This window comes from Phalacrocorax aristotelis, chromosome 1, assembly GCF_949628215.1.
Source record: "Phalacrocorax aristotelis chromosome 1, bGulAri2.1, whole genome shotgun sequence".
Lineage (NCBI taxonomy): Eukaryota > Metazoa > Chordata > Aves > Suliformes > Phalacrocoracidae > Phalacrocorax > Phalacrocorax aristotelis.
Window position 1 is genome coordinate 143,748,290 of NC_134276.1, and position 144,179 is coordinate 143,892,468.

Sequence of the window (144,179 nt, forward strand, 5' to 3'; positions counted from 1 at the left end):
TTAGCTCATTTCTCCGCACACCTAAGTTGATGAGGCTCCAGTTGGCTTAGTGAAAGCCATTTTTGGGGGGATATTAGTCCAAAGACTGCATTTGGATGGCTTAAATCACAAGTCCCCAGCTGTAGCAAGTTCCCTGCCTTGATTAACGCAAACTATCTCAAGCCATCTTCACCGGCCCTCCAGTCTTCAGCACAAGGACTAAACCTCAACTGGGTCTTCGGTTCCTTGTTTAAAGCTTAATTTCCTCCTGCTCCCTGAAGCATCTGTGCACCTTGTATGTGTTGCGTGGAGATTCCATACATGCAGTTCCTCTCCCTGATCACTTCCAAACAAACCCCTGCCTCTGCATTAAGTTACACGTCCCCTGAGTTGCTGCCCAGTTCTGATTTTCAGGATTAATATTAATCTTAGTAACAGTTCCTCAGCTGAAAACAAGCTACCCCATTCCCTTACGGTTCCTGGGCTGTATCCAATTAAAACGCAGCATGTGCACACTTCGCAGTAGAGGACCTCTCTTTTCTTCCACAGAGTCCCCACACCAACCAACTGTATGTCCCACACCTCCAAGTAAACTGTCATTTAGGAGTGTCCATTGTGTCCTAATGCTCGACACAGGGCCACTTCTGGAAGCGTTTGAGCTCTAGGCACACCGAGCATTACCTTGGCCTGCTTTCAGGCTCGGTGTTCTTCAACACAGAGCCCCAGTAGCTGTATCACGAGATGTACGCGAGATGTACACTGCAATTCCAGCAAACCATGAACTGTAAAGACCCAAAGTTTCAGAGGGGAATTTATTGTATGGGAGCATATCCAATATCTTTTGTCAACCATTCATGAGAATAATAAAAAATAGAAGCTTTTTAAATGACAAAAAATATAGTTACATATAATACAGATTTTCATCTTGCATTGAAGCAGAGCAGTGATAGAATGCTCACTTGTGTTTTCACAGTTAGTTTGTGTTGCTTCTCTAGGTTAAATCATCAGCAACTCAAATCTTCCAGTCAGAACCCCTCGTTAGTAGTTTCACAGGGTGATCGTGAGGGTGAATGTTCTCAGCATTTTGATACCCTTTACAAATAGAGCAGGCACTCTTGATCCATCTCAGAACTACTCAAATTTTCAGAGGTACCAGCTATGCTTGAAACAAGGCATCCTTGCTGCAACTGAAAGATTTTTGTATCAAAACATGCTTTTAGGCCCAATTCAGAAACACATCTATGGAATACTCAAGAATGTGCTTAAATCCCATTTGGTTCAAAGGGCTCCGAGTTGATCTGTTGTGACCAGCTCTGCTTCTTCTGCCCCTCACAAGCACCGCACACACTGGCAGGAAGCACCAACCAGTATCTGGTTGCACGTGTAAGTTGCTTGCAAGACCACAAAGGATTCAAACATTCTTCAGCACTCCGTTTAGTTGTGACCAAAACGCGTTCACTGCATACATACATTTATTTATATATTACACACATCCCTAACCCCTCCCCACAATATTATTGCAATAATTCTTTGCTGGTATAACAGTTTACATACCAAGTTTCACTTAATTAGTTTTCTATAAACATAGGAAAGAAACAAGCATCTGAAGAGAGCTAGAACAGCTTTCAATCAGTCACTATATTGGCATTGAAAGCTTTATTTTGAAAACTTTAAGCAGCAATACTGAATAAATAGACAGAATGATTGTTTTGTCATCTCCATACAACTGATGGCCTTCATCCAAAACATTAAAATACTGTAGCAAATAGAATAAACATGCATGTTTCAATGTTCTTAAAAAAAAAAGGTGTAATACAAAAGTAACACTTTGACACTTATTTTAATACAGTACAGACCATTAGAGACTATTTTCTGGAAAAAAATAGCTGAATACAGTTTTGTTATTTACATGGATAATTAAGGCCCAATTTACTCAAGTTAATGCACATCAGGAATTTATATGCTTCAAGATAACTCACTAAAAATTACATGATCAGGTATTTTGCTCGTACTCATATGATCACAGTTCACTAAAATAATGCAATACTCTTCACGCTAAAAACAAGGCAATTATTGCCCCAAGAGGAGATTTTTATTTCACTAAAGGATCTTTCCCCTCTTACCTCACCACGAAAGCATGTTTGCATATTGCTAATGCTAGCTGTAGCTGTCATCTTCCAGAACTTCCTTCCAACTTGCTAGGGTTTAAGAAAGCACGTAATCTCAAAGCTAACATACCGTTTCCAGAAGCAATTCAGGCACTTGGGAACCTAAGTCCCACTGAAAGATAACGGGAGGCAGGTTCCTGGCTGACTTTTCAGAGTGGGACTTGGGATTCTCCGTTCCTCGGGCATTCAGAATGTTTGCCTTAACCTTAACCTACTGGCTTCTCAAACGGTCAACCCGCCCTGCCCTTTTTCCCTAACAACATAGCATCACTGGCAAAAATAAACTGTATCCTCATGGATGAGAAAGGGAACACAGTTAATTTCCATTAGTAATAAATTACAGGAGTTCTCCGTATAAATTCCCTGTGCACTGGAAAACAGTGCTTGTGTACTCAACTACTTAACGCAGGCAAAAAAACCCATTTTTTATCATGCTGGCCAGTAAATAACATGGCACTTGTTAAAATTAGTAAGTGTAGCTTCCTTTCTGCTAATGCCCCATTAGTAGGTTTGAAACACTTCTGAAAATGAATTTTACTACATTTGTAAAGAAAGATTGAGGTTCTGCAGTTGATCGGAAGCAAAACTCTTAACACCATAATGTGAGGAATTTTTATAACTGTAATACATTGTTCAATTCACATTTAATGCAAGGGCATGCCATTTATTTTGGTTTATTTACAGAGAGGGTGAAAATGCTACAGAACTTTAACCTGGGTGAAACTCAGTAAGCGAGAGGAGTACGGTGGGGGCAGGGGAATTTGTCAGTGTCTCACAAATGACAGGTTTGGATACCAAAGCCTCTCCTTTGCCACAACAGTGGCTGAAGCTGTAAACGTTTTTCAGATCACCTTGACATATGCTAAAGCCCTGACAAGGAGGGTCCGCTCAACAATGATGCAGTGGCCTGAGCCGGCTCCAGGCTGGCCCTTCTGTCAAACAGCTGCTGCAATCAGCAGATGCTATTTTTTACCTTAAATGGCAAATTCCTTCCTTGATTCTATTGCAAAGCCACACCTCAAGCCCTCCAAAGCTGCTCTTCCCCTTCCTTTTAATCCTTTTCCTCCTCCCTCCATCTTAAAGAATAACCTGGCAGAGAAAGAAAGCAGTTTTTATGAAGCAAGAGCCCAATTCAGCTCAAACTGACATCTGTGGGAGATGGACCAGTCAAAGTATGATAAAAACACTAACTGGGTAACTATGCTGATCTGCCTTAAAAATACTTCCCCTCAGTACAAGACTGAAATTGCAACAGGCTTTTCCTTGTGTTTCCCACCCACCCCCATGCAGCATAATTTGGGCCAGACTTTGCAAGGTGCTGAGTGCCTCAGTTCTCTAACATCAAGAGGTGCTGAAGATGCAAGATATCCACTGAAGAGGGTCATTTTATTTCTGTAAATTGAACCCAGAATGTAAGGCATATATGCTCAAGTACCTTGGACAGATATTGTCCCCAAACTATGTATATTTTACACTTTTACACTTTTTTTAATATATATACACACATACTTTTTTTTTTTAAATACAAAGTTATGGGCACAGTAAACATGAGCACAGAATTGTGATAAACTAACAGTAAAATCTGTGAGCACTGCTAAGATCCCTCAGGTAGGAACATCTCACTCTCCAGTTTGCTCACAAGGGGGAAAAAAACAAAAAAAAAACCAACCCCAAACTGAAACAAAAAACCCAACAATAACCAAAAAAACCCCAACCTGATAAGTTAAACAATAAAAATACAGAATCCATTTGGAAATGTCCTTTATATATTCACAGCCTTATCTGTTGCTGTTAGTCTAAATACAGCATCATTTTTAGAATATATGATGCCATTAATAAGTTGAAAGGGAAAAATGCGCTAAACACTCAAGAGTCCTTCATCTTCTACTATATCTTATAAAACTTCCATTTGTCAGGAAGCTCCTTTTTCAGAAAAGGAAACTTCAGTTTATCTGCACATCATTAAATCAGCACAAGAGGATGCCAGGAGTTAAGAATTCTTAAGTATTTTTCTATGGCAAAAAGCTTGGAGTTTCCTACCAGTGGTAAAACCCTGACCCTACACCAAAGGCATCAGGAACTCTGTCGTTTTGCCACTGACTGAAGTTCAGGTAACCAGTACTGCAGCGAAAGCACAGTGACCCCTCTCATGCCAAGGGGATCTCAAAGGTGGGGGTGACAGTATGAACTGCTGTTAGAACAGGAAATCCAAATGCAACTAGGTAAGGCCCATCCCTTCTTTAATTCATCCATGAGGCCAGCCTCCTGACGTGCACAGAGCATCCCACTGATGCCAGTCACTTTCTCTACAAACTTGGTGTCAACTTTAGCAATCTCATCTCAAGGCCTGTAACCAACATGCTACTTGGTAGTGTTTCACTTTCGCCATGGAAGCCATTTCGACTAATCCTTGCTTAGCTCTGATTGCATTAGGGTGACGTCAAGGTACGATAATGTTCTCTTTTCACTTTTTTTTTTAAAAAAGTGGCTACCAAATGTGTGAATTTTCTGTTTGTAAGCTTTATATTCTGTAACTGACTTCTTTCAAAGGAAATAAGGTCTACCATTTAACACTGGGGACCTGGCATGAAATCCTGGCCCCACTCAAGACAGGAGAAGCTCTGCTATTGACTTCACGGGACTCTGCCAGGTTTCTTCCCTCCACAAAACTTGAGTGAATTTTGGAAGGCTGGAAGAGAATGCTCATTTGTTTTGTGGTTTGTTTTTTGTTTTTTTTCTCCTCCAACAGCAAGATTTACTGCAAAACAAGAACACTGTAATGGCTAGTGGAAAAAATAAAGTACAAAATCACACACAGTGAAAGCCTCTTACTCTCTTTTGGTAAGATATATGAAGACAACTTCTTACATTGTTCTTTTCTCAAAAGGCATATACAATGTGGCAAAATATTTCAAATATACATTCTATATAATAAAATATCATCTAACTAGTGCATCCTCAATCATATGCTGGAAATATTTTTACCAAGCCAAGGTTCAAATTCCATAAATCTTTTGAACACTAGGTGCTTCATTCAAGGCAGATTCAACAGCAAGTAAATCCCACAAGCTCACTTTTCACACCTTCAAGGGTAGCAATGGATGGAACATGACATATTATGACCCACAATAGAAATTAACAAAGTCAGTGGTGAGAAACCATTTTGATGGTTCAGCACTTCACAGGACTCTGCACTGTGAGTTGTTGTTCTTGATCGGATGGCTGAGGGTTGTACACGCAAATTAAAGTCACCTTGTCAGACTGACATACAGCCATATGTGATTATTCACAAGTTAAAAATAAAAAATATAAAAGGTCAACATTCACACGTCCATTGATTAAAGGGAATAAATTAAACCTCAGGTAAGTTGCATACATGGTTTCCTTCACCCTCAGTCTTTTATTTATGCCTATACACGGAACAATACTTTCCCAAACACTTCTTTAGTAGCAAAAACAAATGAAGGTTTTTGCGCTCTAGCTGTGTTGACAGCAAGTTCGTCCTTGCCGATTACAAATGGAGACAGTTCCTCTGTCTCTTTAGCATCAGTGCACAGGGTATGGCTCCAAGTGGTGTGTTGGAGGAAGAAGAAGAAAAAAATATGGTGGCTTAACCAGAAAAAAAACCCAAAATCTTCTTCCATTCATCATTGGCAGAATAAAATAAAAGTGTATCTTGTCCAGGGTACCTTGCTAGGTCCTCTCCAGAAGAGGAATGTACTGTCATACATAAATGCCCTCTGGGTTGAAACCAGACGACAGGGGATTCTGTAGAATCCGAAGGTTACTGGGGAGTTGTCTCGATGAGCCAGGGCGCTTCAGTGACCCAGACTGAAATGTTGGCTCTGCACAAGAAAAAGGGCAGTTAGAAAAGTCATCATCACAAGTGATGCCTGTAGAACACCTCTCTTCTTCCTGCTTAGTGCAGCGCGTGCTTAGTGCAGTATAGAAAAGCTAACACCATGTACAACAAAAAATTCAAATGCCTGACGAGGAAGCGGTGTGATATGAGGTGCACACCTCCTACTCATTTCAAAGCAGAAAGATGCACCTACTCAATATAATTACCCTCCCACAAGGAACATGCACACGGATACACGCAATACATTGATACAGTAATATGCAGAAAGAGCTTGTACCTAAAGGTAACTCAAAGCTTCAGCTTCCTGCCCACTTCAGAGAAGCTTCATACAAATGCTGACATTTAAGGCCCGGTTGTCTTTTCCTCTTGCTCCACCTCCCTACCCTCCCGATGCCTTTTGGTTAGGAAGTTTTCTGAGAGGAGGGACAGAACCAGCTATGGAGAATGCTGAGAGAAGCAGGCCCCTTGCAAGCAGAGCGCTGGGCAAAGCGCAGCACAGCAGAGGCTGAACCACAGCAAAGGAGTTTCTGCTTGTGCCAGTTGTGACACACGTTCTAAGTGCTCCCATGGAAATTCTGTGCTCTCTAGGAAATTCTGAATTCAGATGCGGGCACTGCAGAATGCACTGATCTCACTAGGGGCAAAGCCGATTTGCACATGCTGCAACAGCCATCTGTGCAGGACTTCTGGATGGCTGGCAGCCCAGCTGGATTAGCTCCTATTCCCGTGCGGCTGCTGTCTGGGATTTCTAGAGATCCAGACACATTCCTTTTCCTACTTTGACAACACATCCCCCCAGAAGAGGAAGAACCCAGATGAACAGCAATGTCAGACATGCAATCATGCTGCGTGCCAGCTTACATGCCTGCAGCCATGGTGGTCACTGGAAAGCTACTGATCTAATGGGTTACTGGATGGGACAAACGTGTGTCCAGGCACAGTGGTAGAGACGTTATCTACATACCACACTTTTTTTATAGCTTGCTAAACCCTTGGAATGAAAAGAAATATTTGACACTGCTTTCTTAATATTTTGCTAACTTCTTCGCTAACAGAGCATTCACTTGATGTACGAGCACTTGTGTTAACACAGCAGATAAACGCATTGCCACCCCCTTCTCCCACCCACCAAGAGCACTGAGGGCTGCACCTCTCTCAAGCTCCACATGCGGGGCCTCCACCTCAACGGGGTCCGCTGGCAGCACCGTGACCTTTGTTCCCGTTTGCTGGATGAACTGTTGGAGATTGACCTGTCGTAGCTCCTTTGTCAGTTGCTCCAGTTCTTGTTCCCTGTCCTGCCAGGAAAGATAAGACATCTGCTGAGCAGCAGCGAGCATAAAGCAGCATTTCAAACTCTATTTGCAACTGGGCAACAAACACTTCTTTTGATGAGAAAGCCTCTGATTTCTAAATTCAAATGTAAGTGGAAGAGTTGAAAGTTTTACTCTTGTAATTTAGAAAGCAAATCAACACTCGTTATTACTTATTAGAGGCTACTACTGGTCTGTTTGTATTGCTTCTTGGATGACTAGCAGGTGTTTCTCATACCACCTGAGACAAATTTTGGCACAACAAATGTGAGCAAATAAAGGTAATAGTGAGCACACTGGAAAAAACACATCAGCTGAGCATCAGCCTGGCACCAAATCTTAGCTCGGCCAAAAGTGCCCGGCATGACTTGGACAGGTCACTTAGTTCTTTTGTTCCTAAAAGGAGAGTAATTCCCTTCTCATTCTTGTGTTTTCTATTTAGAGTAGAAATTTTTATGGTCAGAACTCTCTCTCTGCAAGCGTACTGTGTTTTGTACAATGAGGCTAAATCCTGGCTGGTTCACCCACAAGCACAGATGATGATCGTTTAGGGTCTTCCCCAGTGCTCTGTAATTCTAGCATGATATACAAAACCTACAACTTTGATAGATTATGACAGTCTTAGACTACAGTTATTCCCCCTGCCCCCCCACCCTGATTCAGCGTCATTAGCAGACAGCTGCACATGTTACTCTTCCACAGCCAGCCTGGGCTTCACCTATTTGGCCGCAGAGTGGACGGGCAGCTACCCAGATGCCAGGCAGCACCTTTGTGGGCATTTCCATGCAGTGCATACTGCTCCATCTTCATTCTGGCAAGAGAGGGAGGTTGGGTCAACCTTCTTTTCCCTAATTGTCTTGTGTAAGCAGGATTATACATGAACTCACACAAGGATTGGGGGAGAATAGTTTTGTTCTAGGAACAGTCCCCGACAGGACAGCCCTCATTCATTCTGAACTTGCAGTAAGGTCACAGCTGAGGCCGAATTCAACAGTTAGTAGGAAAACCAACACAACTGATCTGGTGTCTAAATTAGGACCTTTTAAATGCCGATTGCTTTGTCATTGATGTGTGTGTTTGACCTGTTCCGTCAATATGTATCATGTGGTTGGTCTCAGCCTCCCGTGCTAGACCTGGGTTTCCATTCCTGGGCTACAAGCTTTCAGAGAAACCAGACTGAGAAATGGAAACCAGGCTGCCTCCAAATTTTAACCCAATTCTACAGAAAAATTCTTCAATTTATTTCATGCCTATTAGACTCTGCAACTGGGCACTTGGGACACAGGAAATTCTCAACTGTCTTTACTTACAATGTTAACTCTACAGCTCCATGTTTTATGAGATTGTAACAGTTACCACTGAAGGTAATTAAGTTTTTTTTAAAAAACCTGATTCATGAAAATATCACCCCAAATCCTACAGGTTTAGAGTCTTAAATTTAGTATCTAATTGTGAAACTTCAGTGACATCTTTTGCCTGAAGAAGGGTGGGATTTGGGGTTTTGTTTTGTGGTTTGTGGTGGTGTTGTTTTTTTTTTTTAATTGAAAAATCTTTCTCTAGAAACAGGGAGAGCAGAGTGCTCCATCTGATTAACTGAATGTAGCCTCATATTCTTGGAAAGTGATGTTATTGAGGTGGCTAGACAGAAGGAATGAAAGATAAGAGGTAGGATAAATTACTAGAAATTTCCCACATGCTACTAAAAAAATGCCACCTTCCTGTTCTTACCACTTGAAATCTAGTGAATTGAAATTTTCTTTCCTTCCTTACTGAAATGCCTATAAAAATACCCATGCTCAACTTTCCTAGGTTCACATCAGTGGTTCTATGACTATTTAACTTTTAGCATGCAAGAAAATATTTCTTTATTTCCTCCCTGTAAAACTTTATAATACAGAGCTGAGTTTATTTTCTCCTGGACTTCCAGATGAGCATACCTTTAGGCTTAGAACAATTAAGCACATTAAAATCCCAGGAGCCACAATCTTCCCTTCACCTAATCCAGTCGGCAGCTGGATTTCCATTTTTACTTATTCTTTCATGCTTTATCAAGTTCCAAGTGATATCATTAACTTTAGCAAGGAACCAGAGACTGGATTCTCTTTTGACGCATGTGCCACAAATACCTAGAGAAATAAATACTGTTGAGAGAATAAAAACCTGAACACCAGCAAGTCAGAGAGGAAAAGGGAGATGCCATTCTTTAAAACAAAAGGTCCGTAAGCTAACAATTTTTTTAGCTCTACATCATCTATCCAGTTGCTGCTTTTTGGACTGTTCTTTTTAATTCCTCTATTTTGGCGGCAGACAAACTCAGCAAGAATCAGAAGTTTAGCCTCAGAAAAGGCTGTGATGGTGCAAATTTCTGTGAAATTTAACAACATGAAGCCCTGAGCTGCCAAGATCTAGGACCTCTAGAAATTCTCAAATATCTAACCTCAAATCAACAAGGGTTTGAAGACTAACACTTTTAAAGGTGTTAGGCCAAGCGCACTATGGTCCTGATTAGCCCCCACCAGTGCAACAATCCCCTGCTAGCCCTAAATGTGCTACTGTTCACGCAGGAGATATTATTTGCCTGAGGTGTAAGAGAGCCCAGACCCACTAGCACAGCAGCACCTCGCTGGAGCTAGCGAACACCCCCTCTCAGCAGGGCGAGGTGGCTGGATGCGTTGCCATGGGTGCAGCCACACTGCCCTCAGCTCGTTTGGCTGATACTAGCTTGGTGTTTCTCTGTCATGGACCACTGCACAGTGAAGACACACTTCAAGTGATTTCTCAGAGGTCACCAGGCACTCAGGGAATGGTAGCAAACCAAAGCTGTAACCGATGGGAAAGAAACTGAGCCAGCAGGTAAATAAATGAAAGGTGATGTGGCACTCGGCGCTAACCCTGCAGGCCACGCAGGCCTTCTGAACGGCCAGGAATGCATCCACCAACACATCTGCTGGTTTATCTCGACAACGAACTAACTACTGTTTTCTTTCTTTTCTATGAATAAAATACACACAGGTAAAGTGAAAATTGTCTGCTCTCAAAAAAACCCCAAAAATCTGAAATGCAGTTTGAAAATAAAAACAACACTTTCTTCCTTTTACCCAAATTCACTGCGGAAACTTTCTTGTGTTTTCTTTTACAGGCTCCAAATCCGTGAAGAGGAATTTGTTACACTCAGCTCTTTGGCTTTTCTTTGCTATGGATAAAAAGGACATTCTTACCTGTAACCGTTTGGTCGCTTGGCCCAAAGACCTTTCTACAGCTTTAATGCCGTTTTCCAATCTCAGACTCTGCTGGCCCTGAATATCGATTTCACCCTTCACCTTCTCGATCTTTTCCTTCACCTCTTCTTCATTCACTTGGGACTCCTGAACTTCCCGCTGCAACTTCTCCGCTTCAAGGCCACTTTCCATGTTGTGGATCTGAGACATGTAGTCCTTCAGCTTGCTCTCACACTCCAAGATCCTCTGCCTCATCTCCTGCAGTTGCTCCTTCAGCTGTTTTTCGTTCTCCTGTTCAATCTGCAGCTCATTTTCCCAGAACTCTTCCTCTTCAATCTCCACTTCATTCCTTTTGATCTTCTGCTCCAGCTTGAGGATTTCTTCTTCCAGGCTGGAGTTATACTTTTGTTCCCAGTAGCGGATCTCGGCTTCGTTGGACTCCAGCTGCTTCTCAATGCACTGAAGTTTCTCCGTCTGGAGGTGGATCAATTTCTTCAACTCATCCGCTGTTGTTTTACAGTTGTTGAGCACCTTTTGCTTGAACTCGGATTCTTTGCTTTTCCCAAAGATGTCCATCAACCCTTTGGCCCCGCCGGTGAAGGTGAGGGATTTCCTTTTCGGCTCCCTCCTCTTCATGGATTTGTCGCTGGGAGGCCTCAGCTTGGCCAGAGGAGGCAAGCTTTGCCGGTACAGAGTCCTCTCCGGGATGCGAGCCACGCTGTCCGAAGTCGGCCGCTCGCTCAGGGAAGGCCCGGTGCGGCGCAGGATCAGCTGCACGTCGCTCGCGTACTGACCCCACTTGTTCAGCGAGACGATGGGGTTCTCGTGCGGCGCCAGGTGCCTCTCCGTGTCCCGCCATTTCTCGATCAGCGTGTACCTCCCGGTGCGACCTGCAAGGCAAGGCAAGCACAGCCGTCAGCCGGGCGGCCCGCCAGGGGGCGCTGCCGGACAGACACAGCGCCGGGAGGGGCCGCGGGGCCCTGCAGGCGCGGGGCCCTGGGGCCGCCCCCGGGCTCGCCCGGGAAGGGGGGGTGCGCTTGTGCAAGGCTGGGGGTGCAGGGGCTGCTGCCAGGAGAGGAGCGCTGCCCGCGGAGTCACCTCAGAGGTGTTCGTGCGTGGGAACAGCGCCCTCCCACCGACCGGGGCTGCCGCCCACTGTGCCGAGCGCAATTTTGTCTGAGAGTAAATGCTCCTTCATTTACTGAGCCCAGCACAGCGTCCACGCATTACTTATTTCACCTGTGAATTATCGGATGAAAATCCTCTCCACAGAGAACAGTACCTGAACAAGCGAGTACTGATTTACATTGCACACTTAAGTGAAACTGCACAACTCCGGGGCTCCCTTCAGATTTCAAGTCACTCAAATTGAAGCAAGTGACCTAATGATGCTGATATCTAGCAAATACATACGTCAAACATACACCTCTAGAGGAAGAAAACAAGAACAGAATGAGTTCCACATCTTTCATACAGCCACACAACTGCATACATACTTTCATACATACACACAACTGCTAATGACAGACTGAGCCTTAGCTGACCACCTCGTGCCCCCCCCAGTTAGTTCAGATGCTGGGTAAAGCTGCCTCGGGGTCACAGCAGCGTTTTGCCAGCTCACGCAGCCAAAAAAAAAAAGATGGACGAGGGCAGCAAAAGGCTCCCTGAATTGTGAACGAGCAACCTGGGCTCCCTGCACCGCCTCCTCACCTGTAACAGCAGCTCACAAGTTCCCCCGCCCCGCGGTACACAGCCTTCAGGAAGAAGCTCAAATCCTTTAATTACTGTTGTGATGTTTTCTGACCTCTATATTGACAGCTAGCTGTACAGCGAATACAGTATGGTTTACTTTTAGGGTAGGGAGAAGTACAACTTATGCCTATGACTTCTTTTGCGCTGCTACCAAACAGGCTTAAATTCAGCTTAGCAGTCTTTTTCCTCTGAGATCTCTTACTTTGTATGCTTTGAATGCTACAAAAATACAGCATTTGATGTTTTCCACAATTTTTATTTTTTTCTAAATACTCCTGACTAGTAAGAGATACAGCATTCTCCAACTGCAGAAGTTTCCCTTATCATGAAAGTGACTTCACTTAAAAGACACAACACTGTTTATAAAAAGATGTGAAAGATCAACTGCTTTTAAAGCCTGTGGTCCTGATGAATTTCCAAACAGCTCCACAATTGCCATTAACCTTAAAAACATCATTAGTTATTTTAATGCATTACATATATCAACTTCCATGATAGATCATCATCCAAATGACAATTTATTTCAGCACATAAATACCTAAAATACCTGTCATATATGCAACTATGGAGTGGGGGAGTTGGAATGAACATAGTTATTAGTGGTAACCCATTTGATCCATTTTGTTTCCTTATGCCACCCACCCAACGGCTGCACTTTTCCCAAATACCCTAATCTCAGGCTGGTGATCTGCCTCTGGCCTCCAACCACAGCACTTGCACAGACTCCCCACCTCAAATTTGTAGGAGACAAGCTCCACTGTGGTGATTAACACACTATGCAGCCCCCTAAAATCTGATACCATCACACCAGCCTTATAAAGAGCTCCCCAGGATACAGCCACTGTGTTGGAAATGGTTCCTTTGATCTCACTTTCTCACAATTAGCTCATGACGCAAAGGAACAACCACCAAAAAACCCAGCTGCACAGGCGCCACCTAGAAAGCTGGCTGCTTTGTCTCATGGGTCATACTAGTGGTAGTTAGCTGGCCAAAGAAGAGACCAAAGTCTCCACGTTCACTTCCAAGTTAGGAGCAAGAGCTGAAAGTGTACGTGAAGATTTGACTGATGGAAGTCAGCAAAACAAGGCACACAGCAATGGAACAGCAATCCGCCCTGCCCCGAATGCCTTATAAATAAATGACTTGAGGTAAGCATAGGGAGTGGGGGGAGAAGGAAGGGAAATCTATCAGTGTACCAACATGCTTGGCCAATGCTCTAGAAACAGATTTAAAGTTTATTGTAACAAAGTACTTCAAAAACAAGTTTACTGTGCCAAGATACGGAGTCAGAAATTTTTGCCAACCCACAATATCGTTCATTGATCCATGAAGACTTATAGTTTGTAGTAGGCATCAGCGTTATTATAGGAAAAATAAACCTAGTGCTGTTTGCCATAGCATATTAACAATAACATCCTGGAGAAGAAAAATGAAGTAGAAACATACCACAGAACCCAGGACAAAGGTTGCGTTTTACTGCTCTGTTTTGCTAATCTTAAAACCTTTCAGCTTTCAGCTTGGAATCATGGTAATGCTACTAATGTTCTTGTTGTGTCAGAAACAGCCAAGTTCAAAGAAGTCTTGAAATTGTAAACAAGAGTACGTACCACTAGGGGAGCGATCAGCATGCAATTTCTATTCATTTTGCTATTGAATGCGCTACTTAAAAGAAAAGTAGCGAGGCAAAAAAAGAAAATGGGGGAGGGGAATAAAGCTAACAATCTCGACCAAAAGTTAATTAAGGAATTAAGCGAGGCACTTGCCAAGAACTATTTCCATCTTAGCTTAGGGGTCCAAATCAACACGCTGTCCTAAATAATGAACTCTGCACCCAAGATCCACATAAAAGAAAGTGTTTTTTAGAAGTAATACTTACACAGCTCACCAACCACACCTGGAGCTCAGTACTAGTCTAAAACAAAGCTGTCCTCATCTGAGATCGTTAAGCTAGGTCTACCGTGTTCAGCCTATGTATGATGCAGATCAACAATACCTGGACAACCACAGCTGTGATGTTTGCTTGCATTAGAAGGGATTAATTCACAAATGAAAGGGTGAACGAGTTAATTCAAAACTAATGACAGCATGTTTCAGAACACAGGCATCCTCGTAACAAACTGCTGGTTTTGATGTGCTACCATTGACGGGGAAAGCAGGTTGCCTGGGCTGTTGACAAAGAACAGTTCAACACCTGCATGCTGCCTCTTGTCTTGTATGTTGTCCATAAGCTTTCTGAAACAGAGATTGTTTGTGCTTATACAGCACCTGGCAGAACTCAGTCTTACCTCATTCATGCAAACCTTATCGTTTGGAAATTAGTAACTGTTGGGTTCACATAATGTGCCCCGTATCAGCTATGTACGGCATTCACTAGAACATACTGCGTTTTTCCCAGCTGCGTGTTGACCACATTGAGTCTTATGCAGATTTATGAAGTATTTCCAGGTAGATGAGCAGTTTAGCACTCAATTCAAGGAGCTGCCAAAGCACAGCTTCCCTTATTGTACTGATGCTCACATGGGGTATGTGCCTTGTCAGCGGATCACTTACAACTTCTGAAACCAAACTTTTCTTTAAGAACGTGTATGACTAGAACATATTATACCAGTTGGTTTTCATTTGTTTGGCTTGGTTTTAGTACTTCTATCAAAGACGTACTAATGAAAATGGCAGAGAAAACAATGCAGATGGCCCCAAACAAGCACCAGCAGTGCCGTGTTCTATGGCCCCCCTTCAGAAAACTGCAATTCAGGGGCTAGAGAAAGCAAAGAGCCTCTACGCCCCATTCACTGGCCCGCTACTTCTCATTAATATTCTGTGCTGACCCACTGACCATATAATGGTGCCCCAGACAGACCATAAAATATTACAATCTCAAAACAATCATCAAGAATTTGTATCTGTTTTACAAGACAGCCAATGGCAAGCCATAACAGAAGTAGGTATATATTTACATACATAGAGCACACTGCATCTGCACAAAGGGCCAGTGTGAAGGCTAACAGGTTATGTCTACACCTACGGCTACCTAAGCATGCAAACTTATCACAGCTTCTATTAATACAGGAACATCTTCAAAACAGTCTTTTATTTTATAAGTGAGGAAGAGATCAAAAAAGGAAATATATGGACTTGAGAATGCTGACGTTCCGGTAGCCTGCAACTAGCTGTCACGAGTGGTTTGAACCCGGCCCTAATGCCACCAGTTATCACTTGATCAATGAGACATCACAGAGCTGACTGCAGCCGGTCTCCTGGATCAGCCCCTGCTCTGCCATACAGCCACACAGCAAGCTCTGGAGCGGAGTGTCCATGTCACATGCCCAGCCACTGTAGTCTTAGTTTGGGATTGATGTAATCTGGTAATTTAAACACAGATTCCGTTACAATGAACTGTGATTAAGCTAATGAAATATAGGAACAAGGTAATTGAGGTTGTTTTTTTTTTTTAAGACTCTCAAGAGGCGGACTTTTAAATTATACTCCATGACAGTAGTACGACCCATATACTATTATTCACTTTAAGCTTCTCTATCTGCATTAGAATTTGCAGCTAACACAGTAGACATGAACAACTATTTCTGCTGTTAAAGTCAAAATGAAACTCTGTAGGAAAGTAGCCGTAGCAGTGTTTCTCATGCAACGCTTTTGGCAGGACTGTAACCTGAGAGGTCCTCAATACTGTTTTTCAGGACAGAAATGACTAATCTGTTTCCTCCCTCCCAAAAATGCATCATCCTCTACACGCAAAGCATTTCAGAGACAGGCACTATTTTTTTTTTTTTTTGTATGCAGGTAGCACGATACACCATATACAAACATATCTGTGCCTTATCTTTCCAGTCAGGCCAAAACAGTTTATTTCAAGCAACAAGTTAAGATCCAGCTTTTCATTAATCGTCTCCCATAGCCCTCCCATTAAGCACTCCCTAGAGCAGTGAGTCAGTGCAAGCAGGTGAGTGGATGCCCTGGTCTCACACTCTTTCTGGGAAGGGTGGCTAGGTGAGCAGTCTTAAACATGGAGGTACCTCTCCTTCCCTAGGGAAGGGGCTAGGGTGGGCAAGAGCAGGCCTTTGTCACTAGAGGTTAGGCAGTCCTGCTCCCAGTTTCTCCTCTTTCCCCAAGGCTGGCGGGATGCACTTGGTGTCAGGGGAGTTACTCTCTGGCAGGCAAACTCCTAGCTCCCATTTTTCCCAGGAATCCCACCACCTCTGCTGCTGCACAGCAGCTGTGCAAAAGACCTTCCCTGCCCGGTGCCACTCTGGACAGAATCTGAAAAAAGAAAATGCAACTTCTGTCTTACATGCAAGTTTTAAGACCGCCAGACTACAAAGGAACCTGTACTAGTCTTGCTCTTGAGCTAAATCTGAATTAGCATGCCAAACTCACAACAGTGCATAGTGAGAGTACATATACCATTGCCTGTCTGTGCGCAGGTTTCCATGGACCTAAAGCCAGGTATTCCAACATTTACTCAAGCCAAACCCAGACTGCCCAGAGCTTGGGGGCGGAGGGGAGGCACTGACAAACGTACCCAGTCCCCAGCCCGAATACAGCTTTCTGACCACCTTGGTTTCCCAGAGACAGCCCTCTAGCTCTAGGCAACTGGATGCTGTCTTCCTTAATAAGGCAATATAAAGAAAAATAATATTACATGGATAAAATCTTGTAAGGACTCTTAACATGTGAAACACGTGGGAGAAAATACTCTGCCTTACCAAAGGGGCAACAGCATTAACTCATGGATCTTTAACAGCACTGATAGAAAAGTAATTGCTGGCAATTTTAATAAAGCGAGTATGATTTGAACTCAATATCTTTGAAATATGAAGCTGACATTTCATTCGTTATGTGATACTTAACATCCATAGCAATTTAAAGAAAAATACCATTCTCGCTACCTGAGAACTCATTAGATACCCAAGAAAGATTAAAACAGCCTCAAAAATAGAGGTTACAGTTTGTGTTACACAGATTTCATAACCCATGCCATATTTTGCACACGTGTATGCATACCACAGAAAACAATGAAAATCAGAGGAGGGGTCCAGCCCTAGGAAAACATGCTCACAGAGATATATAGGCTCAAGTCTAATGAGAACAAGGGCAGTCACCTTAAATCACTAGGTCCAGCTGTGCTCGCAATATGATCACGTGGACTGAAGTCTTAGTTTATTACTATTATCCTTTTGCTTAAAAAAGGCATATACAAGAGTTTATCATAATCTGACAAAACAAAGCACTTACAGTCATTCCATCCTTTCAACTGCCTTTTGCTTAAGCACCCCGAGGTACCGCACTTATTTTAGGCCCATTTCCTAAATAGGTAAAACAATGCGGAGGAGCAGTTTGGCCGAGGTCGAACAGCAAGACATGGCAAAGCAGATAAAGCAGCCCAGGTCTCAGCGCACATGCCACTGCTTCGCTAGACATACCACATCATTAAAGGTGGCAACAAATCACCCCACCGAAGCACCATGCCTTTCAGCAAGGTTGCTGTCACTAGATTTCTGAACCATAAAGTTTATATGATCACGCCATGGGATCACCACAGCGTGCAACTTTCTTGTACTTATCCTTCGTAATGTTGCTATTTGAAGCGGCAGAGAATGACATTTTGGGGTCAAAAATAACACAAGTTTTAAGTGATTCTTAGCAGTAAACTACATAATTATTTCAATGTTTAAAAACTTTAGTTTGTACGCAACAAGAATTGTTCCCTTTTCCTAATCCTCTTCAGACTCAGTGCTACGATTCAGTTCAACCTCAGGCTCTTTTCTCTCAGAGTGTCTGACAGCCAGCTCCGGCACTTGCTTTAGCAGAAATTATTTGGAGGAAGGGCCGAACATAAGAAGCGACACCAATTAAGTGGTGTGATTTTTCCACAATCAACTCTGGCCGAGCCTTACAATGCTGTAACGCATGTTTGAAACAGCATGAACATATCTGCGCTTTATTCTCCTAAAGACACCCCATTTATCTTTGAGGAAAAATACTCAACTGCAATAAAAAGATTGACAGCTGCATTTGTTTAATTTTAAAAAGAGACAGCTGTACTTGTTTGGTGGAGTGTTGCTCATATTCTCCTGATATTGTGCTACAGCCAGAGAACCAAAATCCACAGCACCATTTATAGCAAGTCTGCCATTTTAATTATTTGCCACAGAAAATTACGGGGAGGGCAGAAAACAAAAGTCCACTTTGGTAAGAAATGCAAGCTTCACGACTCTAGACTGAAACATTCTCTTTCTAGGAAACAAACAAACATGTCATTCTGAGTACAGAAGATGCACTCTAGTCTCCAGAGGGAAAAGAAATCACAGCAAATGCAGTAGAAATCCTCATAGGGGCTGGAACTGGGAGAAGAACACTTCTGAAGAAACAGGGCGAGTATATTTGCGACTGCGCTATTCATCGCCATATTCCTTAGGAAGATTTTTATTTTTTAGATTTGAATGGAGAACAACCAGTAAAGACCAATTTAAAAAAAAAGCCTTCTGTAGTTAAACTACATTTGCCTAAACCATCAGCTAACGTGATTGGCTCACTTTTTTTAGGATACCATCTGTTTTTCCCATCAGTATTACAATGAGTTTTTGAGAGCAGCCACTACGCTCACACGCACTCTAAGTCCATATAGTACTCTGCAAAACAGACCTCTGACCGGATTCACCAGCTCATCATACATGCAGGTGAAAAGTATCAATAACTCTTTGTTTTTCAGTTGCCCAAATTAAGAAAAGGAATCAAAACGAGAAAGCGACATTTACATGAAGCCATTCTGGCATGGTTTGCACAGAAGAGCTAGCGAAAGCAGAAGAACAGGCAGAATTTGCTGTCAAATATACATCTTTAAAATAGACAATGATGGATGTGATAAAATCTAGCTCGTATCTCCTGACAAAAATATTTTTAAAACAAGACTCATGGTTGTCCATTTAAACTGTGTGCTGTGGTATATTTTTACATCTTGGTGAGGGCTTAGTTTCTCATGACGAAATAATCACTTCTCTTATTTGTATTATAAGGCCAAAGCTTCCTCTTTGTAATTTGCAAGCAGCTTGAGTTTAAAAAACAAGAAACAATGCAGCCCTGGATAAAACTCATAAAAGGTAATATCAAGTGTTCTTCAGAATCCCAGTGGGAGGTGATTTCACTCTCTGGAAGCTTGTAACTGGATAGTTTTATGCCTGTTGAACAGAATTCCAGAGACCCTCCCTTCAGCTAAGGCGTTTCTAATTCCTTCTAAGTTAGAGAAACAAGCAACTACAGCATCCAAAATTACATCCAATTGGTATTATTCTCTCTCGCATTCATTAAAATATATACATGCATTTTAAAAATAGGCTTTGCTGGGATGCCCAAAAGAGACAACTCTTTTTCTGTTTTAAAGAATTATGTTTATTTGAGATTTAATTCAAACCCTTTAACTTCAAGCCAAATGGAAACTAAAAAAAAAAAACTAATTTGTACAGCAACTCAGCATAGAATCAGTTCCTATTCCTCAACAATCAAGAGATGGGCAACAGGGGAAGTAGGTCATAGCACAAGAACAGTAACACAAATGCTACCCATCAGGAGTACAGCCTCAAAGGAAGAGACACATGCAGGCCTTTCCACTGAAAGAGGTAATAGTGGCAGATACCAATTTGTAAGGAATACGTCAAGGAACATCAGCCACAGTACCAGAACTCCACTGCCAAAGGATTAGGCTACACTTTGGGTATGGGACAGAACTTCCTACAAAGGGGCATAAACCCAGCATGACTTGCTACTTTTGTTTGGCTAAAGTAGCCCTAGAACATAACTCCTTGTCTTTGCACCTGGAGAAAAGACCAAAAATAAAAAAATTTCTATCCTGAAGAAAGTTATTACGGAATTTCTATAACAGGAGGGGAGAGCCAGAAAGTACATAGCTGGAAACCTTTTTGTTGCTCTTATCACAGTGGGAGATCAGGAGATGCGGCCCTGCATTTGATCAAGTGGCAGCAAAAGAAAATTCTTGAAATACAAGAAACGCCATTTAAACATAAGGAAAAAACTCTTACTGCGAGGGTGACTGAACACCAGAACAGGTGGCGCAGAGAGGTGGTGGAGTCTCCATACTTGGCCATATTCTGCACATGGTCCTGAGCAACCTGCTCTAGCTCTGCCTGCTTTTGAGCAGTGGAGTTGGACCAGATGATGTTCAGAAGTGCCTTCCAATCACAGCCAATTCTATAATAATTTTGATTTTACTATTTTTTAAATACATTGTAAAGCTTTACTTTTCGTAACTTTAGAATAGAGGCAGCGTCAGTTAATCCATTGTTCAAGAAGCTTCTCATGGATGTCTTAATCCAAGTACCTTTGGCTCGTGCTTTGTTCAGTGGATACGGTGTAAAATAAGTTAATTTGCAGATGTCCCGGACGCTGCACTTCAACACAAATAATATACCTATTGCAGTCAATATTTCAGGCTCAGTGAAGATGACCGTGTTGTCTCTGTGTTGTATTTTTTAAGTCAAGGACTAAGCGATAAACTGTAAGACATGATAAAACAAAAGGAGCATCTCAAAAACTTTGCAGACAGACCAACAGACAGACAAAATAATATTGAGTCCTGCTAAGCTATGCGACTGCTGAAGGAGCCAGACTGCAAAGTGGAAAATGAGATCAGAGCCAACCAAGGAGGCAGCCAACTAAGACTGGCTACTTTCCACCACCAAATGTCAGGTGAGAGCTAGAGGGATACATTTTAATAGATTCCCATTCAAATTTGAGGGACAAATATTCCTGGTATCCTGGTACCTATCGCCAAATCAAAGGAGCAGGCATATGGTTGCTTTTCCGATGAATGGCCTGACAGGGGACTGGGATAGCCCTATCTGCCAAAGACATGCAAGTATAATTTATATGGTGTTTAATATTGTCCTAGCAGCCCCAGTGAGAAATTGGAGCGCAGTTACTCTAGGTGCTTTCTCGAGAGGATATCTGCCTCAGGAAGGCATTTCTAGAGGATTATCTTAATTTGGCTCTAGTTGCAACTACAATTTTTCTCTGCACGGAACCAGAGTCGTGTGGCCCGGATGAACTGGTGATGTGTTACAGAAAAGGAAGTCTGCTGAGTTGACAAAAACTGTGTGCGTTTCCAAGACTGATGGAATCTTTTCAGAGTTCAGGCTAATAACTGAGGATACAGAAAAAACAAAGAGATATTACACAGGAGAACATTAAATTACTGTCTAGAACTGGGAGTTTGAAATTTTTTGTTTTGTGGCGGCGGCAAAGGAAACAGGATGAAAGATATTGAAAGCAAAGCAAAGAACAGAATTCTATTACAACCTGTTTGTTTATTTATTTTTTCTAAATATGTAACACTTCTTAATCATTACTAGGAAACAACCATGCTAGCATAATCATGTCTTTAAAAACCCCTATAGGCAGAAAATGAGATATGGAAGCAAGCAATTAATAAATCAATTAGCATTAAATGAAGAGCTGCAGCTAAGCTAAGTGTGCTTTTACTGCTTGTGTTAACAGTTAACCATTGAATACAAGATTTTAAGAGACATACTGACTTTCTACAATTTTAAAATGAAACTTTAAAAGGTGTTTGATGTGAACAGATAGAGTATACACATGCTAGCATTGTGTTCAATCCCCTTAAGGTATAAAATAAAAAACCACGAGTGTTCTACTCTATCAGATGAGAGTAAATGGAAATAATGTTCAGAAGTACACATTTAAATAAACATACAACACAGAAATTCAGAGAAATTGCCTTCATACTTATAGGTAGAATATTCAGTTGACATTCATGGCCCTAAGTTGTTTTTTATTAGAAAATTATGGTTTTCCAATTGAGTCAGACTGCTAATACAATCTTGCAAAACTGCTGGAATACTGACAAATGCAAAAGCTAGCCCTTAAATTATGAATTTAATTTTAGGTAAGATATAGGTTTTACATTTAAATAGTATGTAAAGCCAGTTACAAAATTTTAGCAAAGAAGATTCAGCATAGGAAGCCCTGAAGGGATGAAGTTGAGGCTTATTGAGGATGCTCTCAATCACTGAGAAAGCTCTGCAAAGACTGAAGGAATGCTCCTTCTTGTAGTGGAGCTTGAAAGATAATTTTTTTTCCTCCACTAAACTGTTCAGAAAATAGCTAACACTAAACAGACTTCAAGTTACCCTTTCATTAGTACTGAGTTATATGGCCTGCAAGAGCAAGAGGAGAACTTGAAGGATTTATTTCACTGATCTACACTACTCCCAGTATAGCTAGGGATACTTACAATGAATGAATGATAATTTCCATGAACATTGTTAGCTTACGAAAGCCACCTAACTATTTTGCACTGCTTTTATATTTCTTTGGTACTCAAAAAAAATTGACACAGTTTAGCACCTTCTTTACTCCAGGCTGTATTTACAATGACAAACAGCAGCATATTATTATTTTAACAATAATTTTGTACTGAATGAAAGTTTATAGATTTCAAAGCATTTCTTTTCTTTCTTTTTAATCTCTCTCTGGCAGGTTAAAAATCAAAGGCTGTAAGTTTACACTGCAAGGTACCCCACTGTGCATTATATGTTCATGTTCCACCAGTATTCAGCGCAACCCCATCTCCCCTCAGATCAGCTTCATAAAAAAAGCTTCACCCCAGTTCCCAGACACCCAGCTGACAGTTACTTACCAATAGCCTGAGCAAGGGCTATTACAACTTCCTGGCATGTTGTGACTTCGGTGACCCCACACACAATTCTCTGGACTCCATCCACCCATACTTTGAGCTCCATGGTTCACCAGATCATCCAAGAGCCATGAATGCAAATCAGTCAAGTCATACTTGCAGCTATACCAGAGATAACGCAGCAGACTTCTCTCGGCAGCTAGAAGAGAAAAAAATCCTGGTGTTTACATTGAGGCAAGAAATTCACCTTAATATCTATTGGGTAGAAGAGGCAATGCAGCCTCCTTTCTTTAAAAACAGTAACAGGAATTAAACATCCCTTGCTTTAGCCACGTCTACCCATCCTGTAGACATATCATTAGTTTCATTACAGTTTACTTCCTAAAATATTCAAAGTTATTACAAAAAAAGCACCAAAAGAAATAGCATTAAACAACCAGCTCTGGAGTAAACTCTTAATAGGTAACTGACAACAGTAACAGGTGCCCCTCTTCCTTTATATACTGCCTGGATGCATCAAGGGACTGGTTATAGATATTTTTCAGTGTTCAATAATTCTGAGCAGGTAGCGGCGCAGCAACACAAGGGGGAAACATTTTTAATTCAGCCACCCGTGAGAGTCCAACCTTGCAGCTGAAGGCTCCTGATCCCAACAAACCTGTGCATTTAGCATCAGCACTGGAAAACCCAAAACAGAAAGCAAGCAGACAGACTGCTTCTTTCTTTTTCCAAAACAAGGAAAAGCATCCAGGAAAGTATCATAGAGGTGGTTAACCCCTGCCAACATTGTGCTGGTTCTGTAAAGAAACAGACTTTGGCTAAAGTGTTATCCTGGGTTTTTCCACAGGCACTGCGGTGATTACTAAACCAAAAAGCAAGCCGTACCATCTAGTCTAGCCAGTTCTCACTTTTAAGCATGGTTCTACTGCCTTCACTGAAATAATGCCAAAGTCATACCAGACAGTAGGACGTACTAGCTCCCAATTTCATTTTAAAAAAGAAAATTCCCAATGTTTGTAACTGGAAAAAATATTCAGAGGGTTGCTTTTTTCTGAAACAGAAGAAATCCCGAGTCCACAACACACTCAAATGCCAGAAAAACTTTGAAGCATAGAAATAAATTTAGAAACCTAGGGAGCTAGGTTAGGACTTTGCAATCAGCCATCTGCTGTCCTATTACCAACAGTCAAGCTGCTCAAGGTTTATCTACTGTTAACTTCTAGATTAATTACTGATCTGAACCCTAGTGGTTTTCCTACGGGCTCAGCTTTTGTAGGAACTGCTTTTCTTCTGCATAAACAGACTCACCAGCATCACGGCTCACAGAAGTTAATTTCTAGCTGGAACTGCTATGATGCTGAGCTGCAAAAATTTCAGAGTAACAACTCCAAGAACTGTCTTAAGAATAATTTAAAAAATCCAACCCACCCCAAAACCAAACCACCAATAATGGTGATTTTCTTAAAACAAACAAATAAAAACCACAACAAAAAAAAACACAACAAAACCACCAAAAAACTAAACCCAAAAACTAATGAGCAACCTGGGTTATTTAAGCAGATAGTGAAAAAATAACCATGATAATACAATAAAGGATGCTCATGTATTCAGGTAATCCAATACGGATATAGTGATAAAATTAAAGACAATATTTCTGAAGAACAAAGTATGAAGAAAATTAATAATACAGGAACAGGGTAAAAGAAATCTGAAAGTTATTTACAGGAGATTAGTAAAGACAAGCAGGGTAGGGTTAGAGAAGAAACACGTAATCTCGTGATGCTGATGGATTTAACAGAACTGCCCATGGAGGCAGAAATGGTGCAGGAAAAACACCGGAAACAAATATTCAGTACAGTTCATGTTTTACAGTCTAAGCAGAGCTGCTTTCTCCTGGGGAAGAGAACATCTCTTTCTGCATCAAAAAGATGTACTAGTGCAGCCCTCAAGCTAGAGCGGAAAGATGATTTCCCTTCTACAACCAAATGCTTCATTCCACAGCTGACAAATATCAACATGTAATCCAAGAGACACACGGATCTTCACCTGACTTGCTGTGGCAGTCAGCAGCAACACACCTCAGAGCCCATTCAGAGCCAGAGCAGGCACGGCATATTGACAGGACAGGCTTTAGTAGAGAAGCACTAAGCAAGTCTGCTATAAAGTCAGCCCAGCACACACCCAAACCCCCTGTCCAGATGTACCCATTTAGAAAACAAAAGGCACATGAATAAATCCAAATGTATACGTAAAACCAGATTTCAAATATACTTGTATAATTCATCAACAAAAAAGTGATAGCTTTTAAGAATACTGGGGTCTACAGAGCTAGAGTCTTTTGAGACATCAGTAAGCGCCTGCAAACCCAAAGAAGTTGATGAGTTTAAATAAACATTTTCCCACATAAAGTGACATACTTCAAAGAAAACTACTATCCACACAAACATTAACAGTGTACAAATACAAAAACACTTCAATCAGGTAACACCATTTTAATGTACCAATACCCTAAGCAGAAGAAAGTCTTTAATATAACAGCAACTGAGAAAAGACCTAACAGGCCCCATCAGTGACCTTGTTCTTTATTCCTGGACCAGTTGTCTTCACAAATAAACAGACCTCATATTCCAAGCCCAGATGTAAAGAACTTTATTAATTAACTTAATATCTTGCTGAAAGTTGAACAGTTCAGATTTACTGGCACAAAACAAGCCATCTCTCCATGTGACAACGCACATGTCAGCAAAGCATCCGACAGCTCTAATTGTTTTTCTGTCTGTCAACGTCCAAAGTATTATCTCAATTTCGCAAGCCAGCAAGCGCATTTTTCCCCCCGTTAGCACACAATGTAGTCTTGCGTTCAGTGCAGATCAGTTTTGGTCATCTGTTTTCCTACCGTCCCTCTTTAAAAGACAAAAAAAAAAAAAAAGACTGAAGAGAGGCATCATTTAATTACGAAATATTTGCTGACACCTCCAATTTTGAAAACAACATTCACCAAAGTAGCAAATGATCCGGACAAAGCGTCTTTGAAACAGTCTGAGCTCCGGGGAAATATTCCTATTCATTTCTTACAGGGCAAATAGTTTTAATAGACTGAGTAGCAATAGCAAAACAATAAAAGCAGCCTGTGGTATGTGCTTCCATCAGACCAATATGCAGGGCTGAATTAAAGGGCTGCGTGCCCCACAAGTGCTAATAGGATTCTTTCAGGGACCTGTTGCTAAAAACAGAACGCACAAAGACAGCAGAAATGTAAGATCTATGTGCAGAAATCGCTGTGTCTCATTACAGTTTCTAAGCAAAGCTAATCTATAATAAATTTTTAAAAAATCTAGAATTGGTTTGGTGTCCAGGATTGTGCTGTACAAGTTTACAGAGAGATCTGAAAACCAGAAAACCTTTTGGCCATAAATCTATCTCTGCTTCCCAATTATAACTCTACAACACCTTTTTATTGACATTTGGTTTTCGTTCATGTGTATTCAGTTCTTTATTTGCTGACGGTTAACTCATGTACCATGAACAGCGTTTTTAGCCCTCAGTGGAAAGGTATTCTGAGAGCCCCAAATATATTTTTCAACCTGAAGTTTGCGTCCAGAATGCACATCATTCTTCCGCAATAGAGAAGACAAAATAACCCTTACCTCCGATGTTGTACAAATTTCTCTGAAGCCAGTGGATAGGGTTGGGGGGAAAAAAAGCTCCCTTAAGGTTTCACAATCCTGTAAGTTCAAAACCAGTTCACCTTATGCATAACTTCTCATTTTACCAATGACTGGGAATAGGAATGCAAAGTGAATTTACTAAGGAGAGGCACACAAGCCAAAGCACGCCTCTGATCACAGCTTTCCCCCAGTTTTTCAGTGATCAGCATCACAGCAACAGGTATTTCTGACTGGAACCAAGCATCAGAAATCTGACATCCCCCAGCTACTTTCTCCCTCCACCTCTCTCCCATGTGCTTTTTGTTCTCCACTACCTTGCCTGAAGTCTCCTCAATTACGTTGTTTGTCATGCCTTAAACAAATTTCCCCTAAATTTTCCTTTTATCCTAATTGACTGATGATATCTTACTCTTTCAGAGATTTGTTCAGTTTTTAAGTGTACAAAAAATCCAGCATATATATATAAACACACACATACTTGCGCTACTATTTGGCTACCTCTTCACAGCTAGTTTACAAACTACAAAAAGGCTGCAATTTCATAGGAGACAGACAGAACAGACAAAAAGCAAAGGGCTTTTCTTCTATTTAAGAAAAAGAGATAATCCAAGCAGATGTTTGCAAAACCTATCTATCCTTGACATAACTGTTAAATCAGGTGAAACCCTGAGAACTAAAATTAAGGTGTTGATTTCACCTAATTTCTAATCTTTCTTTAGAAGGTTCACATCATCTGAAAGCAGCGTGCACCTCAAATCAGGGCTAATATTCTGCTGCAGCTGAAGACAACTGCAGAATTTTGACCAACCACTTCAGCAACTTTCTGTTCTTCTAAAAAATAATCAGCATGCTGTTTAGTATACCTAAATGTGAGCATGCTATAACCAAACGTCACCTAGAGTTTATCATTTTCCCTTTACACCTCATTCTCTGTGCACTATGTATAGCCAAATTCCGCTTTTTGCCTTTCCCTATTATGACCCCAAATAGGGCTCTGCACAAAAAGGCAGCTTGTTTCACCCAAGTTAGAAGCTGTTAAGTTCAGCTACCAAGAGCGAGCTTATAAACCCTATAGCAGAGCATGATAGCACCCCCCGTGAACAGAGAGGCATTTGGCAGATCTTCCCTACCAGAAAAATCCTGTCATAGAACAAAGTAACATTTTCCAGATGAAGATGACTGCGAATACAGAATTGGCTACTGGAAACAAACTAACTAGTATTTACCAGAAAGCCTCCTCCCTTGGACTGATGAAGGAAAAAAATACCTACAAGATATGCTGCTTCCCATCAATAGGCAAAAACCTTTCATGGTAGGGTCAAGTTAAAATATCGAGTGTAAATCTTTTGCACACAAAATTTTATGAGAAAGGAACAGGTTCTGGTTTTGAAATCCATGTACAACTTTCTTTAAAAACTAAGTGTTTACACAGAGGTAGCATCCAATTTTTTCAGTGGGACTAAGTGACTTCCTCTTGTGGTGTGTTATTCTTTTGCTATCCCAGAAGAGCGCTCAGAGATAATAAGCACTGCTTAAAACAAACAAACCAAAGGTCCCACAACCATGAAGATGACAGTGTTGAGAACAAGCTTGAGAGAGGGTTTAAGCACCAAGGAATTTTCCTCACATGAGACCAACCAAGAGATGGTCTAACACATGTCTGTGTGAAAAAGGCCAAAATTTAGGTGCCACAAGTGTTAAGACACACATGCACACTATATATACACACACACACACATTCACACACTACCTGTGGCAGGACAGGACAGCACTAATACGTGAATTCACATAAACTCTGTACTACAAGAGGTTGTTTCTAGCAATAACGGCTGCTAGAAATCTTGCCTTCCAGATAACGTAGAATTCCCCAGAAGTCCCAAAGTCACAGTTTCCCAGGCAAATTACTAGTTGACTTGCATCCAAGAATCCTCAACTGCCTAATCCAGGAGCTGTTGCTTGCTTTGCAGTTTCTCATTGTGCAATGTGGCTAACAATATGGTGGGGAAAACTGAGTGAGAGAAACACTGTTTTGAAGCAGAGGAAGCTATGGTTGATATTTTCCCTAATTACAGAACATCCCGTGCCTCTCCTTGAGCTCCAACCTTTCAGCACAGAAAAATAAAATTGGAAGTCCCTCTTCTCTTTGTATTAGTGAGAACTGGCCAGAAAGAACTATTAACTGGTTTTCTTTTGGGGTTAGGGGAGTGAGAGGAGGAGGTAAAAAATTCATCCACACCTTTTTTCATCTAAGATAAATTTTATTAAAATAACAACTATCAAGGAAGCTATTAGTTGAAATGAAATAATTCTTCCACCTTGAAAATTATACTTGAAACTTCAGTATTTATTTTAATTCTCAGTCTGATCTGACTTCACAACGTGTGTTTGTCTTCAAGGGCATCTTCCTCGGTGTTTTAATCTCAACCATTGCATCTCTTGATTATTCGTTGTCTGCCATTCTAACACATCTTTGTCCAATATATAATTTGTTTCCTTTTCAGATACACGGAAACAAATTACTTATCTCAAAGGCCTCAGCACAAGGTATCTCTTCTCCTCCTCGTCAGCAAAGAGGTGGAGTCTGAATCCAAGTCTTTACTGTCCCTGGTGACCTTTACTGAGCAAGCTGAAGGCCATACCAGCATATCAATGTCATCCCTAAATTCATCAACAGGGCATCAGTGCTCTTCCTCCATCATCATCAGTTCACTTCATTAAGCTGGGTCATGATTGCAAGAAACCCGCAGTACTATTTAGCAATGATTGAACTGCAGTACAAAACAGGATTCACCAGTTTGGGAGCTGCAGCAGAGGAGATGAGGTAGCTAGAAAGCTTCATGATCAGAGATTGTGTCTAAAATTTCACAGAAAACTAAGTTCCAACCTGCTGCTGTGAATACATATTGATGGTTAGAGTACTGATGCTTTCAAAACCCGTCACGGTCCATAACGCCTTCTGTCTTGACTCACAATTTTGAGGCCACAAGGCTTGACCCAACTGTGTTCCAGAACATTTTCAAAATGTTTGCAAGAAATGTTTGAAAGAAAACAAACCAACAGGTGAGCTAACGAAACAGATGGCTTATTAAAGTTTCTGTTTATATTTGGTCACCATTAAGAATATAACCTTGCATTTTTAACAGTAATTTTCACACTCTCACACTTGAATTAATTCAACGGGAAGAACAACTCTGAAATTAATACTCTCCTTTCCCTAAGATTAGATATAAAAAGCATCTGAACTCCACACAGACTTGAGGTACAAAAACCTAAGGGCATTTTGGAGATGGTGATAGCACTCACATTAGAGTCTCCCAAGGATCTTTGCTTCTATTAACTAGTTTTCAGACAGGCAGTTTCAAAGCAGAAGTTTAAAACTTAAGAGCATTATATTTAGGATGTGTACCAGCAAACCAAAACAATATCTGATGCAGCGCTTACTTTCAGCTCTTTAGATAGGATATATTTTGATAAAAGTCTAAGCCTGCCTTGAAGCAGATTCAATCACTAAATCCCAGCCTTGAATCTGTTTCAGGATTAGGACTAAAGTATCATCTGTAGGTGGTTTTACACAAAGTCCTCCTTCTCCCCACTCTGTATTCCAGCTCCTGACAAAGTTATTAATATGAAAAATCACAGTCCTGCTAAAGAGAGGCAAGGCTGAATGGACCCATCAGAAAAAGCCTCACCATTCACCACAGTTCTAGGAAAGGTTGGATACTTGGTAGCAGCATGGCAGAGATTAAGACAGCAGCTGGGACATATTTTATTCTGTGGCAGAAGAATATCCTTTTCCAGATATGTTAGCAAAGGAGACTGCATTGCATATAAATTCCGTGACAAACAGCTTTAAAAAAGTGATATGCATTAAACAAACATTTCTTGATTCATCATCTCAACAGTCATATTTACTGCACTGTAATGTCTTCCAAAGCCCTGTAAATATTTGTTCTTCATTAGTATCAAACATACAGCACATTTGAAAAAACAACAACCACAACTTTATTAACAAACAGCAACATTAAGTGGAAGTCACATTTATACATCTCTAATATGGTCTGTCTAAATACTGTGTGGGAGTGAAAGAAAACAAAGAGCAGAGGAATAAGCGAGCTATTTCATTGCAGGAGAAATATTTATATGAAAGCTACAATACACACAGCTTACTTCAAAGTTGCCTTACCCTCTGGATGCCCTAGCTTCAAAGAAGGGAAAATAGGCCATTCTCTCAGCTGGTTTCAAGGAAGACACGGCCCCACCCATTCAACATTTCCCTCTCCTCTTACAGTTTGTCTGCAAATGCTTACAGCCAGTTGAGGGATTGATTGAAGACATTTGTGTGCAATTACCAGTATTTACACCAACAGCAATGAGGTCATCTGCTCTGTTTTGGCAAGAACTGGCTTAACTCTTGGTTTTGTAGGGTCAGATCTGTCCTTTTCACTTCAGTCAAGCCCACATGCAACATTTGCTGTGCTTTGTTATTTGACTACAGCGACCCTGAGTCACACCTGTCAAAGTGAGGTGGTGTTCCTTGGACTCCAAATGTGAACTGCGGGCAAATTTCATAAAGCTCAGAAAAACCTTATTGTAATTCCCACGTTTCAAGATATGGACCAAGACACAACACCTTCTTCCACTATGTTTTTGGGAAAGTTGCATGCAAATGAGCCCATTTCTCCACTTCCACGCTTACACTAAAGGATGCAGTAAATAATACATCTCACAATTGAAATATCTATTTAAATTTTAATTAGCTGAAGTTTTAGAAGTCAATTAAGTATATGGTTTAAAGCCATGGTACTACATGACTACTGAAAAGAAATCTCACTGTAATTAAATGCAATTCCTGAAACAGAAATAAGGTGAGGCACTTTCAACTTAATCAACATAACTGTTTTAAAAAATTATAATCTCAAAGCTTTATTCAGAAAGGGGCTACATTATTCATTAAACATTATTTAAGAAGTTTCTAGTCACTCTCTTGGCAACCTAGAAAAGCCTGCAAGACAGAAAATAACATTTCTACAAGGAGTCTTTAACCAGTTAAGGCAACTAAGAGAAACAAGCCTTTCTAAAATTTATACTGGGCTACGCTTACATCCATATTTCCCCAAGCACAAAAGAACAACTTTGCTTCTCCTATTCCCTATTTATACGACTCATTTGGATCACTTAAGTATTTCCCCTCTCCAGACAATTGTGAGCTTAGGTAATTTTATTTGGTAGAGCAAACTCTGAGGTAATCATAATGCACAGCAATAGCTTATGGACTAAAATACTCCAATTGCATTACTTAATTCCCATAGTCCTGCTTTCAAGTTCTGTGGCAGTGCTACAGCCAGCTCTAAGCCAAGTCTACACTACTTTGGCCAACCGGCGACGCTGTCTCAAAATGGATGTGGAACTGCAATACTACCTCAGGAAGTAAGTATACTTAGGTATCTCTTCTCTATTCAGGTGATAATTTTAGGGAAACTTATGTACTTCATACTTTCTAAACAACTAATTCCTTCAAGTTTGGCTAAAACTCACCTACGGGGTCCAAAACTCATTGACAGGGGAAAAATCATAGAGATGAGTAACATCACTATAAACATACTTGCCCTTGGGAAGCAGTCTTACAAAGATTACATATGGCATTCACAGAATGACCCAGCAAAGAGCCCTACGTGAAAAACAGGATGCTATGCCAAAACAATGACAGCAATTAAGCAAGAGTCACAGTCTGCCATACCAATGGAAAATAGATGTTAGGTCAAATTCAATACGGGGGGGGGGGGGGTGGAGGATGTTTTCATTTTCCTGTTCCTACCTTCTTTCTCTGCTACAAAAATTTTTAAGCCAGCACCACTTTCCACTTACTGATTCCCCCATATTTTCAGACACTGTCTACATCGTGTACCTTCTGAGATATAGCCTTCATTACAGACCATGCAGTTACAAGCTTTCATCTCAAGTCTTAATGACTGCATCTTCCTCCTCATTGCACCCTCAGCAATCCCATCTTGTCCATTTGCCCAGAATGATGATGTCAGGACAGTCTTCTGGAGTCAGCCGACTTGCCAAAAGCAGACAGCGTGAAGTAGCCCTCCCCTTTCTCTAGTACGTTATATGCAATCTACTTATTTTCACTCAGGAAGCCCTTCCGCAGTTACCTCTGCCCTTCTTATTTCTTATACATTTTTTCAAGTGAACTGTACAGCTTTACAGTTCATTTGCAAGAGTCACCTTAGACATGCTCGTAGAAGAAAACTCCACCAAGTTACTGGTTAAATCTCCTCATCATCCCCCTTCAAATTCTCCTTTACTGTACTTCTGCACAGTGCCTACCAAAACACAACAGATCAACAGGCGGTGTGTGAGGTGATCCTACTGCTCTTCATGCTAACCAACCTTATTCTACTCATCTCCATGCACCCTACAAACACCTTGGACAGGGTGTACCTTCTTTTACAGGGTTCTGTTTCCTTTTAGAGAGGCCAAGACAACGATTTGCTTAAAGGGCTCCTGGAAAGCATCCACAGGACTGGTAACTAAATCAAGCCTTTTGGGAGTACATTTGTCCCACCAGAAGGAATTTTAGCATTATTCCTCCTATCATGGTGGGTCTTCACTATATGTCTCTGAACTTAATTACGAGATGCCTGGGATGCCAGGCACTGGTACCGAAGAACATACAGTCCAAGTTAAACAAAACAGCATCTCAGCTGCTCAGTAACGCTGTGATAAGAGCCGAGGTGCTCATGTACACTGTGCTACCATCATACTGCTTATGATGTACAAAGTACAGCTTGCATTTCTTTTCTGAAACAGGAAAAAATTCACAAGATACAATTAGGACATTTTTGGTTTCCACTGCTCTTTCTTATCAAACTTAAAAAAAATAGGATCCACTTCCGTGGACTCTTCCTCTCCACAGAAACATGGAGGGCAGGCTGTGTAGTCTAGAGAGCTATTAGCCATTAGCAGCAGTTAATGAGTTAGACAGGGTTAAGGATTTAGAACTTCGTGGAAAATCTAACAAAAAAAAGCCTGGACAGTTTTCTTTTAAATGAGAAGTGGTTGCTGTAATTTCTAATCTTTATTGATATGCAGCTATGGAAGTGTACAATACCAGGTAACATCAGGAGGCCAGAATTGCTTATTAAGCACAATTACCCTGCAAGCAATCTAAATCTTGGAAAGAACTCAAGGGGAAGTGTCCACAGAAAGTTTCTGCTAATTGTAAGACAGTGAGCAAATAAAGACTAAAATTATCCAAAATATCCAGACATCAAAAACATGACATTTAAATTAAAAAGCAATTATGTAAGTATATCAGAAAAGAGAATTAAAGTCTTTTTTTCTAATGAACAAATTGAAATGCCATATTAAACATAAATGTCCAAATTGCCCATGTGCTTCTAAGCATCTTTATCAAAAAGGTATCCATTCCTCTACAGAAGGTATTAGGCATCAGCAATCCTGGGGAACAGTTCAATGTTCTGTGGTTTGGACATCTTTAGCACAGTTGTATATCAAGTTTTCTTAGATTTTAAATTTTTTTGTGCAAAATAGAGACTACAATAGAATTGTGTTATATGCATATAGTGCAGGCCGGCTTTAAAAAAAAACAACCCAAACCAAAACACAAAACCCCAAAACCCAGAACCATGGAAGTCATTGGAACATCTGCATTACCGAAGAGGTAACAGTAAAGGCCTATAGTTTCAATAGCAACTAATTTAAGAAGCATGTGCTACATGAATAATCTATGTGTTTCATATGTTCACAGGGCTTTAATTTCCAAAAAGCGCTGAGGCCTCAAGCTCTGCAACTTCAATCACTTCAAACACCTCAAATGGAGTGGCCCGAACAGATGTACTCCAGTGCCTCAAAATTTTGATCTCATTTGCTAAGATCCCCATCTTCAGTTTCTATTTTGCCTAAAGTTTTATCTGCACATTTTCATTCTAAGGGCAAACAATCTTTGTGTTAATTGTTTTAGATGAGTGTACTTCAACTTTTCCAAGGAACCTCTGGCAATTTAGTCATCTAAAGAAACTTCCTTCTCCTGCTTTCTTCTCTCCTCCTCAGCCAAGTTATAGAAACAGCTTCTAGTGTCACCATCCCTCCTCACAAGATTATTGTGTTGTAACAAAGCCCAATATGCAAAGAACAAGGTTCTGGAACCAACACTGATGTAAGTCTTCATTATTTTCTCCCTTCTTTTCTTCCTTTCTTCTATGGCATAAACAATGCAGCCACTGGCATGGACAGAGCTGAATAACCTCCACAATAGCAGAATAAGGCAATAAAAAAAACCAACACCCACATATCCTGCAGTTTGATAGAAGTACAGACAACACATGCAGTTGTTTTGATTAACTTTATACTAAAGTCTGTTGTATACTATATGGGGAATGTATTGAGATGGTTACAAGAATTTAATGGTTATCTGCTAGAAACCAAGTATGGCAAATTGGACATTGTAGCAGAATTTGCAATGGCAGTTCTTTGCATTTCATGATCCTGCTTTTTAATGTATCCACACCCATTCAAAACCAGTACTAGATTGTTCAAACCTTTACCATTTTATAGTGGAATGTTCTTGCGTAAGTAGTAAGTTGTGCATATAATGGTACCCCACGCTGAAGTCCTTTGAAAGGCATTACTTTTTGGAAACAGCCATGTTCTGTAGAGATGCAGTTGCACATCTCTGAAGGGAAGACACTGGAAGAGGCAGGACTGCAAGGCAGCAGCCTTCCACTGGGAACAGGAAGATCGCAGCCTGCCCCTGAGCCCCTAAAAGACACTTTCAGCTCTGCTGTCTACAAGCTAGTGTGACTGTTTGCTCAACTCCTGCTCAGATTTTTGGCTAACACACAGTTCAAGCTAAGGCCCGATGGATGCTGGAAGCAGCCCTATTAGGTCAAAGCAAGGGTAACACATAGGCAAGACACCGTGGCCAGAAAGAGCCAAAGGTCATTATGAAGCCATTATCATCTGCAGCTTGCTGGCTCCTGCAGCCATAACCCTTGCATACTGGTTGCCTGGTAGTTTCTTCAGAATCCACTAACTCATAGAAAACAGTTTAGACCAAACTTCCAAGCTGGAAGGTATAAATATGCCAGCTTACCCAAAAAACTTTTGAAGGTGATCCAACAGCAGCTGGACTGCTGAGGCTTTTGTGCTTTCCAGTGTGATACAGGGGATGCCTACACCATGATGGAGGAGAAAGGAAGAAAGGTAACTATTTTGCTCACAGATGCACAAGTTACAAGTTAGAAACCTCATAAATTAAGCGATGAATTAGTGAATTCATGTTAGACTAGCTTGCACAAACGGGACTGAGCCCTCATTTGTTGTGTGCATTCATTTTCTTTCCTAATGAGCTGATGAAATAAAGTTTATTTTACGAAGTATGTTGTCCTATAAATTCGAGGGATCCAAATGGACCATGACAGCTACATGGGTACTGATAAGAAAAGAACAAGGTCTTCAATGTTCCAATCACCAAGTTTATTGTTTCAAAAAGAAGGAATCAATAAGAGTTCGGCAACATTTTGAAGGGGGGGGGGAAAGGAGGAGGGGGTGGGATTAAACATGCTCTCATTAGAAGAAATCCAGTCCCCTGACCTAGAGATCATAGTATGGTCACTTATAATGCATTTTCACCACAACCTGAATTTGAGTACAATTCCTTCCTTGACATACTGACCGGCCTATACTTTGACCCGGAACAGATAGTATCATTGCTTGAGAATTCATCTGTGTGTATGCAACCAGCACAGTCAGTGGATAGTAGCAGTTTGGATTTCTCTGTAAAATGAAGTCATGTTGCACATGGATTGCAAGAAAAGTACAATCAAAACTTTCAGCTCTTATTTTCATTCACCAATTCATTTCACCAATCTCTGACTGGTGAGGAAGCAGTTTGCCTGCAGTGCATTATCTGCATCCTTTGTAGGTGGTCAAGTCTGTTGTCCTCCTGGGGGAATCAAGAAACATTCTATGCATGGAACCTTATGAGTTTCCAACCCTCTATGTGGGAGTAGCCCACAGAAGAGAAAGCCTTTAATTAAAAACAACTTTGGAGCTGAAGTCCTGTTTGTTCAACTATTTGCAGTCCTTCCGCTTACAAAAGCTCACTGGGATCCTAGATACAGGAAACTGAAACATTTAGGCTGAACTAGCCAAACTTCAGAGCTTTCAGGGGTAATAATATACTTTCCTGCTTTAGCAGTGCTTTAATAGTAGGTATATCCAGAGATAGAATATATAATACCTCCAAGCTATTTCTGAATTTTTTGCTTTCATAAAGTTAAGGCACATCCAACTATAGCATAAAGCTACGCTCATACAATCTCATGCCTTTTACCAGAAAAATAAAAACCTGGAGAACAGTATCACTTTATCTGGATTCCACTGCTAGGGCTGGGGTCATACTGTTTCCATGTGCAAACACCACGTGGTATATCCTGCACTTTGCTGACAAGAAGCAATCTAATACTAGGCTTCTGAATCCTAAACAAACAATATTGTAATCCACTGTCAGCTGCACAATAACTGCTGTGCTCTGTCAAAACATACTTTTAAGGATAAACATGCTACAAATACCTGCAGGAAAAAAGATCAGATACTAGCCCTGCCTGAGCTGTAATGTTTTCTTCCACATGCCATCACCCCTCAAATATTATGCTTGCAGAAATGCAAAAGCAAATAGGGGTATGAGTTCTTACCTTTGTATCAGAACAAATACGCTGCTGCATGAGCACTCTGAAGAATATTATTTAGAGGAATATGTCAGAACAGAAATCTGAGCAGCATGTTTTCAGGCTTGAAACCAAACTCCAACTGATAGTACTTCAACTTCCATAATGGACAGGAAAGCTTTATGAAGCAATATTTAAGACAGAAATGAATGACACTGTCTAGAAGCAACTCTGTAGGGTGATATTCTCTGGTGAAGACAGACCAAGACAGGTATGCTGGATGCTGTTTCATTCTTTCTGGGCTACAGGAATAGACTTCATAAAACCTGCAGTGCCAGGGCTTCATACTCGGTGCAGCAAAAGGACAGAGGTAAAGATTTGAGGACAGCCACCGAGTGTTGGTGTGCCCAAACACCCCAAAGACAGATGCACCTCCAACCATCTGTCTTGCGTTCAGGCTCTTCGGTCAGTCTGGGTGAGGAGGGGGAGCTGCACTATGTAAAACATTCACAACTCAAAGTCCTCCTCAGGAATTCTAGTACCAAATTCCCTTCTTTGGATTTGAATACTAGACTTGGGAACGAGGAGGACACTACATGTAGTAGCTCAGAGCATTTATCCCTGAAGTGGGAGACCAGGGTTCTAGACTCATCTTTGTTTGAAGGGCGCCTCAATACTTATCTGAAAGTGAAAGATGGGTATCTGCGTTAGATGAGGACATGTACCATTCCTCCTGCCGTTAGGAAGTCAAAAAACAATGTACATGAGACCACACAAAAAGAGGGATTTTAGCTCTATAAACCTGGTAATTCAAGGCATTCTTATGGTATGGAACAATTTTCAGCTCTTAATACCATTTATACAGTTTGGATTAAAAAAAAAAAATCCTTTCACAGAAATGAAAGGACACTGTCCTAGCAGCAAAGATGAGAACTCAGGAAGCTCATGCTGTATGTTTCCCAAAGCATAGAGAGAAAAGTATACATCAGGGCCTCCAGTACAGTACCGGTACGGGTGAATATTAGATTAACTTTCAGAGGGTAAAACACAAAAGACATCTCACACGCTCTAAAAGACCAATAGTGACTAAAACCAGAACCAGATGTATATGCCTGCACGAGTTATTCAATAATAGGAAAAAAAGAAAGTTAATCTTTTATTTTAAAAATCCCAATTGTTTAGTATTCTGAAGATATTAACCCAAGGGAGGAAAGAAAGCCTGAAGACAGACACACCTTCACACTAAACAATAAACTGAAAACCTAATTCACTGATAATCTTTTAGATTTTTAATATTTTAATATACCATGGGAACGGTAAAGTTTGAAGCACACTATAAAGCAAACCAGTATATCAGCTTCATTTTAGGACATGCTTTGGACGAGGGCTGGATCATCTAGTCCAGTCCCAGAAGTTCTCTCCATCCTAAATCACTCTATGATTCTTATTGCCTGTCAACATATAATCACAGATTAATACAAACACATGCATATTAACTCGAGAGTTAAACAGTCAGTGTTTAGCTTACCTGAAGCAACTTTTAAGTCGTCGATCAAGTAAGACTGGCTGTTCAAATGAATCAGCACTAGAAACTGTTATTAAGTTCTGATCTCAGCAGGCAGGAAGCAGTCAGAACAGTTAAACCTTCCGTCCTGTTATGCTAAGAGATGACTATTAGGATTTTTTTTGCTTCTGCTGACTCTTCTTGTGATGTTGCAAAATGAGAGGAAATGTAGATTGCAGTGTAATATAATTGGTAGATAATGTTCAGGCTCCAGTCTTTTTTCATTTGCTTGCAGAGGTCAAGTTGCCCTTCAAGTATTTTATGAAACAGAACTTTGCCTTGAAGCCCAACCCTACTTATCTAATCTATGGTTAGTTTTAACCTTGAAGTTGTCTCTGTCAGACAGAAGCGCCAAGGATGTTGCCTTGGCCCAAACACAGTGGTAGAAAGCACTCATTTTCTCAAAAGGAGGGAGTCTACCACAGAAGAAAACACTCCCTGAAAGACAACAGATTCCCCCTAAAACTTCTGAAATAGTCCAGCATGATGAAATTTTCGTTAACACAGAGCTTATGAGATCTGTGCAAAACTTTAACCTACTTATGTCCTGTGGCATTAGTGCCAGTTCACTGCACTGGCGGAAAGAGACTAAAATTACATCGGTGAAGGTGTAGACTGAACTGCAGGCTCAAAGATCCTTAAATTGACCAAGGGCGATATCTGTGTAGAGACTACAGGAAAATCCCTTGCAGAGGTCCATCTACAGTCTCCATATTTAGCCAGCACTGGTACTAAAAAAAAAAAAACCAACCCCAAACCCCACTCTCCAAATCCCCTCCATGACTCCTGAGAGAACACAAAAATCAGCTAACTGGCGATAACGACTGATTATGCACAGGTATTTGCTCATTGCAGCAAGAGAAAGCTGAAGAAAATGCAAAACAAACAGAGAAAAGCCCAATTAAAAATAGGAAACCTTAATTCAATTCAAATCCAGTTCAGCATAAATCACTGCCATTGGTGCTTATCTACAACTGTCAAACAGGCACAACCCTCCTCTCTCTTAACAGAGGAATTAATCCAAGTAGGCCAAAAGTCAGATGCCAGCTAGCGTGGAATGTGGGATAAAGTACTGAGACAAAAGTTTTATTAAATAGTTAAGTGAATGTAATGAAAAACCAAACAAAATGGTTAAGGGAACACTGCAGCACTCAAATCCTCCTAGCTTAAAACTAGGGAATTCAGCCTCAGAATTACTTGCCCAAGCTTATCAAGACATATACACAGCTCAACCTCCACTCTACCTCTGTGGTTTCATGCAGAAAGGCAGATGGCAGTTTTAGAAACACTATTTAGGAAGAGATTATTGCCAACTTTACCTTTATTTAAAAAAAAAAAACCCCACACACAAGAAAACCACAACCAAAAAACCAAACACTAGAACCAATCACCATCAAAACAAAAAACCCACCATCTTGTACATTCCTACAAGCTTTTAAGTGAGTGGATACCATGTCCATTTGACTAGTAAGCACTTTGTTTCATTATTCCTAAATTTCTGTGCAAACCTAGCAGGCAAAATATTGCTGGTATACCTAGGAAAAGGGTGTGCTATTACAATGCATGCACATGCTTTTATACCCATTTTCTACCCCTACAAAGGGGTCTGCTGCAGCTCAAGAGCATATTTTACCAATGCTATACCTATCTCAGATCTGAGAAAAGGAAATAAAGAAGTGATTGATTCAATTTAGAATCTCTGACTAACAGAACAGGCTTTACATGTCACAGTAAAAAGAGAATGCAGATCACTTGTGATGGAAAATTACCTGTATGTCGTACTCTGTTATTTTAAAACCTCTATTTTTGTTTACCTGTAAAGCACTTCTATGACATCTTACTGGTGCTGAGATAGCAAAAAGTTGGTGATATAAGTTATTCTGTAGGTACTTCTGACACATTTCCCAGGAAAATAAAGGCATTTGAGGTTCCACTGTAAAACTGCATTACCACCTATATTTTCTAGATAAAAGTTCCCTTTTCAGTTCAGCCATAGATAGACATAAGGCAAGGTTTACATACCCACTATGGAATTGAAAATGGAAAGTTTAATATGTTACTCATAGAAATCTATATTTTCTGCTATCTCAGGCCACACAAGCTGTAAGATGGAAACTACTGTTACTTACAAGTTATTTTTCTAGGGGTTCCCTGCATTCACATTTAAGTCTTGTATTTTGTAGAGCTATGCTTCAGCTAAGAAAATAGAAGGTTCTTCAGCTATGAAGGCAGAAAAGATTTGCAACCTCAGCCCTTACCCGTATCCCCCCAGCTCCCCCTCCCCAACCCTCTACGGAAACTCTTTAAGGGTACGTTGAAGAGATTGAACTAGAGACTGTCAACTACACAATACACTGCTGGTGTCCTTTTCCTTTGTTTTCTTCTAATAAAACCATTGTACTTTTTATTACAGTGTTAGTCTTTCAGATACGAAATAAACAAGGAAGAAGGGCAATTTCTTTACCTCACCAACTTCAAGTAGATTTCAATACCACGATGTAAAATAAGAGAGTCTTCAATCTTACCAAAAAGCTCTCATATTCATGAGAAGCTTGACTAGCACCACTACTTCTAGTATTTTGGTTTAGCCGTTACTGTGTCTTAAGGCATTTTGTTTGGAAGTTAGAGGACTAACTCCACCAGGACACCAGCATGCTAGCATGGGAGAACAGAGCATTCTGACCAGCATCCAAAGAGCTCTGAAGACCAGGGATAGCATGGAGATTCAAAATGGGTGTTAGGAAAAACTTCTTTCCCTGGATGGTAGGGCAGCCCTGGAACAGGGTAGCCAGGCTAGTTGTGAAAACTTCCACCCCTGTAGGTTTTCCAAGATGTGGTCAGACCAAATCCATGGCTGACTTAATACTGTGTTGCTGATGGTTCTGTTTAAGCAGGATGTTGGGACTACGTGACCGCCCAAGGACCCTTCCAGCCAATAATTTCTATGATTATGTGACAACAATGAAAAAAATACGTGTAAGGGAGAGGCAATTACACAGCTTGCACATTCTGAATAGAGGCAAAGATTTATGACTTCACCTGACGAGGAATCCTGCATTGTGTTGTTTTTTTCAGAATCAGTAAATGAATTATGTAAACCCTTCTGAAAATCTCCGATAACACTACATTTGGCAAAGATACTTCTCATGGCCGAAAAACCCTGCTAACTTGCACATAAAGCATGTAAAGATACCCAACAAATTTGCAAACACATCTTTGTCACATCTTAGTTTGAGAGTCTGTACTACCATGTACATTTATTTATACCTCCCAGCTTGCACTGTCTACACATATGTGAAATCAGGAGCTGAGCTAGAGCACGCACAAGCATATTGCCCAGCAAATCATAGTGATAAACGTATCACTAACATTTGCATAGCAGAAAGTAGCCTGTGCATGCTTTAGACATGGACTGCCAGACTGCTTTCAGCAACAGAGAAATACGAGCAGTACTTCACCCTTAATATGGCTCACATACTGAAGTCGAGAAAATCATACAGGTTTACTGAGAGAGTGAGTAGAGAACTAAGCCAGCACCAGAAGTTAGCAAGAGATATATTTTAATATATCTCGTGGTTCTTGCATTCACTTGTATGCCATGACTTATTTCAAAGAAAGAGCTGGAGAGTGCAGCTGCGTGGAAGGGAGGAGATGCACCGGCCACGGGCTGCACACAATGTTTGCAGTTATCTGGGAAACAAGCCACTGCCACACCACTCCCCAAGCCCCAAAACCGAACAACTTCCATTTTTCCAAGACGTCCTATCTGAAAGAAACCCCATTATCATCACTGGTTACACTGAAATGCTGAGGCCATATCAATTGCTACATTAAGTTGCTTGAATAAAGCCTTTGTTTCTATATTTAAAACTACAGCAAGCTTCTTCCATCTATTCTAGACTATATTTGGAAATACTTGAAATAAGCTTCATTCTTACAAGTCCCTCTGTAGAATAACACATTTCAGCTTCCTGACTGTGTATCTATTTCAGATGCACGTCTTCTAATGCATACATGTAGTAGCTATGCTTTACTCTTTTTCCCTTTTATATCAGAAAGGTTGCCAACAAAATCAAGCATCTATTGTCCAAGCATGCTCCAGAATAAGGTATCTGTTTCAACTAATAAACACCCCACGAGACAAGGATCTCCCATGCCTCAAGGAATTGTGCTAATCATCAGGCTACAGGGTTTTGAGGATAACCATTCTAGGCACACTCTCATTTCACAGCTAAGGTGTTCCCTGCAACAGGGACTTTAAACCCCAGGAATCTCCTTGAGATACGACAGAGGTCAGGGGAGGGAGGGAATCTCAGAGAAGATTCACCTCAGGAAATCCTGTTCAAATGCCCTCTGGCAAGGGAGAGGCCTGAACCTTATTTAGGAGTGTGCCCACCACTGATCTGTTAAACAAAAATATAATGGAATGAATTGTGTCAGTCTAACCCTTTGCTTCCTTTCCTTACTGATAATCGAAATTGATGGGAAAGCCTGGGGATGAAACAAAAAGGTAGCAAAATCAAACTTTTCCCCCCCAAAAAAGGGGGTGGGGGTGTGCGTGTGCGCGTGCGCGTGCAAACCCCTTTCATTTTCCTGTTTTGAAAAAATGACTTTGCTGATAAACTGAGATAAGACCACTATGAAGATAGTAATTGCTTCATCCAGCACAAGAGACACACAGAACCACAGAATACTTGGTTTTAGAAGAAATGGTTTTGTTTGAAAGCACATGAGCTTTCAGTATTTTGGGGGGGGTGGGTGTGTGTGCGCGCGCGCGCTAAAGAACAAAGCCTTGCTATGGGATTCAAAGGGATGCTTTGTCCAAAACATCATAAGTGACAAGTGCCAGGCTTGCCCAGTTCTGTGACACGCTGTGTAGTTCTACAGCTTCCCGGAGGAGCTTTAAGACTTCAATCAGAAGCCTTCTCACACCTAGGAAAGGTTGTACAAAAGAAGTCTGGAATTACTTTCAAAAGTACAAAGCTAGGCTTAAAGAAGACAGGCATCCATTTTTCTCTTTCTATTTAGTGACAGATTATCTGAATATTAACTTGAAGGTATTTGTGAGGTCTTTGCAGGTTTGACAATTGAGATAGACTTTAAATTTGACTCTGTTTAGCTACTATTTTTTTCTTCCTCACTTCAAGATATCAATTACTAAAGAATGTTTCCTTTACAACCAAAATTCAAAAAGCAAACTTTTATTTAAAGCATAGAAATTCTCATTTTTAAACACTGTGAAGCTATCATTTGTAGGAAGCAGTCTACAGAATTGTCAAAGCTTGGTGGAAAAAGAAAAAAGAGATTGTATCAGAATGACACGCCTCCAAAAAGCAGAGTTTTTCCTGCACAAGAGAGAAATTACTAACGTGCACTGCAATTAGTGAAAAAAAAAAATCAATACTATCTTTTCAGTTGCAGGCTGGGAAGACTACATTTTTAGTTACTGCCACACAAACATCAAGCAGAAAAATTTTGAGCTGTTAGAAATAGGGTAATATGCACATATTTTGTCCTCTCAAATGTTTAATGACTGTGTATCATTAAACACCCAGGAAGTGTGAGGTCTTCGACATCTTGCTACTACAAGTAGTAGAACATTGCAGAATTCTCTTGTGATCAATAAATTAATAAGAACAAAACTATGACCTCAAAAAGGTCAGTCAGACTAGCTTAACATTTAAGGTTAGAGTCCACAGGAAACACATGACCCCATTCTTTTCACTGCTCTACAGAAAAAGTCAAACCAGCAAATGCAGCAGTAAGAGGATGCAAACCTCGCCAAAGCGCAATGAATTAATGAACAGAAGTATGAAATGGTTTGCCTGCAACACCAAGGGCTTGGACGCAGCGACCCATGTTACAAATACTAAGGAACAAATCAAACATTGTTGAAGCAGAAAAGCTAGGCTTTTCTGTCTCTTCACAGAAGTGGCATTTCCACTCGCTACCCTCCCCATCATTTATTATCAATACCTCACACCTCTGTCCTTGTTTCCAGACATACTGTCTCCACTTCAGAGACATTCCATTTTCAGTTTGCCCTCAGTTGGCAAGAAAACAATTAATCCCAATTTTGAAAAAGCACTGGCAGAATTACTGGGGTTTGGGTTTTTTTGTTTTGTTTTTTAAACATAAGACAAGCATATTGCCTCAGAAACATAGTCATAGTATTCAACTTTAAATGCATTCCAGAAACTTGAAGTACAGGTGCTGCAAATGCAAATGAACCATTTAGATCTGGATGCAAGATCTGAGTTTTATATAAGGATGGATTTACATAGGACAATAAGAAAGGGAAGGAAAGGAAGCCTTACATGAGAAAGCAAGAAGCTACATGTAATAAAAATGTGAACAAGTGAAAAAAAAGAAAAACGGATGCACACATCATGGTATCTTCTAATTTAGCTATGCTACCCTACCAGTCTGAACAGGTACAAGGTTATCAAAGAGCTGCAACACAGATAGCAAGGGAACAGGAGGTACATTGCGCAGTGTTCAACGCCGGAGTAGTGAATGGAGAGACAGAAGAGGTGAAAAGCACTTGTAATCCAAAGAATGCAGCAAAATTCAAGGATCCCAGTGGTAACATCAAAGCAATCTTGTTTTTTCCTCCTGTACTGACTCAATCCAAAAGACAGCAAAACGTGCTAGAGAAGCAATGAAAATGCAACAGGTATCATGCTTCCTTTGAGATTATTTCTCACATCAACCAGAACTTCCCAGCCTGATCAGAGAAACTCTCCCTGAACCAGAGATCCTTTTAGAGAGCACCCAGAAACTTGTCCCATCTCTTCACTCCTTTCAGTAGATCCTAGCAGCAACAATTGGAGGGGACAGAGGGGCAGGGAAATCGCAGTGAGATCAACGAGATATATTTTGATTCATGACCTGGGACATTCAGATTAAAAAGAAATTCCACACTACTTACATGACAGAAATATGGTTCTGGAAGGGAGCGCACACAGTTTTTCAGTCCAGCCAATAACAGCAGAACTATCTCTTAGCTCAGGAGGGCTAAAGACATCTACTTCATGCACAACATAAGCCACAAAACACTCCAGCAGTTACTCACAGCTGGAGGATACAAATGAAGTCTCAATGCTTAAACACCAACACAGTCTGGTTTTGTTGCTTATTAAGCTTCCCAGAGAATGTAATATCCCCCTTTCTGTGTTCAGAAACAGAGAGTGGACAACCAGGTAGAAAACCTTTGCAGGCCATGCAAATGGAAGGGGAAAAGCTGTTAAAGAAAACAGTATTATACACTAGCCTTGTGACCCAGTACCCATTGCACTACTAGTGAAAGCCTCTGAAGTGACTCTGAAAACAAAGGTTTTGTCAACTGTATCTAAGACTTTGTACGAGTTAAATCAACATAGAGAGCCAGAAGACCTACACTGAACTTTTAAAAAAAAAAAAGTCTATAATTCTCAAGCAGGACAATTTTTGTCCACTCTTCACATTTAAGTTGAGGAAGAAGAAAAGTTTCTCAAAGTTACTCCTCTGTTTTGAAATCAAGCAGAGACAAGACTGAAATTCTAATTTATTAACTGAAGAAAGGAAGCATAAGGTTCCTTGACCACCTACTATTCACAAAACCCTTGTCCTGAACTGCCACTTTTCAAAGCTGTAGAGACAATTCTAGGGAATCTACAGCACCTGAAGATCATAAGAGGAGGCGTATTGGGCCAAGACCAAATGTCCATCCAGCCCTGTAAATCTGTCTCCAACAGGGATTCATCACTCTAAGTAGGTCACTGATACTGACCTTACATGGAAGATCTTTGAAGTACCTGACAGGAAAATATATCGCCCATCTGGTGATACAAAACACATTTATCCTGACCAGCAGCAGCTTATCTTTGCTAGTTAACAGTTCAAGAGCAATTGCAACTGCAACTATGACATTCAAAAGGAAAGAATTTGCACCAATACAAAGTCTCAGCACAAGAAAGCTGTCCTACATGACTTGCATAAAAAGCAGAAGTCAGAAGGGTAGTGCCCCTTTGGAGGAATGTGGAGCAGGACCTGAAACCTTGACTGTTGCAGAAAAGATTAAGACCTTGCCTCAGTAAACTGGAAGACAAGAAATATATTGGACATTAAAATTCCTAACCCATAAAAGGAACAAAGAGCCATAGCAAATGCTTAGAGAAGAACAAAAAGGCTGGAAGAATACTTTAGGGTTCTCCTGAAAGTCCTGTTGGCTTCCAACTGGCCCCAGCTCACAGGTGAGAGTTTTAGTTATTAGCCTCAACCGGATTCCTCTTCTATTCTTCAGTCTCCACAGCTTTGTGGCAAGGAGTTCCACAAATCTAATTCTTGTGGTATGAAAAACCACCTGCTTTTTGTTTGTTCTGAACTAGGTTTCTGTCAGCTTCAGTCTATGTCCATTGTTCTTGTGCTGCCAGAGTGAACAAAATGAATGCCATGAAGACAAACAGGACTCATGATTTTTGTAGGGTTCCCTCCTACACTAAGCTGTTTTTCTTTCAGACTGAAAAGTCCCAGCTTGCTAAATTGCTCACGTCTCATCATCTTTACTACCCTCCTCTAAGCATTTTCCAGTTCTACTGCCTTCTCTCTGAGATGAGGGAACCAGACTGAAAAGACTATCCAAAACATGTGGGAACCATGGATTTATATATTGGTATATGTTTTTCTTCTGTCATTTTATTTACTGATTGACACTCAATAAAAGTGGATTTTTTTTTAAGTACGAAAATCTATGACTCCAAGATTTCATCCGATAAAGTGTTTTAAGAAAGCACGTACTACAAGCTGACCCTTTCTCTTGCTCCCCAAAATAGACCGCAAACTGAAGTCACATAATACAACAAATTAGATTAGTGATGCTTATGAGGAAAAAAATTGGTTTATTGAAAACAAGCGAAGGTAAATAAGAAACTCCTCCCATGGGAGGATGGGCAAGCACCAACTTGAGAAATTTTCAGCAGGCACATACCTCCTGTCTCATACAATAAAATCATTCAAAGAGCATAACTCACACGGCTCATTTCAAAGTGACAAATAAAGGAGTGACACACTAGTCACCTGGCAGCTAGCCACAGACTTGCTGTACTAAAAGGAATTTGTTGAAATAATAGCCACATCAAATACTTAAATATCTTAACTTGGCAGAAGACAACCTGACTCAATACCACCACATTCTCAGTTCCCTAGAGTTACAGGTTAACATACATAATTTTTTTGTGTGTGTGTGTATATATATATATACACACATATATGCACGCGCTCTGGCTAAATGCCACCTGGGAGAAATATGAGGCCAGTGTATTTATAAATTCTGCGTGCTGTTTCTGTCAACAGGACTATCTCCATTGCTGGTGTTACTCCACCATATAGAATCATCATACTCTTTAGCAAGAATATGTTGTGTCAGTTGTGCACAGCAATTAATGCTCTGTAAATGTCTGCTTCAGAAATTATAAGTGCTTTATATTGAAAAGATACATAAAGTGCCTAGAATGTGACACTGAAAATATTTTAATGAATAGCCAAAAAGACCTCCCAAATAAAGGACGACTTAAGACAGTGTCAGCATCTAAAGCTAGACTCCAAGACAATACAGCATGCGTATCCATACACACACACACACGTGTGCTATGCTTCAACAAAGCTTCTATCTAGTATATAGGCTGCATTTTTTATATGTGTGTATATATATATTTCTACTAGCTAACATTCTATACTGTTTACGGACAATGACAGTAAATACTTTCTGTCATGCAGCACTACTGCCTATTGTTACAGGGCTGGAAGAACCCCCAAATAATGCTGTGTTTCGGCCTCTCCTGTAGTAAGAAAAAGCTGCTGTACCTTTATGCTTGCCTGTACTTCAGATACACAGAACTTAAAGATGAGGCAAGCTATCATTTTGGCAAATGACCAAAGTATTTTATTCTATTTAGTTATATTGATCCTCAATTATCAATAGAATACTACAAAATACAATATTTGAAATAGAAGTTGTAGAATGGCAGTCTATACATTAAAATGTTGAAGGGGTGTGATTAGTATCGAAGTCTACCACTTAAAAGCTGCCATATCTACATAAGTATGGCCTATAAATAGCGACAAGCCAGAGAAGAAACTGCATTCTGCTCACAGACTCCAGGACACATTAGCGGAGTAGTTTTCCCCCACTTGCTTCACCAACTTCATTTACACTATAGAACAGGTCTCAAAAATTGAAGCAATATGAAAAGCAATACCAATGCATAATCTGCCAGTATATATTTTTATAGCATTGAATTTTAAGTTCTGACATTTCTACTACATCAAAAATCAACCGCAGCACCAGGAAAAGCATTATCTACTACTGTTTTCTTTTCCTGACATCTCTTCTGGATTCTTGGCAGTGTCTGACTTGCCAAGCTGAGGACATCTCCTTATACTCAACGTTGTATTATAAATGTACACTCACATTAAAAATGGTAAACAGCTGGACTGCAGGATTGTTGGAGGTGGAGGTGTTTTACAGTCACAGTACTTCTGCAAAGCTTCTATTTGAAGGGGGGAAGGGGGGAAAAAAAGAAATAGAAATGCTCTTCTCCCCAAATGAAGGGAAGTCAAGAACTCTACCAAACCAAAGCGGATCAGGGCCCTCTGCTCAGAGCACATCTATGGCATAATCCAAGAGGCAGCTGCAGCCTGCAATCTCCAAACCTGTGAGTGACCACAGCCAATTGCCTGACCTACCAGTCACCAACAAGCTGTTGCTGGCACCAAGAGCTGCTGCCCAAGCTGACCTGACAACTAGACAAGGAACCAGGGACAAAAGTCTCCTCTCATCCAGGGCACACTCCCCAGTGACAGGGACAGGACAGCCTTGCTTTCCCTCTTCTACAGCTGGAGGGAGCATATACATGGAGATCACATACAGGAAAGAGAAGCTTGGCAGGACCATTGCAGGTCTGCTCTGGAACACAACTGTTTTGAGAAAACAGACGTTGCACAGAGCGGGGAGCTGGGATCTTGCTCAGATTTCTAACCTTAAGAAGAAAGGGGAAGTGATGAATATATATTTATGAAGTTCTTTAATCTTTAGAGTTCCTGGCATGCTTTATGTCCAAGTACTTTCAGAAGAGAGAAGGAAGACTCTTATGTGAAATATTTTGGTCATACCTTCTTACCTGCAGATGAAGTCAGACAAAGATGTCTGCTTATGCCGTAGGCCTAGCGCAGTCTGCCTCTCCAGGTGTAGGTGTCAACTCTGCTGACAAGGTCAGTTGCTAGAAGAAAAAATTGAAACATTGTTCTACATTAGTAAACCTACCTTCTTGAGGGTAAAGTCCTATTGCCCCTCTTCCCTTTAAAGCTTTGGAAAAAGCACAGTGTTCATCTGGCACCTATAGATATGTATATATAACAGCCTGCTACATACCGGTATTTTATTTTTTAAAAGTTAGTTCAAAAGAAATGTGGAATACTGCACTTAATTTGCTACCTCTTATGCCTGGTGTGACATTCTCCTGCTACAAATAACCAAGTATGGTAAACAACATTTCAACAGCTTTCCAGAACATTAAGAAAAATTAAGCACTGTATTAGATAGTCACAAGCATCTACCACTGCTAAACTGTAAATATAGGAGATTTCACAATCTTCTTTCCTAATTCTCTTTTTAAGGAAAATAATCCTCAAACTGGAGGTGTTCCAGATGTAAAAACCTCCAAGTGCTCTTGAACTGCATACCCTGACACCCCTGCAGTAGTGAATCACAGCCAATGCGTGCATAAGAAGTCAAACTAGGCAAAGGGTAACAAATCCCAAACTGCTGATTAAGACTAATATTAATCAGCTTGGAGGGGATGCTTACTACAATGATGTTTAACAGCATCATTGTAACAGACATACAAACATTACCTAATACTATGTCACAGCTAAGGAGAACATGTGAGAAGTGGTTATTTTTAAACCTTCACCACCAAAGACTTTCTGAATAATATTTTAAAGGAACATATCTAGTATGCATAAGACTACATGAGAACTTTACAGTTTAACAGAAGCACAGAGGAATAGATCTAAATCAGGAAAACTTTCGTCTAGTCTTTTTAGCATCTCATCTTCCACTGTTGTGAGCCACTAATTTTGTCAAGACAAACTTTTTTTCCTGGTACCTGTCAGAGCTGTATGAAAAGATTCAATAAGAACCAACTTCAGTGTAAGCATGTCATAAGGGTCCAGAAAACAACAAAACCTCTTAAAGACCTGGAAAAACCAGACTGGCCTGCTATAAAATACTAGAGCACATGCACTACGCATTTAAGTTCTACAGGAGTAAATACTACTTTCATTATGGCCAAACCTTCAAACTAGACATTCAGGAGCTCCAGAGATCTCAGGCATGTATCAAACTGTTTTCACCAGCAGCAGCTGAATACATAGCTTTCATTCGCAAACCAGTATTCATTACATTTCCCCAAGTTGTCAGAATATATTTTTGTGAAGTCATGTTTTGTGCTTTCCATTCTGTGGACCCACTAACAATTACTAATGGGTCACATGAGCCTTTTACTTTAGCTCTGAAATAAACAGTAAGCAGTTCTTGGTGAGTTTATACCTCAGAGAAGCTGTAATTTCATAAAATGAAGAAGTGCTTGTCAAACATCCTTAATGTATTTGCTTGCAGTTACATTATAGAACATTGCTTTAGATTCTCTACTTGGATTTATTCAGCACATAGTCACAACTAGAGTCAAACAGTCGTAGATAATGCTGAACACTCATTTAACCCACCACATCATGTTAAATCACCAGTGCTCAAGCCTTAGTTATTATCAATCCCCACATATGCATGCTAGATTAGGAAAATAAATCTGGTTGTAGGACACAGATGGTGACTCAGTTAATCCAGGGATGTATATGCTTGAAGTTTGATGGGGGAAGGAAAGGTAGAGAGGTGAGAAATAGCATCTCACCCCAATCGGAGAGCTCAGCTTCAAGATGCCGAAGTTGTCTTCACCTATTGCAAACTGATCAACTGCCAGGAAACAAGTACTAAACATTTCAGTTACTGTTCCTTGTTAACTACTCCAAAATACTGTACACAACGGGCAAAGAATTGGGGATTTTTAACCTGAGAATAGAGTAGCTGTGATGCTGATCCAGCAGTAGGGGCCAACACTTCCACTCAAACAGAGATGCATTATCTTTAGCTCTGTTGAAACACTGGAGCTCTTCTCAGACCACTTTGCAAACTGAGTGGGAAGGAGCAAGGATAAGAGCTACATTCTGTCCTTAGGGACCCCTATTAAATCAGATTCTCAACATCAGCCACTTCCTCTTTGTTTTCCTCCAGCCATATGGCTTCCTGACAAAATCTGAACAAACAATAAATGCATTAATCAAGCCACTGTTAGAGGAAAAGGCTCTTTTTTCCCCTGCTTCTCTTCATCAAACCAGACATTTTAATGGAGATGTTTTAATGTTTTATATATTTTATTTTATGGAAGTCCCAAGGAAAGTACTAAAGTCTTCTTTTTTCTCCCACTGCAGCCTTGTTGACTGGAGCCCCAATTCCAGTATGTACTTGTAGAAGGAGATCCTAACATGTTAAAAGGCAAAAAGATACAGGAATAGAGAGAAGTCAGTCAAGCCAACAAGAAAGGGGTCCAGTCTCATTGAATCTCGTACTAGGGATCCGGTAAATTGCTGCCTAGGCTACCTAGCATACTGTGTGAAGAAACAGAATAACAACTTTTTTTTTTTTTTAAGTAGAGGTAGGTAGAACAAGAGAAGCATTAAAAGTAATTTCTATTCCTACAACGATCTGGGGAGATGCATGCATGCAAGTGCCAGAAGCAGGCCAGAAGCAGCTGAAAGGAAGAACTTCTTTTAAGAGATGCCACAATAAAGGACTTCCCCCAGAGGCCAGATTTCTTCGAAAGATGAACCAAGATGACCAATTCCACACAACAGGCTAATTAATCTGTCTCCAAACCTGTAAAATCATGCAGGTGATCATGCCATTTTGAGATCATGAGGAAATAAACACCGCACATGCAAGGAACTCTATAAAGAATAAAATTTCTAGCTCTTGTAGGTGGGAAGATCCCCATCTCCTGTGGAAAAGGGGAAAAGAATTAAAAACAAACCTAAGCAGGCTCATTGCTTCACCAAACCAAACCTGAGACTCTGCTGTGCTTCAGTTCTGCTGTTCTGTGCCAGTGGGCATATGAGTATCCCAGCTTCATGATGCTGCAGGGTAAAAATCTGTTCAGAAAGAATTTCTTTCCTTGCAACAGCTTTTAAACACACCCTTCTTGTACTCTCAGATGTCACTTTGAGACACATGTGATATCTGTTATCCCTGTCTATCCCAAGCATCTACTCACATCGTACCTTGGAGCCTACCTAGCAGAGAAGAAAAGGGTTTCCTAGCGACGATGGAAGAAGGGAGAATCAAAGACAATTCATCATCTAAGTATATGATGGCATTACCAACATCAGCAAATTGAACAAGGTTGACATGCCAGTCACCACTTCAGAGAATATGGAAATGCAAAATGTCTATTGAGGATCTGTTTCCACTGATAGTTTTTCCAAAACTTCTTTGACTAAACTTTTATTACTAAATAGCCTGCAGTGCAGGAGGAGGATTGGGAAGAACAAGAAACTACTTTCAAACTCAGGTGGTCTCAGTCACACATTTCTAAACCAACTGTAAACTTATGTGGAAGGAAAATAGGATTGGCATGGTAACAGATCTTTTTAACTTAAATCATATTTTATTTTCTTCACAGTTGTTCTATAGGTTATTGGATGACAAAAATTATGCTCCCATTCACTTGAACCAAAGTAATCCTCTGTTTGAAGTTCCGGAGAAACATGAAGCCATTTATGACACCGAAAAAATCCTTATGGAGAAACAGCATTTTAAAAAAAAAAAAAAAAAGAGAGTGAAGTTGGCTTTTAAAAAAAAATTTTTTTTAAATACAGAAAGCAGCGTCCTTGATTACAAGCAGGAGATCTTTAAATGAAAGCCCTTTCTGTCTTTGCTGAAGTTACACAGCAATTAGCTGTAAAGGAAAAAAATATGACAAGAGGAATCTCAAAAGATTAAGTCATTATCTCCAAGGAGATACATCTGTAGTTTTAACAAGGTCAGAATGTTTTGGTCAGTTCTTTGGGGTAACAGTAGATATACAATGTTAGCTCATGTTTCTATCAAGGTAATGACAATTCTGAAAGACCGCAGGCATCACATGGAGCCTACCACTATGAATCATTAGCTTTGAGGTCACAGTCTAAAAAGATACACCATCATATGCCTTAAGGTAGTGGTGAAAGGTATATTTGTTTTGGAGGGAGTAGTGAGGAAGATCAGGTGCTGTGAACTACAGAGGCCTTCCATCACGTCTGGGTCAGACAGTCCCAATTATCTTATTGTTAATCAAAAATTATCCTTCTGCAGCTATATAATGACTTATATAAAAATAAATCGGGGATTAGTGTACGGCTCCTAGCAAAAAAAAAGCTTCCCTGTGACAAAATCAGTTAATGCAAGCACCATCCTTGCTTGAAGTCTCATTAAAAAGCCAATGGTCTGAAGGCCTGCAGGTACAAGATGGTTCTTCACATCAAATGTCAAAATGGCGTGTAAGAAAGTTTGACAAGAAAATTTAGGTGCACCAGCGAAAAGGAGAAGGTAGTTCTCCCTCCTGCCAGCTCACTACTCTTCTTTCTGACCCTATTGATAAACAGCTAGTGCTCCCAAAGTAACATGACCTGTTATCAGCCTGTTTTGGCTGCTGCTCTTACCTATGGGGAGAGGACTGATCCAAACTGGAAACAAGACACACTATTAGGAGAATATAAAGAGCGTCAACCTGGTTATGTCTTCACTGCATGTATACTGTAGAAGGTAGCCAGTCACAGCAAGACCAAAAAAGTTTATTCCTCCTCTTCCCCAGAGCAATCTAACACCTCAAAAGAATTAACAGAAGAATCATTCAACCCATGACTTCACTGCATCATTCAGTCCCATGTCTGTAGACAAACTGGACACAAGCACTGAAGTCCTGCCTGTGTTACCACTAGCCTGTGGTCACATCTGAGAACGCAGCCTATGTCTGTGATTCCCATGTAGTTTTGCGTGTGTTTGTTTTTTAAACCATATCCTGTGTTAGCAGGAGCAACAACATTAACATCCCTTTCTACTTCAGTCAGAAAAGAAGTCTCCTCTTTGTTACTACTATTAAGCTCTTCTCAGGAAGATTAAAAAATTGCATGATAATCTCTTCAAATTCAACCCTAAATTACTCCCTCTTCGCTCCACAAACATGGTATCCTTGTTCTTTAAGCTCTACTGAAGTGCTGAAAAGGAAGTGCTACAAAAAGCATGTTGATACATAAACCAAAAAGACTGAAATGAAAATAAAGCAGCTTTATATATATCTATATATATATATGAAAAGTGTCTTCACCATGAACTTAAGAGTTCTGTCAGCTTTCACCTTGCAAGTAATGTGAAGTTTTCCATTTGATTTCCATACTTTGCTTCCCACGAACAACAGGCTTGAATTCAGTTAATACAATTTTAAACCTTTAGAATTCCAGTTGCTGAGAAAAGGAAAAGAAAAACCCTTGAAGTGATTTATTTTTTGTTTAAACAACATATGGGAGAGAGCCATAACACATAAGCTAAGAGAACATCATCATGTAAAGTGGAATACTTACAGGTAGGGCACATTATTTCCTCTTCCACTGAACTACTAATATTTCACTTGGCAACACCCATCATTAAAGTCCACTGTAACAATTAACCCAAGATAAGGGCACAGTGATATGAGAGCGCCATCAAGACTCACCCACAGACGCTGCATGTACTACACTACTCCCTCATCTCTCACATTCTGCACAACTCCATTTGAAAGCATACTAGAATAGCAAATAAAACAGTAATTTTCTCTTCTCCTTGTCAGCAAATTTCTTCTTAAGACAGCAGGCATTGCAACGTTACACTTACTGATAGGAAGCATGCTTTTGTCTGCTTCCTTCAGCAGTTTTAGAAGTGCAAAGATTCCTGCAGACTGCTGATCAGAGACCTCTGTTAGAAAACACTGCCTTGGCCATACTGCTGTAGTTCAATGCATTCAGGCTCACTTCACAAGGCAATTACCCAACATAGCAGTAGAGAGGGTGTGAAGTCATAGCAAGAAATCGCTTTGTTGTTGAAAACTTTTTTGCTAATAGGTTGATCACAAGCAAAAAAGACTTAAGCCTGTTTTGTAGATTCAAAGTACAATGAGCAGCTCCATCCCTTTACATGCCTGCCTTAGCATTTGAAACAAACTGCAGTTTTACCCTTGACAATTAATTCTTCAAACAGCATCAAACTCTTGGTTTGCCTACATATGACTCAATATTTTCCAATGATTCTCAGAAAAAGCATGTATGAGAAAGCATATTTAAAGAAAAAGAGACTGAGGTAATACAGTAAAGTGGTGTTTAGTAGAGATTGGGATTAGGTTTGTGTATTCACATATCCACTGACCTGTTTGGGTTGGAGATTACTAGGAATTGTGTTGAGTTAGCTCCTATTATTATTAATCCTAGCAGTTAGAAAAACAGGAAGTCATTTTAAAAGAACAATTCAAGTTAAAACACATGCATTAACCACTCACATCTCTGAAAAAGTATAGTTGGAGAAGTCATCCAGGTATTTAGGCAACATAAAAATGATAGCACATTAGTAGCATATAAAAATGATAGCATAATGATGTGTCATTTGCTTTAACTTCTTTCCTTAAGGATAAGTCTGGTTGACAGACTGGAATGAGATTCTGTTTTACTTGCTTTAGTGTAGTTAAGGGCATGCATGCATGCATGCAAAACTAATGAAGAAAACAACCAGATTTCTCCTTAGCCACTGAGCACGTGTCCCAGCTAGTATAATGACTGAACTAGTGGCAAAGCGGTAGTTTATCATGCAGCCTGTGCTTGCAATACATACTGAATCCAACAGTCCCTTCAGTTCCCTCAAACAGTCAATATTACAGTTCTTGAAGAAACGATTCTGCACATTTTAGGTACTGCCAGACAATTTCTATTTCCACATCACAGCAATTTATAGTCAATTCTGGAGAGCCTGTTCTATTTTTTAAAAAATCCCGACACACTGCTGGCCTTTGCTTGCAAAGATGACATTCTTTTCTGCTTCCATAGGTTGTTCACACAACATCATTTTGTATGATGATTTAGCACTGAGCTAAGTTAGTTTGCAGAATCCACATCAGGAATAGAAAAAAATTAAGATATCAGAATTAAACAGTCACCGCAGATAATTTGTAAATTCAAAATTGATTCATTTTAGCATTAACCCAAACCAACAAAAAAAATATTCCAGTTTCAAGTCAGTTTTGTCTTTCACATTAGCAGGAACATTAGACATCACTCTGCATTTCCAACCAACCCTTTCAATACTAGAAAGTTCATCCAACGGTTATTTCCCAGAGGGTTTAAGGTTAACTTCAATTACCCTTCCTTGGCAAAAAGAATTATAAGCCACTCCTCATAACCCCCCAATTCTGTTGCCTCAGAATTGCACAGGACAAAAGGAAGCACTTAAAGACAGTGCTCAATAGTGGCAAAGACTGGCAGGAGAGAAAACCTGCACCTTTCCTAAAGGCCTACAGTGCTTTCTTTTGTCATTCCCATCTTGAATGCAGTGTGCTACAGTCTTCACATTTGATTCGACAAACACATCTTTCCCCTATTTCAAATGCACCGTTCCATTCACACTTTAAAGCAGAAGTCAGCTCGGCAGCCAAAAATTGTACCATTCTCCCCACCCATTCCATTTCATCCTGTCCCACATGCACCCCTCAATTTGTAAACTGGGTCAAGAATCAAATCCAGATTTATAAGAGCCAAAAGCTCACAGACCAACAGTCCAGCAATACACAGAAGCCAATGAAACTACAGTGCAAGCTATTTTATATGTCTCACCACTAAGAGGATAAGAAGAGCCAGTGAATTCTTCCCTATGCATGCCAATATTAATCTACAAGGAAAGGACTACACCAAGACAAAACAATTTCCAGTCATGAAAGATGCCAGGAAGCCCACCTCTTGGCTGTGTCTTTTGCAGACAAGGCAAAATTAAGGTGCTCAAGAGCTGAACAGACTTTTTATGTTATCACCAATATATTAAGATATCTAAGTTTTGAAAAAACTTCAGCAGTTGAGGGTTTTTTGCGCTAATGCACATGAAAATATAGAAAGACAAGTCATTTTGTTGGATATGTTGGAATACACTCAAAGTAACTCAATTTCAGTATAAGAATAATACAGCAAGTTTGTTAAATAAGTCTCTCTGCAGACTTGTGTCTGCAAATAGCTTCTGTAAAATGAACTTCAAATGTCTCTAACTGAAAGCAAACACTGGATAATAATAGGTAAAATACTGAAGTATACAGCTGTTACGCATTTCATGGTTGTAAAAAACAGTCACAGATGGCACCTGCAGAGAGCAAAGCTGGGCCTGAAAGCTTGCAGATTTCTAGCTTCCTCCACAGCATCTGTCCTTGTTGAAAATGAGTACCCTCCATCAGACCTTCAACCAACATCTGTGTGTCCTGAGTCATCATGCTCCCCTACCCTGAGTATGTGAAGAAATGCTATTAGTGGGATTACAATATAACATTTCTTAATTGTTACTAATCAAAAGAATAAACATTTTAACAGCTACTGCTATTATACAATCTTATGTTTCTTTTTGTTTGGAGCTTTTAGTTCTTATTTATGTACAGTCAATAGAATCCAAACTACCTTTTTCTTTCCTTGCAATTAGCTCTGAGTCAATAGAGGACAAACAGCTGATTTTTGCTGGTTTTGCTACACTCCTTCAAAAGAAGTTTAATCAACCCTCTGGAAGCAATCCCCCCAGTGCAATGAATTTCAAGTATGCTTGACCTTGCATAGGTGCAAGTGTAAGATGAATGTGAGAGAAGGAGAAAAATTTATTTCTCTGTCACAAGCCATTACCTCCATCAGTAAGTAAAGCCATAGCATTTGTCTTAAAGACACTAACTCAGGAGAATCTTTGTAGAAGGCCATCGAGGCTCCCACTATGGTTTCAGAAATGATGATGATCTCTAGTTAGATGCTTACTGGTAGTTAATTATCACCTGGGAGAACCAGGGCCAACTAAGCACCAGCTACCGGGAAATTCTCAAGCAGCAGTTCATGCCATTAAAGTCTTTGAAACTTTTTTATTTGTTAGTACAAAAGTAAATAGCAGCTTTTTGCTTTATCTACTACAAAACATCATTGTATCATTGACAACATAAGTAAACATTTAAAAGGCCACTAGTAACCAAGAAGATAGCAACACTTTACAGCCCAAGATTACAGCAGGTCTAGAATTCATGAAAACATGTCCGGGATTTAGTTCCTAGTTCACAACAACAGGAACTTTAAATCACCCAGGATGACAATTATATTTTAACTCATTTGGGGGGGAAAAACCCCAACCAAAAAACCAGAGGGATAATTTAAAAGATCCTAACTCAACAGAACAGAGAAATCAGATGTGTTCAGTAATTGACTAGATAAAGTGTCAGGCTGCTCATCTCAAAGGCAAAAAGAAGAGACAAATCTCACGATATTCTGCCTACAGTGGAGGGGGAAGAACCCAACCCTGAATATACTTCTATGAAGCTAAACAAACTCTAAATGTATATAGATGACATTCATTTAAGCAGAAGTTCAAGATGGATCACAAGCTGCTACGTTTTTTAAAAGTCTAACGTCACTATGAAAAAATAAAACTGAACCTGGCAGATTATCAGCTCATTGCTTCTGCTCTCCTGTAAGGGGTTCTACAATTCAGCTTGTGGTACAGGCTGGTGCTGTCACCTGTAAATCAATCTCTTCACATCTCAAACTACTGTGGTTGTTAAATGAAAATTATCAGCTGTGGCTATAATGACAATGGTAAAAAGTTCTTACACAAACATGACCCCTGCCATTCAGTACTTTACTTCTCCAAAAAAGGTTAAAAAACCCAGCAGATATACACTTTTGGGTAAATGCAAGGTATGGGAATGGGAGACGGGGAGAAGCTATTTTTAATAGATGACTGCTCAAGGTTACTAGGTCAAAAAAAAAGTAACCACAATTAGGTATGTTACAATAAAGAAGATAATGGGCTGGTTAAAAGTGACCAGTATAGCAAACTGAAAATAAATGTAATAAAGCTTAGGCTAACCAGACTCCCCAAGCATTAGAACAGTGGAAATAGAAACAACCTTAATATCCCCAAAGCCTTTTTCTCATGGGAACTTCAAATCTGGAATTATTTTTTTCCCCCCAGATTTTTAATAACTGACTAATGAAGTCCTCACATTAACTCCAGAGTCAGGCCAAGGCAGAAATCACAAGTCACCACTTCTATTCAAAGACCTTTCCTTACAGTTGAACCATTTACTTTTTTTTTTTGTAGGGGACCATCACACTCATTACTTAAAATGAAGCACTCAACATAGGCGTGAGGAAACAGAAAGCTTTTCTTCAAAGTTCAAAAGCAGGATTCAGATCCAGCTTCCATTAGCATAACAAGCAAAAAAAAAGAATCAAGATAAAGAGAAAAGCAGTAATAAAGCCTATAATGTCTTTTATGCTCTTTCCAGACTTCTTTGGCAACGTCTCCCTCTTGATTTAGAGCACTGGCCAGCAAACCCCCCAAATTCCCTTTCAAAAGGTCCCATGCACAGAAACATGTGGGAGGTACACACGTACTACAGCTGTTAATCAAACTTCTGCAGTTCAAAGCCAAAAAGCTGCAAATATCCATGAGGCAAGTATGCCGTAAAGATGTACTGCAATGTTAATGTGCCAGCGTGTAAATACCAGCACACAGAAAGTTTTACTCCTTCACCTCAACAACATGATTCATAAATCACACGAGGCTTTATTAGGTGTTGGCCACTTCCCAGAAGTGTGAAGACCCCCAGAGCAGGGTGAAAGAAGTAGTTCCAAGCACCCACCCCTGAATCTGCATTGGGATCTGAAGATCCTCACTTCAGGGAGACCTGAAGCTAAGTGGCTGAAAAATATGCTGTCCAGATCTGCTAATATATGAAAATAAGTCTGTTTTGATGAGTCACTACTTTGCCAACCTTTCATGTCTTTTTATCAACTACATCTAGACAAGGTTTAATAAGTTCCTCTCCCCTCCTCCCCAAACCTAGTTATTTTCCTGCAGAATTGCAAACATTTTTGATAAGGTATTACAAATCTAATTCCTCCTCTACCAGCAAACAGCTGAGAAGAATAGATCAGAGGAAAAATGGAATTAGTATCCTAAGATCTGGAGAAGTTTTTAGTTTACACTGATTCAGATCCCATGCAAATTACACCAATTCTGAGAAGCCCTCACTTGCAATTATCCAGGATTTAAACAAAAACCAAGAAACAACTAATTAAGGCTTTCTTCCTTGAGGGTAAATGGAATCCATCTACATACAAAACTTTCAAAATAGTCAATGGCAAAGTATGCATATTTTCAAAACCAACATCAACAAACAATGAAACAGTTTTTGAAATGGCAAATATCAGAGACAAAAAGAGGCTGAATAGGATGCTTTTACATTCTTTGAAAATGACAAAGACTACAGGAAGAGTTAAAATGCTGTTACAGCCTAAGAGATGCATGGCTTGTTTCTAGAAAAAGCATAATCCCAACCCATTTAAAAAAATACTATCTTGCTACTACATCCAAACAGTAGCACTACGAGTACACCAGTACTCATTCTTTGTCATGACATAGAAACAACCAAATTATGAGTGGAAGAGTTCCATAGTGACCAAACCCTTCATCACAAAGCTGCAATACAGCGTGCTACCTCTCTGCAAATTATTTGAGGGAAACGTGTATTTTTCCCCTTTATGCTTCATAAGACTTAATGAAAGGATCTTAAGATACCAAGTGGGAACAAATGAAATAACCTGAGCAGAAAGGTACCCCCAGACCAGAGCTATCCCATGATAGGATTGCTCTCCTGTGACTGCCAGTTCAAATATTGCATTATAAACAAGATTTACACAAGCACTTTATACTGCAAAACTTTGGAGATAGACCACTACTAAATATACAGCTTCCCTCCCACATCCCCCCACCAGAGGAAAACACATACAGCTATAGTTATAAGCACCTCAGTAAGCACTTAACGCCTGGGCTTACCTCTACTTGAAAAGCCTTTGGAGGCAAGAAAAAAGATCCTTGCTTGCATGCTGCCTTACAAACCAATCAGCCTATTCCTTCACTAGGTAAACCTCACTGCAAATGGACTTAACCCAGCAGATTCCAATAATTAAGAGAAAATGAAGATAAAACATTTCCCAACTGATAGATCTATCTGGCTTAACTACTTTAAATACAGTCAATATCTTCCTTCAATATGCTTCAAGCATTTTTGGCTAATATCAGTAGCATTAGTGGTCTGATTCATTGTTCTCCTGTTCAACTCCCACCTGTTACTCAAAACTCTCATTCCTGTCTCGTTGCACTTCATTCTTCTCTTTTAGAAGAGAGTCTTTGATACTGTGCGTGCATGGTCACTACGCCATACAAGATGCCAGCCTTGCTCCAACTGAAAGCAATGAGAACTTAACAGAAGAATTCAACTGAGGTCACAAATACAATTCCTGCTAAAGGTACTATGTAGTTGAGGCAGCACTGGCATTTCAGGCAGCACTGGGATGAAGCAAGAGTGTTTCAACTATCCCTGGCCTAAAGGTTTCCCAACAAAAAGCTAAGGGAGGAGCTCTACCTTAAATACTTGCTGCTTACTTTTTCCAATAACAACACAAGGAGTTAGCTGTAAGTCAGATCAGCTAGCCTAGTATCCCATCTCACACAGTGGCCAGAGCTACACTCCCAACTGCATATCGACACTGCAGCAAGAGTTTAACAGCTTATCCACAAGCGGTTTCACAGTGGAACCATGGTATGAATTATATGAACGCTGGACAATATTTCTTTGGACTTCTTTCATTAAGAAGGCAGATCAGGAAGGGTTACAGGCTCACATTCAAAGACTTAACACCTAAAGACACTTAAGGTTTCCAAGTGACTAACTTGCTATGCATCAAGACAAATACCAAGCTTAAGAAGGCAGAGCATTAATGAGCTAGCAGTTGCCAGATTTGGCCTCTGTAAGTATGAGGTAAAATATACTAGCTTAAGTTAAGCAAAGAAGTTTATACTAAAGCATTTTAACTTGAAGGAGAATGGGTTAAGAACTTGGACAAAGTTACCAAACTCAGCAGATTAATATTCGCTTGTTAACTATTGTAACACAGTGTGTCACAGTCCTTAGTCTCTCAAGTCTCTTGAAATGCTACAGAGATAATGTGATAAGACAGGTACTTCACCCCTGTATTTCAAGAAGAAAACTTCTCTGGTTGAAGGGTACTTAACCACCTCCATCCCCTCTTATAATACTCTTCTCCCCACTCCCCATCCCCATCAGTAGGCCTTTACCCAAAATTCAGATTCACTTCTTCCAAGGTTAAAGGAGTTTATAATGCTGCAAGAACAACAAGGAGCAATGAGCAGTATTGACAGCAATCCCAAAGAAATCTGTAATTGTCCTACATCACTGGTGTACCACATGCTAGAGAAGGTGCTTTTAGTACACCTCCAGTGTTCTTTTCATTATTTACACAGATCACTTGATCAGTGTTTTGCTGTACTTTTAAATGCTCCTTGATTTCTGGTTTATGATCTTCTGTAGCTGAGCTGAACAAAAAAAATTCACACAAAGGTTTTTATATTTATTAAAGACACATACTGAACATGCATTTGTCCAGTTCCTTCTTCCCTGCACTAACTCCCACAGAGTGACGTAAGACAATCCCACCTCCAAAGAGACCAGCACAAAACAGTAATTACCCCACTGACAGATCCATTTCTAACTCAAGCAGGGAGTTGCACCTTCCACAAAGAGCCTCAATAATGCCCTTAAGCAGGCAATATTTCACATATTAGGTCCTTACAGAAATGCCATATAGGCACCTTTACTTCCATTGAGAAGAAAGCATGGATATCGCCACAGGGTCTGCATTTGTTTTTCTTCCTTCATGTGCTTTCTTGTTGCCCCATCAAGTGAAAATCTACATGGCTTCCTCTCTAAATGCTTCATGAAAAGACACAGCTACAACTCAGTTTATTAATATTACGGATTAAGTATTATGTTAAGAATGCACCAACTCATTTGACTTACTATTAGCATGGTTACAGTTTAGAACTATCAAAAGCTTTAAAGTACACATACACAGTTTTCTAAGAGTAACCAAATATTAAGGGAAAATACCACTTTACAGCTAGGAAATGGGCCTCTTTTCAATACATTAATGACATCTTAATTGTCTGGGTTCAAACCGACATGCAAACACCTTTACTTAAAGAAAGCATGCTTAACACTGTTGTGCATGCATAAGCATACTTAACTTACCACCAAAATGTATCATGTGACATAAACAACATTTTGCTCCCAAAAATCTAACAGTTTGTCAGTAGTAGTTTCCTCTGCCAAATTTTTCAGGAACACTGTAGCTAATTGTTCTTTGTGTTAGTCTAGATCTACAAGGCAGGTACGACTGCAAGAAAAAGAAGATATATAAAGACCAGGGAAGTAGTTTTCAAATAATTCTCTATATATGACACAATTATCACAGGAAAGCTAATAACTCTACAGAAAATAGCACTAGAAAAACGTAGTAGGTAAAGCATTCAAGAAGATTTTCAAAACTTTCACAGAAGGCATTCGGAAAATGAGGGGAAAAACAACAAGCCAACAATGCAAGACCACTGACTTTCAAAACTGTGCTACACAGAAATAAAATGTAACTGCATTCACTGCTTAGCACAGCCTCTTACCAGCATTTTCAGGAGCAAGTCTTCCCTTACCACAAGTAATAGACTGCTAGAACTGACAGAAGAATCTATTAGCTGATCCACAGCTTTTACAACACTGCACAAAAAAACCAAGCAAACAACAAAAACAACCCAACTTAAAAAGATTTTGCATACCATGTGGAGAGCGTGCTACTTCAGAAATTAAGATATCTCCTCACCTTACTGCGCTGCTGGTATTTGCAAAAGGCAGAAACTAGCTTTTCTTCAAGCATTCACCAGGCAGATGCAAGAGCCCAGTGGCATCAGGCACCACCAGTGACAGTGCTGAAGTGATGCACTCCTGGCCAAAGCAGAGGAGTTCACCTAGACAGCAAAGCATTATACAGCCTGGAACAACTTTTCAATTGATGGGAAGAAGAGATGCATTTGAAATGTAGGTCTTAAGCAAAACACACTAATCACATCCTCCCGGCACATTGGATGCATGCTCATACTTGCTGTGCCTTCTCCACTAGAAGGCAAAAGGGGCTGTCTACAGCCACCCAGCCAAGAGCAGAGTGAAACATTGCTGCTTTGTTTCACCAGGAAAACTTTCATAAGACAAATGAAAGTTTAAGCAGTCCAGATCTTTAGAAGAGGTATCTAAATATTTTAAGGCTATGTCCAACCATGATGAGGATTAGAAGCAAGAGTTATCTATATTTAATGTGCAGCAGAAGGGAAAAAAATAAAACAAACCCCACCAGCATCAATGTGCCCAGACACCCTTATTATTCACTAATTTCTCAAATCCATTTTTAGAAATGACATTGCTTAGTTTTTTTATTTGAAAATATAGATTTCTATACTCTTTATTCCTGTCATTTTTGTCATTCTTGCCCTTGAGATTAATTTGATATAAGAAAGCACATACGTTGCATAGGACATAATACCCCGTATAAGAGCAATTATTAGATTTCATAAAAAGTGACCAGGCATCATCATGCAGTTACTTTTTCGTTACACAAAATAATTTTAAGATAAAAGCTAGGACAAAACCTTTGTTTCAGTCACAGAACTTTTTAAAATAAAGAAAGATTATACAGGTAAGACATTTCACTAAGTTATCATATCCACACCAAAAGAAAACCCAAAAACATACAACCCAAAAAACATTCTTAATGTTTGGTTCTTGGAAACAAAATTTTTTCAAATTTAAAAAAAATTTCAATTTTTAGAGTGAAGCCTCCCAAGCTACCAAAGCTGCAGTGTTAAGTAATTGTTAGTTAGTTGTCAGGTAATTGTTAATAAGTTTTTTAAATGCATTAAAATCAGACTCAGCATTTTATTGGCAGTTTGCCATTAGCAGACCAACAATTATTTCTTTTTTGCAATAGTACTGCCAGCATAGCAAGCTGGTAGCAATCCAACTGAAAAGTTATTCTGTTTCAAGCTTGTTTCCTACCCAACATTAATTGAAATTGGTTTAATTACTCAACTAATGCAATAAAAGCAAGACTGCTGTCACTTAAGAGTACATCATCCATTAGATATTATATTTATATTTCAGCTATGCAATAATTTATATGTACACAGAAAAATTACACAATATTTAGAATTGTGGCATCTTATGTCCTAGAAAAGCCCTTGAACATAGCAGCAGGTTTGCCACAGATGAAGTCTGAGGTATAGATGGCAGCCTCACAGGACAACCTGAAGGGTAAAACGCACCTACACCATCATTTCCCCTTGCCAATATTTGCTTTCATTGCATCATTTAGAATTGAAGGTTCATTCACCAAAATAAAGCAATGTATCCAGAAAAGAAGTCTCTCTCATGCATGTTTTCTCAAAAAAGAAACATAAAAGTTAGACTAAATGCAGAGTTCAGGAAGTTCCTCATATACATAGACCACTACCTGTTCTCATTTGAAAATGGTAGCAACAATACATACCTACAAAAGCCTCATCTTAGAACTTCCCAAGAACCTTGCAATCTTCTGGAGAAGGTCAGAGAAATTGGAATATAGAGGAAAGTGTTGCTATTCTCTTACTGGAGAGGTCAACACAGGCCGAGCTGGAGAAGGTAACTGAAGTGCTTGCCACCAACTATGCCTCAGCCCTTGTAAGTGTCTGGACACAGGTCTCCATGACTACTGAAACTGCAAACTGGTTAATTCTTGACTTGCAGCTTCCTTTCATGCAGAGCAATGCAAGTCTTCAAGGCTGTACAAGTGAGGCATCTTTGACAAGCACACGTATCCCTCCCCATAATTACTCTGTTCTGGAATACCTTCCAGGAAATGTTAAAGTGAGTTGCAGGCAAAACAAACTAAAGAACAAATCATTAAATCTAAACCATGTGCAAAATGTTGGGCAGCATTTAGAAGTACAGTATGTCATTCTTCTAAACAAAATGGTGGCCATCTCAAAAACATGAAAGGTGTGCCTATTGGTAAGCTGTAGCCAAATGGCTCAAATTAGGATCATCATCATTCACCCTATTTTAGTTGTTGCTGCTGTAGGAAGGGGGGAAGTAAATATTTTATTTCCATTTGCAGCAGAAAGTAGTAATCCATGTGCAATCCAGTTCAGGGTTTACATTAGATACACATCAAATCAGTCATCACTTGAAAGTACAGAATTAACATTGGTGGCCCTTGGTCTGCCGCATCATGTGAACGCAAATATTAAGGACCCCATAAGGCAAGTTACAATGCAGTTACAGAAGGGAAAATCCCAGATCTGTATGCCCTATGAAGGAGAAGAACAGACTAAGCAGTGACTTGACATCAATATTAACCTCTAAGGATGTCAAAAGGAAATGCAATTTAGGGCACAGAGGTTGATTCTATTAGGCAACCACATTAATTAAATACATATTGCCTAAAATAAACCTGGAACTACACACATAGTAGCGTACATTGTCATAAAGGGGTGCAGGGGAAATCCATCAGTTTAAGAAGTATGCTCATAAACCAACCACAAATACTATTCTAAGGACTTCATAATTGGCTTCTTATGTATATGAGTTGAAAAGCCAATCAAAACTTATTTTCACAGTACGGGTTTATGGTCTACATAAGCCTTAGATAAGATTTAGAGTTAAGTGAACAAGACAAAAACAGTTTTTTAATCCGAGGTGTGAATGAATCTGTGTTACTGTCTTCAGCAAAAGAAGCTTTTCCTCTCTTCAAGATGAGGGTTAGAAGTCACCATCACCTTCTCAAAGCAAATATAATGGCAGGTCTGCCACTAATAACATTTGCATGTGTTCAGGAGAAACTCAAGAAGCATGGGCTTTTTAATTTTGTCTGCTTTCACTGACAGCACAGTATATGAAATCCTCATACAAAGATAAATCAGTTAGTCAAGTACGAGCCCCTATCTACTTTAGGGATAGAATGGCCAAATGTTTACAACCCAGAGCAGCTTGAGTGCTTTCCTCTGCATTCAGCTGTGTTACAAGACTATGATATGCTGCTAGTTTTTTCTTGCTTGTGATTCTTAACAAACCAGGATTCTGGGGAAAACATGTATATTCCTAGTACTAATGAGGTGATTTCATGCCATTAAAACCCAGTTGACCAGGACCGATTATGTGCTAGATAACGGATCAGATCACTCTTCACAGTAATTCAATTACAACATAATTTCCTGAGCCTTCTAAAAATAAATAACATAATGTAAGTAAAGTAGCACAACTATTGGTAAGCAAATTACAGCCAAGAATGACATGAATGAGAATCTTAGCTCTTAGATTCTGGGTGGAGGAGATGGCTACTTACAGGTATCAACAACTGACTAATAGCACCAGAAACCAGATTATATTTATTATCTAGACATATTACATGGAGATGGAAAAAAGGAAAGAAGTTCAGCATTTCTGTACTTCTCACGTTGTTTACCTGCATCTTAGCTTTCTATGCACACTGACCAACACATAAGTAACAAAATCCCTGAGTGTAACAGGCAATGTTTACCAAACTGCATGACCATTGTACAAACATGGACAGAAAACCATTTTCAGGGAGAACAATGTGAGATTATTCTTACTTGTGAGAGGAACGAAACCCCACAAGATTTTGAATCAGTCACTTATGATACACTTGCATCACAAATGTTTTTATTAAATAATACTAATCTTTTCCATTGCTACTGATATTTTTTCTTTGAAACCGTAACCTATAAAAGTGGAGAGAGGTCAGGTCAATTACAGAAGAACTGAGCACCAGGGGTGAAACAAGCAACTAAATAACCTCTTCAGATAAACAGCAGCTGAATAACTACTTAACTATGCACACAGATATCTGGATTTGGCCCTTTAAATAACACCTGCTAGACACCAAGAGAAGTTGTGCTTAAGTTTACTTAAGGTTTTCATATTTATTTATTCAAATTCATGTGCAAGATAAGAAACACCAGCAGAAGAAAAGGATTTTTGTATGTTAAAGCACCTCTTCAAGTAACATCTTAAAAAAAGATTATAAGCTCCATTGGGCTACTTACTGTTCCTGCATTTAGCTGCAGGTAGTTTGGGAGTATATTCCCAAAGTAAAGGTTTACCTTGTACATGTACCTTCTCAAACCTTATATTTAGCTTTTAGACTTACTGCCTGCTGGAACAGAGAACAAAAGTAATTTCCAAATAATCATTATGACAACACCTCCCAAACATAAGGCAAGCTTCTTAATACAAACAAACAAGATTTCTTGGCTACACCTAGTCTTTACAGGTAGCAACAGAATTATTCAATCGTGGTTATTTCTGCCTCTCTCTCCCCCACCCTGTATCTATGTTCTAAAAGAACTGCATGTCTTTTTGCTACCAGCTCCTGGTCTTATATTGACAAATTCCAATTGAATTCCAGCCATCATGACAGGGTAAGAGTCCCCCATATTTTAGAGTGAACCTGGAACCTCCCACCTCAAAAGACAATGGACAAGGCCATCACAGCAGCAACGCTGCAGGTTCCCAAGACAACCTCACCTTAAACAAGCCTGCTATATTGCACCTAAACAAGCAAGCACACTGAAATCTGGAATTAAAATGTGAATGCAGGCAGGAAGACATATCTTCAGAAGATTTCAGCTCATGACAGAAGAGCATGTCCAAATCTCCCTTTTCACTCTTGATACTACTTAGTTTACTGACCTCATGATCATTAAAGGAAAAAATACACTAATGAACAAACCGATACTTCTGTCAGATAAAAGAAACCCTAAATGCACAAAATTAGTTCTAAATTCTTAACTGCAAACAATCTTTTTCTTAAATATTTGGGAGACATCTCTAGTAAGTTAAGATCTCAGGAACTGCTTCAGAACCACCTTGCTCTTTTTTTTTTTTAATCAAAACGGCACCTTGCTGTAGCTTATTTAGAGAGCTGAAAGTTTTAACTTTTAAAAGTAGTACTATTTACCTACCAAAACAGTTTATCTTCTTTTAAACTGCCATATTACTGCACAAAAAACAGAGGAGCTCTTTCTGCAACCTTGTTTCTGTTCGTACACATCCAGGACAGCCTGCATGCCATTGTGCTCACAGAATACATCAGCTATGTGGAAGAACATCACCTGCCCTAACTGACAACTGAATATTTTAAGCCTCAAATACCTATCTACAGAAAAGGACCTAAAGTTTAGTGCACCTGTTGAAAGCCAAACTGGCATCAGTGTTTATGGTGAAACTGCTTCTACATGCAAATCAGGACTCAAACATACAGAGTTAATAGCCCACACAGCCACTACTACTTTACTCTTTCTTTGGTGTCAAATAGTAGTGTAAGTTAACATACTTCTGGCTACAGACCTCCAACATAATGCTGCTTCCCCATACACTCAATGTACTTCTGTGTCATGTTCCTGTAGACTAAAGTGAATGCTACAAGTTACAGAAATATGGAAGTGCCAATCCATAAAGAGTACTTGCTTTCAAACAGTAACTGCAGTGATTATAACGCTCCCTGAAGCAGCTTTAAGCGAAAGTAGACATACTTGATCAGTGTTCCAAGTTATTAGAAAAAGAAAGTTTCATTTCACCAGCCAAAGCTTCAAGAACAGAAAAAAAGTTACTTTCTCATGACAGAGAATGCTTACTAATCAACCAAAGGATTGCAAGTTTCTCCTATCAACTCTCATTTTGAACAACATAGCGGTACATTCTTTATACTCTCCACAATCTTCTTAACCCCATTCTACTTAGAAGCAGGGAGAGCCATCAGTTCCTTCAGGGCCTCTTCTAGAAAAGTTAAGCCTTCACCTACTTTCCCCCAGGGTTTGGCATCACCATTCTGCCATTATAAACTCCACACACACCAGGCCTGGGAGCTCCATCTTACTGACAAGAGCATAACCAGAACTTAAAAAATTTTGATAATGAGGTGGTGCAGTTGAACCCCAGGGTCACTCAGAGTACAGTTTTTTCAGTGTATGTTGCTGCCGCAACTAATGCATGTACAGCATTCCACGGCTGGTACAAGGCAAAGGAGGACACCTGCATTACTGCAGAGTCAGCTAGTAAAAGAATTGGGTTTGCTTCACAATCTGCAAAACTACACCATAATGAAGAAACTCCCCCATCAGGAAAGAAACTATGATCTTATACATAATGTACATAACTCAACAATTAGATAACCTGGCAACAACTCTGGATGTTTAGATATCTGATCTGTAAGCAGTTAAAGTTAAGAATCTCTCAGAAATTAAATGCATGAAATAATTCTAGATATCATTTCTCTGTCTCCACAAAATACATGGTGCTAATATACCAACACAACTCAATTCTGAAAGGTTTAGTGTAAGGAAACTATACAGTCTCCCCAAAGCCAGCCAGCAGCAGAAGTTGACAAGCAAGAGTACTAAACTTGCAGTTTCCATGGAAATGGAATTTGGATCAGTACAAAGATTTAATAATTTAAAACCAAACACTCTCCATCTTACACTCTCTACTCAACGTTCATTTTCCTGCGTAACAAGGGTTCAAGAGACACACAGGTGCCACGTACACTAGTGATCTAGTACCTCATCTTACCTGTGGCTCCTCATTTTCATTTAGAGGTAGCCATCCCTTATAAACCATGTACCATAGTGGTCAATTCAGTGGCAGCCAGACAGACATATTTTGTAAATATGACAGTATCCCAAACTGTGCATTTGGGAGGACAGATTGGTTACTAGTTACTCAATGGTAATACATATGAAGTAACCCCTTTACAGCCAACACTGAACCACACAAACAGGAAAGTCATACCATACAACACAACTACAAAGAACAATCAGTAAAAAAAAAATCTAACTTTCATTGTTGATAAGACCCACCAGAATAGCACAGCAACAGAACTGAGAGATTTTTAAACTGTAGAAATCCATTGTCTTTAGGCAAGAACCAAAAAGGTGTATTTATCACCACTAATGCAACACTTCCACAGGGGTTGCTGCCCAGCACTGCAAGGGAGAATTCCAACCTGTTGGTTACAACTGCAGGATGCTCACTGGCAGCTAAAACAATTTGCCAATAGTATTTATGGCTCCTGTTCCTTGTGTTTGGCAAGAGCAAAGGAAGAGTAATTTTCTGGAAGTATTTACATTGATTTTGCAACTGATGACAACACTCCATCTGCTCTCAGACACTTCGGTGCCTCTGCCAATTTCTTCCCTAATGTATTGCTTTCTCCAAGCTTCGCCAAGGTTTCTCTAGTTCCTGAACTTTGTTCTTTCACTAGGTTTGAAGGGGCCATTTCATGTTGTGAGCAAGAACTTGAGGTATGAACATCTAACCTTATGCCCTAATCGCAGATCAGCAGACAAATGGATGGTATTTCAAATTATTCCCCCTCTCAAGACCATTGCCTCCAGAAGCCTGAGAATATGGCTGACAGCTTCAACAGAGCCGTCAAAGTCCTTGAAATAAAAGGGTCTTGGGGCCAATTAGGAGAAGCAGAATTTAAGAAGAACCAAAACCAACTCATTATTCTAAGAAAAGTCCAAAAGCCCCTTGGAAATCAAGATTTCACCCAGCATTTTAAAATGCAGCCAAGTAAAGAAGCATCCTTTCTGCAGCAAATAGTGAGCTACCCTACAAGAATTTGAGATTTGAAATTCTTACCCACAAGCACAGCTCTACCCACAAAACTTGTGGTGTAAGTCAAACAGATGGAAGGATTCAGTTCCCACCTGTTTGCCTGACACCTTTCATACAGAGTTAAACATTAAAAGAAACAGCAAAAGCAAATAGATTTGAAAGCCTGAAATTTTAACTTTAAGGCATTCATCAAGACAGAAGCACACACAAATAACTTCACTGCTTTCTCCAACTTGTATACAATGTAATGCATGACATAAAGGTAGCTTGATCAACTTGAGAAAAAGTATTACTAAAAAATGTAATAGCTCATCTTACAGCATCACGTAAGTAAAAAATAACACCCCCAAAAGTCACATACAGAACTCTTAAGATCAAATACTCCATCCACCACAGAAAAGTGGATTGGAAGGTCAATGATTCCTGAAAAGTGACTGTAACTTCTAGCAGCTCATAGAGAATTGTAAGTTTTTAAACCCCCAAGGGTTAAGATAAGGAGTCTGCTCATCTGTTTCATTTGAAAGTAGGTTAGTGTGAAATGGTGTCCCTAAGAAATAATCCCAACAGGATGAATGCAGAAAATAAATGCTTTAATCCCTTTTGTATCTGTACACACATGTGTAGATTCATTACTAGGCTCAGTCCAGAGATAACTCAGATCTATGGTGTGCAGGTTGGATTAGATGATCTAAAGGTTTCTTCTGGCAGAACACCTGTCTCAAATTATCTATCCTATTTGTTGACAGCAGGAGAAAGAATTTGCCTGTAAACACAACAATCCTTTTTTCTAACAATTTGCTTTTTTCTTCTCATTTCACTGACCACCTAAAGAAGGGGGGGGGGGAGAGAAGGCAAATCATGGCAAGTTAAAAAGCAAGTGTCAGTCTTATTTCACCACTACAATTTGTCTTTGTTACTTTTAAAACCCAGGATCACAGTGATAAGCCCAGAAAAAACAGTGGATTTGAAATAAGCTTTTTTCTCTTCCAGGAGGCCCTACAATATATAAGCAACTTACTGCTTCAAGTTATAGGTTCTCAGATAAATTAAAAGCTGAAAAAAATTTGAAACAACCAACCTCTCTGCATTTAGGCATTAGACTGAGATCTGCCTGTGTATCAAATAAAAGACCAATTCAGCAGCTACACCGAGTACAGCAGCTTGTTTTGGCAACCTCCTTTTTAGGAGATCAGATGTAGCTACTCAGCTTTAATACTCCTGTTTCTGAATTAACCATCTGTTCTGTAACGTTTAGACAGACAGACCTAGTAAAGTTAAGATGTCAATCTCAGGGGTCTTGGGGCTAGAACACACATATATACATGCCCACAACAGGCAAACAGAGCCCATCAAAATAATAGTCAGCCTTCCCACCAAGGAAGTTATATTGTTGATTTTTGTATCTAGTCTGCGGTTTCATTTTATCCAATTAGCAAGAGGGACACGGGCCAACAGAGTACATTTTTTAATCAATTAACACGAAAAGGGAGCAACTTTAAAAGGCTTTATAACAAAGATTTTTATTTACAACAGCTGTAGGTCAGAGATCTTAATCTAGGCCCTTTTAAGAAGATTGCCAAAAATAAAACATGCTGTTTGACTGTAAATTGTCACTGTAAAGGAAATGCAAAATTCTTACTTGAAAAGACACAGTTAGAAAACGTTCCATAGGCAATGATAGGTATTTTTAAAAGTACAGTTGCTGTGAAAGTTAGAAGCTTATTTTCCCCTTTCAAGAAGATACACACAAGCACACAAATGCTCTGTTATTTAAAGATACATCAAAAGAAGACAAGATTTTTAGGTGTTGCTTGACTAGTGAACTTTTAACAAACACTTTTATCAATTGATCCCTTTGAGAAACACACCATCAAGAAGCCATTTGTTTCAGCAGACTACCAACACAAACAGCTAAAAAATGGCCAACGTATGAAACATTTGACAAGCTCAGAGCTCCCAGATCTTTAAACACCCTTTATCATCTAAAAAACTGTTTCCAATAACACCAGTGCATTTCCATACACATTGCCTCCAACATCATGAATACTATGATTTGCAACGATACTACTACAGTAGGTTCTCCAAGATCTAGTATATCCTACTTCTACAACATGGCCAGTAGTAAGGGCTTACTGGTCCCAGGCAGACACTTAACTGACCTCTGAGACCTTATTATGAAAGCCGGTACAACTGCTTTTACAACAGCTCTGGCAATGAGCCTGCATATTATTTTAAGGCTGGTAGCACTGAAGCACTACAATGTTTATTTCAACTCTAAATGAAAGTATTGCAACTACACATCCCTATAGACACAGGGCCTACTACAATCTACTGTCTACTACTACTGTCTTCTGCAAGAAAATCTCAAAATCATATCTAGCAACACACCAATACAGAGCTATTTACATGTTCTCTCACTCCTGCACACCAGCTCTCTACAACACAGATGACTATTTGCAGTAGTACTTAGCGATGGCTCGGATCCACCACAGCCCACCAATTTTGGAATCATCGTAACGTGCGTATTCACAAGTCCCATACTCAAATGTCAGTAGTTAGTCACTTTTCACTTCTTTGTAATACATTGCTTTTTAGTAAATAAACTCGAGCTAAACTATGAGCTTCCAACACAAGCTAGGAAGCAGTTAAATCAAGTCTTACAGTTTTACCAAAATCAGGAAGCAAGAGGCACCGAAATTCCTCAAGAAACTGCTCTGAGACACTGCAGTGACTCCAAATCACTATCTAATCTTGATTTAGAAAATAGAAGTTATTATTAGGATTAATAACTATTGATGCATATGACTAAATCAGCAGAGAATGCCAGAATATACCACTATCCTGATATTTCCCTTTAAACCTCCCCTGACTCATAGTGTAGATTCTATTAAATTAACTTTCAATTTACTGATTTTTAAATTAAGAAACTCAAGGTTTGAAATTCAAGTTCTGTAAGTAACTAAACACATGCTGTGATGCTCAGGTATTTGCCAGACTTTCTAAGAACTGATGCTCTAGTTGCTACGTAATTTTGTACAAGTGACCATTTAGTGAGTTTCCTTTGTGTTCTTATTCCTGTAAAGTTTACTCTATTTCTATTCCACGTATTGCCTTCTTGCAAGATTACTTCATCTATAAGTAGTGAAGAATTAACTTCACCCCCTTTCTCTTGATACATGTTCTAGCATTGTTTTACCAGAAAAAAAGAAAAAAATCAGGTAATTGAAGGGAAGAAAATATTGTTTCCATGAAAAAAGTAAATCAAGCAATCTACTCAACATACATTTTATCAGCTGTATAAAATTTGTGCGTCAGTACTTGAACCAAAGGGGAATCCTTTCCCTCAACAAATGAAGAGCCAGTAGAATAGTTAGATCAAGGATTTAATTTCAAGAAAAAATTCTAGTGATGTAACACCCAGCAAAGCACAGGGTATTAATCAATTATTCCCCCTCAACTTCATTAAAAATCTGTTCTTCTGCTCCCACTTCAAAGCTTGTAGCTGAAGCTTGATTTATTATGTTGGGCCCAGAGTGGGATGTTTCGGTAAGTCTCAGAGTTATCATCAGTGAATTACAGGCTTATCTGTGACACAGGCTGCGGAAGTTTAAATATACAAAGGAACACCCACTCTACTATTCCTTTCAAAGTAGACCTCAAATCTTGGATCCGTTGTCAGGAGTTTTTTCTGTATGCGCCTTACTCAGGTGTGCACGCATGCCAATCAAGAAACAGATCTCATTGCTCCTTTCCTACAGAAAGGTTTGTATTTTTACCTCCTCATTATAGGTCTCATCAGGTGAATGTATAAAATAAATTTTGTTAGAAGTACCCTGCATAAAAGTTTTTTTTCTTAGTATATTTTGCATTGTCATCTCTAATGTTCATGATGTTTATACTTTTTTTTCACTAATTAATTCATAGGGAATTTCAATATATTATTCACCTGTGTCAAGTTTTCCTAAAGCACAGTTTCTCTTCTGCATTCAAGTACGGAATCATTAGATTCCATATAAAATTCAGCTTCTGGAAAGCTGAGAACTTACCCTAGAATTTAGAGAAAGGCCACATCAGCCTGCCCTACTCCACCTTTTTAAATAAAGATTCTGCAATGGCCAGAGAGACACACAGAAAGTCCTACTGGGCAAATACAGAACATTTAGAAGTGCTACAAAGGTAAGCAAGAAGTGTTATTTAAAAAAAAAAAAAGAATCACTTAAGAGCAAGGATTTTTTTACACCTCTGGTTTAATTGCTGGGAAGTATCAGCAAGGCAATCCCATTACAGCTGATGGTGGTTGTATGGTACAAGCACCTCTTAAGAAAAATTAAAACAAACAAAAAGACAGAATTCTTCAGGCTGGAAGGACCTGCATGAGTCCAGCCTCCTGCTCAAAGCAAGGCCAACACTCAATTCAGACCGGGTTGCTTTCACCAGCTGGGTCTTGAAAATTGACTCAAAGGATGAAGATGCTTCTCTAGAACACGAGCACCTCCAATTCTCTACATATGGTCCTTAATAATGACACAGTTCAAAGATCACTTACTCAGACTAGCCCTAAGCCAGTGACAAATCTTGATCTTTTCCTTGTTAAATACCTTTACAGTTAATGAAGTTCAGAGCCACCGAATTACTCCAGTCTTCCAAAACATTCCAAAAGCTTTTCTTAAAGTGCAAAAACTATCCCCCATTATTGAGGCTTAGTACATTTTTTATCAAGTCATGTTCTCTTACAAGTGAGTCATGAGTAAATCTATACAAGCAGAGTTGACGTCATCTCTCAGAAGACAACTAGTGTTGACTGAAAAAAAGCAACTGGGTTTCTCACAGCCTGGGACCCGTGACTTTAAGTGGAATAAATCAACTTCAATTTCATATGAATGACATATATAAATAAGCTTGCACATTAGTTTTTAAATGGGAATTGTCACAATTCCATTGCTTTCCCCCAATTCAAGATACAATACAAATCAGTTACCACAGACAAACCCAAATAAGCAAACACAAAAGCAAACTTCTTATAAGTGATTTGTGTCACTATATTTGGGGATCATTGTTCCAATAGACTTAGACCAAATCACCTCATTCTCTACCACCTACATTTCTGATGCTTCAAATAAGCTTCAGCATTTATTGACTGAGTACAAGAACATCTCACAGGAAGATCAACACATTTATTCTTACATATGGTATATTTTTTAACAGCATAAGCTGACAAAGTAAGACATTTTTACAGGCCTACATAAATCCATACTTTAAGCTTTTTTGGTATTTTCAAATGAAAACACCATGTCTGTTAAATGTGCACATAGCAACTTATGTCATATACAAATCCCAGGAGATACAGGAAAGATAAAAATAGATGACTTGAGATATTTGGGAGTTTTGGCACTCACTGGCCAAAACCTGGCAAGAATTAATTTTTAAAAATAGGAAAGACAAAGAACCACAGCCAGCAAGGTATCTGTCTTTGAGTGTTAGCCCATAATAAAAAGGTCCATCTCCCTCTTCCCAGAGCTCTCGAGACCAAGCTAGAAAAGGCAATAGTGCAAGAGGCAGGCAACTTGGTACCAGAGTTCTCCTACAGCAGCACAGAAGGTCAGAAGACAGGCTTCTTGCCCTAGGGCTTTCTACAGCACAGAAGACTGCAGAGACCCCTATGTTCCCATCAACAAGTACAAAGGTCAAGCCCTGGGTATGGGAATCCAGTTTAGCCAGAGAAGAATGTTCCACTCGCTACCTAAGGATAATTCTTCCTCAAATCAAAGTCTACCACGGAACTCATGTTGTTGAAGCTTATGCAAAGATTCACCATATATCTTCACAGTCATCACAGAAAGTTCATTTTGGATTAAGGTATTATATTCATGACTCTGTTGATAGGGTATATAAGTCAAATAAAAGAAGACATGTTAATAAAAACTATAGAAATTTTGAAATAACTGAGAATTGAACAAAAACACCCCTGAAACTTAAGAGACAAGTGTAGACACAAGACACCAATTCAGACATATTCAAGTTCTGCCTCGCATTCACACATCGTCAAATTGGTCTGAGCAAATAAGTACTAGCAGCACAGTGTTACAGACAAATTTCATAGACATGCTTGGCCTTCATTTTAGTGAAATTAAGTCACATGAACAAAACAGGAAAACCCATATCTCAATACATCCACGGGGCTCAGCATGAATAATGCCTCTGAGGGGAACAGAAACCATTTGCATCTCAAGAGTACTAAAGAATACAAGGTCAGACACCCTGATGATGGGCTCACCATAGCAAAACAGAAGCTAAAGTCCTTCCTGTAAAACAGTTGGTAAAGAATTTCTCAAAGGACATTCTCATCAGTTTGCTACTACACAGACTTAAAAAAAAACTCCAAACAGTAAAAGCTTGTAGATTAACCTTGTTGGTTCTTTACTTTGTGACCTTTGAAAATCTGTATTAACTCTCAACATCAGGAATAAATCCATTGCAGAAAATCATGATCAAGACAGACGTTTTTTGAAAAATGGCTATAGAAATGCACAGAAGTCAAAATACTAGCTAAATTTGCCTTGGTTTTAAAGTCTCACTTCAACGTCAAGCTTAGCAGAGAGGACCCACATTGGGCCGTACAGCTATTTCCATTTTTCTAATGACACTACAACAAGCACAGGGCTGACTTTATTAAAACTGGTTGCAGAAGTCAGTAAGACGTGGAACACACCACAGAGCAAGGTAACAGCACTGGACATATAGCAAGACTATACTGAAGTTCCATCAGGCATAAGAACACGCAAAACCTCATTAAAAAAAGCTCTATATGCTCTAACAGTATTAGAGCACTGGTCATTACAGTTACTATTTTGTAGGAAAAGCTGGAGTAGGTGTTACAGGAAAAAGTGCTGTAGGAGTAGCCAGTAGTTTCTTATTTGCTATGCAGCATCTAGGTACCAACTCTTAGATAATACTTTACATACACACTTTGCAACTGCCAGAATCAAGAAGGCAAACTAACAATTCACCACTACCTCCAAAACCAAGTAACAAGCTTGTAACAAATACACTCTTCCAGTTCGCACTTTTAACACAGCCATGTCCACTTACAAGGTGAACCTTTCCTTTGACACTTGTTCCTTAAAAGGTCATTCATAAAACACTGTTAAGAATGCCACAAGAAAAAGTTTTAGATTTCACTTTGCTTGAGCTTCTTGCCAGCAGAGCTGCTACATGCATGCTGTTATCCCACTCAAGGTGCTAAGTAAACTAGGTTAGCATAACATCTTTTACAGAAGTTTCCCCGACCTACATAACAGCCACAGCACGCAGGCGCGGTTACTAACAGTTATGCTCATAGGTGGTACTTTGATTGACCATCATAACTTTACAACTCTGCCTTTGCAACTTCAGAATTACATCCTGCTGTTAAGCTTTTCAGAATACTGACAGAAGTGGTCACATTGACACACAAGTTAATTGAGTACTTGTTTGCAGAGCAGGACTTCATTACAGCAACATCTCGCTGGAATTGCCAGTCTCCTTGACTCAAGATGGGACATACCCAAATCAACTGCTAGCTGAAGGTCTAATTAGTCATCCAGTAGCTATACCTTTTACATTTTCATGAAAAAAAGCCACTTTCACTGGTTGGATAGCCAAAGGAAGTTTGCCCTTCAATCTTGTACTAAGGTTTGTACTATGAATGAAGCATCTCAGATAGCTCCCTTCTCAATATTAAAATCAAACCAGAGACACTCATCTGCCCAATACTTGAAATCCCAGCAAGAAGAGACTCAACAGTACTGCTACACATCGTGACAACACACTTTTTACGATCATCACAAGGGCCTCAAGTAATACTATCCACTGACCTAAAAACATTCTTTTTTCTTTTTTTTTCCCCCATGAGATTCCAGTTTCAGATGGTGTCCAAACTTTTGTTAGCTCCATTTCCTAATTGTGGGGCTCAGAAGCCCACCTCTTCTTGTAAGCCCCAGAGCAGAAACAGGAGTCCTGTTGGGCTTGGGATTCCACACAGGGCATGGTGCACTTGAGGGAAGCACTGCCTATTCGCAGAATCCACCTACCCATGTTGCTCTATTGAGCAATAGGATCCATTCTCAAATCTGGGGGATGAGGAGATATATCCCATCTGATGGAAACCTGGGAAGCCATTACCCACCTTTTTCATGTCAGAGAACATTTTACAGCAGGAATCTAGGGAGGACATTTCATATACTACCGTGCAATCTTCCCTTTTGTTTAATTTTGCAGTCCATTATAGCAAAAATGTCTTCTGCCTATCACATGCTTTATGTACACGTGAGGAAGAAAGGTACTCTTAAAAATAGTGTATATGTTGAATGCTATTCTTATATTCAGCTTGACTAGTGTGAATAAGGGAGGTTAATTTGAAATGTTGTCTTCCAAAGTAAAATGCAGTTGGTCCAGAGATCATTATGAACTATTCAGGTATATCATGGTCAGAAAGCATACAGATTTCTAATTATTTAGGCTTCTGCATGTGCATTTAGAACAACAAGTGTGAAGGGCACTACAATATAGGAGAAAATACCATTGCTGCATATACTTAAATAAATCTAGTCATCCTCTTCTCTGCTATCCACATAATTAAAGCAAGTCAGTTTTTACAAAAGTTGAGGTAAATCATCTAAGTCTTCTAGAACAAAATAGTGTCTAGAGGTGACAGAGCATTTTCTCAAGCAGTTAGGCAGCCATAAGCTTAAGACAGGAAAGTACATTTGCCATTTCCTTCTATTTATGTCACATCTTTATCTTACAGTATGTAAATCCAATTTAAAATTGTATTAACTTCTACTACACAAAACAAAAGTTTGAACTTACATGCCCTTACTATAGGATTGGTTTATGTTCAGGGAAGAAAACACAGGCTCCTACAACAGGTAATATTGGTATATTGCAGTATGAAAATATAGCCACTGCAGTTCCTTGACCTCTCCTCAGGATAGGACTTTTTGTCATAACAAGTAGTGTATGTAGAAAATATTTACCTACCATAGGCATTTTAGTATTACAGTCAAGCTAAAAAAAAACCCTAAGGAATTTGACTGTTCTACACATCTGTAATGGTTAGTGTTCCTAAGCGGCTCCTGGAAAAATAATCAAAGCTGAAGGGGAAAGCAACAGATAAATGAAACTAAGAATCTTGTCAAGAAAGATAAAAACATGGTTAGAGGTCAGTGAAGGACAAGGGGAGGGAGGGGAAGAATTCTAGAAAATTCCTGGCTGGGGTTTCCTTTAAGGGTATGGCAGAGAGCTGCCAGAAACAAGCACGCTATGTCCCAGGGAGCAGGGGGAATGTGTACTGACAGGATGTCAGGATCACAACAGGACAGGTGCTCTGTGTAAGTTAAACCCAACTCCAGGACAAGGAAGCAGCAAAGCAAGTGTCTCCCCCTCCACCCCTGGCTCCGAACAGCTCGGCAGCCGAGGAATTAAAGGAATGCCTCTGTCTGCAGCTGTGAGAAATGAAGAGAAAGTGCCAGTATCTTTCCCCACACACACCAAGAAGCAAATGCTGTGCTGCAGCTGAACCTAGAAAGCCACTAGTTCATGAACAAGTATTTAGGAAACCTTATGGCAGAGCAAAGTGGCAGTGCTGTCAGACATATAGAACACACAAACAATTCACTAATTGAAAGTATTAACAGAATGACAGCACGTGCAGTGGGAAACCAGCAACATCAGGTTGAGAAAGTGCCCCATATTTTAACAGACACATTGTAAATTCAACATCTGGCAAGAGAGACCAGGAGAGGATATTTTGGACTACAGAGATACATACCCACAACAGATGACACTGGCAGATGACTGAGGGAGCCTCTAAGCAGGACATGGGGCTAGAAGGCAGCAGACCCACACTGTGTTTCCGGCTCACCCCTGCTGTGCCATGCAGGCAGGTCACACCAAGGCTCTCACCAGTCATCTGTTCCAGCCACGATGGGAGGGGAGCACTCACCTACCCCACTGACACGTGCACAGAGTCTAACAGTAGAGGTCAGGATCTCATTCAAGGCCTCCAAATGCGACAGTAACAAATAATTCCTGATTACTTGTTTTGCAATGCATCATAAACAGAAGACCAGCAAGTCCTAAGAGGCCAAACACCAAAAAACTTCTGTCTTGCCAAAAGTTTAAGTAAACTAAAACCACCACTTGAGTACTTTTTAAAGTGTGATTCTTGGCTGCTAGTGAGAGCCCAGCTCCCTCCCACTCTAACCCAGGAAAGGTGAGTCTCTTCCCTAAACTTCTGCTACAGAACATGACCCATTGTGCACAGAACTTCAGTTCACCGACACCAAACTCACAATCAAGTCTTCTCCCGTAGCAGGTATCACCTCTTGAATGTGCACTCACTTTATCTTCTCGCCTTGCCTGCATGGACTGCAAGTTCCTCTGCTTAAGTCAAAACACATAGGAGGCAAGCAGCCAGCTTCTCCTGCTAGTAAGCAGCAGGCCTATGGTAAAATATTATCTTAAATATTGAGTTACGAGGTTGGACTGAGTTCTCTTGTAACAGATCACCCTTGCAGGTGCCCATCCTACTTGCATTAAAAGACCTCTAACGAGAATTCTCCAATCAGATTAGATTAATCCCATGTACCACTGCTGTATTCTGTATCAAGTTGGTTGCCTTTTGTCATCCCCTTAAGTCTTCCATTCTTGGAAGACAAGCCCAAAAACTTTGTATTATAGCTCATTTTGAAACAAAGGCTAAATTCACAGGACATGAAGTGTGCAGGTAAACTGGTATGCAAATATAGGAATTACAGTGACAGAACACTGGTAATAGGACAAAAAATTACTTTTCTATTCAGACTGTTTTGTAAATTCTTGGTAATTCAGTCATTTTCTAAAAGATCTTGTTCACTAGAATGAGTTCTGATGAAAGATCTTACTAAGTTGAGTTCTTAAAAAAAAATCAATGTTCCCTTATATGATAAATAGCTTTTTTTATCTCTTTGGACTATCAGGTTACCAACTCCAATCCCCTAATAGCTTGAAAGCATTTCATTGTATTCGGCAACTGTTCTTCATTAGTCCTGTTGCTCATCAGTGCTGATTCCACTACTTGAAACATCTAGTCTCAAACATGCAGCTTATTTGTTAGAAGTTTCTGTCCTTGCTCCCAGGGAGACCAGTGCAAAGGCTTTGATTGACTTGGAGCCATGGATGAAGCCCAAAGCAAGCATGCACACACACACCCTGCAAGGAGGGAGTGGTTCTGATGAGCGAGAACGTGTTTTTAAAAAGCCACACGATCACTTTCTGACAAGCAAGGACAAGGGCATTCAACTACTGCCATATGTTTCTCTCCAGATGCCAGTTATTCCAGGTAGCAGTGCTAGTTAATATTGCCAGCCATGCAGCTGCAAAGGCATATTTAAGCATTTGGTATCTTGATTCCCAATATCAACTTTTAAATATTATTACCTGTAGTATCTTCTTACTTTCTTCTCCATGAAGAGTTCTTTACTGTCCTCCTTTCCTTCACATATCACATAGAAGCAGGCGATGCAAGACAAGGATCTTAAAAGTCTTTAAGAAGTACTGGCCAAAAAAAGGTGCAATTTAGTACAGAACTGGGGGACCCAAGTCTTTAAGAGTACTCTCCCTTTTATTTGCATTGAAAACTGCATTCTTCATTGTTCACTTAATGCCACACTAGTCAGAGTTAACATTAGTATTAATCTACTTGATAACAGCTATAAATTCACAAATTGCCAAATTACATACAGCTTTTCTATGGCTTTAAGCTTAATGTTAAAGAATCACAAACTGACAACAAAGTATTTTTCAGAAAGCAACAAAGAATGCTTTGCTCTCAATCTCAATTTACTTAAGAGGTGATCACAATCACTACAGACATGGCAGGAGGGAGGGGAAGGGAGAGGAGAGAAGGCAGATACAATCTGCTGAAGATCCTCAAACAGCCCAGTGACAAGAACAACAGACTGTCCAACTCCTAAAGCCACACTGTCTCCCCACTTTGGCATAGACACAAAACATCTGGCCGCCTAGTGGAATCACAGCCTTTCCTTATCCATGCTCATGAAACTGCTGACTGATGATAAAACATAAGGTTTCAAAAGGTTGCTCCGGAAACTCCAAACCCCCTTTGAATAACGGCTTGAAAACGTTGACAAACACTTCAGGAGTCCAAAAAGTCTTTTGGCAAAAGACTTTCAGTTCAGTCTAAGCAAAAGGAAGTTGTACCTCTTAAGATTAAAGGGAAGCATACAATAAAAAGAAAGCACCAACACTGCCTCACCATTTTAAAACTGGATTATCTAGAGACACAGCAAGGTGCATGCTGGAAACACATCAGGTACTGTTGCAGTAAGGGAAGTAAGATGCAAGGTTACACTTAGTACTGGTTTCAAAGCAAGTAAATGAATTCAAACTACAATGTCAGCCCCCGAGCAAGGGCAGAAGCTGGATGGAAGTCAGTTACATTACACATTTCTAGAAGTTTCCTTCCCTTCTCTGCTCAAAGAGGTAGTAAGGCATTAGAATCTGACATCTCAAAATACCAAAAAACCATCATGACTGCCAACACTGGGAGAAAGAACTATCCTTTCAAAGGCATAAATGTCACATCACAGTACAAAAGCAGGAGTAATACTACAGCAGAGGAAAACATTCAAACTTGCCTTTAGAGTTGGGCTGCTTGTTTGCAGGTGAAGAACAAATCCTGGAGTGCCCCACAATTTTTCAAAGCTCAAATATCCTCTTAGTGCATCTGCATTATCATTTTCCATTCATTGAGACGGTTAAATCCTCTTAACTGAAACACACGTTGCTCTATCTACAGACCTTGTCCCAATCTTCAGAATGAATATCAGTCCCACACAGAAGAACTTGATGGATCCTTCCAGATTATCAATAGCTTACTTGTAGCCTCTCTGTTAATATTCCCCTCCGAGTTCCTGTATCCAGGACTACAGAGAGCACATAGGCCACTATTTTAATATTCAGTTGGCAACCACAAGTGGAGACCCATCTTGCACAGAGGACTCCAATATCAGAATTTAAGTAAAACCATAAGTTATAGAACTTGGAATTGGCAGTATCCTATTGTATCCAGGTTTTCTTTAATTTGTTACTGTGGATTGAATCGTGGAATATTTCCCCAAACTCATTCTGAAATAGCACAACGTAGTTGGCACCAATCTTTTAAGATAAAGGACTTTACTAGTAATGTTTTGGAACTAAAACTAATTCAGTAATGTATATTGCTACCTTTCCAAACACTTGAGTCATCTGTTAACTGTCCCATGCGTCTTGGGGAAAAAAGTATTCACTTATATATATATATTTTTACTCATTTAAATTACAGATGTAGTTTGTTACATAGGAAATGGAGACTACAGAGATGACCTTCTGTCCTCATTACCATTCTTCCTTTCTTGTGCTAAAGATAGCATAGAGAGTAAAAATAAATAAATCCTCAACAGCATTAGGAATTAGACAATGTCATGTTGAAAGCTACCCTAAATGATGAGCCTTATCTCTTCTCGCTGGCTGGGACGGCAGGGGGGCTCTGACCTGTAGAGGAGAGGTAGTGTTTAAGCCTTCACTAGGTGGTCTCTTTGCAGTAGGCTCCATTCCCAGCTGTAATTGCTTGTCAGCCCTAACTGGATGCCTGAACACTCTGGAATAGTTCAGCGAAGTATTTAAACAGATGGATGGTACAGGCCACTGGAACAAAACTCATTTTTTCTCTGGCCACGGCTCTCTTTCAGCACATTCCTTTGAAGTCTGTGCCACTGAGGAATCAACAACAGCTGAGAAACATGTGTTATCATACAACATTGAGCACAGCAACAATATTGCACAGCAAGACGCTTTTGTTCAATAATCCTGGACTATAGAAGGCATTACAATATCTTTTGTTGTGAGTAAGCCCTTTTTTCCAAGCACGACAAGAAAGTAAACAGATTCCTCCCCCCTTTAAGGAGTAACTCAGAAGAAAAGAGGTGAATCAAGGAGATTTCTCAAGTGCCTCCCATCCAAAAGCTTACAGTGCTGATCTCCTCAAGTCCTCTAAGATATATTCAATGCTCTCCCTATTTACGTTATCAAAGACAACTAGATGCTTACAGAGATCCAAGGGGAATAACAGCCCAGAGGGGCCCAGGCTGCAGTCCCCGTGGCGGACATGACAGACAAGCCTTAGACGAGTTCTGTAATCACAACTTCACAGCTAACAAACTGGAGCACGAGGCAGCAGCACAGCACCACTCGGCACACGCAGGCCAGTTTCCCCACCTCCCCGTATTTTATCAGTACAGAGGAAGATGGACATACAGTCCTCAGAACAGTAACAGGAAAAAAACATGAACACCCTCTCATCAGCCAGGAAAACTATTCTTGTCAAAGTTCTGAGGTCACCATACACTTTGAAGGGGGTTAGGAAGGCTTGCAAGAATTAGTTATTTATGAAACTGAACTTGAAACTAGACTAACTGTCCAGATTCAGAAGCACAGAGCTAGCTATGTGCATATGCAAGAGGACAGCAAGTTATAACCCAAAGCTGATGCAGCTGCCTAATAGCAAGTTCTAGAGAATCAAGTCTCTCATCTTCACTGAGGAAAAAACTACCTGTGACAGGGTAGAGCCTTATATTTACGAAGTTTACAAGTCTCAAACATTACAAGAAGGTGGGCATTGAGATTCTAATACGTCCCATTATGCTGTAAAGTCCCAAGCCCAGCGTGCAAAAAAGTTACAAGAAAACCTGAGCTTTCAAAAAAGCCCTAGAAAACCACAAAACGTTTACATTTAATTTCAAAATAGTGATCTTAAATACTTAAAATCCCAAGCAAAAACCTAAAATTAGAAAGCAAGCTAACGCACACACGTACTAAGCCGATCCCATAATTACAGAGCTCACAAAAAACCCACCGGGAACTGCACGCATCATGCTGAGGGGGCTCCTCAGCCCAGTCCCACAGGACAGTTTTCCAGCCTGCAATTCAATTTAATAGAGTTTCCTTCTGGAGAGGCCAACAGTGCCCTTCAAACCCAGCTTGAGGCAGACACTAAAGGTACCACAGAAGATGCATGCACTGACATTGTCAGAGATATACAGGGGATAAAAATAACTCTAGTCTCAAAACCATTACAGAAATGCAAAAATCTTATGCCACACTCAGACTACATAGCGATTATCATGAGTTCTACTTTACAGCTTTCAAAGAATGGGTATAAGCAAAAGCAAAACTATCCCCCCCCAGCATTCAAAACTACAGCTAAACAAGGAGCAATACATTTACACGTAATTATTCTTAAAATCATGTGTAAAAGCACTTAACAGCGATTCAGGAAAATCCCTATATCCTATGAGGTGCAGGCAGGAAGGCAGCTTAGGCAGAGGTCATACTGCCATGCGATGGCAGAAGCAGGAACAGAACCCACCATCCTCAACTCTGCATTTCAGCAGCTAGAATCTCCTTCTTTCCATTTAACATTCCTTTTCAGGGCTTCCCTCAAAAGGTTTTTAAAAAGTGATGCTAGTCAACTAAATTTGGCTCTTTAGAATTATTGGTGGTGTTTCCAGAAACAGTTCAAGGTACAGTTTTAAAAGACTTAAACTTCTTGCTAATATGACTTGTTATTTCTCTCCTTTTATTTCCCTCTACCCCAAAGTTTCTCATCTCCAGGAAAGATTAAAAAGAAATATTAATTCAAACAACTGATCAAATTCTGTTGGGTTTGTGGGAGTGGGAGGAGAAGGACAGAGAGATTACCTAAGTGTAAGAGTGAACAAACTTAACACTCTCAGTTGTCCTAAAGGGCACACAACTAAACACTATGAATGCCAAGCAATCATTTCAGTTCCCTCAGCGATTCATCACACACCGAATAATTTTTTTGCTATAAGACACAAAGAAAGTACTTCTAGTTTAATGTCTAGCCTAATTTCTAATTCAATATCATCAAACAAAGTCAATCTGAAATGGTATTTTCTCTCTTCTTCAAAGAAAGAGAGAAAAAAAAGCAGGGCTTGCTTAATTTGCAATTTGCCACATAACCTTGTGGTCTTCTGGAATGCTAGCTATAAACAGAGGTAATGCAACACAACCAAGATCCACACCATTTCCTTCTAACCTAAAAAGTTACCATTTTATTCACAAACTGTGTGTTCTCTACTGAAAAAGACACAGCTCCTTACTTTTACAACACTTAACACAATCACACCACTACCAAGCACAATTAACTGAGAGCTTGAAAACCCTTGAACAGGTGTTTCTGCAGAAATCATTAGGCAATTGATTTACTTGCTCTCCACAGCCTGGCACATACTTTATTTTAACATGTGATGCTGACTAGAGCTGAGGCAGAAGCTTGTGAGGTCCAAACCAGACTTTGTAAACCACACAACAGCACTTTTTGACATGGGTGTAAGCAGTTTCCAGCAATTTTGTTAATGTGTCAACCTCCAATGTATCTGCGGTTTGGGGATGGAAAGGGCGACAGGTGTAATTCTAAAGGGGACACCAAAATCTGTAACCTTCCCCCTCTTCTGATTTTCCACACTAATAAAACCCACGAGCAATACTGAACTGCAATTTAGCAAACCGCTCTGTCGGGATATTAAAATGCTACTTTGCTAACCAGAAAATAGGCTGGCACACATCAGGCAACTACCACCCCAAACCAGACTCTGGACCGGACCTTCCCAACAATCCCTTAGAGCTGCATAAACCAAAGAGGAGAACCCATTTTCTTACCCTTTGCAGTTCATGCCTCTCTGTTGTCCTACTGTACTGTATTTAAGCTTTTCTCATCAACACTCTCCCACTCTCCCCCACGAGAAAAAACAAAAACAAACAAAAAAACCCTCCAAACCCTTATACATTCCCTGCTGACAAAACAGATTTTCTTTTAATCTTTTTTTCTTACTGCGGGGGGGGGGGGGCCGCAAGAGAATGGCTGGGGCAGGAATAAGAGAGATTAATCATGAAGCAAATCGGTACGGGGGGGGGAAGACCAAAACAAACAGTCCACGTCGCAAAAAAGAAGGAAAAAAAAGAAAAATAAAATCAGGTTTAATCTTCTTTTCGGGGACAGTAAGAGGAAGCAAAAAAAGCAAAACGACTACAAAGATTTCCCTGTGTAAGAAAAGTAGCTCCCAAACTCCCTTCCTCAAGGACACTAAGAAAGACCCCTTACTTTTCCACACGATGCCCAAAGGAAGGGGAAAGACAAAATGCCAGGAGAGAGGAGAAGCTGACGGGAGCTGGGCAAGTAGCGAAAGGACAGGAACGAGTGCGAGCGGGCGGGGGAGACGCGTAAGGGGTAACGGCGGAGCCGAAAACGCCAAAAAAAAAAAAAAACCATCCAAAATTGAAAATCCGAGTGGAAGTGGGAAACGGGCAACACGGAGAGGAAAGTTGGCGAGCCGGGGGCGGCGGGGGAGAGGCAGCAGGGAAGGGTCACAAACCCCGCAGCGGGGACGGACCGAGAGGCGCCGAGGAGAGGAGAGGAGAGAGAAGAGCGCGGCGGGACGCGGAGCCGGGGGGCTGCGGGAGAGGGGCTGCGGGAGAGGGAGCGGGGAAGGGGAGGAGGGCGCGCTGCTCCCGACGGGGTGAGACCGCGCCGGAGTTGGCCGCACACTTACCGCTCCCCCGGCGGCTGCCGGCGCCCGTCCCGCCGCGGCTCCCCGGGCAGCGCCAACGGCCCCAACGGCCGCCGGCTCCGCCTCAGCGCCCCGCGGGGGGCGGCGCGGCCGGCCCGCAGCGCGATGCGGCGGCCGGGGGTTTGCCTCGGCCCGGCCCTCCGCGGCGCCCCGCTCCTCCCCCGGCCCCGCCGAGCCGCCGCCGCCTCTCGCCCGGCCGTGGGGGTGGGGGGGGGTGTCCTCCGCCCGGAGCGACCGCCCCCGCCTCCTTCCTGCCTCTCCCTCGCTCCCCTTCACCGGGAGAGGCATGTAACGGAACTGGGGCGCCAGCACGGCATTGTGGGAGCTCTTAAAGCCGCAGCCGCCCGCTGCCCCCCACCGCCGCCGCCAGCGCCGCCGCTGCTCCCCGCCGCCGGCCCGGGCGAGGGCGCGTCCGCGCCGCGTCCTCCTCCTCCTCCGCCGCCGCTGCCGGGGGCGGGCGGGCAGCGGCAGCAGCCTTTTAAAGGAGAGGCGCTACAGCCTTGCCTAAAAATAAACGGAGTCCCGGGGACCGGCGGGTAAAGCGTCTGGGGGCAGCGGCTACCGGCGGGAGTTCGCGGCGGGCCGCGGGGCCGGTCCCGGGGAGAGCCTGGCCGCCCGCACCCACCTCGGGCGGGGTGAGGATGTGTGTGGCGTGCGGGTAGGCAGCTCCCGCACCCCGGGTGGGGTCCGGGGGTCCCGCTGGAGGAAGAGCTGGGGGAGAGCTCCGGTCCCAAAGGAGGAGGAGCACTGGGAGCTCCGGCTGCGGTGTAGGCGCGGGGTTTTGTTGTTTTCCCTGAGATTTTGCTATTGTTTCTGGAAGAAGCAAGAATGCCTTTGGTGCTTATTTTTAACTGAAATGTGTAACGCCGGCAGTTAGTGATTTCTATTGTTTCTGCTTTGGGTTCTGATGATGGAAAATTCCCCGGGGGAAAAAAAAAAAAAGAAAAAGAACCCCTCAGAGCAGCAGAGACTCCTAAGCAGGCGGCTATTTTGGGTAGAAAGTTTTGCATAAGAAGTTTTAATCAGTTTTGTGTTTATGCAACTTGGAATAGGAAGAATGACCGTTTCTAAAAAAGCGCCAAATCTATTTGAAAATGAACTTCAGAGCTGTGATTCACAGACATTTTTCACTGTCCTACGAGCATTTGCGCTGGGTCTGCTCTCAGCTCCCAGCGGCAGCAGCAGCAGCACAGCAGTGCTCGTTGCCAGCTCTTCCCTGGGCTGACGGGCCTTTGCAAAAGTGCCTGTGCACCACGGTCAGAGATCAGGGCACGCTGGTCATTTAAAGAAGCGTCTCATCACGAGAATTTTTGTTGTTTTTTGTGTAAACACCATTTTAACAATAGTCCCGTACCATTCCTCTTGTAAGCTTTTGAGTGTAGCATGCTTTCGCTTTTTGTTTTTCGGTGTTTTTTTTAAGTCCTGATCCTTCAGATGAGAGCAGGATTTTGCTTCCTCGTGACTCTGCACTGATGCTACATGAAGAACATTTTCAAGAGCATGCACGTGCTTCAATTTAAATGCAAGCGCATAAATATTTGCAAGGTTTGAGTTTGCGGATGTTTCTACAAATATTTCTAGTGGGTCTGGATCCCGGGTTATGATCACATCTTCCTTCAAGGCTTTATATCACTGAGTATTGTTTTTCATAAGCACACCTGGCAAGATGTAAAGTCCCTGCTGAAAAAGTCTTCTGGACCTAGAAGGTCGTCGCTCCTAGTTCTGACCTGCATCTACGCCTTTTTATGCTAAGCAGTCTGTGAGAAAGACCTTAAGCACAACATGAAATGAGGTACGGTTAGGAAGAAATTGCAAAGATTAGGTGGATCTGTTGGGGAGCACGTGGTTTACGTGGTCAGATACACACACCCACCTTCACCTTAAGAAACTGAAAAAGCCCAACGCTGGAGGGATACCTCCTGGAGAAAGGAATGGTGCTGATGACCCATTTTCCTGTAATCTACTGCATGAGACTTGTTTGCACTAAGTATTTTTTACTATGCCTTTCAAGAGTGTCAGCAGGTGACTTCCAAGTAGGAAAAAGGGATGTGTTTTGCAGGTAGAATTTTTGTTGCAAATATTTAGCCAAATATTCCTGTAAAGATCCCAGGAATTGCTGTGCCCAGAATACCACTGCTTCCTCTTTCTTCGTGAAGCCTGTAAACGCAACAGGAGCTATAAAACTCATGGAAGATCCTTTCTCAAAATCCAGGCTTCTCAGGGACTCTAATGAAGGAAGGCGAGTGATCTGGGAAACCATTGAAACTATATGACCTGGGAAGTTATTGCTAGAAGGAGAAAAAAGCCTTTTTCAAGGAGTTAATGATTTACTGAAAATGAGTGCTTGATAAGTCATTGAGTTTGTATTGTTCAGCACTCCAGGTGTTCAGCAGAACTGGGAGCCAGAACATCAAACATCACATTTTCCATTGAAAGGCTGGCTTGCCCATTAGTTTCTCAAACCCAACAAATAATTTTTATACACTTGCTGTATAATTTCCTGTTAAAAAGTTTACATTAGTGAATGAAAATCACCCTTTTATAGAGGAGAAATTAATGGCTGTAATTAAGACATTTCTGGTGAAGATGGTCAGAACATGCATAACAAGGCATAAAATGTTTATGCTCACTATTGGCATGGCATTTCACTTACTGGCTGTGACAGAGCTTTTGTAGCTGGAACGAGCATTGGCATTTTTAATATTCTAATGTCTTCTTTTTCCTATTATTTGCCTTTTGTAATTTAGTTATGAAGGCACCGAAGAGAACACATTTCTGCTGCTTCAAAATAATGTTTGTGTTTTTTCAAAGCAATTGTTACACGGGTTGATAAACCAGTATGTCCAGGGAGGGCATCCAGTACATTTTTGGGAGTGATTTTTCTCATCAAAAATGTGAATCTTTGGGAAGGTGAGGTGGTGGCAAAAAGTGAAATTGAAATCTCTGTGTTGCTGGGATTGCATAAACATGTAGAATTTAACCAAGGCTATCTCCAACAGGGAAGGTGACAACGGTAATTTAATTAAAAAGGAGGGAAATCAGCCTCACCACCACCACCCCCCCATGTGACTTATCAGCCTGGTTGCTCTTTGAGCTATATTGAAAGAACAAGATGCCTTGTTTCCCCAGAAACAAGGTTAGGAAGGTCTTATGGAGTGATGCTAAATTGTACCAGCCAAGGACATGATTTTCTGCCGTTGTAGGATGTCTCTGCTGTGGCAGTCAGTTCCTTGCTCTCAGTGCCCACCGTAGATACTTCCTAACTTAGTTACATTATGTATAATCCTAAATAATTTGTGTTTTACTCATCTTCGGTCAACCCTTCCTTTGCACGTTGCTGGAGAAGGGTAGGGACTCTCAGCAAAACATTTAAACGCATCCGTATAGTGATGTGGCAATCTTGAGGATCTAGCCAGAGATGTCTTAAGATCTGTATCACTGGCTGATGTTTTGGCAGGCAGATTTCCCATAAAGATCCTGCTTTGGTTTTGCCAAGGAGGTAATTAAAGTATCGCAGGAAAGGAGTAAGATGCCTTTTTGATGCTAGTGCTGAGTGTTGCACAGGGAGTTCCTTACACCACACAGCCACATACACACAGAGCCTTACACATGTGTTCTTAATGAGGACAAAAAGGAGAAAATAGGCCCACATGCCTTTTGGTTATGTAAGTTTTCCAAGAATTATGCCTTTTTGACCAAAAGCAGGAACAGAATGTTTCTGAGGTTCCTTAATTTCCTCCTCTCCTTGATCTATCTGCAGCTACCACTGCCCTTTCCACTGTCATTTCACCTTGAGAAATCCAGTGTCTCGGTGGGCTCTTCAAATTTAATCCAGACTATGAAATCAGGCTCATTGAGAACAGAAACAGCTCTGTGTGACCAGTTACAAGTAATTGACGCAGCTTGCTTTCAGTATCATGTATTTGCAGCAAACTCTTCGTGGTCGGAATAGAACAACTCTGTCTCTGCAGACACTTTCTTCAGAAAAAATAAAGTAGGTCTGGATTCAGCAAATTATTTAACTGTGTACATATATTCAAGCATGTGAATAGTCTCAATGGGACTGCTTGCATGATCAAAGTTATGCATGTGCTTAAGTACTTTGTTGAATTTGGTCCATAGCAAATAAATCTGAACTGATACTCAACAAGCAGAAAAACAAGCTAATTTGGAGCGGGGTTAATTTATGTCCTGCAGTGTATTTGCTTAACTGCAAAATGAACATTTCAAGAGGCTGTTTTTTTAAAATAGAGCTGCTGTCTGAAATTCCGGGGAAGCAAACAAATACTAGATTAGAATTTAAGTGCATTCTTCAAGCTCTTTTTTCTCAATTTTGTTATTCTCTTCAGTTAATATTTATTTCTTGGAGCCTGAAGAGAATAATTCCTAGTTGTTTCTCCTCCGGGTTTTCTATATCTTGCCTGTTATTTGCTGTTTGTGGAGTATGAGTGACGTGCTGTGTTAGATATACAGAAAAACGCAATCTCTGTCTTAAAATGGTTGAAATCCAAAAGGCTGATGTTCCAATGTGCAAAATATGTTAAAATTTCATTTCACACGGCAGATTCTGGATGCTCCCAGAGACTTGCAGATTTCAATACTTGGTTCCATGGAAGAAATCCAAATTAGCTCGAACAACCAAACAAAAAAACATCTTGACCAAATTCCTCCTCCTTCTCCCTGACCTGACCGTGTATGTTAACTCACATCAGTTGGGGAACTAGCCTTGAATAAGTAACCAGGGTGATCCTATGGTCTTATTTTTGTTGTCAGTGCCGGGAGTAATACCTAGTAACTCTCCCAGTTCTTGGTTCTAGCCTAAGCACAGTATGAACACATTCAGGGATAATTATAGTTCTGGCACGCAAGATATTTATTACTCATGAGAATGGCTATTCTGTTTACTGCACAGGAATGGGAATCATTCTGGTTCTGTCTATTAATCAATAAATGGCTCTTTTCCTCTGTTTTTGCTTGATTAATAGACAGTCGTCTTCCTTCAGAGAGGGCTCAGTTCATTCAAGTTAGAGGAATATATTGAAATCTTGGGCAGGGAGGAGTGTTTCAGAGGAGTGAAACATGACTAGCAGACCTCACCCCTGTGCGTTAGCCATAAGATTATAAGGTCCGGATGAATACCTATGAACCAGGTTTTAAAATTTTCACTTGCCTGTTAAATCAATAGTTACCTGGCATGGTCAGTTGTAAACCATAATTTTAAAAATATTTTTCTTAAACTTCTGTCTTTCATAGATCACAGCACAGGAGTCTTGGCTTTTATTAGGAAAAAAAAAAAAGTAAGTTTGTAGTTGTCATGGTTACAAAGAAAAGCAAGAAAGGTGTGAACCTTGACGGTTTCAAAACCAAAATGCAAATAAGAGGAAATCTAAATTCCATATGATGTGGGGGGAGAAGTTACCAATATTAGTCTTTAGACATTTTAATGTGGATGACAACGAAGTGCTGTGCCTATTAAGTTTTATGCAAGTACTTGGCATCATCTTTTTGCCAAATCCTGTCAAGAAGCATCAGTATAAATCTCAAGCTGTTTAGAAGAGAGAAAATGACTTAACTATAGCTCTGATGAAGTATGGGCAGATATCAGCTAAAACAAACATCCCTATGAGATCTTGCATCCGTCTTCCCTAGAGAAGCTAAATGGTGACAGTACCTCTATGCTAACCAAAGACTGAGAAACCCTCTGAAGATTAAGCTACCTAAAATGAGTCTTCTGTTGAAGAGTTATCTTAGTATATAAAAAAATCTCACAGCTTAAAAAAATAAATCCAATGGCGGGGACAAAAATAGTTGACTTAGCCAGGAATGAATGGCAAGAAAAAGCTTTTAATTTGGGAACCTGGAAACACGCGCTTGAAACAGGTATGATATTTCACGTAGGAGTTAATTTGCTTGATGTCTGGAAATTTGTTGCCTTCTCAGTTTAAGGACATTTAGACATGAATATTGTTTTATAATACACAGCAAGGTTGTAAAATCTTTGTGATTCCAATGCTTGTTTGCTTGTTTTTCCTGTAAAACACAGAGGAATCTCCTCTGTCTCCAGGTGTGATACAAAGCTTTAAGGTACTAGGATGCCCCTCCATGAAGCTCACAAGCCAGCAATATTTGAAGGGCCCATCATGGTACTATTGCTTACGATTTAGCACAGTTATAATTCCCAGTGTAAGATATGGCTCTATGAGCCATATCTTGAAATATACTTAAATACATTTATAACTATATTCACTTTTGGTTTATAAATCAGTTTTGTTATTCTTCCATAAAGCTGGTGAAAGTACGCCAAAAGACATGCCTTCTTTTTTATTATGCACAGATTTCTATCATGCACATAAAAAGAAATACTAAACCCCTTTCATATTTTGCCCTTGTCAATGTGTTCTAAAACCTCTGTTTTTCCTACTGCACAGAACTTTCTCTCCATCGAAAATGATGGGAATTACGTGTCACCTAAAGCAGCAGAATCGAGTCTAATATACTTTAAAATACAAAGAGTGCAAAATTTCAAAAACACTTTGGTAATTCCAGAGCTTAAGCCCCATTTTCATAAGTAAGTAAGGGCCAGATTTCCAAAGCTTTTGGAAAATGCAAATAGATGCCTAGAGGGCTTTCAAAAGCACACATCAAAATGGAGAAGGAAAAAAACCAGAACAAAGTATTGCTGCTGAGGTTTCCATATTAAGAAGTTTGCATGGGAAAAAAGAATAGTTTTTCACTTCTCATGGATTTTTGGAAAAGCTTGGGAATAAACACTAAAACATCACTGTACAACAGATCTTCAAAGCTTTGTAATAGATGTTTTAGGTCATCTTAGCAAATCTGTTGCAGCAAAAATTGGTGCTTTGCTTTGCAAGGCCTGTATGTAACATGAATTGAGCAGACTCATTTCTTTGTTGAAAACAGTTTCCCTGTTGTTTTGTAAAGTCCTTTTCTCAGTCTCATTCGTTGCTTTTGTGGTCCGTCAGTTGGGAAACATGAGAGGGCAAGATACACACTTTCAACAAAGAACTAATTTCCTGGTCCTTACGACCTGAGCCTGCCAAGCTTCCCCATGGAGAAACAAATTGGATGACTATTTTAGGATAATTGGGTAGTTCGTCGATGCCTTACAAGTAAGTTATTGGAAATCAGAGCTGTGAAAAGGTCTTTCCTGGCTTTACCTGTAGCTGCCTCTCACCAAGCACTTGGGTTTTGAGAGCTTTCATTTTTTGCTTGCTTCAGACACAACTGAAAAAGAGCAGAGAATAGCAAAAGCAGGTTTGTGAGAAGATTTCAGATATGTACATTATAAACTGGTTGTTATTGGGATTAAAGTTTCCTTCCTGCTGCTTTTCTTGTCCCTTCTCTTTTACTTGGTGTCTTTTTAAGTCCAAAATCTTCAAAAGACTTGTGTGCCTGTGTGAGGCTCCATCCAAAAGCGCACGTGTATTTACAGATCTATGCATGTCATCGCTGGCTTAGAGGTTTCTATGTTAAACTTTTAAGAGCAGTTATCTTCCTTCTTACATCTATTGGAAATACCCAGTTTCCTGGTGTTGCATCTAACCCCCATTTAATCCAGTTTTGTTTTCAGGGTGGGAAATGCTCACTATTGGTTCGTGCCTCGTGTTTTACCCCCAGCTTACAAATCTCACAAATTTGTTGTGCAGCATTATCATTCCTCATTCCCTTTGGGGCACCCTATGCTGGGAGCACTGATGGATCTGATCAGTCACGTGGTGGCATGTGGAGTCACAACGTAGGAGAGGCTGTGCCAGGGCAGGGTGCTGCCCTGCAGGATCCCCGAGGAGCTCTGTGGGGAGGTTTCCCAGTGGCAGCCTCCTTCCTAATGCCATGCACAGGCTGGCCAGGTGGTCTGGCACAGCCGCCTGGTTGTACCTTCATATAACCAATGTCTGGGCTGACATTTCCTGGCCCAGGAGAGAGTTGAGAGCTCTGTTGATAGCTAGCAAACAGGCTGCCAGGGATAAAGAAGTGTAAATCTGTATCAGCAACTTCCAGTTGAGCAGACCTGATGATCCTGGAGACTGTAAATGAGAGAAAGCCTTCATACTCTTTTGGGGTTCATAATGGTTTTATGGATGGGTGGGAACTCTACTCAAGAACAGAGCAGGCCAGTTTTAAGAAGAGGGCATTTGTCTTGGATCAAGTGTTTGAAAATACCATTTGACTGGTTAAAAATCACTCAGCTAGTCAGTAGCAGAGTTTGGCAGCTGAGCTTCAGCCTTCAAAATCGCGTGCTCTCACTACCTGACAGTACTAGGCTGCTCCCCAATCAGAGTAACTCTACAGCCAGAGTTACAGCTCTAGACACAACCGAAGGCCAATGCCCAGGGAAGCTTCTTCAGAGATGCCTCTCAAGAAGCAGATTGGTACCTCTTCCCACAGGTGGTTTTCTGCATAGCCAGCACTCAGTCTTACGGGCACATAAGAAAGGTGCATTTTCCAGCATCCTGATACAAGGGAGAAAGTCTCACCTGGGCTAGCTGAAGACTAGGGAATGGACACGCTCACGGGAGTGACTGAAGCACAGTAGAGAGATAGCCAAGCCCTTACAGAATAGCTGCAACAGTGGTGTTGTAAGGTCAGGTTTGACCTGAGATTAGGGGAAGCTAATGCACCTTTCTGGGAAGTAAGCTGAACACAATGTACTCTTTTCTATACTAGGGAAGTATTTTAGAGCAGTTACTTAAAACTGCAGCTCTGTTGCTGAATACCAAGCCCATTCTGGTTCAGCCAGTTCCCTGTTTGCGGCTCCACAAAGCCACATCATTTTGTAACTGGGAAGTATTGGTGAGCTGCACAGAGCTATTGGAAGGGGGGTTGATGCTACTTATATTTCGTCATGGTGGTGGTTATCTGAATGCCCACCTAGGGTCCCTTTGCAGTAAGGCCTGTACACCCCTATTGCAAAGAGGTAGGGCTTCATTTTACAGAGTATGCAGGTCTTCTGGGACATTCCTAAAAGAAGAGCAGAGTCCTGGTAGGGGGGAATGCTCTTTCTGAGACTGTCTGCTGGTGGTTAATGGCAAGTGGCACCTTCCCCTGAATATAAATCCACAAGAGAGCTCAGATCTACAATAATATTTTTTCCCAAGAGAAAAATATCATGCTCATAGGTGAAAATATAACTACAAAATCTCTGAAAATGTTCTGCACATAACTATAATGCCTGGAGAAGGGTAATTTTAATTTTGGGTCCAGAGCCATATTTGCAGCATCGCTTTGAAAGGAACTATAGTGATTTATACTAAATGAGGATGTGGTCTATAATATTCTATACCAAGTGAAAATGAGCACTGGTTTCAATTTTTTCCTCACTGTTCCTTATAGCCTGAAGCACAACCCTTCAGTGAACAGAATGATGAATATTCCAACATCCTGAACATGATGGATTTTAATTTCTTAATAGAGGAAGCAGAGGAAGAGAGAAAGTAATAGATTTAGAGAGAATGGCTCTGTTTGTTTTTTTAAGTACCTACATTTGCTGGGTAGTCTGCTATATAAGTGAATTTCCTTGAAATCTGATTATTGATGTACCTTTTTTTTTACTGTATCTTTTATGTCAGACAGCCCACCACTGTAGTTCCTCAAGAGAGAATGAAAGGGGAGGTAAAAACAGAAAAAGAGCTGTAATTCTAAAAAGTTAGTATGAAATATAGGTGGTCAAACCCCAGCAAAATAGTTTTTTTAAATAACTGATGTTTTTCTAAAGAATTCAGCTGTAAAAGGAATCCATTATGTGACGTGGTAGAAATTCAGGGTAGAAATCTCTGACACAAAGACATCATTTTATTTGTGCACTAAAACTTTCTATTGGAATGTAAGCACAGGAGGTGTAAACAATGTAAACAATGCAAGCACAGCCCTCTGATGCTAACTGGATCAATACAGCAGTGAAGAAGAATACACGCAGTAAAATCACAGCTCCAAGCTGCTTTCAAGGGTCTGGTCAGTAAGTAAAGGCGAACAGTGTGCCAAGCAGGAAAGCAGGAAACACAGTAAATTGATTTAGGCCAATTTTTATTCTTTCGAGCAATAGCAAGTAACCTCGAAGCTCTCTGTTTTTCTGACCTGTCCCTGACTACTTCTGCTGTTTGTTTGCTTTTTCATGTCACTGAGTTTGTGTCATGCCTGAATAAAAAGATGGAAAGATCTTTTGTTCTTGGTCACTTTTAATTTGTTTTCTACGAGCTGTACTTACAGACGGCAGAGTTATAAGGATTGAAATACTAAGGAAAGCTGAAAAACAAAGTCTTGAATAAGATTAACTTCTTTTTATGTATTGTAGCAGAAAAGGGTTTCTCAACTAATTAGCCGGCCTTTCAGCCAGAGAGAGGAACAAAGGAAGAGTCAAGCTGCTCTAAAATAATCATTCTGTTCATCTGTGCTGTACAAACACTGCTTGTAAAGTAATGATAAGCCCTCTGCACTTAGGTACCAGAGCTGATCTCAGGAAGAGACGAGAGGACGGCAGATTAACACTCTTGCTCTGTTTCAGAGCAGGAATGCCAGCCGGCATCTTTTTGATTCTGCCTATCATCTGTCTGCAGGGGTGCAGTTAAGTTCCCTCTCACTTCAGCCTACCTTCATTTCGTGGCTCACATCAGTGAGAGGGGCATCAAGGGGCCAGTGCTCTGTTTCACTCCTGCATTTTGAGCCAGGGCAGTTTAACCTTGCTCTGAATCCCCACCATTCAGCGTCTTGCTCTCTCTGGGGTTCTTCACTGATCTTAAGCGTGTCACACCTGAGGAGCATTCCTGTCAGAAGTTGTGTTGAAACATACATTTTTAGACTGACTAATAGATATTTTCTGACATATCCCCCCAAGTCTTTCCTGTTCATCACATACCTTCTTGGCTATCTCTAATTACAGGAGCTAGGGGTCTGCTCCATCTCAGCTTCCCTCACACAGGCTGGCATTGAAATCAGAGGCACTTGGGGCAAGCAAGAATAGTTCCCGCAGGCTGTAAAATGAAAGAAAGCAATAATAGGGCCTTGTTACTCGGAACACAGAGAGAGAGGAAGGCTGACTATAAGGACATTTGGGCAAGACAGAGTTTTGTTTCTCAGAAGTGAAAGGGTTATGAAGATGATCCTGTTTATTATTTGGCAGTTATGCCCCGCTGTGAAACTACTTTTGTTTTCTGAGGGCTTTTTTTTTCATCTAAAGGCACTGTTCCTAAAGCAATGTTCCATCTCTGTTTCACACCAAACTTCTGGGGAAAGTTTGGCAAAGTCATACACCTATTTATGCCTAGCACTGTGTGAATATTTCATCTTTCACAAGCCGTGCCAAAGAGACTCACCATGAAAACAAGGATCTAAATAATTTTGGGACAGATGAGGGTTGTTTTTCTCTCTTCCAGTATTAAATGTTTGTAAACTTCAAAGGAATAATAACCTTGAAAAAATTACAAAACCAAACATTGCTTTGAAAAATCAATGCTTTATTTCAGAAATGCTACAATCAAGCATCTGGGATGGTTTTGATTTTTTTTTTATTCTCCCCTCCTCACCACCAGCACAAGCAATTTGTGGATACTCACGAGACCAAGCATCCTCAGGGTTAGCCTGGCATTTCTTCCATGAAAAAGAATGGAGTGTAAACATTTCTCAGAAGAGCCTCATTTAGTCTGTGGTACTATGGGCCTCCAGTGGCAGAGAGGGCAGGTTGAATATCTGAGCAAGTATTCCTTTTTAATTTGTTTTCTCACGGTCAGTATTTGCTTTCCAAGTGGGTGAAAGAGTGCTGCTATTGATCATCCCATGGGAAATGCCTGCCACAGATAGACTGCAACTGAGGAGCGTGCACCTCAGAGCAGGACTGTTATCCCTGTGAAGCCTTGGTAGATGTCTTGTAGTTCATTGCCCCAGGCATTCCCGTGATTCATGGCCCCTTGAACCAGGTACAGCCCGCCGGGAGTTCATACGTGAGGGCAAACATCTATGCCTGGCATGGTCCTGAAGAAGAAGAGAAGCCAAGGAGCTATGGTGTAAGTGTATGAGAGAGAAGTCAGGGGCCTGAGGGATGTGAAGTAGTGGCCTGTTCTGCGTCCTATGTTCAGCGTGTGAGACTTGAGAAGCCTCCTTATGTGATGGCTAAGGCAGTGTACAATTATCACATAGACCTTCAGGGTTTGGCAGTAGTTTCAGAGCCCAAGCACGTGACGATATGTTTTGTTACAAGGCAGGCTAATGCAGAGCATCATCTGGGATGCCAAGGAAATGTTTTTCACTCAGTATCATGAAAATTCCTAGAATGTAAGCAAAACACCATGCTTTCTGCTGTGTGAATTTATATGTTTCCATCTTCCTAATCTGTGTAGACACTTAAATCCCCCAGAATAACAATAGTTTTCAAAGATGTTCTGAGAAAATACCTGTTTTTCTCTGGTACTGGCAAAGTCTGCTGGTACAATCAAGTACCCTTCATATCTGCCTTGTGCATGCACCCTTTGTGACCTTACCTCCGTGTAACAGAGAAATCCCTCTGTGTAACAGCTACGACACAGGAAACTAGTGTAAGTGTCAGACAGCTCTGGCCAAATGATTTCTGACTGGGGTCCCCAAAGAAAACTCCACACATCTGTAATGTATTTATGTCTCTGCTTACTCATGATTTCTCCTCCCTGTGGTCTCTTTTAATGAAGAGTATGAAAAATTGAACTCCTTCGTAGACTCCAGCAAACTAAACAGACCTAACAAATGAACGGTGTGTTTCTCAAACACCATTATACCAGTTACCGATTGACAAATTTACATCAATATATGGAATGGGATTTGTTACGAGTTTCCTGCAATCCATAACATGCTCAGGGTCAAACGGTGCCAGAAGCAGGGCTCACGTGAGTCCCATGCTGTGACTGAGGGCACATTTATGGCCCTTAAATGGGCAGCACTGCTTGTGCAGCAGTAAGAATGGTGGGGTAAATTTACAGTGCATAACTCCAAAATTTTAGTTGACGACTATGTAGCAGCAAAATAGCCCAGAGAGGGGGTGTGAACCCAAACACCCTTTACGGTGTATGAAGCAATGAAAGGAGAAGGTTGGAACTGTTGTTCTCTATGATGTACCTTTAAAAAAGGTAAATATCCTATACGCTGGAGGGAGACCGTTCAGTCATTTCAAGGTGGATATAACTATAATACACTGTGCGATTTACATATGACATATCTTTGGTGAAATACTTTAAAAAGAATACCATCAATTTAAAGATTACATTTCCCTGGGTCATTAAAGTTAGGCACATACTAATCTATTAAAAGGTAATGTATTATATCTAGGAAGAGATAATATCTGCCAGAAATTCCAGGGAGGCTTTAGAGGTCTTGCTGTGATGAGCCAAGCTGATAACAGTATACAGTGAGGCAGCTGCCTGTTCATCAAGGAAAAGGGGTGCAGTGCGGCAGCAATAATTGTTTGGGAAAGTAGCATGGAGACACATGGCAGTGGAGCCTACTCAGAAAAAAGGAAACACATCAAACCTTATTTACTGGGTAGCATTGCAACACATCACAGAAGCGGCTGCTAACTTCACTTAGTGTGTGCCAAATGCTGTCCAGGCATGTGCAAATAAAAAGCTCCTGTACCAAAGAGCTTTCACAGTCACAGTGTGAAATAAAGCCAATGTGGATGCTCCACCAAGTAACTAGCCTGTCAGGAGATTTGAAGAAGGCTTTCAATGTAAACATCTTTTCCTAAGTTAACCCTTGGTAGATGTTTGTAGTTAAAATGACCCCATGGGAATACAAAGGCACCCAGATCACAGTGGCTGAGGTAAGGGGAGCGTGGCCATGTTCCCAGCCTGTGTGATGTCAGCAAAGAAAACGTGTGAGCCGAGATTTCAGAAGTCAAACCTGAGGGCTACACAAACTCCATCAGCGAGAGGATGAACCAGAGGCTAATAATTTGGCTGGGAAATGAGATGCTTCATTGTAACAACCGAGCGCGGTAGGAACAACATGCTGGAAAGCAGCAGCGTCAGCAAAGAGGCAAGGTGACAGATGTGAGCTGGAGGAGGTCTGGTCCCTCAGCCTCACTCAGTGCACTGGGGTTATCCCTGCAAGTCCACTGCTTTTGCTGAGAAACTCTGAGTAGAGCTGTTAAGTAGAAGGAGGAGTAGGGGGAAAATCCCTGTTGGAATCAATGCTGAATCGCAGAGGTTGCCGCAGCAATAGAGGAAAGACCTGGAAAGAGACAACCATGATGGGAAACCTATGGCTAAGAGTGAGGAGAAAAGAGCAAAGGCTGATGATATGAGGCAGCAGCATGAGAGGCCCTGGAAGTTGGTCTCGGCTTGAACTTGGCCTCTGTGTCAGCAAGATTGTGTAAGTGGGGAAGTTCCAGCCAGCGTCTTGCTCTGGGGCTGGGGCTGGGAGCCGGAGGCTGGCAGGGATGGTATCGCTGTGAAGGCTGAGTTTTCTTATGGCTGGGTAATCTGTGCAATGATTTCCCTCATGTGAATGCCAAACTAGGCTAAAGGGAGGTGGCTGAGGTAAGGAAGATGACGAAAACATGCTTTATGCTGAAATTATTTTGTTAATTATTGCAATCCTAAGAATTTTAAAATGACATCCTCAAAGTTCAGCATTAAGTGCCCTACCTGATGTCCACTGTTTTGAGACCACAAATCATTTCCAGATCTTTGGCTCCTAAGATTCTCTGCTTTTAACCCCTGAAATGGTCTGGAGAGCTCGGACATTATCTGCTCTTCCCTAACTTGCAGGGAGCCATCACTGAGAACTGAGAGCTGGAATGTCTTGGGGTGGGAAAGGCATGTCTCAGAGGCCAGAGCAAAGATATTTTCCTGCAAGATCTACTCTAGGCTCCATCGTCCCATACCATGAGTAACACACAGCCTCCTCCTGCCCCTCCTAGGAGCAGGAGGAGCGGGGAGGCAGGATTCGGGCTGCTAGCCAGCAGCAACCCAGTGACAGACCCTGACTCAGAGTGTGAGCAACCTTGCCCTTCCTGTGGATGTTTTCTTGAAAGGAATGACTTGGCCTTAGGCATAGAAGACGAAAAGGAACACCAAGAAATCATTTGTATTCGGGAATTGCTTGCTTGCCCTTTGCACAAGTATATTTTGGGTTTTTTTTAAGGATGAGCCTAATCGTTTCACATGCTCATCTTCTGGTATTTAACCACTTTCAATATGAGAAAGACACATGGGGAAATTAATACTCATAGTTTCTGAATTGTAAGATAGCTTTCAGGGGAACTGAATGTGTTTTTTCAGTGTTATTGTCAAGAAATCTTTGGAGCTTTGAAACTAAAATCTCTTTTCCGAATTTCTAAAAACAAATTGTCTTAATCGTGAAGGTTTGATCTGAGCACAGAATCTGAATTGTGTTTTAGGCTCTGACTTGAGACACATTTGTGGCTTAACAAGGAACTTCAACTTCACCTCTTCCCTAGTTTCCCCATCTGTGAATTATTGTTTTTCTTCCAGCAGAGCTTTATAAACATTCAAGCAAAAAGGCCTTGGAGAAGTATACTGTTATACAACTGCTAATCATTACTATTCTTCTATTGTATTTGGTGACGTAAGAAAGTCCTAGCCAGATGCCTTAAAATCTGAGGAAGTGTCTGCAAGGCATCTTTGTGGTAACACATGGGTGCAGATTCCATTCATCATTTCCATGACAGTTTAACTAACTACTCCCAAGCCAAAAAAGATCACTGAAATCCCTTCCAGAAATATTAGCTGAAGGACAGGAGCAAGTCACTAAAAGCTCAGGCAGCCTGTATAATTGGAAATGCCAAGGCTTGGGGACTATCAGGAAGGGGTCTGAAGAAGGTAATAAAAAAAAAGCTAGCTTGCTATGCATAGACTTAAATTCTATACACAGGGATTTTCACCTTCCCTGGGAAAAAAAAAAAGAAAAAAGTTTAGAGCTTTGCACATTGTACGCAGTTGGAACCACTCATCCAGAAACTCTGGTTTGAACTTTCCAAAGTACCTGTGGGATTTAGAACAAATCCTGGTTAACTTCAGTAGAACTGGGGCCCTCACATCGTTTGAATAATTGAAAGCTTGAGTCAGAATCGCCAGAAACATGTTTTTCAACCTTTTACTATTTGCAGCACCTTAAAACTTTTTTTCCTGTGGAAGTGTCAGTTCCTGTATAGTGATTTAATAATGCAGAAAATAGGTTTGCTTTTCTTAGGTACCCTCTACAGACCCCTTAAAAACACTCTTTGAACAGAGAGGTTGCAGGTTAGCAATTCTAACTTTGACATATCTCAAAATATTTATTGTTTTCTATAGAGCCCTTTGTCCCAGCATCCTTCAAACACCACACAAAAGGCAGCGTCTAGTCCTTCTGTTCAGGAAAAGCTAAAAAACATTAAATGTAAATGTTTAGGGTTTGTTTTTTTTTTTATCTGAAAGCCAGTTTCATTCTTTTTGAGCTCTAGCTTACAATTTTTGAATGTTTCATGTTGGTAATGATGCATTCCTGACTTTTTCCTGATATTACATGCCTTATGTAGGTCCTCTACAAATTTTAAGACCAATATTAAAAAGTCTTTTCACGTTGAAATACGGGTGGGCGGGTGGGTGCACCCTGCTTGTTTCCAGCTGAGTACCTTAGAAAACCAGAGGAAGCAATCTGTCCACGACTGTCAAAAATTAACATTATAAAATTATGTAGCAACATACACAAACTTCAGATGCAAATCCATGATTGCTTCTGGGACAAACTCTGTTCTAGCAAATTTGAACTCCTCTCTACTCTCTATTAAAACCTGCAAGAATGACAACCTGAGGAGACCAGAGGGAGCCAGGAAAGGCCATCAAACACAGCTTTAAAGGTTGTATTACTCTTGGTACCAGAAAGAAGAATGGCCACAAGCGATCTGCTTTGTGTTTATAGCTTTTACCTTGGTATGTTGTTTGTCTTATAATAAACTTCTTGACTCACCAATCAACCATTCAGAGGAGCTTTCTGAGCTGTGACTAGGGAAAAGATGAATGCATCCAGTTTTGAAATTGTGCAGCGAAATGCTCCTCTGCATATTATAGCTACAGCATGATGTATCAGCTAATAAAATGCAACACGAAAAAGGGTTTGTACGGCGCACTGAGTAGTCAACAGGCTGCTGAGAAAAATGTGAAGGAAGGATTCAGTGAGCTGTGCGATGAAGGGAGGCAGTCCAGGGCAAAGGCTGAAGGTGTTAGCCTTGGTAAGGCCTGACAGGTAACAGGAGACAATCACTGAGGGGCTTTGGAGTGAAAAATCTGTGCTTGATATGGTCATAAGAGAAATGGTCTTCTCAGAACTGTAAAGAGCAGCAGATGAAAGTGGTGATGATTGGTTTGATGCGAAGAGAGAGAACGTCACAGAAATCTCTTCAAAATTGCAATATATCCCAACTGGATACAACAGGAACTGAACGTGACAGGTCAAGAGTAGTTACGCCACTATGGACAGCTTGACCACACCAGGGCTACTGCCACCATCCCTACACACTGCAGTAACACCTGATACCTAGAGGGTGACAGGATTTTAGAGACTTGGGAAAGCAGCAAGGCCCTCTGTGAAACAGAGTGGCACACAAGGGCTGGAAAACAATTGAGGGGCATAGTTTAGGTGTTTAATTTAAATGACATCCAGCCTGGAGGGAGTGCTCAAAGGAACTTGAGGTCCTCCTGTGTATTGGGACAGCTTTCTCCCTCAGCCCCAAACTCACCAAGGATTGGTTGTGCCTGATCTGAAGAGCCTGGCCTGGCTGTTTGTCTAACCACAGAATCACAGAATCACAAGTTGGAAGGGACCTCAGGGATCATCTAGTCCAACCTTTCTAGGAAAAACACGGTCTAGACAAGATGGCCCAGCACCCTGTTCAGACGACTCTTGAAGGTGTCCGACATGGCTGAGTCAACCACTTCCCTGGGGAGATTATTCCAATGGTTGACTGTCCTCACTGTGAAAAATTTCCCACTTGTGTCCAATCGGAATCTCCCCAAGAGCATCTTGTGTCCAATGGTTTGGGTTGCTGTTTCTTTTGGTTTGATTCCTCTAAATAAAGCTTTAACTGAGAATATTATTAATTGGAGTGGCTGCAGTGTCCTTACCTGGTTTGGTAGGCAGAAAGACAAGCCTGTATATACATTTTGACATTGGAAAGAAGTTGTTAATTGTTGCAGTTTGGAAAAACAGACTTCTACAAGGCTAAATATCTGAAGATGTTCATAATACGAAGCATAGACTTTCAATTCTGAATCACAGATTAAAACCAATTCCAAATGAGAAAGAATGCAAAGTTGCTGCTTCTTGCAAAATGTTTGGTAGCCTACGTGAAGTTATCTTGGCTTCCTCAGGTGAGGTCTGCCCTTTGATTTGCACTAATTTGGTCAGTTTTTGAAGTGATTGAATTAATCTAGTCCACAGCCATGCTGAGGTGTTCACAGCTGAAATGTAGCAATGTAAACAGAACTGCTGGAAGGGATCGTATGAGCACTTGTTTCATCTGTTCATTTGTTTCATCTGTTCACCCCATGGCTTAGTTCAAACAGCTTTTCATGGCCAGTTAATGGGGGGAAATCTTGGGAACTTGCAGCCAACATTGCAGTTTTGGGGTCAAATTTGCTTTTAAACCTTTGGGGATTGGTTATGTGGCAGTATGGCATAACAGTGTGACTGAGCACAAACATTAAACAAACCATTAAAAGATCATTTCTACTATGAAAAGACAATTTCTTAAGTGCCAGGAAAAGCCGTAGCTGCAGTCACTGAAACCTTTATCTGGTCCCTTGTTCACAGCCACTCTGCAGACATCTTTGCTTCCATGACCTTGTACTTTTTTTCTGTAGAAAAGCAATGGTCTCATTAAATAAACCTGACTAAACTGGTCCCTGTTGCACACCCATTCTCTCTGTATTAAGGGTCAAAGGACAGAAACAGAAAGCTATTACTCTATTGAACCTTGTGATATGTATAAAGAACATGAATTAAGATTATATATCTTGAGAAATTGAGCTTTCTGAATTTCAAGCACCTATTTTTACACAGCATTTTCCCTGCCCCTCCAAGCCTTGTTAACAAAGCATCATGCTGCTGTCTATGGTGAACAGCAGTAGGAGAGAGACCCTCTCTTCTGCTCCAGCATTTCTGCTACTTGGGCTTATAGAATGTCAAGAATGACTATGAACTTGCCACTGGAGAGGCATGACACACTTTGGAGCTAGGTTTTGTAGGTATTTGCTGACAGCAGAAAACCAGTGGACTCCTAATTTCCTTTCCAGGCTTCAGAGAGGGATGTGCTTTAGTGGACAGTCTTCTGCCTGTCTCTTTGAAGCATGGTCTTTCCTGCCTCTCCTTTTTGTTCTTGGGATGCTACTCAGTAAAATGCTGCCTGTGCATTCATCCACCATTTTGGGTGGGTTTTGCAAACCACGCGGAGTTCCCAGGGGCCACAGCTACAATTAGCAGTTAGATTTAAGGTAGGTTTGGAATAGCTGCAGGAATGGCAATGGAAATAGTGTGTACAGTACATACATACACCTAGTCCTGTCTCTCCCCCACTGCAGTTCTCACTCACCGTAGCCATCTCTCTCCTCTGCACAGTCAGTGCAGGCATAGCCCCCCCTCCCCAGGACAATGACATTCATCCCTACTGACCCTTCCTCAACTTCTCATCTGGTCTCAGCATCTTTTTTCTCCCCAGCTCTTGGTCTCTGACAGCCAGACCCCAGTCCCATGTCCTGACGCCCACGTCAGGCCCAGCTCCCCTCTTGCACCCAGGCGCCCAGTCCAACCTCAGTAAACCTCAAGTCTCTGTCGTCTGTGTCAGGTATTGTCTCACAGTCTAGTCTTCTTCTCTTGTTCCCCATCTTGCTTCTCACACTGCTGTACACTTCTGTAGCTTCCTTCTTCATGGGGTGTTTTCAGGAGGAAAGGAGTACTTGCTCTTGGCTTCGGTACCCCAACCCATAGGCTAGAGGAGCTGGCACTGCAACTAAAGCGAAAGTCCTGTTTGCCCAAAGGTGTGAAGATGAGTTTTAGCAAATCTTTAGAAAATCAAGCTGTGAAGCTTCATCGAGGCTCAATTTTACAAGTACAGGTGTGCTGATCTAACAGGTTACTGCCAACAAGTGTGAGGTATCCCTACCTCCTCTTCCTGAGGGCCTGCTGCCACCATTTATCTTTCACTGACACTTGTATCCCTTGGACCTCCCTCCAATCTCTGGCAGAAAACTAACCCAGACACTTTCTGTGGGATTGGTGAGCTGAATTAGGGGAGCCCACAGAGGGGCCTGATGAGTGTGAGAAGTGACACATGGAAGGGCAGAGACAACCTGGCCAGGAGAAGAAGCAGGGCAGGGACCTCTCCCTTCTATTAGCCCAGAGTCCCCTGAAAAGCTCAGCTGATCAGAGAGATGCAGTCTCTGGTCTGGTCAGATGGTGCTGCTTGCAATTTTTCAAAGCCTAGTAATGTGGTCAGATTGGGGCAGGCTTTCACAAAGGCAAATTTAATGTTCCTTTTTCAAAGGGCAAGGGCATTAAAGGCTCTCTGAGAAAGATTACCAGAATATTTTGACAAGGCAAAATACAGCCTAGCCCTGGTCTTAGAGATAAGAGAAACTTCTCACTAAGAGTTTCTCCATGTAATTCAGGTTTAGGTAAATATTCAGCGTGGAAATTTTAGCTAAAATAGCTAATGTTTGGTAAATGTACTTAATCAGCCCTAACAATAGAGCTGCCAGCCCCACCTAGAAGTGGTTTGCACCCTTTTGGCAGAAAGATCTAAGATTGAATGGGTATAAGGCAAAGCTGGGAAAATTACGTTGTTCACTATTTCCCAATGAGTCATCAACAGGTTTTTTAAAACTTTGTAATAACAGCATTTTTTTAGAACACATGAGATGCTTTTCTTCAAAAACTAGCATTATAATGAGGGAGGAGTGGAAATGCATTTGCTTTTCATCTGCACAGAATACAAAGAGACTATGTAATGTAAAGCAGACCTTAAAAGAGACAAATAAGCATGTTAAAGAAAACTGCTGGTAAAATAAATCTGGAAAAAAAATGTTTCAAGGGCATATTGAAATCCTTTCATATCATCTGAAGTATATGAGCCAGACAGAGAAAACTATGCCAAGAGTCATGGAAGGGCTGATAGTTGGACTCACACGCCCAGGACTGATAAACAAGTTTTGTGCAAGTCTCTCTCATACTGTTTTGTTTTTCTTCTGATAAATATTTAAAAAGAGATTTGTCTTACCAGGATGACTTTAGTATGAGAAAGTGAAAAGAGCAGGGGTTTAATATTCATAGATTAGAAAGAGCTTTACAAACTGCTTCGTTTTGTTTTGTTTTACTTTCTTTTATACAGCGTGCAACCAGTATCACTTGCAAACTCCCACATAGAGTCTTTGCAACCCTTGCTGTGGTTACAAACCCCTCACAAGTAGAAGTCTGTACGATTAGGGCAGGTACCTTTATGGTCTTCCAGTTTCCCTATTTTTCTCCTACTGCCTCTCCCATTCTGCAGAGCCTTGGAAACACGATAGCCCAAGCCCCACCCTGCTGGTGGAAAGTTCATGGAAACCATCAATCAGAACTAGTTGCCTTTAGCAACCAACAACAAAATCTGCCCGAGTTAGCCACAGGGATGGAGAGTATGTGTTTATGGCTACGTTGATGTTCAGCTGAGAATTCCTGGCATCAGGAAGACTTAACCTGTAGGAGCTTCCAGAAAGACAGTAAGTATGAAATAATGTCTGCGGGGTGTGATAGGAGTCTCCCCCAGCTTGGCTGCACCCCAATCACTGTCACTTTGAGCAGAAAGAGACCCTAAGCCAGTTTGGAAACTAATGGCCAGGGGGTTCCTCATCTGAGGTCCCTGTCTCAGTTGTTGTGGGCAGAAGGCACACTAAAAAAAAACACCGGACAGCCTGTCTTGCAGGCCCCAGCAAGGTTTCTTCTAGTTGAAAATCTGCAGGAATGGAAATGTCACAGTCCACCTTTCTAATAGGCTGAATTGTAATATATTTTAATGTTATTATTACTGACTTGTTACATAAAACCTTAAACACCTTGACAGGGGAAGAGCTATATGTCTATTTATAGTATATATATGGGTATATGTGCTATTTATGTATATATTCGTATTGAGAAACCATATCTGGCTCTCAATACTTGTACCAGGTAGTCCTTGATGTGTGTGCAGTATGGTCTCCAGCCTCACCTAGGACCACCTTCTGCCCCCTCACACCACAGAAAAATGAGACAGCATGAGCTGCAAGACTACAAAGCGCAGGAATGCACACAGAATTGCATTCATTTGTAAGCCTTATCTGCGGACCAGTTGCTGCCTCCCACAGAGAGGGTCTAAAAAAGAGTGCCGCAGTCTCTGAGGCTAGGTGTCGGCAGAGGGATTATGGGTTCTGACCCTCTCAGCCCAAAATGTTTTCCTAGGTCAGGGCGGTGTGGGTTTCAGCAGCTGCCCCTGTGCTAACACGGATGCCCTTGGGAACAGGAGATGGAGAGGAAAAGAAAGGAAAACATGGACATACACTTCAAAATCTGCTCAAGTTTCAAGGAGAAAAAAACTGAAGAGGATCATTTCTCTTCACTCCTTTCCTCCCGAGCATCAGATGTGGGGAAGGAGCCTGTTGTGGTGTTGGAGGGAGGCAGAGCTGTTGTTACACAGATCCCAGCATTTCTGTGCAGTACAACTGATCCTGCCTTTGGGCAAGTTCAGCAATTTCAACACCATCTTTGGGATTTTCCGGAGGGCATAACCATTCAGCCTGTTCTCCTAGTGCTCTTTTGAAAGAATCATGGCATTTTCAAAGAAGTCAGAGCTCATCACTGGCTTGGCTTGACATTTACACTTGTATTTTTTAGCAGGAGATAGAGAAATGACTTTCAGTACTGGTAAACCTGAAAACAGTAGAATCTTTTTTTTTTCCCTGAAGAGTTTTAGAGCTCACTTTCTTACACTTATTCGCAGTCTAAAAATAATTCTCTGCTTTCATCAATTCTTTAGCAAAACCACATTGCAGTACACTGTACCTTGTTACTGAAATTTTAAACAATATAAACACTGCTGCAGAATAACTGCCTGACCACTTCTGCCGGACAATAAAATGCCAGCGGATATATTCATTCCATTGATAGAGCAATTAATTTTTAACAACCACCCCCCAACTCTTTTTACACCTGCCTGAAAGGTACAGGAATGCCTGAAGCCAGAGGAACTTTATAGGTTCTGTTACCAGAGTATCTGGTCTATCATTTGGTAGGTCTGGGCATCAACATCCTTCCTGAATGTAGCAGGTGCTGCAGAGCTGAAAGTAGAAGAGTCTAAAATAAAATACCCAGTTTGGCATTCTTTGGACTTCCTGGTGATAGAACGGAGAATTTTTATTGTTATTTAAATTCACTATATAGTATATACAGTAGGTTTTTCAGCAGATAAAGGGAAAAAGGTTAAACAATATTATTCGTAATTAACAGTAGGTGAACATTTTGAGGTCTCCATCAAGCTCAGAATTTCACTCTGCTGGGCCAGGTGAGAAGGCATTCCTTGCCTTGAAGAGTTTAAAACCTAAAGAGACCAGAGAGTCATCAAAGTCAGGGACAGCCCTCTTTTCACAGATAGAGAAATTAGACCTGCAGAAGCCCTGTGCCCTTCTCCACAAGATTACCCATTTTCCCAGAGATTATTTTAGTAATAAGACAAACTTTGCTTACTGGCAGTATTGTGCACATGATCTGTTCTTTGGCAAGTGCATTTCTTAATGTGCCAATTAAAATAATTCAGTTACCTTCGTCCCTCTCGGTTTATTTAGAGACCTCAAAGTACATCAGCATACACGAAGTAATAACTGATAAGGGAATAAAGTTATAAACAATCCTAATTTGTATTATACTGGGTTATTCAAAAAACTACTTTTCCATAATCTGCTTATTGCCTTTGTAATCCTCACACAAAACCTCTGAAAATCTCCCTAGAGCATAAAGATAGAAAAGAATCAAAGAGGGAGGGGAAAGGGAAGCACATTTAATAATTGAGGAAAATCTCATTTGAGCGAAGGTTAATTTATGAGCACACGAAGCTCTGTATGGTTCCATGTAAAGGCTCCAATATGGCTGGAATGGAGAAAAAAACCATTGTGTCTAGCAGATCCAGACCATACACCTAGCATCTAGACCTGGACTATCAGTATCATGGTCCTAGGGAAAACCTAAGCCTAGGATGGGGGGAGTTTGTTGTAAAAGGCATACAAGGAAGCAGGCAGAGCTAAGACAGCTTTAACCCTCCTATCTGGTTCACAAAATACCAATTTCACATTTGGTTGCCCTAGTACTAAGAACTCATCTGTTTCCAGCTTTACTTCACATGGGGGAACTTTGTCCCTACAATATAACCTTTGTTCCTACAATATAACCTATCCATGGGGGTAGTCCTTTGGCCGTGCCATGGCAACTAGGTGAATTCAGTTATTTCAGTACCATTTTTTACCACAGTTTTGAGCTAAAAGTGAAAAGGCCTCCACAAATCTCTTTGAAGTGAAGCTGCCATGTTTTGGACAGCCCAGTTTCACTGTTGGTTTCTCCCATATTTCTGCATGCCATGCAGCCTTTGGGACAGAGGCTAATAAGTAGGTCCTGTTAGCCCTCTGAGAGCCAATGTGCTAACCAAATACCCAATGTACAAAAAAATGCTAGACCTAAAGATAAGTATAAACCCATACTTGTGCCTTGCATTCAGATAGGTTTAAATATATTTTGAATTTATTTTGGCGTTCCCCTATTATTTTCTGCTATTTTCTGGATATGTATGCACTAATAACTATTTGTGCTGGGCTGCACACATGTGGGGGGCTCAGCATGTTGTAGAGATGCTGAAGGCACTGCACATCCATTGCACAGAGGGTTTGTACATGCTTGGTAATTCTGATACAATCAAGATGTGTAGGACGCACTAGGGATGTGTTGTAGAATGTGTCTGTACGTACAGGGTAACCAGTTATGCAGTATAGACAAATATTAGACTGTCTGGACAGAAATACTGTTCTGACTCAGTTCCTCAAAATGTAAAGAGATCCTAGGAATATGTCTGAACTCCCCTTTTAACCTCCAAGATAAAGTTTCTGGCTAGAAAATCTGGTCACATCCAGGAAATGCAGGCATATGTAGGCCTGGTAGTCCTACCCAAATCATGTCCTGAGTTCTCATGGTGGGAAACTGATGAAAAAAAAAGGGGATTGGGCTGATGTTCATTTGTGTGCACAGACACACACACTACAATAAAATGTTGAGCTACATTCCTTGCTCAGTACTATTGCTCCTGGTAGTAAATCCATACCCAGCAGGGATGGAAGAAGAAAAACCAGCCACAAGAGACAGAAAACAGGCACAGAAGTGACTGAAGGAAGCCTAGGAAGAAGCAAGTTCTGGGAAGCATAATGCTCCCCCGGCCAGGCTCTGGGGGCCCTATGGAGCCCACGGACCTGGCAGACCCTGTAGCAGATCCCTGGGGGCAGTGCTGATGTTGCTTTTGCCTCCCCCTCTTTGCAAGAGTTTGCAAGTAAAGGCTGCATGATGAAGGCAGTTTCTTTTCTTTCTGTGGTCTCTCTGAAAGCAGAACACAATTTCTTCAGCTCTGTAATTCAAAAGTATTTTAATTTGGCAATGGCATTTATTCTTCAGGCTGTGAACTGACCATAAATAGTTATCTGCAAGAATTTGCTATTGGGACTGTGGTATTTGTTAGAGACAAGTCAGATAAAGCACCTTAGGCTAGGCTGCAGCCCTTTGGTGTCTGTTCATAGCAAAAAGGAGGCTAGGAGGGCCTGAGGGGATCTCCCCACCCGAAAGCATGTCACAGGCTTTCCACACTGCTTCCTCACCACATTGGCAGCATGGGAGGGCTGGGAGAAAGGAAGGGAATGACCTGGGCATACTACAAACCAGAAACCTGTACCCCAGAACAGCTGAGTGCAGCTGGGCAGGTATGCCATAAATCAGAGCAGCTTCTTGGGCTTACAGATAAATCTAGAGGAGCACCCCTACTCTGAAAAGTTGAAAGAGTCATCGATGCTGTGCTTCCCGTGGTCCCTATGTTGAAGAGCAGACTGTGGAGTATTGCCCACCATATATTTTTACCTCCTTCTGACAGCATCACAATGTCCCAGCATAAAACATCCAGGGGCCACGTGAGCTGGTAGCACTGCTGCAGTGTTGCTGGGGCCGGGATCTGACAGCCCCAGGCTGGGCTGAAATGTGCTGCTGGGCTGTGGGCAGGGTGGGGGAGCCCCAGGGGAGGCTGGGCAGGGGCAGTCACGGCTGGCAGTGCCCTCAAGGACCTGACAAAAATTTATTTGGGTGGGCCCTCAGAATTGCATTAGTTGTGCATGAATTTATGTACCAACACAAATATTCTGTAGTGGGTATTCGTGGATGAGCCTCAAAGATTTAGGAGCACACGTGCCAATGCAGCTCAGTGTACCGCACAAACCCTGAATAAGTCCGTAAAGTAATCATGGTCACTGCTTCAAGTAGCCCTATTTACAGACATCTAAAAATAGCAGTGACTAAAACAAACTGCCTTGAGTTAACAGTGTTCAGAGTTGTTCTGCACACACCGTGGTTAAAACAGTTCCCAGCTCTTGGAATTCAGTGGTCAGACACTTCTTTAGAACATTTTAAAGTTAATAACGTTCTTTATCCTCAAAGCAGACCTACTTAATTGAGAGTTGATTTTGCTGTACGGTCATTTTGACACCTACGTGTACTAACTCATCTTTATGCAGTCCTACCGGTGAGATCCGCAGAGTGGAACACTCTTTGGTTACAGAAATGATTGCCTGAGCTTTGATGTGGTATAAGTGTCACCACCTTTCACATCAGGAAAGGCACAAACTCCCGTATCAGTCAAGGTGAATCTGCTGTCTCCGATTTGAGTTTCCCGTGTACTTTATTAGTTTAAACTTTTACAGTGAACATAGCCTTAGAGAAGAAGCTGTGACACAGAGAAGGAAAAAACAGCTGAACTGTTTGCTTCCAGGGATAAAATCCTAAGCCACTTTGCAGGCAGGTATTGGCTCAAAGACTGATGCAGCAGGATAAAAGAGCCTGTACAGGATGATTCTTTTGGAGGCAAAGCAGCCCAAGAGTTAACCCACCCACCAATGAGGATGTCATATGTTGTTACTTGGAGAAAATATATTACAGTGTTTACCAGTGTGAGTGTCTACTGCTTATCAAAAATAAATCCCATTCTGTCTTTCTGTTCCAATTCAAGAACTTTCTCAAGTTCTTGTACTACAAAAGGATGACTGATGAGGGATGCAGAGTGTTCCTATTTTTACTTTTATAGCTCTACTTGCCAAGGTTTGAAGTGCATTGATACGAACCAGAAACAGCTGGATCTTGAGTCAGCAAAATGGGAAAGATAGGTGGTGTGCAGTCATTGAATGAAGAAGCTTCACTGCTGCGCATAATCACTGATTGGATATTATCTAATGGCAGAAGAAGAGATACTGTTAACATCTGATGGTTTCAATTTCAAGTATTTTTAGGAGATGCATCAATTGAAGCAGTGATTAGACAGAAGTGGACCAAAACCATCAGTTGATTGCTTTTAGACATTACAATCTCATTTTAAAATGAATGAAAACAAGTCTATAAATTTATTCAGCTGTAATTTCAGTCTACTCTCCTGTTATGTTCTTGCTCTGTTTTGCAAACATCAAAGGGAACAGATTTATGTAAAATGACCAACACTCTTTTCTCCCCCACATGAATAATTCCTGTAGCTGATTTCTGCTGAGGAAGAGAAGTACCTTTTATTTCTGTTATGTGCCTAGACATAGTTTAGAAGAATTAGTTGCATTTAGGATACTTCAGATTATTTTCTATTCTTATGACAGGTCAAGGAAAGTAGCCCAGCAAGATCTGTTTTGAAAAAGACATTATGAAGATGTCCAAAGCAGTGTATATAGCTGGGTTCAAGAGCTTCATTTCCAAGGTCTTTGTTTTGGTAGAAAATGGTGATTGAGGCTAATGCCTGTACACATTCATCAAAATTGAGATTTTCTTGACCGCCTATTCAAACACCTCTGACACCATTTCCGGTTAGCATCCCCAAGGCTTACAGCAGATGTTTTTTTGATGTTCTCTCATCTCCAATGTTATTTGGAACATCCATTTGGAAATAATAGCTCTATTACAAACCACAGAAAGCAGAGACAACATTATCAGAATCATTTACCCTGGGCAATCCAAATGAAATCCCTTGGGGGGAAGAACATCTAACCACCACATCCATTAAAACTATTTTGGGGAAGTGCTATGAAATAAATGTGTTCATGTTCTGAATATCCCTTTGTCTCTCCATCTCAGTGCTGCTAATAAGTTTTCAGTGCTGCTGGGTGTCCAAACATGCAAACACTGTACATTCTTAATGTTGCGTAGCCGTAGCCATGGCTGTGATATTTAATTCAGTAAGGCCACTTTTCTGTGTTGGAATAGGAAAGCAGTTTAAAACATGATTACGTTTGTCTGTTTTTACTGGTCTGTTAAGATGGTCCCGTGTTCCTCACTCTTTTCAGAGCCTTCACTGTGCCTGAAACTGAAGCTAGTGACAACTGTGTTTAAACAAGGATTTAATAAGCAGGGGTCTGGAATGGTTTCCTTGACCATCACGAAAAAGAGGTTTTAGGTACCATCAGGTCTAAGTTTTATTTAATGTCTGAGTCACTGGCTCAAACAACATAGTGATTTAACCTTGACGCAGCTCAATTGAATCTTGTCTGTTTAAGTGGGAGCAAAATGTTTCAGCATGGGACTTTAATGTGCTTTCAATGCAACTTGACCTTGTCTCCACCTGTGTGACGAACCTGACCTGTGAAAGTCAGGATGCTGTTAGCTGGACTACAACCTGAACATAACTAGTATCAAAAAAGAGTTGATCTGTAAGAGTATTTGGCTACTATATGCTGCCTTTCAGCCAAAGTGTTTTTCTATGATGAGTAAGATTCATTAACACTAGTCAAAGATTTATTTTCTTATTGTTGTCATTTTTTTCACAGAACTAAAATAAGGTTTTGGGGAAGAAAAACAGTTTTTATTTTTCCCTTGGACTTCATTGAAAAGCTTTGGATTGTCATTGCCAAAAATGAGAAGAAAAGAAGATCTGGCTTGTGTGATTTTTTATTACAAACAGCCAAAACTTTTATAAAAAAATAGGAATTTTCTTGCAAACAGCATCTGTTCTACCCAAGGCTTCTTTTTGGCTTCATAAGCTTTCAGGCAGCTCTAATTCTTATTCTTGAATTCTTATTCGAGATTCTATATTCAAATTCTTACCTCTGTCATATCATTAAGGCAACTGAGGCTCAGACAAATGAAGTGACTTGCCCTGGGTGCCCCAGTAGGCTAGTGGCAGAGCCCAGAAGAGTCCGGTTCCCTGCCATCCACTCTCACGCCTGAGCCTGTTCTCCATTCCCACCCCTCTGCAGGAAGACAGACATTCATCAGTGCTCCTGAGACAGCTCCAATATTGGGAATAGTCTTTGTTCTTGGAATGGAGAACTGGCCTCATAATAGTATATCTGCTGATGAATGTTGACATTATTTGGATTTTAGCATCCTCTGGAATGACTCTGCTGCAGACTGAGGCATCATAACTGTGAGGCATATTATTTAGGGTCATATGCCTTTCTTCTGCTACTGTCTACTGAGCACTTCCTTTAAGAAGGGAGACAAAGGAGAGGGAAATGCAAATGATGTTACGGAAGCCTACATGTCCCCCTGTCAGATAAAATGGCACTTCACAATCAGAGTCTTTTGTACACTAACAGTCAATGGACATTTTAAACAGCAGTTGGGTTTAGTTGGAATACATCATGCTTCAGTACCTGTGGAAACATGAGACCCTATCTGCCTATTGTATAAATTTCTGCTTTGGGGACACCAGGAAGGGTCTATTTTCACACTATCTGCTGCTTCTTTACCTACTACTCCAGATTTTCCATAAAAGTGTATTTTGTGCTTTGAGATGATTTATTACTGTGGCATCCTCAGCCTCATTTGAATCAGGATTTAAATAATTGGATTTCCAATCTTTTCTTCCTATTTGTACTGCTGTTATATGCAAGCAGCTTTTGTAGGGCATGTGGCCTACAAAATAACAGAAAATAACAGATTTGGAATGTGATACTCTCCAATTTAGCAAACAGTGTCAATTTACTAGGATTACAGTTCTTGGATTGTTGCTGATTAGTGAATGCATCTGGGGAAAGGTGCGTGCTTCAGTAAACTGAGACAGTAGTTCTTAATGCACATGTTTTTAGTGTTACTTGCTAGCAACCTGTGTCAGCTCCTTTTTGTATATAATACAATATATAGAAGGTAATATGGTTGTTTAATGCCTTTGCCTCAGGAATATTGACTAATGACTTTCCTTCCTCTTTGATTGGTAATCGGTATATGTATTTTCTCCAGGTTACAAGGCTTGTTATTTCCATCGCTTTGTGATTTATTAAAGAACTAAGTGAAGTAAAGCTTAAAGTATCTGTACCATGTTCAAATATCATGGATCAATTTCATTAAAAATTGCAAGGAAAAAATTAATTTTACATTGATCAGATCAGTGGGAGACTAGGCACCAAAGCAGAAAATGTATTGCAGGGATTAGCATAAGTATACAGAATTTACAAACAGATGTTCTTCTTTGCCCAGATGTGATGCTGTTATTACCTGATCAGGCGGGACTTTAGGAGAAATGTGAGGAACCAGGTTCCACTGTGTGTTTTTAAGAACTGGGCACATCGTTGGCTCCCAGCAAAGGAGGCACAGGTCAGAGGTAGGTTCAGGGTACCCTGTTTGAGCATGAGCAGATAGGAGGCGGGTCAGGTACACCTGGCACTGCTCCTGCGAGAAAAGACAGGAATGGTCCCAGCAAAGTTTTCTGGAGCAATTGTCTGGCTGCAACAATCACTTCCACTAGAAAATACCAAGCTGCTTTCAGTAACTTGTGCCTAAGTCCCTTAGCTCCTTCAGAAAATTGTCGCTATCATCTTTCTGAGGATGGCTTCTTTAGCTAGCTCTGACTTCCTATTTGGTCTAGACTCTAAAGTCTGGGTGACTTCCCTTTTCTCTTAGGAAATGTCTTTGAAGGTATCCACAAGCTTTATCACCCTTGGCCTATTTAAAGTGATTGGAGAAAGGAAAAAGTAAAGGTAGCAACCTAGTAATCCTGGATGTGTATTGAGAGACTGAATCTGGACTGTAGTCATCCATCCTCCCCGTGCTCTTTGGCAACATGCTATTGAATTAACACACTGTATGTACCCGGTGCATATAACAAATAATGAGGTCTCATGCTGAATTAATAAACAATCACAAAGAAACCTCCAGGTTGTTCTCAATACCAATATACATTATGCAGGCTAATGTTCTGTAGTGTAATTGTACGTCATATGCCTTCCCTGTAGACAATATTGCCTAGCTCTACTTGGTTTTCTTTAAAAATACATACTGTGGATTTTTGTTCTTCTAACATAACAGATAGTCCTCCTTGGGCCTTGTAAATGCAAGAGCTGGAAATGAACGCTGGTGTAAGAGACACACAACCTTCAACAATATTTTTCCTATCCCTTTCACCCTCCCTGTGGGAATTGCCAGATATTAGGCTTTATTTGGACACCTTTGCAATACCTTTCCCTGGGGACCCATGAGCCTGCCGTAAGGCAGCACTTGCACTGCACAGAAGATCAAGGAGCTTGTGCATCCTCTCAGACCCTGGGCTCAATCTTTGCAGCTGATTCTGCAAGGAGAGGCTTGACAAGAGCAGGGATGCGGTCTGTACCCCTTGAGTAACACCCGCTGTATTCTGAAATTAAATGTGGTGGTCAATACACTTTGGCAATTACACTGGTGCATGGACATGGCATGAAAGTGCAGTTTGAGAAAAGTAAAGATACACATGGATTTATACTATCTTGCTAATCAGCTAGCAACTTGTACAGCTTTATAAGTGCCTTTAACTTGTACAGGGCCTAGCACACTGACAAGCCCTTTCAGGTGAGAATAACCAGGAGAGTGTGGTGACGATATGATATGCTGGAGTGGGTTGTTTTTTTCTGTTTGGTTTGGGGTTGGTTTTTGGTGGTTTTTGTTTGGTGTTTTTTTGTTTGCTTGTTTTCTCTTTCTCTTTCTTTTTAATGATGATAGATTAGCTAGTCAATATGACCATCTCTTTTGAAAGGCATTTATCATGATCAGGGTCAATATTTATGATGAAATAAAGCATTCATAAAATTTATTCATAGTCACTGAGACTATTTTTCATTTAGCATTAATGCATTGAGAGCAGAATACAGTCAGATATGTTAGCCAAGAATAAGTTCAGGCCCCAGTGTAGGGCTAAGGATGTTTAATGTATCTTGACAGTCATTAAGTACTTGGTAAAGGGCTAGCAATTAATTCATTATTCTCCTTATGAATCAATTCCTATTTATAGCGAACTATCAAAAATTCCACATTATAATACGGAGATTGAGATCATACATAATGGTTCTTTCACCAGAGGCAGCCATGAAAGGACCGGTGAGACTAGAACAAATTACAGTTAATGATAGACTCTTTCTCAGGGAATTAAACACTTTAATTGGTCAATCAGGTTGGACATTTGAGAAAGGAAGACTTGCAGTTATGTGAAAGCCTGTCTACTATACTTTGGCAGCTTTATGGGCCTCTGGCAATTTTTCATCATGATTTATATTTGTCATCATGTTCTAATGCTCATAGCCACACATAGCAAAGAATAAAAGCTGCTTCTTGACCTCTTGGGATTGCAGGTTCCTTTGGAGGAATGAAGTTGTTAGATCAAGATTTTGGTAGATGCACTGCTGTCTTGGGGTGCAATTCTTTCATGATATCTATGTGACAGCTAAAGTGTCTTTTGAAGGCTTAAGTGAGATGTGATACCCAGACCTTTCTGCTTAAGGGTGGACATCACCCTCTCTGCATATACATGAGACAGTGGCATCAGTTCCCTAGTTGTCCATGCTTGCTGCAGTGCTGAAGTCAGGGATGTCAGGGTAGCAGCAAGACTCTGTAACAGTGGTTGAAGACACAGGGTTTGTTCCATATCGTTCTTTTTCAGGTGAAAGTAGGCTTGCATCTTGCATCTAATTCACAAGAGCTTCATCAGTGTACATTAATTAAAAACCCAGGTATGTTCCACAAAATTCATCATGTGCTTTCCTGTGGAAAAGTTTTCTTAACTGTACCTTGGTTGTCCTCCAGTTAAACATCAAAATAACTCCATATAATGTCTGCCTTGCATGTCTAGTTTGTCATTTGTTCAGAGAAGAGTTTGTCTCTTAATGTGTGTTCCACCAGCCTGCTCACTCACTGCCCTGGTTCTTGGTAGAATCTTTGAGGTGCTAATCTTGTGTTGCAACTGCTTTTAACAGACTGTTACAGCATCTGTAACAAAGCACCATTGTGTGGGTTTCTGGGTGTCCCACATGAATCAATGAGTTGCAGCGGCTGTTCTACATCAGAAAAAGCTCCCCCTTCTCTCCTCTGGAGAGTCTCATATTAGAAGTGAGGTGGGATTTTGTTCAAATTGAAACAAGACTAGCTTGTAACAGAGAGCTGTTCTTGCTTGACAATTGTGGGGAACATGATGTGCTTTAGGTATGGCTAGTTACTGCTAGAAATGATTGCATTATGTTAGTGAAAGTTCAAATTTCAGGCTTTGGGCTGTGCTTATTCAATGAGCTTAATAAATGAGCTTTTGAAGTGCTGGGGAGAGCTAGCCCTTCCCCACATGGGAAGGAAGAGCAAAAGCAGATTTCTTCAGAGATACCACAGAAGTCTCTGGGCTGAATTAAGCAGTCTCTCATCCTCAGTCAGGGTGACAGAACAGTCTGCAGTCTTGGACCAGGGGGCATAGGACTGTTTTGGGCCAAGCATGTGAATGCTGCAGCAGAAGATAAAACTTTAGAGTCAGAGAGACTTGCCATTGCAGGGTCTGAGGTACTGTGAAAGCAACAGCTGATGGCTTGGTAGCTTACCTTTGCTAAGTTATCCTCTAGGATTGATGAATGGTCACATGTCCTCACTTTCCCCAGGCTGATGCATCCTTTGTCCAGCACTCACTGTTTAGAAGAGGAGACAGTTGCTGGTACTGACAAAAAGCAGTTACCTGTGGCAAGTGGCAGAAGAGAGATTAGCAGCAACAACCAAACCCCAGAGGAATTCATGTACCAAATCAGGTTTGTCTTCTGCTGTCCTTTACAGAGGAAAAGCTACTTTTCCTAAGGAAAGTCACTTCTTTCCTTCCCTTAAAGAGAAGTCACTTCTCTTAGCTAAGCAGGGCAATGATGAGGGCAGGCCTTCCCCAACCCATACCATGCTGATGGCCCCACGAGGCAAGGGGGCACCCTGGGGTGCAGTGGGCTTGACAGGGGTCCATCTACAGGGCAGGGGCAGGTCCCGACCAGTGGGCATGGGGCTGGGCAGGGGCCAGCCTGCAATGCAGCTACAACATGGCTCCAGTCAGGCCTGGGGCAATTGCCCCAAGTAAACAGCAGTCCTTAGGGAGCAAGGGGGGGTCTTTTTTTGCGGGGGCTAAATGGTGTTCCTACACAGGAGAAAAATCCCAGCCCATTGCTAGATAAAACTGGGTTTTGTGCATATACAGAGCAGAGGAGCTCAGCGCTGGATTTCTGGCAAGCGACGAAGAGGTGAGGCACCTGCAACTGCTCTCAGCGCAGGGGGTAGGAAACCTATGGAGGCTGAGGGACCAAAGGGGACCCTCCATGCTGCTGGGTCTTGCCAGGAAAGAGTTTGAGCAGCAAAATATGCACATCATGATGTCTCGAAGAAGGTAAGAAACAAAGTTTTCCGAGTTTTCAGAAAAAGGCACACAGGTTTCTCACATCTAGGGTGTTCACAGAAAGCTGCTAATGGGGAAGGTGCTGTCAAGCGTGGGATGTTCAGCCTCCTCTCATGTGTGCTTGGCACCTCCAAGGTTTGATAATAGCCTCCGGTAGAAATTACTGCTCACTGCCATCTAGGCAGGGGGGGTCCCTGTTCCCAGCTCTGGGTGAGGATGGATCCTACGTAGCTCATGGCACATGAGACATTTTTCTGTAGCTGGAGCTTACAGGGGGTGCAGCACATGTGTTGGGGGCTGGCTTGGGCTCAGGCACCATCTTGTCAGTGCCAAAACGAAAGAAGAAACAGTGACTAGCTAAGGAGCCCCATTTCTGCCCTTACCCCAGACCCTGCGTCAGCCATGTTGCCTTGGCATCCTTTGCCCTTAAAAACCAGCTGGGTGTCTGGCTGCCAACAGAGCAACTGGAGCACCTGGATCTTGGGCCTAATGCACTCCTCACTGTATAGGCTCAATCTTATTTGCACAGCAATGCAAAGAGCACCTATGCCAGTGTAAGGGTGTTTTACCTTTAAAAAGACATCTTCCTGTTTGGCTGCTCAGGTAGCAGTGAATTCTGCTGCCTGCAGGGTGAGAGACAATGGTCTGGGAGAGGGGCCAACAAAGCTGCTGTGGGGTATGGAGACAGGGGGCAACGCAAAGAGAAGTCTCTGAAAGCCAGGTTTGCTTTTCCTTCTCACTCTGGGAGTGTGAGAGAGTGGCTACTTCTCCTGAAGAAGGAATCCCATCCTCTGACTCTTCCCAGACAGCAGTTATGGCTGCCCTGTAGTCATGGAGCCCTCTTTTGCTGTGGGCAGCAGCCTGGCGTTGTAAACAATGGGTAGCCGGACCATGCCACTGCCCCCAGCAGTCTGCTGCCTCATGTAAATCTCTGCTTTGCTTGGGCCTTTAACTCCAGTTGGCAGCCCCTTTGGGAGCTCAGGTTTGCTTAGGTATAAAAGGGTTTGTTGAAATTCACTGAATGCATTAGAAGCATTATTAAATTAAATGTATATGCTTTTGAAATGCAAATACCATGCAGGTTTTTTCTCTCTTTAGCTTTGCTTAGGCTCACAGGATAGGAGAGCTGACTCACAGTAGGGTTCTCAGGAGTCTCCAAGCTTGTAGTGTTCTGGCATTTACTACCCATAACTACACTTCTTATATTCAGATGGCCCTGCACCAGGGGAGCCCATGTTTATTCAAAATATCCCAGCCTGGCTTGTGATTGTGACAAATCCATACTTGAGGCTTGCTGCCAGCTTGGAAGTCTGGATCCTGATCAGCAAACTTTGATGAGAATCAATTCAATATAACTTGCTATATTAGCAGATGAAGTGGGAATGAGCCCCAGGGAGATGAAAAGCCAGCAGAGCTTCTGTTAACAGTTAGACAAAACTGCTGCCTTCATGTGTGCATTTGCATGAGCAATAGCTTTTTGATGCACTGGGCCTTCACCTTCTGTCCTTCCTCTACAGGGAGGTGTAGGTGACCTAACAACTCTGACCTCTTGGCTTTGGCTATTAGGAAGACATATTACTACTGTACTTTAGGATATGTTTGAGAAGTCCTTATTTTTCCCTGTAAAACACGAGTACTTCTGTGGGCTTTAAAAACTATTATTTTTTAAACTGTTCTATGTATTCAAAAAGTGCAGGGACACCCACAAAATCATGCTGGTCTCAGTTTCATACTATGTTAGAAAATGAAGGGGTGTCCAGGTGAATTGTCTTCAGATGTCTTACGTATTTTGAACATGTCCTCCTCACTGTACTTTTCTCTTCTCATCCCTTTTTGCTGTTTATTCACTGTTCTTCCTGCCCAGCTGGGAGCAGTTCCCCACAGATGTCCTGTGCCATGCAATGGCCCTGGTATAAAGAAAATGTTTATTATCTTCTTCCCCACTGTGGCAAGCAGGAAGTTTGGCAGATGATGTTTCCTGTCAGGAAGCTGATGCAGGGCATGGGAATCTCTGCTATCTCAAAAAAACTCACCAAGCAATGCAATTTAACATGAAACCACTTTGGTTTGAGCGACTACAATTGTTATTCATAGCTTAGCCTCACATTTACATTGTTATCTAGGAATGAAATTGTCACCTCTGTCCCATGTAAGATTTGTGATTGCCTTGCAAGCTGGAAAGTCAATTTACATTGAAGGCCCCAGTTAATAATGTACAAGATAATCAGTTTCACATGACTGTTCTCAAAGATATTAAAGAAAGTATCAAAGAAATGCAAATACCATGTGACATGATTAGCGTCATACAGAAGCATTTAGGATCAACATAGTGCCTTTGGTATCTACCTGGTAATTATTACTATGTTTCCCTCGTTTAATTACATTTATACCTGTAAGATTACAAGATAATTATGCTTGAATTTATTACAGGAAACTAGAAATTGCATGGTTTGTTAGCATCACACAAGCAGAGTATAATTGGCAAACATGACATGGTTATTTGTGCAACATCTGAACACATGTATTATTACTTCAAAGATCCAAGACTGTTGTGTGAGAGGCAAGCGTGAAGCCTATCCAGTTTAGCACCTGGTAATAGGAAAGCAAAACACCAAGGAAAACACCGCATTGTAAAGCAGCCTGGCAGTTCTCCATGGCTGGGAGCAAAATCTTAAAGATTAGGTTTTAGCAATGTAGCAATTTACTACACCCTATTTCCCCTTCTATTTGTGACTTTTTGTCTTTTCTGTGCTGGAATGCCAAGAATCATTTTTACCTATTCCATAAGTTGTAGGGCCAGCTTGACTAAAAAAGTATCTTCTGTGATTGTAGCAGGCTGGACTCTGATGACATTAGCAGTTTCCAGGTTAAACAGAGGGAGGTAATGCTAGTCACCTTGGTTTTTGGTTTGAGTTCGGGGAAGATAACGCATTCTGACAGATTGGGCCCAGGGCAGAAAATGAGAGGACTTGCATATTATTCCTTGCCCTTCTCCTAGAGGTATTGCCCTTTGACTCCTGGAGACAGATGCTATCTCTTTATTGAGACCCTGCCTAGCACATCATCTCTCCAAGCTTAGTTGAGCTTTCTAGGCACTGGCAAAACCTACAAAGGTTAATAACAATACAGTAGAAACGGTCCAAGTCAGTGAGGGGGATGGTATTCTCAATTAATTGGCAGTAGCGGTGAACTGTATACTTCAGGGCTGCATCCTTCAGGCATTGATCAGGCAGGTTTTGCTCTGGAGTCAAGGGGCATTTAATCTGAGTGACACATGGAGAATTTGGCTGAGCTTCTGTTGAGTCAACAGCACTGGTGTGGTACAGAATGTCACTCATCCGAGATTCCAGCCACTACCTGAGCTGGGGCAACAGCAGTCTTGGCTTGGAGTTTTCTTGTAGCTATTGTGCGTTTCTAGGTAAATATAAAATTATCTCAGCTTGGTTTTTTGTTCCTTGCATACTTCTTAAAAAAAAAAAAAAAAGGAAAGAGAAAAAGCCTCATGAAGCTCATAAGCCTTCTCCTTGCCAACAAGCCATCAAGAGTTGCCTCCAGGTATCACCATTTGCTGAATGTCCTGGGACTTCTCAAACATTGAGCAGGGTGTTGAGGTATCCAGTATCAGCATAACCCCAGGCATTTCTACACATCCTCCACTCTCTGTAGACATCAGATGTGAATATACCTTCTTGTTTGTGTATAATAACAGCGATTTGACTGTGTGATGGCACTGCAGCAGGTATAAATAATTCTTTTCATAATGGCTATGTTACATTTAATCTAGAAACCTTGAAAGAATGTAAAGTAGATTTAAGCTTTGTGACAATCCAACTAGTAGATAAGCAGTGTTACTCCCACCAAGAGACAGTAAGAGTCAGGTACCAGGAAAATAAAGAATTTAGTTTTGTATAAATACAGTGTTATGAATAACAGAAATCAAGAATTCTGAATTCTTTGCTGTAACCTCTTGAGATGAGCAGCCTTTCTGCTAATTATTCTGCCTTAATATTTCTGGTGAAGCACCTACTGCACAACTGTGTAACGTCTTAGTCGTACAATAAACAAGAAACAGCATGAAAACTCCTTGACCAAGAAAAGGGCAAAGTAGTGAGCTGAACAGTATCAGGAGCAGCCCAAGGGGCCTGCTCCGTACAGGGAGGGCAAGCAGAGAGCTGAGGATGATCCCAGAACCATACGCTGCCTGTGCCGCAAGACACAGACCCACTGGACCTGAGCTTTATGAGCAGAGCAGGGGCAGTGATAGCAACAGGTCCTGTCCACAGTCCAGTGAACCCCAGGGAAAAACAAGGTCACAAGCCATGCCTGAGGCCAATCCAAACAGCAATTCAAGAACAAGGCTAGAAATAAATTCTCCTACAACATAGCTCAGTGGAAGAAAAAATATGTTTATGTATTACAAAACAACGATTTTTTCCAAATGTGTTTGAAGAAACCAGATGCTTTCTGAGAAAAAAAATGCTTTTTCTCCTTCAGGAAAAGAAGCATAATAAGGATTTCAACAAGTCCTAGTAGTGAATTTTATTTGCCTCTGTAGTGTCTTCAGCATCTGAATCGTTCTTTTGGTTAGAAATTCTATACAAAAATGGGCTACCTTATATGACACAGCTTTCTTTTTGGGGTGTATTCAATGGGGAAATTGGGAAAGATTTTGGGCCACATTCTGTAATCTTCAGGCTAATGTTTTACATAACTTTCTTAAAAAAAATATTTCCACTCATTAAAATTAAAAATGAACAAGCAGCAGTTTTTAATCTTCAGTGACAATGTGTGATTTGTTTGCACCCTGAATATCTCTCTTCTACTCCCAGAAAGAAGAGCTTGAGTCTGGTAAGGGAGGACTCTTTAAGTTCTTGATGAGTCAGGGTTCAGAGTAATTACATTTTTTATCTATGTGAAGTTTACACCGGTATCTACCTGAGGCTACCACCCTGCAGCCAAGCAGTTTACTTTCTAGAAGTTGAGCCAGAAAGTCAAAAGCCTCCTCCACAGCCAGTCGCTTTAGCAAAATTGGCCCCTAGCACTAGTTCAAAAGAGAGGAGGAAAACAATGGCTCACGATCCATTCAGAGCAAAGAAGCGGTGACTAAGAGGGTCCTAATGCAAACAACTATTTTCCTCTCAGCCAAGTGAGTGCTTCTAACAGACTTGTTAAGAAACAAAGAAGGGAGGGTCTAAGTCTGTTTGCACCCGCTTGGTTTCTCTTTGTCTCTTTGCACGGTCAAATTGGTGCGTTTTAACAGAACAACAAAACCTGCTGGTTTTCTGTCACATCTATTCTATAAATAACCAAAACTAACCTACAGGCTAGCAGACCTGTACTGGATATGCTGACTCCCTAAAGGTTTACAGAATTCTGTTCTGGAAAGGCTCGCTGAGTGAAATCCTGCTTTCACTGAGATCAGTGGCACATGCTGCAAAAGGCACTAGGAGAAGCAGGGAGGCAGGAAGGTGTCCAGAGAACGTGTTTGGCCTCATGAGTCTGCCCCCTTGCCAGCATGGCTGCTGCTCAACAGACACAAGTTCGGGTATCTGAAAGAGAGAGCAACACTGGCCACACAAAATTTCAATGCCCTCTCTACCCCACTTCCCAATGCTAGTGATTTGTACGTTCACAACAGTACTCACTCGAACTGATGCACTGAAAAAAAAAAAAAAAAGAAAAGCCACACAAACCCAGCATCAGTTTATTTCTACGTATCCCCGCACACATTAGGCACAAGACAGAGTCTTTCCAGCGACTGAAATTACAGGACCAGAAACTGCAATGCCAACAGCAGCTGGAAGTTCAAAGACAAAATAGTTCACAGGTGAGAAAAATAACCTTGCCCTTAAAACATGCACCTTCTATTCCTGTTAATTAGGCTGTTATTCCCACAGAGCTGACTTTCCTTCAAAAGCAGATTAGCACAGATTAATGCAACTGAACTGAATGGCCTCTAGTGCAACTGAACTGCATTTCAATGGCCACACTCTTAAATGCTAAGGTACAAGAAACTCCCCACGGTGCACAGTTTTGCACTAGCTCTAGGCTTTATCACCATTTTTGTCAGCAGGATTTCTGCATTACTGGGACTCAATAAACTATCTTTGGTGCTGATTGGCCCAAATTAAGCCCTTGTACCTCATTGCTGCATCAATCACAGCTGCTGATGCTTCCTAGTAGAGATTCCCTTCCCTCCCCCCGCCCTGCCCCGCCCCACCCCACCCCACCCCGCCCCACCCCACCCCGCCCTGCCCCGCCCTGCCCCGCCCCGCCCCGCCCCAGTAGTATTTGATAGTGTTGTCCTTTATGTAGAGTGAGGGGTTTGGGTTTGGGTTTGGGTTTGGGTTTGGGTTTGGGTTTGGGTTTGGGTTTGGGTTTGGGTTTGGGTTTGGGTTTGGGTTTGGGTTTGGGTTTGGGTTTGGGTTTGGGTTTGGGTTTGGGTTTGGGTTTGGGTTTGGGTTTGGGTTTGGGTTTGGGTTTGGGTTTGGGTTTGGGTTTGGGTTTGGGTTTGGGTTTGGGTTTCTTTTGAGGTTTTCTCTGTGAGTATGTTAGGCCTTAGGTAACTCTCGTAGTATAACTGAATGATTTTGCCTGAATGTGAAGTTGCTCTTGCTTTGTACTTTATACGGTTACCTACAGAAGTATATTTGTCTGGTGAATAAATGCTAGCCATTGCCTAGTGGCAATCCTTTGGGTGGACATGGCTCAAGATGTGTAGAGTTGAAATTTGCTTGGGGTGCAGGTGCTTTTATTGCAGGAAGGAGGGAAAATTGTTGGTGCTGAGGAGGTGTTACTGTATAGATCTAGGCACTTTCCTCTAAAGGCATTATTTTAACTGGCTCTCTGGAGTTCTTGAGGTGCTAAGAAAGCCATGGCTCCATGGGCTCCTAGCTGCCCTAGGCAACTAGCTCTGTCTGTGTGAAGTTAAGCAAGCTTTTTTTACTCTGCAAATTTCTGTGTGAAGGGAAGAAACTGAAACCTCTATTCTGATGCTTTGGCTTTCCTACCCTATGAAGATGTGAATTTAAAGAGCCTCAGCACTTAGTTCTTCTCAGGAGTAGGTTGGTTTTGGCTATATCTCTATTAATAAATTGAGTGGCCCAATAGGAACTGACTTGTAGTACAAAATAACTGTTGCTTAGGACCTGGTATGTACAATGTATGTGTTTTAGGCTTCTCTTAGCTTCATCCAGCAGACTGAGTGTCAATTAACAAATGGAGCTGATAGTTCTGTTTAGTTTCACTTGAAAGAAGTGTGCTTTATAGGCTCTCAGCCTCTCTGTTATCAACCAAAGCACAGTGAGAGGGGGTGATGGGAAGCCTGCTGTTCTGGAGTGTATCTTCTGTTCTAACAACATTTAATATAGATTGACCTTTATGGCCAACATGCAGTATTGCTTCCCCGGAGCCCACCTGGTAATGGTGAGGAAAATAATGCTGGACTTCACAATGACTGAGCTTGTAAAAGATGAGAATATCTTTTTAACTCTGATTCAGAATGTCTGCATGCCTCTGCATCTATAGTGGGTTCAGCTGCATTGGTTGCTAAGGGAAGAGTGGGTGTTGTATCTGAGGAGAATGATGAGAAAGCAAACTGTTTGAATAACCTGAACTGCAGGCAGGAAAAGTCAGTATGTTATCATGGTGATTTCAGTCATTTAGTTTGGAAGGTGGTGTGATGCTTAATTCATTAATGTTTGCTAAGTGTTTTTAAAATTCCACAAAGAAATTACTTGAGAATTGGAGAGATTACTAATGATCTTATGCTGTAAACTTTCAGGGTTAGATTATTTAACTTGGTATAAACTGAGTGCTAGAGCTGTTTCATTGAAGGGTCTGTCAGTACTTAGATTATTAAAATGTGTTTTAATATTGACTCTTGTTCCTGGTGAGCATCATGGGAACACTTCCACCTGGACTGATGGCTTCCCCACCCCACCAGGACTGAGGGTTGTTTAAGCTCTTGTTAGTTTTGGAACTGCCTCTATCAGTCTTGTAAATAAGCAGAACCTCTTCCCTGCTGAGATGTTGATTTTCTATTTTGGTCAGTTAACTTACTACAGCCGAGGCACAGGAGCTGGTGGGGGAAGAACAATGGAAGGCGATGGAGAAGGGAGCTGAGATCACTTGGGACCATTTTTGTTTCCTTTTTGAAAGAAAAATATACCCCAAAATGAAAATCTGAGGTCAAAGGGAAGTAAAAGAGAGGTCCTTGAAGTGTCAGTAAGTCAAGCTGCAGATACTATGCCAAGAATAGTATTCTTGAAACTATGTTGAGATCAGTATTGCCAGGTTCACGTTTTTCAGGTTTCCTCCTGAAGCCTCAGGGTTAATTTTTCTGTTTAGTCTGCTTTCTGATGAAACCACCAAAATAACAATTTGGCAACAGAAATCCTTCCTGTGCATGAATTTAAAAAGAACAAGCAAAGCATGAATTACCATTTGTATTAGAGAGACACTTGAGATAATGGTGTCCAAGTCACAAGACAAAAAGCCCTTTGTGTGTTTTGGTAGTCACCTTGACGATCCATAATGACACTCATGACACTGACAATGAAAGCCCAACAAAAGGAAAAGGAGTGGTTCTATGTTTAGGTTTCTGGCTTTGTACTCTAGAGACCTGAGTATTTCTCTCCATCTCTTTAGCCTTACGCAAACAAGAGCAGCTTTAGAGCACAGCTGGGTGGGGAAAAGCCAACTGTGAGGCCATGAGGTCTCAGTAGTAGGTGAATATTGGTTGCTTCTGCAAGAAATGAAGCTCATGGAAAGCCATGTAGGCCTGAATCCTCACATGAGGCTTTTGTAAGCTGTTTTTAAACAGCATTGACATCTCCAGAACAGCTACTAAACTATGGCTCTGCTCACCCCTTGTGCTTAGATGTTTAGCATCGACTGGCTTAGGCTGGGGACAGGTAGCTTGTGAATGCTTGTGTCCTATATTTAGTATATTTCTGTGTTTTTTGTCTAAAAGGGAGACACTCCCTGCCTTAGATGGTTGCTGGATAAAATAAGGTGCTTGAATGCTCTGATAATTGTTGCCACTTAGGTTCCTTGTGTAGATGGCTGCTGGAGTTGTGCAGCCTGTTGGAAAGTGGGAAGAAAATGTGAGAGTATTTCTTAGGATTGCCTTGCCTCAGGGGAGGCTTTTTATTTTTAAAATAACTTTACTGGCCTTTTAAGCTTACGCTGGCACAGTCTGCCTACTATTTCTTTATTTATTTTCTTTTCTTCAGCCATTCACTTTGAGACTCTCTATGGGAACAGTGTAAGAGTCATGCCAGTAACTGCTTAGGGTTGTTTGGGGTTTTTTTTGGAGTTTTTTGCGTGGGATCACTCTGTGCACTGGAACACTTAAAACTGCACAAGGTGAGATGAGAGCTAAACTTGTTGATTAGGGAGCCTGTTGCTTTCTAGGAAATGCCTGTTCTGTAGGCACATTTTAAAGGAACTGATGCACAGTAAGAAGTCTTCAGCCTTCCCTCAGAGGCATAGGGTATGTGCTAGCGTCAAAAGCAGGACTATTGACTTTAAGTTAATGATCCAAATGGGAAGAGAAATTACTAGTATTTGCTGGTTTTAATATCTGATGCAAACACCAGTGATATTAAGGTACATAGAATGAAGAAGCCAACAGAAGACTACTGGAATCGTCCTTCAGATAGAGGAAACAAGATGAGTCTGTTCTATTCCTCAGTCTTGTCTTGTATGTAATTTTTTGAATAGCCCTGCATACCTTCTGGGAAATCACTGCTAGTCTGAATGCAGTATACCTTCATTCTTCTCTTCCATATCTCCTGTGATAAAACTTAGTGCTCCTCAGCAACTGATTTGACTCCAGGGATATTCAGGAGTAGAAACAGCAAGAAGAACATGACTTCAGTCTGTGTGTGGAGTGAAAAAGAAACACATGTCTGAAAAAAAGAGCTGATTCTTAAGACTCTAGTGTTGCAAGCAGGTAGATAAAATGTGATTAGCCTCTTGCAATGCACTGTGTATAGCTATCTGCTTCCAGAGGAGAATGGAACACAGAAAAGTGTGTGGGGTTTGGGGTGCATATTTTTTTTGTTTGTGTGTGGTTTTTTTGGTTGTGTGTTTGTTTCCCACCTGCCCACCTTCTCTTGTGGAGCTGGGTAAAAGCCGACTATGGCACAGGTATGTGACTGCTAGCTATGGCACAGGTAGAAGTCTTCCTGCATCGCTAGTATAGGCCTGTTCCCATAAGGTGTTTCCACCTCTCTGCCTCTTTCCTCTCCCTCTCCACCCCTGCTGGCATTTCTAGAATACAACACAGAAGCAAAGCCTTCATCCCTGGAGTCTCTGTGTCACTCAGTGTGGAGGCAGAGGTTTAGTTATGAGCGGACAAAGTCTGCTGCTTATGACCTGTTCAGGTGGTTTAGCCTTTCCCAGTGGAAGTATTCAGGGTGGTGGGGATGGGGACTGCCTGTGGGAGACCTCTCAAAGCCTGGATGGATATGAGGTGGTTTCGGTAGTAAAGGTCAGCTGAAGTCAGTTGGTGGCAGTTGAGGATTTGATTTAGCTCAGCCAAAATCAGTTCCTGGGTCTATTTGTAAAGCTGTCACCAGCTATAGGCTACTTACTACTAGAAGGCTGTTGCACAAAGCTGTTGCCACCACCTTGAACAACCGTCAACACGGAGATGCTATGCGGTAGCCTTGTGACTGTATCACCTTGTGTGGGGAACTCCAAATCCAAGGTGATTACTCTATGGCGAGTATGATAAAGCCCTTTGAGTAGAAAGGAACAAAGAGAAACTAAAGGTTCTCAGTGACAGAAACAAAACCACTTTAGAGGAATGTATTTAGGGACAGGCTGTGAGTTGGCTGCCCCTTCCATGAGGCTTAGGGCAGCACTTGGATGGCATGTGTGCTTGTAGGTGTGAGGGAGGTATGAGCTTGCTGTCGTGTCCTCCCGTGGTGAAGGACAGCCTGCTGGCTGGTGCTTCCTTTTCCACTGCTTGCCCCTGTCACTGGAAGAGCAGCCTCATGCGCTGGGACTGTTTCTCTTCTGGCAGTTGTTAGCAGTGAGCCTGGTGGACCACAAGCAAAGCAAATGGCATGGCATGGCTATTTTAACCATCCATGCTATTCTGCTGTCCAAGGCAACTGCCTGTTTCCCTTCAGCTTGGGGGGAGCAAAAACCCCTGGCTGCCTGGATTGCTGTCAGTAGGAAGCTTTGGCACCTGCACCAAGTTGACACAAAGTCCTGGCTGGTTTGTAGCTGGAGGTAGGAGGTGAGTAGAGCAGGGTGGGATTTCCTTATTTTCTGTCTTTTCATCTGTTGGTTTTCGTGGCTGTTCCTATGCATATGTAAACATTTCCTCCCTGTGTTCCCCTGCCTTTGTTGTTTCCTCTGGTGAATTGATGTTGCTGTTATTGAATGATGATGGGTTTTTTTTCTTCTTTTTATTATCAAGCAAGAAAGTGAGGTGAATTAATGTGTGTGAGGAAAATGCCAGAGGCAAGAAGTATTTCTGCTGGCATGATGAGGAAGATCTCTGCCAATCTTCCTGAAGTCCTCTTCTTGGCTGGACTGTTCTTGTATCAAGGAGAGAAGGATACAGATCAAAACACATCAGGTCTTGTGTATGGGGGAAGATGGTAGAGCTGAAGCTCAATTTTTATGTATTGATTGCCCCTGTTGGCCCCTCCTTCTGTAATGGCAGTAACTAAGGCTCTAGATCTGGATGATGGGGGGAGGTGTTCTGGAACCAAACTTCATAGACTTGGATGCAGCATTAACTGAGGTCACTCAGAGGAGTTTGCTCACTCTTCTGCCTCCTTTCCCCCAGAGCATCTCTTGATGCATTAAGCAGACTGCTGGAACCAGAACGATGTGTATGATGTAACTGCCCAACATGTGTTAAAGAGGTCTGTGAATCTCATCAGCCAGGGAGTTTGAGCATGCCCTCTCTAATGCTGACTGCTGTTTCTCCCTTGCCCCTTCCTCGCAGAGATGGGATTAGCTTCTGACACTGTACACAGAGCACTTGGGCCAACTGTCTGAATCTCTGCTAGTGCTTACTGTCACTCCAGAAAAATGATTCCATCTGAAGCATAAACTATTACCTGCAGTTTAGTTCCACCTAAAGCTTTGGGGCAGCTAGAAAGAGCAATGATTCACTTGACCCAGCTATTCAAAATAATTCATATCATATGTATTTGTATGTAATAATAAAATTGCTTTTCAGTGGAGTAGAATTTCAGCTCTTCAGCAACAATAAGTATTGCATAAGGCTTTTCAGTGTAAAACAAATAGCTGGAGCTTGGTATTAAAAGATAAGTCTTGGAGTATTGATATCTGATATGGTTGCATAAACAAAGAACTCCTCATTCGTGTAAAAGCATATCTAAGAACTCCCCATTTTTTCCCCACTGTTTCGGTTTTGAATTGAATCCCAAATCTCCTTTTTTTGGTGGTCTCTTTTTTTTTTTTTCCTCACATGTTATCACAATGTATTGTAGAAAGAAGACCATGGGCTTGTCCTGTAATTTGCAGCTCTGCACCAAGATGATGGTGTGATATGTGAGATTATCTTCAATTATTTTTAAAAGCACCAAGTTATTAAGGCTAATGTGGCCTGGCATGTGTGGTGACAAGCCATTCCTTACCATGAAAAGCAGGAGGTGCTGCACAGGACAGAGGTATGGGGGAGCTGGCTATGATGATAAAAGCATTTTTAAGGCATGTTTTCATTACCTGGGGTTAAAGCCTGCTGCTGACTTTTATAGGTGATTTGCTGAAAGGTATGGTCCGCATAGTTTTACGTTACTTTTAATGCATCTGTTTATTCCTTGGGAAGCAATAGGTTGCAACTGAAACATTTTTCTTCTGTTGACTTGAAAAATGTAGTAAACCCTACATTTGCTGCGATTTTTTTGTTGTTGTTTTCTCCTTCTTTCTGCCCTTTTGCCCATAGCAGTTTGTAATTGAGTCTAATATGGAGCATAGGTGTATTATAGGTTATTCCCTTAAAACTGGACTTAGCAATCAGAGAATTGGCTTCTTTCATGAGATGCATGGCTACAGAACCTGTGACACTTTTTTTTGTAATAAATGCTGTATGGCTATGTTTGAGTAGTTTTTTTACAGCCTGTCCCTAAGACTGCCTCAATTCATCTCTCATCTCTTAAAATACTAGAGATTCCAGCAGGTAGGAGTGGGGCTCTTGTGGTCAGAAGTTCTTTCCATCCACCTAGAAGGAAACCTTTAGAAACTGAGTGATACAAACTGAGATTTAATGGCTAAAGTTCAGAAAACTTGAGAAGCCAATGAAGCAGGAGTGAAATGAATTCAAGAGTAGGCTGCAGCAGCCTACCATCAAAATTTGAACCTCTAATGTATAACATGTGTTCCTGTTTCCATTTGTCTACTTTACAAGAGCCGATACACAGTATTTTCAGGGTTCACAAGGGGGCTTTTCTCCCTCTAGGCTATTAGCTACAGTAATGGCTTATTAAGAAAGTTCGACTTTCTCCCAGCTGGGGGAAAAAGTGGCCCTGAAGGAGACGGGGAGGAAGAGGAGAAAACCGAACATTTTGTTTAAACAACTTAAAAATACCGTGCCAGAGGAAATGAATCAGAAGAGAGTGATTTCTGCAAGCGTGTATGTTTTGCTTTATGAAAACAAAGAAGTTTAAATCCTGGCCTCCCAAGAGTCAATAGGCCTATGTTTAACTTAGAGTAGCAATATGGGGTCCTGGTTCAGTTGCTATGGGCAGAGGAAGGTATTTCCAGAAGAACAAAGGGTAGTTAGTTAGGTGTCTATTTAGTATAACCTCCTAGGGGTACTTCCCAGGACTCCCCACACCCCCTTAAAAAGTAACCTCCTTTTCCCTTACACCACCCCTGAAAAAGCATAGCCCTCTCCTTAGTGTCATCTTCCACAGAGAATGAGGTCATCCACATCTGATACAGTGTGGTCTCATCTTGTCATTGGCAATTGGCACAATTCCCTGGTTCCTTCCTGCTGTGGGGTCAGCCCCACTCTGAAAGTCCTAATGCTGCTCTAAGCTGTGCCACACTGAGGAGCCCACAGGGACTTTAGAAGGCTGTAAATAAATGCCTACTTTCCTTGGACTTGCCCTTTGTGATGAGGTGTGAGAAGATTTCCTTCCTCTCCATTTCCTACATTAGTGAGATATCCAGTTCTTCATTTGGAGAAGACAGAATAGGAGGATATACTCCCAGCCCCACACCCAGTGTGGCTTGGAGCAGTCTGTTTGTGTATGTATAGTGTATAGATTATTAATATCTGTTTGTGGGTAGATTGTTCATGTGGTTTTGTCTGTATGTATTTCCAAACCATTTTGCCCCTTTTTAAGAGTGGCTTCCTGGAATAAGCCTTCTGTGGGCTTTGAATACTGTTTCATGATTGCTATCCTTAGACCAAGATGGCTGGGTGAGAGAGGTATTTAATCTTGGCCTTTCACAATATGACTGACAGCTGTTTCACACCTCTTGTGGTTTTTCACAGCACCTTAAGTATGTGCTGATGCTGAACTGGAAATATTGCTATTTGCCCTCTCCATTACTGCATATGAATAATTGACTATCTCAAGATATTTTGATACATCATCTCCTCTTTTTTCCTCCATTCTAAAAACCTTGCTGTTCCCTTAGTTCCAGGTACACTGGTACTTTCCAGTGGGCTTTCTGTGTATCCCAGGTTGTCCAGTTCATTTATCTGTAAGTAGTGATAGCAGTCAGTGCGTGAAATTCTGGTCTGAACTTCTATAGCCTGTGTCCTACCTGCCTCTCTGCATGCATTATTTCTTCTTTTTGAAGCAAGCCTTTGACTTCTTCTCTTGCATGTTTGGAATGAGCAGTGATTGTCTCGCTACAGCACTGACTAGCTGTGTCCAGGCAGGATGGGCTGTCCATACATAGCACGCAAGTAGATTAAGGGGAAACGCACTTCTCTCTGGGTAATCTACATCATGATTCAGGTCAAAACACACATTCTTGCTTTTTTTGTCTCAACCTAATGTAATGAAGCTGCCTGATATGGGCTACCCTGCATGGGGGTTATGAGCTGTGACCAAGGATGATGCCAGTACAGGCCATGCAAGACCCTCTTTCCCCAGACCCCACAGTTGCGGTACCTGGTGACAATGGCAGGCTCCATTGACAGACCTAAACAAAGTGAGATCATGAGTCGGGTCTGGGATATGTGCAGGACAGTCCAGCTGGGAACAACAGGAGACCAGACTGGGATGGAGCTACCTAAAGTGTTGGTACAAGAATTTCCAGCATACAGGGTCAGAAACAAGACTGGAAATAAGGCTACCTACAGCATAGGTCTGGGGCTTTTTGGGAAGCCCAGTCAGCAAGCTAAGATGGGACTTGGCAAGTCATACCAGCACTATGGCTCCAGCAAGGACTGAAGCCCTAGGGCTGAGCTGCAGGGGCTGAGTGTGTGGGGTCTCAGCTGAGGCTGGCCAGGGCCATTAGGCCACAGGTGCCCTCAGGGCTCTGAGAACCTGAACCCTGTTAATACAGTGCAGAGTTGATGAGCTTTTTGTTTTTGTAAAAAAAGGCAGTAACCAGTCAACATGCTGTCATAAAGCATAGTTTGTAGTTCTCTTTTTCAAGAGAAAGCATAATTACAATTTTCTTTCTAATTAACAGCCTTCTTTCTGAAAAGTTACACCAAAAAATATTATCCAAAACCCAGTGCAAATAATATGCCAGTGACGTGTGTGTGTGTATGAAAAACAAAACAGAAGGAGCATATGAATAACTGGCTGATATTTTTATAGGAGGACTGAAAATATGTTCCTTCTGATAACTTTTCATAATTCTTGTGGCCCAGTGAAACAAGCCAGTCATGCTAACAGAAGTTCTGAATGTATCTTGCTTTTCCAAAACACGCAAATTTGGGGAAGTCTGAGAAGGTCCAAGAAGGGTGTTACTCTAAGCCATGTCTCCCTTGTCCTGTTCTTGTCACGTTCTCATAGATTTTTCTCCAGTTTTCTATGCTAACAGTTGATTAGCAAAACATCAACTCTGCTAGCAAATAAGTAATGCCTCTGAAAGTTAATAAGAAAAAATCTAAGAGTATCTGACCAACAGATAAGAATGTTAAGTCTTTTGAAATGCTGCCCAAAAGAACCTGTATATTCTTCTGGTTTTAGCTTAGCAAAAATGTAAGGTATCAAAGTAGGACTTTCACCCTTGTAAGGAGCAACTCTCATTAGGGCTGTCTGCCTATAAAGGGGTGTACTATTGCACACAGTTAGGCCACAATATGAAGTCTTAAGCCCAGGCTTACCAGGCCTTTTTAGGATGGGGAGGAGGGGAAGAGGTTGCAAAGATCTAAGCCTCTGCTGTAACTTATTCCACAACAGAGCACTAGAGATGTCTTGTCAAGATATGGGAAAGGAATTTCATTAAAAATACCTGTTAATAAGTGGGCTTGAACCTTCTTTGAAAAATCACGCTGGATGTGAATCAGAGCCAAGATTACTTCTTGCTGTCAGTTTTATTGTTTCAACCATGATTAAAAATGCTGAAGCACTATTAAAGAAGTTGCTTGACCGTATTTCTAGTTCAACCAGAGTTAGGAAATACTGCAAATCTCCTTGGTTTTTCTTGAAACTTCTAGCCCCAAACTGCAGATACTAGAAGTCTGTATGAGATGAGTTATTTTACAACTGGTAGTAAAGTGGACATCAGTCTTGGACGATCCATGGACTCCTGAGAGGCCATAAAAGATAATGACCAACAGGCTTAAGTGCCCTAAATGGATTTGTACTTCCACTGGAAAAAGTACAAGGAACCACAAATGCTAAAAAAAAAAAAAGTCTCAAAAGAGTGGTTTAAATAATTCTGGGCTTGTCTATAAGGAACCCATCATGTCTCTCAAGTTTATCTTCAGTCATAACTTCCATATGGGAGACAGCAGTAGAACTGAGTCCTGTTCCTTGTCACGCACCCCTGAACTGAATCTCTGGTGACTAATAATTGTAGCCTTTCCCTCAGTCAGGTGCTAATTTTGCCTTTTTTCCCCCTCTGTTTGGGCACTGAGCTTAATTTCTGCTGCTCTGTAAAACCTGTTTGAAATTAGCCAGTAAGTTCAAAAAGCTATTGGAGGTGAGGGGAACTCTGTGTGTGTGCACACCCATCCACATGTGTGCTTGTGTTAAGCCGCTTATGCTTCATTTCCTTAGGAAACAAAGCTAATAACCCAAGAAAATCAGACTAAAATTTTTCTCTGAACAGCTGTAGAAACAGATATTGAATGATAAATTAAGCAGCCTGTGATTTCCCACCCCACACGCAGTTGCCATATATTGCAACCTACATGCCATAAATGCATAACGGTATACGACCTTTTCACAGATGAATGAATCCTTGTGGTTTGAAGGATTGTTTATTAGAGGGTGGATGGATGGGAGAGAATAGATTAGAACCCTCTTCCACTAATAGCACTGAAACTATTATTTGCCATGTCAGGTTATGATTTGTGTGCCTGTTCAAAGCTTTCATCCAGTTGTGTTTTGTTTTGGGGTTTTGGGGTTTTTTTTGGACTATGTATTAGCCTAACTTATATGCCTTAGTGTAATGGGCATGCAAGACTCGTGAAGCTGCACTTCGAAAACTGTGTTCAGTTTTGGACCCCTCAATACAAGAAGGACATCAAGGTGCTGGATTGTGTCCAGAGAAGGGCAATGAAGCTGGTGAAGGGTCTGGAGAGCAGGTCTTATGAAGAGCAGTTGAGGGAACTGGGGTTGTTTAGTCTGGAGAAGAGGAGGCTGAGGGGAGACCTTATCGCTCTCTACAACTACCTGAAGGGAGGTTGTAGTGAGGTGGGTGTTGGTCCCTTCTCCCAAGTTACTAGTGATAGGACAGGAGGAAATGGCCTCAAGCTGCATCAGGGGAGGTTTAGATTGGGTATTAGGAAAAATTTCTTTACTGAAAAAGTGGTCAGGCATTGGAACAGGCTGCCCAGAGAGGTGGTGGAGTCACCATCCCTGGAGGTGTTCAAAGAATGTGTAGACGTGGCATTTCAGAACATGTTTAGGAGACATGGTGGTGTTGGGTTGGCAGTTGGACTTGATGATCTTAGAGATTTTTTCCAGCCTTAATGATTCTATGGTTCTATAACTACAATGACCATAATTACCCACTCTGGTTACAGGCTCTGATTTTAATGTCCAAACTTACCATCATGTAGAGTAATGTTACTTGGAAACACCTTATATGTGTGTTTTGCCAATGGATCCATAGAACTGGAATAATTTCAACTAATGTTTTTTGCTTTTTCGCATACAAATGTGTATGTAAATGAAACCCATATTTGACTCACATAAAATTTTCTGTTAAACTAGTTATACTGTAATAATTATTAGTTTTTTTCCCAAGAGGAAGATCAGTGCTTCTGCTTTTTAGTAATGTGTTACTGATGGGATGATACCTTCTGTAATGCTTTTATTTTTTTCTACTGAAGATATAAACCTTTACTGCTTTTATGAAACTTTCAACTGAAAGGTTCTTGAGTCCAGAGGATTTGCTGTGGCCTGAACTGCAAAAATCAACCAATCTGTTGATAAATGGCTATTTCACACACTGTTATATAATAATTTAATCTAAAGCTGCTCTTTTGTTTCCAGCATGAAACCATAACAAACACTAAAACCTCAAAAGCTGTGGTCAATGGGACTCTTATTCTCTGGCCAGCTCTGCAAGTTGCATATATTCGAGATGTGCATATAACATCTATTAACTATTTCTTTAGT

General features: G+C 41.0%; 1 protein-coding gene across 4 annotated transcripts; it reads right to left on the reverse strand.

Moving 5' to 3' along the window:
• Nucleotides 1–772: 772 nt before the first annotated feature.
• Nucleotides 773–90,828, reverse strand: RASSF8 (Ras association domain family member 8). Of its 4 annotated transcripts, none has more exons than XM_075113668.1 (6): nucleotides 90,507–90,828; nucleotides 50,059–50,157; nucleotides 22,974–23,169; nucleotides 10,538–11,427; nucleotides 7,139–7,304; nucleotides 773–5,992 (listed from the first exon to the last, which is right to left on the reverse strand). In XM_075113668.1, the coding sequence occupies exons 3-6, from the start codon at nucleotides 23,074–23,076 to the stop codon at nucleotides 5,871–5,873; spliced, it is 1,281 nt and encodes a 426-aa protein (XP_074969769.1). In that variant the 5' UTR covers nucleotides 23,077–23,169; nucleotides 50,059–50,157; nucleotides 90,507–90,828; the 3' UTR covers nucleotides 773–5,870. The 4 variants fall into 4 exon arrangements, with proteins under 4 accessions (XP_074969769.1, XP_074969776.1, XP_074969793.1 ...); XM_075113675.1 differs by having other exon boundaries at nucleotides 50,051–50,157; XM_075113692.1 differs by having other exon boundaries at nucleotides 7,160–7,304; nucleotides 90,507–90,823.
• Between the last annotated feature and the right edge of the window lie 53,351 nt (nucleotides 90,829–144,179).

Bases quoted from the DNA above. Each gene is read 5' to 3' on its own strand.
- RASSF8 (XM_075113685.1), bottom strand. From the start codon at position 23,076: ATGGAGCTCAAAGTATGGGTGGATGGAGTCCAGAGAATTGTGTGTGGG. The intron at 7,305-10,537 runs GTAAGAATGTCC...CTTTCCTGGCAG, and splicing joins AAGCGACCAAACGGTTACAG to GACAGGGAACAAGAACTGGA. The intron at 5,993-7,138 runs GTGGGTGGGAGA...TTTCTTGTGCAG, and splicing joins TGCAGCCCTCAGTGCTCTTG to AGCCAACATTTCAGTCTGGG.